Raw genomic sequence first — 105,991 nt, forward strand, 5'->3', positions numbered from 1 at the left:
ATTAATGGTCCACATAAGGAATGCACGCAATAGGAACATCTCCTTCTTATGGGCATCAAAAATGGAAACTCCTTCGTCCCACATCTTTCTCAAATCATCAACAAGGGGCTCACGGTAAACATCTATGTCGTTTTCAGGTTTCCTTGGCCCCGTTATCAAAAGTGAAAGCATTATGTATTTCCGTTTCATGCACAACCACAGAGGCAAGTTGTAATCACTAAAAGTACCGGCCATGTGCTATGTTTGGTACTAAGAGTGCCAAATGGATTCATACCGTCCGTGCACAACCCAAGTCTTAAATTTATGACTTCATCACCAAATGCCCTAAACTTCATATCGATGTTCTTCCATTGTGGAGAGTCAGCCGGATGCTTCAACAAACCGTTTTTCTTTCTTCCCTCTGCATGCCATCTCAAGTTTTTAGCATCTTTTGGTATTGAAAATAGACGCTTTAACCCTGGAATAATGGGAAGATACCACAACACCTTGGCAGGAGGTCCCTTCATACTAGCATTGCAGCTTGTTTGCTTGTAACGCGACTTACCGCAACATGGACACTCCTCCAACTCTTCATATTCATTTCGATACAGAACACAATCATTAGGACATGCATGTATCTTCTTATACTCCAAACCAAATGGACACATGATTTTCTTTACATAATAGTAGGAATTAGGAAGTTCATTCCCATCTGGCAACATGTCACATAACGCAGTCAACAAAGAAGTAAAACTAGTGTCACTCCAGTTATGCTTTGACTTAATGTTAAAAAGTGTTAGCACGGCTGAGAGTTTTGTGTATTTTTTGGACCCAACATGTCAATCAAAGTACATAGCATATATATCATTCATATCGCGTAAAAATGAATGCTCTCAAAAGGTCCTTATCACTCCAACCTAACCTATCCTTGAACTTCTAATCTCACTAGTGAATGTATGTCAAATTTTCAATTTTAAGGAAAATCCGGCAGCATTTCCCCCCAGTTCTCCAAGTACACAATGTAGGTAATTACTTACCTACATATGCACCCAGAGAACATGGTGAGAAAATGATAAGCCGAGATATTCCTTAAAATCGAAAAAGAGACATACATTCACTACCTAAGTGAGATTAAACGTCCAAGAACAGTCCCAACCGGGGACTATTCAAGACTTTCTCCTATTGAGAAAGACTCGAACGGGTATCTAGGCAAATGATGATGCAAGCATTCAATACATAACATTTATTTGACATTCAACAATACACAAGTTCATTCATTCATATAGTGCTAATTAAACTACCTACAATCAAACTAAGGTTACTTAACAATTCATTCATTCATAACAATCCATTCATACATTATATTTTACTAACCAATTTTAACAAACTACCTAGTTAACTAATAACTATTCTATTCAAAAAAATCACTTTAGAGCTACTCAAATTCAAACAACATATATATATATATATATATATATATATATATATATATATATATATATATATATATATATATATATATATATATATATATATATATATATATATATATATATATATATATATATATATATATATATATATATATATATATATATATATATATATAACATTTAAACAATTAAAGTAACAATTAACATTATGGAATAAACAAACAATTAATAAAACAATTAAGATGAAATTGTGTTAACTAAATTTGAAACCCTAACTTTAAAGCTTGGGAAATTGTTGAAAACATATAGATATGGAAGTAAAATTTAGCATGAACTCACCCTAATTTGAGAGTGAGAAAGAGAAGGAATGCAGGGTGAGAGGGAGAGGTGTGGTGGTGGTGCCTTTGAAGTAATTATGGCAGGGAGAATGCTAGGTGAGAGGTGTAGCAGGGACTACCATACATAGCAGCTTCAACACGGCCCTGTGGTGTGTCCAGCTGTGGTGGAGGCGGCGGTGGTCGCACAATAGGAGCAGCAACAAAGCAGCTTCGGTACAATGGTGACGGAGCAGTAGCAACAATGAAGCAGTCGCAGCAACCCAAACAACAACACAGCGAAATTGAGAGTGAAAAGGAAGTGAAGGAGTGGTGGTGGTGGTCACTACTAAAATTCGGTCAAATTGCGACCGTTTTTTTACGACCGTCATTAAAACGGTCGCAAAATATAATATTTGCGACCGTTTTTAAGGCGGTCGCAGATTTGCGACCGTTTTTAAGGCGGTCGCAAATTTGCGACCGTTTTTAGGCTATTTAGCAGTCGCAAAGGTATTTAAAATTTTTTTTAAAAATAATATACATGCTAAAAATAATTCTAAATAAAAACAATTCTATTGCGACCGCCAAAAACGGTCGCAAATTGCGACCATTGCGACTGTCATAACGGTCGCAATTTGCGAACATTTGCGACCGTTTTTGAGGCGGTCGTAATTAGTTTTTTGTTTTTTTTTTTAAAAAGTGGTATAAAAAAGGATCTCACTCACCCCTAACCCTAATAATATTTCACTTAGCCGTTTTCTTACCTTCTCATTTCTCTCTCTTCTCTTTCTTTCTCCTTTCTCTCTCCTCTCTACGCATCCCTCCATCATCTTCCTCTTCTCCATTTTTTCTTTTATCTCCTCCATTTTTCCTTCTCTCCTTCATTTATTCTCTGACTTTACTTAACGCAAATGAGAATGCTTTGCGAATTCTGTCACCGACACCAACCTTCAACCGTCACCTCCATTACCACCACCACCACCATCACAAGCACGAGCCCACTGCACCGCCACGATCTCCACCGTCACAAGCTCATGCTTAAACAAGTTAATGGTTTTTAGGGTCAAATTCGACCATGAAAGGCTAGATCTAGACTTTTCATGGTCGAATTTGGCCTTATAAACCAAATTCGAGGTGAAATTCAAAGTCCATTCGGGGTTTGTGGTATGTTTTCGTTTTTATATATTTTTTTCTTGTTTGATTTTTTCGAATTTGGTTTGATTTTTTTTTTCGAATTTTCATGTTCGAATGTTTGATAATTATGGTCGAATGTTTGATAATTTTTTTTAATTTATGTTCGTTTTGATTTTTTGTTAATTTTTGGGTTTTATTTTTGTTAAATTTTAGTTTTATTTTCGTTTTGATTTTGGGTTTGAGGTATGTTTTGCTAATTTTGATTTTGTGGTTTGATTTTGTGGTTTATTTTTGGTGGGTAATTTTGTGTGGTTTTTATTGTTAATTTTAATTTAAATTTTGTATTTTGGTTTAGTTTTAGGTTGTTTGGGTTAAGATTGGCGGTGGTGGTGCGTGGGTAAAGGTGGTTTTGGGAGGTTGACAGTGGTGGTGCGTGGGTACGGTGTGAATGCAGGCTGGGTTGCATTTGTTTCTGTTCTTTTTTTTTATTATTATTAATTAGCGACCGCCTTTAGCCGTCGCAAATATCGATTTTTGCGACCGCTGCTCTACCGGTCGCAATTTTTCATATTTGCGACCGTCTTAGTACTTGTCGTTGAAAATAGAATAAACGGTCGCAATATTTTTGCGACCGTCAATCGGTCGCAATTTTGTTTTTTGCGACCATCGAAATTGCAACCACCGCTTTGCGACTGTTGACGGTCGCAATAGTTTTTTGCGACCGTTTGTTGCGGTCGCAAAAACCTTAATTTTTAGTAGTGGGTGGTGGGGGGGGGGGTTAAGTGAAGCAACAACAACAGTAGCGCGGAGGTGGTGGCGTTTAAGAGTGTGAATTAAGAGAAGAGTGTGAACAAGATGATGAAGCGGGAGCTTGAAATTTGGCCAAAAAAAATCGTCTAAGGGTTTTATTCAAGATCGCGCTTTTTTTTTTAAATGGCAAGCGGTTTGAACCGCTTCCCATTACATTTTTGGAAGCGGTTCAACCCAAACCGCTTGCCATTACATATCTGATGTTTTTTTTTTGTGGGTGGGTTTTTCAAAGCGAATTTTAATAACCGCTTGGAAATTGGGGCTTCTCATTTACTTTTTTCTACTAGTGAATCCAACAAATAGTAGCATCAGCATGCCAAAATTGAGAAGTGTATGAACAAGATAGAAAAAGATGATCTTGAGTTTCATCATGACAATTACAAAGGGGGCACACAGAAGGAATATCCAACTGACGATGAGCAAGATTAGCCCTAGTAGGTAGAGCATTATGAAGAAGTTGCCAAACAAAAATTTTCAGTTTTGGAGATATATCAAGTTTCCAAATCCAAGAAAATTCCCATTTAGTAGAAGAAAAGGTTTCTTAAACTTTGAAAGTGTAAGTATTACAAGAGTTAAACTAATTACTCGTGCACAACTAAGTCTAGGGTCAGTATTTTAAGTACTTGTGATATGGGTTGAAGAGTTTTTGATTAGTACCTTGTGTTTATTGTAGTAGGGATTTCAAGTTCGTAATTAAGATTATCGTGCTTGTTTGCAAGGATCGAGGTACGTACACGTGGCTAGATCTTTTATAAAGTGATTTTATGCGAATTGATTTATACGTTGAATGTTTACGAACATGTTTGAACGATTACGAAAGGTATGTTGGTGAAGCATGTTTTAATTGTTTGAAATATTCAAAATGTTTTATAATGTTGTTTATAAACTTACATTGATTTTCAAGTGGTTCGAAAAGGAGATTTTATTATTTAAATCATCCCGTGTATGGTATATTGGGAAATTTATTTGTTGGATTTTAAATCTTCCCGTGCATGGGATATTGGGAAATGTATTTACCGGATTTTAAATCTTCCCGTATATGGGATATTGGAAAGTTTATTTATCAGGATTTGTTCCTTGGATCTTTGGATTTTTAACTCCCACTATGCGGAGTAAGTTGAAGACTATGGATTTTGTATGACCTAGTCTTTCCCCTTGATAGCACTATGTAAAGGAGTTACTAGTTTGGGGGTGTGCACACTTAGGTGGGAAAATGATTTATGAAAATGTGGATTGATCCATCCTATTCGGAATTATCTTTGGAAAGTTGGTTATTTCAAAAATTGGTTCTTTTGACAAGTTTTAATACATGAATTTCTATTCACGAGTGGTTTGGATAAATTATGATTATTGAAGTCAAATCTTTTCAAAAGCATGTTTACTTAACTAAACTGATTTACATGTCTAGCATTTGTATGTACTTAACATTTTGGCTAATACATATTTTTTTGTTTTGGCTTTGCCCTACTTATCATTAATGATGAGTAGTAGGTGATGATGACCGGACGACGTGGAGTAAATGCTGCATTGAGATGATGGGCGGTGATCACCTAGTTTAATTTAATGTTGAAGCTTAGTCTAAGTATTTAGTTATTCCGAAAATGTTTTGAACTATTATTATTATTATTATTATTATTAATTAATTAATGATAAGTACTTTTCTTCCGCTGCAAATCTCTGTTAAGCCTTACGTAATCACGTGCCGGTAATACTACCAAGTTACTCCCTAAAGTTGGATTATTATTGTTAATATTAGAGAGTAATTTGGGGGTGTTACAATCAGAACCGGGAGCATTATAAGGGCACATGTCAAAAAATTCCTCTCTTATCTCCTCATCCGAAAAAGGGCTAATTAATATATTATTATCCAAAGTAGAGATAACTGGGCTAATCCATGGGATAGAAATATTTCTAGAACAGTTATAATCTGATTTAAAAAGTTTGGAGAATTCATCAAAAAAGAGCTGAGTAATGTCTTTTGGGGAATTTACCCAATTATCTGTATCATCTTGTAACTTGAAAATTTGTGAACGTCGCTTTCGGTACTTCATAATTTCATGAAAATATCAGGAGTTCATGTCCCCTTGTGTTAGCCATTTATTCCTGGCTAATTAACTTTCCCCAAAACTTTTTACCAAATAACAATAATTTTTCTCGTTGCTTTAATAGACGTAGCAAATGTTGTTTGATATGTCTATTAGTTGGAAATCCTTGTAACTGTTCTTCAACATCTTTTAGTTTGTCTTGATTAGTTGTCAATTTTGATTGAATATCACCATATTTTTTGAAATTCCAATGTTTGAGGTCTGTATTTATACGAGTAAGCTTCTGAGATATGCAAAAAAATCTAGAGCCTGAGAATTTATGTGCCAAATTCTTAGCAATTATAGCATGAGCTTCACTATCTAAAGTCCAAGCGTTTTGAAATCGAAATTTAGAAATTTGCTTAGGACCCGAATTGTCTAAATATAAACAAATAGGACTATGGTCCGAGCATGAGAAATATTCATATGAAAGGGCTGCATTGGGATATTGGACTAGCCAATTAGGGCTTGATAGACACCTATCTAATCGTTCATACACTAGATGAGTATGAATTTGTTTTTTCCAAGAGAAAGCCATTCCAATAAGAGGTATATCGATAGCCTGAGTAATTTGAACGAAGCGTTGGAGTTTTAGGCAACGTTGAGGCAAAGGAATAGGGCCCCCTTTTTTATCGGCGAAACACAATAATTCATTATAATCACCTATAATACACCAGGGAAGTTGACAAGAAGATTGAATAAGTTAATAGAATGGATTCCAAAAATTCAATTTCTAATGGTCTTGGGCCGGAGCATACATTCCAAAAATATTAAAAACAAAATTAGATATAATTTGAACTTCAATATTAAGAGTATTCCAACAAATCCACATTCCACCACAATGACCATTCGAATTAATAACACGAACTTCATCAAAACCCAAAGTTCTAGATAAACGTTAACTTGTATTCATCGACACCATAGTTTCATTAACAAATAAAATGTCCAGATTAAACTTTTTTCGAATGAAAAGAAGTTCACTAATTGCTTGGTATTTCTTTGCCCCACAAATATTCCAACTCATAAATTTTGGACTAATCATAAAAAAACTTTCTGTAAAATAATGAACCTGGAAATGATCTGAAAAAATGTCAATAATGTATCTACGATACAGGTCAGGGGCCTAAGAAGGCTGATCAAGAGAAGAAAAGCAAACATCCATAGTAGAATGTATGATATTACAAAATAAAAGGATCCACTATAAACAAAAGTGCAAGTTTCTTATTGATGTTTAATAGGCAAGTTAAACAAAAGAATGTCACATCTAGCTTTATTCTACCTCTTGCCTTGTTTATTTCTTTCATAACAAAAAAGAAAAATATTCTCATTAATTAGGAACCTTCCAAAAACACAAAAGAAAAATTTACTTATTGAAAATATTTTTCTTACAACCAAATACAAAGTACTCGTACATTTTGTCAAGCAATCTTGGTGAAGTTGATGGGGAACGAACTCACTTTTAAGTTTAACCCCTGCTAACTATATTGCTTGGGCGTAGGGATATTTCTTACCTTCTCCTTTACTTTCAAGTTAATTGTGTGGTTGGACTTGCTTAATCTGTAAGAGGTGTTGTTTTAGGGCCTGTTCTCTTCAGCTTAATTTCAGTTCAGTTCATTTCAGCTCATTTTAATGCAGTTCCTAATTTCCTTCTCTCATAAACAGTTCAGTTCAGTTCAGTTCAGCCCAATTCAGTAAATGAGAACAGGCCCTTAGTAGGGTCCTTCATTTTACAAGCCTAAATTAAAATATAAAAAGTACATTTTTACATTCAACTTAGGTTCTGTTCACATTTACTGAACTAGGTTGAACTGAACTGAATATTTTATGAGAGAAGGAAATTAGGAACTGAACTGATTGGAGCTAAACTGAACTGAACTGAAATTAAGCTGAAGTGAACATACCCTTGTTAAAGAAAAATGATGTATACATCTTTTAGAACTGTAAGCGTATATACAGAACTAAAAGTCCATACATAAGTTAATTACTCCGTAACCAAGCTAAGCTTGGTTTAGTGGTAAAGATTGTACCTTCCAATCTTGTGGTTGACAGTTCAATCCCCACTAGAGGCACTTTGAGGGTGGGGATCCCTTCCCTTTCTCTCCTCCATTTCAAAGTGTTTGATCCGCAAATACCGGACTAAAAAAAACTAAATTATGCGATGCAAGCATTTTAACCTTTAGAAAAATAATGACAATGATTCCCTAAATTAGATGTGTTAATATTAAGGGAGCAAATATCAATTAGTGTTTGAGGTATAGTATAATTGAATTGACTTGTATTATACGAACTTGTTGACAAAAAGTCAACAAACGCGCAAATATAATTTTTTTCCCCCTGTTTTTTTATTTTTTGCAAATTATGCCATGGAAGAGAGCCAATAGAAAACCAGCACGCTGTATAACAAGTGGTTCAGGGTTAGTACTCCATATTAGGGCATGTTCCGATTTACTGAACTGAACTGAATATTTTATGAGAGTAGGAAATTAGGAGCTGAACTGAACTAAACTGAACTTAAGCTGAAGAGAACAGGCCCTTAGTTTTCTATATCATGCGTGTTATTAAACTGAAATTCCACTCTGATACAGTTTTATTATCTTGAGAAAATAGGATTTACTCCAAAGTCCAAATATTAGCTGTGTAACATAGACCTTTGATATATGTGTTACATATGCACTCTGTATTGAATGATGTAATTGATATTTGATATTGTCTATCTGTTTTGGATAAAAATACCCTAGACACGTGGACCAATCCGAGAGGCCCACGTGTCAAGTCTGGAAAGGTCCCCATAGACCACTCACCAGCTAACACGTGGCAACCTCAGATGTCAGCAGCATTGCGGCCCTCAAGGCCCAATTCCCGAGAACGCCGTAAAACGACGTAGCCCACCAAATCTAGGTCAGAGTGACCTAAGAGATGACACATTTCCCAACGACCCTATAAATAGGGAGATATTCCCCCATTTTGGGGACACATTCAATCATTTATTACAACTCACTTTCTCTCTCATCAGAGAACACCAGATCTCGGAATCCGAGAAGATCTCACCTCAATTTTTGCACCTCTTTCCATTCTCTTTCAAGTACTAACTTGATCGTCGGAGGTGGAGCTCCAACCACCCGGAGTCTCCGTTGTTTTGCAGGTTCAGGCCGCGTTCAACCAGTCTTCGAGCCGTAACTCTCCCGAGGGACAAAAACACCCAAAACACTATCTATCCTACCTTCACCAATGCAACCTATATTCCAACCACAACCACTACTTCTCGATTGATCGCCTGAAATTTACCTCATATAAGGCTACAACCATCGTAAATTATACTTGGTGCAATGTTACATATGCTCAACTAATAAAAAATAAAACATCTTATTCTTCGTCGATTGTTAGAGGGTTGAATAACATCAATATTTGATTCAAGAAAGGAGACACAAGACTTATTCAATCACACGTTACTTATAACAAAGATGTAAGCATAAGTTAATTAGAATAATTACATTTTTTTTCCTTCTATTTTGACAAGAAATAGTACAAAATGATAATCAAGTAATAAGAGATTTAGGGCATGTTCACATTTACTAAACTGATTGGAGTTGAATTGAACTGAACTGATTGGTGCTTAACTGAACTAAACTGAACTGAATAGAGCTGAAATGAATATTTTATGAGAGAAGGAAATTAGGAGCTGAACTGAAGTGAAATGATTGGAGCTGAACTGAACTGATTGGAGTTGAGCTGAAATTAAGCTGAAGTGAACATGCCCTTAGAAGGTGGCCTCTTATGGGTGGTGTCTTCTGAGTAATAATTTTGGCAATTCGAATCGTTAATGTCTAATGTATCTAAAACTAGATGATCAGATCAAAATAGAAATTGACCTAACCCAAAATCTAATGAAATTGAAATTAGACTATTTTCATTATAAACTACCAATGGATCGGATTAGGAATCTACCAAACTTAAATCGACACAACATAAAGACTCCTCACTCAAATCTAATACACTTTCTCTGTTACCTCAATGGTCATCTTTTTCGTCAATTATTATAGGACGGAGTGAATATGAAACAAAGGAAGTATAATACCGCTCGAACGATATCAAAATCTAATCTCGTACTGTGGATGCTACACATTTGGACCACAACATCAAAACTCCACCAATGTATCACACTTTGAACCAATTTTCACAATGGGCATAAACAACCCAAAAGCAAATCATAAGGCCCATCTTCTTGACGTAAACAACCCGTTCTTAATTTTCATCAATGTCATATTGTCATGCTTTTGCTCATCAATTCTTCATTAACACCGGGAGGTGATACAAATAGACTTAGTCTATGTGTCTCTCCACATAGACAACCACTAAAATGGTGACAACACATCATTAATGAAAAAGATGAGCGGGAGTTTATGGCGGTATAACTTGCTTGTAAAATCTGCTTTTATAGAGGAAAGAGAGGGAAATTTGGCGCTCTATTGCAACGGAAAATTTTGGCGCTGAAAATTCATGAAAATAATATTCCTTAGCAATTTACTTGTAGTATGTTAATCTTTTGAGCAGCCATTAATGACAATTGAAAGTGAGTGAAGATATTCCCAAAGTAGTAAGAATCGGAGGTAGGCAACAATCATCTTCTTGTTCAGTCATAATTTAAGTAAAATTTGAATAATATAAAATTAAAATAGCAACGATTAGTTTGAATTTCTTACTTTAATTTACATGGTTGTTATGAGGACTTTTTTTTTTTGATGAGATAATGAGGAATTAATTGTCATTCACTTCTGGAATTTGACATTGTTGCTGACTAGGGCTTTGCAATGAATGGCGACTAATTATAGTTACAGGTGCACCATAGTTGAAGATAAAGATTTACAGAGTGTTCATTGATGATGGTGGGTTAAATTAGGATTAATATAATGTAGTCAAATTATATATTTTTTAAAACATGTTGAAGTTATTTTAGTTTCACATGAATATTTTTAGTATCAATCTGATTAACTTTGGTATGTAATTTGGTATCAATGAGGCTTTTATATAAAAGCCCATGGAGGCTTTCTTAATGATGACCATAAAATATGAAGTATTTTTTATAATTGCAGAGGATCGCAGATCTTAATCTAATGAAAAAAACCTAGAAGGCAATTTAGAAAGGATCAAGATCTTAAGAGATTATTGGTATATGAAGAGAAGATCCCCACATAGAAAACTCCCCAGTCCCTTAATGGAAATATGAATTTTTTCGTATGTTAGTGTCATGAATTTTTTTAGTATCAATTTTGATTAATGTGGATATAATTGTAAGAAATTTGGTATCATTAAGAGTTATATTTATATGAGCGGCATATGCTTTCAAGTGTTTTGTAATAATTGCAGATAAAGCATTTTTACCTTAATGGAAAACTTGTTTAAAGCTAATTTGTATTGAAAAGGGCCGTGCATTATTATTATATTGATCTAATTAAATGAAGTTTTAATGGACAGTTAGGAGGGAAAGGAAGAGGAAGATCTTCAAATAGCATATGCCCTATAAGTTGTAATGGAGTGTGAGGAGGAGAGGGAGAGGGGTCGGTTGTTGATGGAGATGGGTCACTAGAGGTGGGGGGTATTAAGCAGTGGCTCGGGTAGGGGTAAAGGGATGTCACACAAAGGAGATGTTTGAATTGGCTGGTATAGGTGGTGGTGGTTTAAAATTATAATTTTTTTTATTTATAAATAAATTTAATTGTTAAATACTTAATTGAGTTAGAGGGTAATTAGAAGAAATGGAGGAAATTAGATGGTAATTAAGTGCATTAATAAAGGTTCTTGGTTTGGACAAAAAAAAAATTTACAATCAAGTTTTAACGTGCCAAAAAAAATTATAAGGTTTATTTGACAAAAAAGCTGCTATAAAAGGTTTTTTTTTTTTTTTTTTTTTTTTTTACAAACTTTCCTAATAAAAAACAATAATGTAATTAGAAAATAAACTAATGATATCAATATCATATTAGACTTGAGTGGAACTTTTTAGACATGACTAAAACTGTAATGAAACTTTACGACGCACTATTTGATTGGACTAAAATTTATTAGAAGTTATTAAACTCAATAAATTTGATAAAATCCTATCTGAATATATTAGATCTAAAACTTATTTAATAAAGGTGAACAAAACACAACGTAAATTGAAAAATTACTTTAATAAATCATAGTTGTCCAATAATTAATTCTACTTTACATTGTAATTATTGCCTCGATTTTCGTGCTCAAAATCTTCTCAATTTGTGTGCCAAAAAAATTCCTCAGATTTTTGGGGTCATTTTAGGTCTCAAGATTCAAAATTAGACAAATAACTAACTAAATTCCGTGCAATGCATAGTTTTACCAAAGTTTATACTCCTTCCATTTTTAAACGCTATCCTTATATAATTTATCTTTCATTTGCTAATCTAATTTGATAAGAACTAAAGAACGTAATTTTTCAGATGTAATCAGACTAAATTAATGATCTGGTTTGACCGAACATTGACCTTATATGTACACTAATCTAGGTAATTTCATTATCTTTAATATAGTGAGATTTAAGTGGGGGTATAAATTCTTCATTTTTTAAAGTATTACACTTTGATCGGCACATACATTTAGGCAAATTAATTGAATTGAATTTATATAAAAATATGTAATAAGTAGGATAAGGAGTATTAAATAATTATAAGATAGGTATCATAGGATAAAATTTATATGATAGGTATCATAGGATGAATTTTATAAAGTATAGTTAGTGGAGATATATTTAATTGTTATGAGTAAATAGAAAAATAATAATGAAAATAAAAAAGAAGTATAAGTAAGAAAAAACTTGTGTGGACCTAGTTCACACTAATATTATTATGGACCAAAGTCCATACATGCACAACTGACGTATTGTTGAACATAGTGATTCTAATTTTAAGATGGTAACCTTTATTAAAACTTATGTGATTTTATATTATTGTGAATCTAAAATATGCACGTGTAAGCCAATGTTATGTTGGACATATTTTTCCTATTTTAACATGGTGACCTTTATTATTCATAATGCCTAATATATATATATTAAAACTCTCATTAAAAGACATTAACCTCTTATGACCTTTGTAATAGCACTATGAATTTATTCTAATAGAATAACTTTTATTATAACATAGTATCCTTTCTTTCTATTTATAAAATGGTTATAGTGTTTTTAATATATATTAGTGGTCCATAATAAACTAATGCAAATCAGATGCTTTTAACAATTTGTAGTATAAGTGAAGATAGTAAGCTAAGGGACAAAAATTATAAAATATTTATTTAAGTGGGGATAGTGATGAGAGAGTAAAACAATAAAATAATAATGATCCGAGTCTTCATTTTACTAAAATATGAAGTGTTGCGATTATTATGTAAAAAGAAAGTGTTGCGATCATTACTACGAAATGGAGGTAATATTTCATAGTAAGGACATGCTTAGTTCATTTTATTTTTACTTATTTCAAATAAGATTAGAAAAATTAAGGCCAAATCAGATTAGATACAGAAAAATAATTAAGGCCATATTTAGTTAAATTTGAGGTCACAAATAAATTGGGAAAAAATTATTTCAAAAACACATCGATTTGCTAGATACTCCCTCTGTCCCTTAATTATATTCCTACTTTTCTCTATTATGTGAGTAATAAATGCTAGAAATAGAAATCTAATAAAGGGATAGAGGGAGTAGTAAACAAACATGCTTGTACCTAGGGATGTCAGTGGGGCGGGTCAAGTAGGAGACTCGCCCCAGTGGGGCGGGGGTGGGTCCCGGTTTGGCGGGTGGTGGGGCGGGGATGGGGATAAAAACCATACCGCCATGGGTGATGGGGCGGGGGTGGATTTTAGGTTGTACCCGCCCCGCCTTACCCGCCCTACTTCGTACCCACCCCATCCCCACTTCATACCCACCCTCCCAACTTCGTATCCGCCCTATACCCATATCCATATATATATATATATTACTATTTTAAATATAAATTAAGTAAAATAATATAGTAAAAGTGTAATACTTTGTAATAGACTTACATTATAAACAAAAAATAAAATGTGTAACTTAACAATGTTTTTATTTTTTATTTTTTTTTTCATTATGATGTAATATAGTGGTGTTTGGAAGGTGGGGATAAGGCAGGTTTTAGGTGGGGATTAGGTGGAGGTAGATATCCAAGTGGGGGGTGGGGCGGGGATGGTTTTGGGATTGTACCCATCAAGGCGGGGATAGGGATGTATTTTGGACCCGTCGCGATGATGGGGGTGGAGATGGGGATGGGGATGGGAAAGCCAACATCCGCGCCGACCTGCCCCATTGACATCCCTACTTGTACCAAAGACATATTTTGTCACACAGAATAAGGTGTTTAAGATATAACTTTACAAAATTCACCTCAAATTGGATTATTAAGGGCCAAAATATTCACCAACATCTTAATCGAGTAATATTATTATTGACACGCAAATTCAGACATTAATTATGGTTTTTTTGAATTTTTGGAAAGAATGTTTAACTTATATTTTTCCATTAAAGTTTAAGACAACACCTAAAAAACTTAACTAATTAGTTTTCCTGCTAGATAATAGAGTCACGCAAAATTGATACTTTTCATAATAATGTGCAACCGCATTCTTCTTTAATTTTGGAAATATTTTAGCAATAAGCTACATTTTGGAAATACTTTTATTTAAATAAATCAGATGACTTAAAAGTTACAACACACTTAATTGTACTTATTATCAATTAATTGTATTTAAATATTGTTATAAACTTAAAATAACCACCCACCCCCGCTACATGGAAGGCCTCACCCTCATCCATCGCCAACCACCAAACAAACCACCTCCCTCACCCTTCACCCTTTTATATTCCTCCTTGCCAGTGGTCGACCACCTTTTTTCCCACAGCCCCTTTATCAACCCCTCCATAAACGCCATCCGAGACCCACCCAAACCGACCTCAACAACCCATTTGCAAATTCTTATTTACCTTATAATACTCATATTTTCATGCTAATTTTGCTATCCAACGTCAATAATACAAGTTTTGAAACTATCATAACGGTAACACTTCCTCCATTTATATGTTCTACCATCAACTCACTTCACCAATTCACCATTAATCACATACCCATTATTTCTTCTCAAATGTTTTCAATTACTATAGTTATAGAGAATTCATCATCTTCTAAAAGATCTACAACAACTAACTTATCTAAATTCACAAACTCTTTTCAAGTTGAAAAATCACATATTATGCAACCATGACTAAGAATTTCAGGGAAAATATTCACCAACAAACGTCTTTTTCATATTTATAACATTTTGTGATATTTATGTCCATATTATACCACAACTAAGAATTTGATATGAATTTTGGTAATTAAGCATTCATTTTCAATACAAATATAATACAAATAATACTAAAACAATCATTTTTGATACTAAAATAATACGGATGATGAATTACAAAATATTTTCATAACAATTTCAGTACTACAACAATACATCTGGTCTCCGTCGTCTCTTTCGCTCGCTCTCCTGCCCACATGCCGTAGTTTGCCTTTGATTTCAGCCTCCATTGTTTTCAACCATCGTATGGACCACATCACTTTTTGATTTCGCCAACCATTATTTCATACTCTAAACCACATCAATCTTTGAATACGCTGACCCTTCCTTTCCTCTCAACCACCTTACTCACTTTAAAGCCACCGTCGTCAGCCCTCACTTTAAAGCCACCGTCGTCAGCCCTCACTTTAAAGCCACCGTCGTGGCCTTCACCTTAAAGCCACTGACGTCGGCCCTCCCCTTAAAGCCACCGTCCTCAGCCCTCACATTAAAGTCATCGTCGTCGGCCCTCCATGGTGTCTTCTCGCAAATCCTCCAACATCATTCACCGCCAAAAGTACAATTAAATGCAAATTTACAATTCAAAATTCAAATTTTTTCATTCGCAAAATTTTCAAAGAAAAATTTCAAAACTATTCACGTGCACCGAGTGTGCCAACTTCTTCAACCAATAAAAATCTTTGTTTATGCGGGGTACACATAGACTCCTTTCGATTAACACCCCCTTTTCTTGGAACTCCCAAAAAAACCCATCTTTCATCATTTTATCAAACAAATCCAAAAAATCTCAATCTTCAAATCAATCTACCCAAAATAAGTTGAATCGAAGATCAAAATTAACGGGGTTGAGAAAATGGGGAGTGGGAATTGTTGCAGTAGTAGCAATAGTAACAGGAAGAGAATTAAACAAGCAATATGGGTGGGATAAAGATGGATTAATGGAGGTTTTTAAGAAATTATCAGATCAATTAGGAATTTGGGCAATTCCAGCTTATGTGGGTGTTCATACTCTTACATTGTCTCTTTGTTTGCCTTCTGCTGTGTTTTTTGAAGCTGGGGCTTCTCTTCTTTTTGGGTTTCTTCCTGCTGTTATTTGTGTTTTTTCTGCTAAGATTCTTGCTGCTTCTCTCTCCTTCTGGATTGGCAGGTACCCTTTTCTTAATTCTCTCTAAATTGTTTTATTTAATTTATATTGTATAATTATGAATTTAGTTTTCTGCCATTTTTGGATTTTGTTTATATGTGAAGATTGAATTTTGAGATATTGTTGTTTAATGTGATAGTGACTATGGTGGATTGGTGGAGAATGATAATTATTGGCATTGATTATGCAGCATTGGTGTAAAATGTGCAAGTATTGTTGGAAATGTTTTTGTTGGTTGATGAGATGTCTTATTATAGTGTGTTATATTGTTTGTGATTTCTACCATTGGGTTTTGTGTGGATGTAGACTAGCTCAGTTGTTAAAATTTTAAGTCTTGAGGGTAATTTCCGACTTGAGATTGTTTCTCGTCTACATTACTAACCTTAGTGGTTCCCCTTTTCCGTTTTTGGGTTTTGTGTGCAAATTGAGGCTTTTTAGTGGTTGAGTTTGGTGTATCACAAAAAATTTAAATTTACAAGTAGTAGCTGTTAGAAAGTGTTAAAACTGTTGGATTAAATTGCAGGAAGGATTGTTCCACATTTTTTTTTTTTTTTTTTTTGGGGGTGGGGGGGGGGGGGGGGGGGGGGGTGGGGTTGGGGATGAGCTACTAAAGCTTTCAGATTCCTACTCCAGTTCAGAGATTAACAAATAATAGTCATTTATACTAGTTTGTGATGCTCTGGATACAATATTTCCAAAAGTATTAATGGTTACATTTGAACCATATCCTCATTTAAATAGAGTAATGGAGTGGGGGTGGGAAGGACAACTTAGTGTTCACTTTTTTTCCCCTAATGTGCTGTTGGTGTGTCAACATCAAATAATATCGTACTTTGAACTCCACACGTCGATCTTCACAATGTCACAACAGGGCGATATGATGCAAACTGTAGACTTAAATCTCAAGAACCCTTTCATGATAGTGAGCTGAGGGCAGAGGATTATTACTCTTTTATTTACTGTTTTGTGTATATGATTATGGGTTTGCTTGATTAAATCTTGCTGCTTTAGCAGTATATCCACTTTAGTTTGCAGCTGGAATGGAACCTTTTTTTTTTTGTTGGGTGTGCATCATCTTCTTCTCAGCTGCAATGAATGGAAGCCTTTAGTTGAAAATAGTTGAAGTCATAACATATGTAGCTACGGTTGTTGAGCCACTGAAGAAATGCGTTTGTTGTGTCATTGAGTGTATATAGGAGATTGTGCTCAGTTCTAGAGAACCATCTTTTGTTACTGTCTTTATGGCCATGGAAGAAGTCGTGACTAATGATTTGATGGGACTCTCTCTCTTTCTCTTCTTCTTTTGTCATCATCTTATTTAATACAAGTATTTGTTAGTGTATCTTATAGATGTCAATGTTTTTGCTTCTTGATGCTAATAAGTGTTGACATTATCTACTATTATCAATACTAAATTACTAATAGATTTGTAATATTATTTTATTTGTTAATTATTGTAGGCTTATCTTCAAGAGTTCCAGTTCTGCGATGCATTGGGTGCAAAGTAACAAGCACTTTCATGTACTCTCTAAAGGCGTAGAACAAGATGGTTGGAAATTTGTTCTTCTTGCCAGGTTTTCTCCTGTCCCCTCTTATGTCATCAATTATGCTCTGGCTGCTACTAAGGTCAGATTTTTTGTGGATTTTCTGCTTCCTACTATTATTGGCTGCATGCCGATGATTATACAAAATACTTCTATTGGAAGTCTTGCTGGTGCTGCTGTTGCTTCAGCGTCTGGTTCTCAGAAATATCAGATTTGGTCATACGTTTTCCCACTTATTGGGATAATGTCCAGCATTCTTATCTCTTTCAGGATCAGAACATATAGTAAAAATATTTCTGCTGAATCTTCTGTAATTGAAAATAGCAATTCTGAAAATAGTGCTGACTCACCTGAGTCACCTCAACTACTAACCAGTCACAAGGCAGGCGAGAATGTGAAGAAAAGGCGATGATGCCTTTCTTCTCTTATTTCCCTTTTACTACATTAGACAGGTTACAGATTTGTAGTATTACAGATTTTCTGTTTGATTAAATATTCTCTTTTAATGGAAAAATCCAATTTTAAGAGAGATGAATGTTCTCTTTTTGTTATATTTATTTTTTTTTATTTTAATTACATTACATATTAAAGCCATAAATTTACTGCTCATAAATTTACTTGGAACTCAGACATTCTAACAGACACCCTTAGTCTTCCTTCCCGACACTTTTACGTCCTTATGAACCACTTTATGCTCGTCTGTCTTCCAATGGACTGAGGTTTCTGGTATGTGTAAAGAGCCCTCTTCAGCATCGTGACCACCTTCACTTGGTTTGACTTTCAGTGTGAAAGTTATCTTTGGAACAGTATCTGTGAGCTCTGGTAGTACCTGCTTTATGTGTGAGAGTAGCTTATCCACCGTTTGCCTCCCAAAATCCTCCCTGACCACAACTCGGAGGATTGTTATATGCTCAATGTCAGCAGGCATTGTGTATGCTGGTACAATCCATCCATGGTGCCTTAGGGCTTTTGACGATTCAAATGCAAGGCTTTTGCTCTCATCTTTAAAGGCAAAGGCCACTAGTGGTATTCCTTGTTCTTTTGAGACAATGTCAAACCCACCCATTTTTTCCAATCCTTTTCCGAGTGTTTTTGCATTTTCTATGCAATTTTCAATGACATGCTTGTACCCCTATATAAGAGAAGAATCAGGTTGTTATGAGGAAAATATATCTTAATATTTGTGCAGTAACTATGGTCAGACACTATGTAGTTATGCAGATTAAAATATAAAACTATCAAACAAACATCTCTCATGTAAAAAAGGAGTATCAAATTAGTTAATACTTATATGTTTTTGGACCTGGCATTACACTGCACTAAAAAAGCTGGCCTGTTTGGGTTATTTTATTCTCAGGTGTACTTTTTTCTCACTTTTAGCAGGTTGTGGATTTCCTTGATTTATTTTTGATTTCATGTGTTCAAAACGTGTTACTTTGATCATAGGAATTGAGATTTCATGTTAGTCCATTTATGCAATCTGTGTAAGTTCCTGCTGCTGATTGTGGTTAATTTATACTTCGTAGTTCTTTCCTGTAGATCTTGTTCAGATTTACTACTGTCAGGCTAGAAGGTAAGAAGAAACATACCTCAAATCCCAGCCTTAGGAACTGATAATATTGTGCCACTATTTGACTTGCCCCTGCATGTCAGCGATTCAGATTAGTGAAGAATTCTACCTCTCTTCCACCCCCTCTCCCTCGAAAGCAATAGGAGTTGCATAAGTTTTGTGCATTACCTTTGAAGAAGTTGAGGGTGAATGTAGGCTGATCAGTGCCAAGGTAGTTAATGTGGAAGACAAGCTCTTCCGGGAGGTCTGCTTTGCTCCTCCAAATAACCCACCCAACTCCGGCATAAACCAGGCCATACTTATGGCCACTCACATTTATACTCTTCACCAATGGCAGCCTAAAGTGTTTCAACTATACTTTACGGTTATGAGGTTCTTGATTTCGGATTAGCAAGTACTGAGCTCAGTAATAATAATGATGATTTAAATTAGCAGAAGAACGACACTGGTGAAGTATGATGGTTGAGGCCGGGGAGAGATTTGCAAAGCTTACACTCTTTAGAATGCTAATTGAATAGTTTCCATGCAACCCAACCAGCCATCCAAAAAAAAGATGAAATCCCGTTGCAGATTCTGTGCATCGGTTGATCATGAAATGCTTCCCTTGAGTGAATTTACACTCTTTAGAATGCTGAATTGTTAGATATGTTTTATGGGGTAGATTGAATGCTTCCCTACTGCTGCTTCATTAGCATATGGGATATGGGTTTGAGAAGAAGAATAACGAGACGATTTTGGTTTTCGATCTTGGAGGTGGTACTTTTGATGTTTCGGGTGAGTCCTTCAAAAAGAAAAACTCCAATTGTGAGAAATTCTATGTATTCATCAGCCTTCTGCATTAGTTTACTTTTTGTAGCAGTACATCAGATTATCTTACATTGCAAATTTGCAACTCTTTCTGCCTTTTGCAGTTCTTAAGGTTGGAGACGGAGTTTTCGAGCTGTTATTTACATTAGGTGACACTCACTTGGGTGGTGATGACTTCAATAAGGTAGGAAACAATGGCGCGCCTAATGATGTGTTAGCTTGAATCGGTTCTTTACTCTTGTGCAGTGAAACGATACAATTGTTTGTAATTGCTACTGCAGAGAATGGTAGATTGGCTAGCAAAAACTTTCAAGAAGAATGAGGGTATTGTTCTTCGGAATGACAGAAGCTCTTCATCGTCTAACTAAAGCTGTTGATTATTGTTTCAATGTTTTTTTTTTTTGAAAAACATCAACCATTCTCCTGATTATTGTTTCAATGTTGTTTAAGGAATTAGGTCTAACAATTTCTTTGTAATCAAGGCTTGGTTCTTTGAAGCGTCTAACAAAAGTAGTGTATCACGTACATATTTTGCAAATACAAATTAGCCCTTGAACTTATCTAACTATAATCAAAATACTTGAATTAAATCAATTTTGTCGTTAATTGCCACAACAAGTATATGAAAAAGGAGGAACTTATTACCAATAGCTTGAAAAAAAAAAAAACTCGTTCCTTGACTGTATCTTTGTTTTTTTGAAGAAAATCCATTACGGAAATTATATTACTAAATCATAAGAAGCAACATCAACAATACGAGTAGGGATTATATTATTCCACACTCTCCGATCCATATCCCAAGTTTGGAAATGAGCCAAATCACTCTATTACCACTACGCTTAACAAAAGACCACTTAACACTACTAAAACTAGAACACAAATCTATAATATCATCCAACACCAAATGAAAAGAACTTGAGCCCTTCTGTTGTCTTCGCAGCTCCTCAATAACCCCCAAACAGTGACTCTCTACTTCAATTCTCTCATAACCTTCCTCCTTGGCTAACATCATACCCCACCAAATAGCTTTAGCCTCAGCCAATTTTGTCTCCCATGGTTCAGCACCTTGAATCACCCCACAGCATCTTTGATTCCTCGACTGTATCTGCTGGTCCTAACGGCTTTCACGAAGTTTTCAGAGTCTCTCGGAATCCCCAACCTTTCATCAACAAAAATTACAGCATTCTTGAAAGACTCAACATCCTCAAAACACATCGATCCATCTAGGTCTATCCATTTCCGGATGAAACTAACCGGAATCCCATAATCTCGCAACAGATTAACATTGGGCACAAAAACTTTGCAAACCAGTCCAAGATCATGATCGCGAAGGAGCAAACTATTTGTACAAGTTCAATCACAACAGCGGTATCACCCATAATCTCCTTCAAAAACTGGAGTGAGGGAACGATAATGGAATTCAGCCCGTGATCAAATATGGTCGGGGTGTTGCCACACACAAGATCACAGATATCATTTAGTGTGAAACCATAATTCAGGAATACCTGGACCTTTGGTTTAAGAGTGTTAACTTTGAGCAATAAGATTTTAGGCGAATTGGATACCAATATTCGAATATGAGACTCCCTGAATCCAACGTCGTGTTGAAGGTAGGAGACAACAGAATTGGCATTTGCGAGGAAAGTGAAGTCAGCAACTGTTTTCGCACCTCGATTTCTCCAGACTTGGGGGGGTTCAGCAGCAATGGGTTTGTTACTCCTCCTTTTGTTACTCCAACAGTCAGCAAGATTCTTCGTGGAAACTAGATTATTAGCTTCTTCCCTGGAAAGCCCGAGACTAATTAAATAATTAACCAAGAACGGCCTCGTGATCGTGATCGTGCTCGTGATCAAGGTTGAAGTCGAATAGGGTGGAAGATGGCGGTTTTGGAGGAGACTTTTGATGCAATTGCTTGTGTGGTTGCCTATTTTCAGCATCTTCTCGTTTGTTTTAATTTGGTTCCAAACTTCCAATTGATGGTTAGGAGGCGGCTAATGTATTATTCATGATTAGAATATATATAGGATTAGGGTTACATGATAATTCTAGAAGATTTCACTTTTATTTTAAAAAATAATCTCTACCCTTTCAAAAACCAAAAGTCAGTAATATTTCGAATGATTATAGAGTTATTGTTAATATGTAATGATTTGGGAAGTTCATATAGTATGAAAGATGAAGGATAAGAGTATAGATATTGGTTTAATGTTTAATAATTGGTGATATGCATCTTAATGTGGTACAAAATTAATGAGGTAATTAAAATTATGAAGTATGATTGTATGAACAAGGTTAGAAACTCACCTTTTATAATTAAACATTGGAAATTCTGATTTGATATTGTGCTTTCTAGGTTTGTATTAGTTTTTAATCTTTCTCTGCACTTACAGTATTATGCACTGAAATCTAGAGTTGACAGTTTAGGTGATTTTTAAACCATGTGAGAATGAAGAAACCAACATCAACATATTTATGCTTCTATTGTGGCTCCCTGCATGGCATGTTAAGAGGTAGAGGGGTAGACAATCTTTGATCTATATGATGCCAGTTGACCCTTGATTCTAAAACACCAAGATTGTCTGATACTTTGCATTAAGAAATACATGTAAACAATTCAACGAGCCAGTTTGAGCGTAGTCTAATTAAAAGCCAAAGTAATGAACATGTAAACTAAGACCTTTCCAGCTTCCATAACTGACAAGATCCGACTGCTTACACGCAACATTGGACTTAAAGTTGTTGACTTATTGATGTAGCTGCAAGGTATGAGGGCCTATGCTCATCCAAAGATTTTGACCCTATGAGCAGCTTATAACCTAAAGAATTGAAAACTACACCTCAATCTCTACTGTAATAGGAGCTGGTCCTTAATTAAACAAAAAATCCTTTTTTCAAGTAAACCCTTAACTGGTTAAAACTCTTAAAAGCTATTCCAACCACGTCCTGCTTATTGTTAACAGCAATTATAAGAAGTGAAAGTGTTGATAAGCTTTCACTATTGATTTTCCAATCAAGCTACTTTATATCCTACTTCATTCACGATCACGACTGATCTCATGACCACCATTAAGTCTCTTTGTTTGCAGTATCAATCTAACTTGAGTTTATCTGTTTGTGATATGACCTTAGCCTCTTAATAGGGATCATGGTTACCCATTACGTGTAATTGTCCACGGTGTTATCGGTGCTCGTTCAGTTAAATGGCGGCTGGATTCTGTCAATGTGATTGCTGCAGAATCACAGGTTGGCTAATATAGAGTACTTGGTTTTTATAAGTTGTTACATATTTTCTCTTTAGGGGACTTAGTGGCCTATTTCATGCTGCTATCAACAGGGTTTCTTCACGCAAAAGGATTATAAAATGTTCCCTCCTACAGTTGATTGGGATAATATAAATTGGTCAACAAGGAGACCTCAAATGGACTTTCCAGTTCAGGTTTATATATCTGCTCCTTAGAAGACTCTAATGTTCTGAAGGATGGCAAGGTAATTTTGCTACCTTTGTTCCTTCTCATTCAATAATACTTCGTACTCCCTCCGTGTTTATTAAAGTGTTACAGTTTGACCGGCACATAATTTTAGGTAATTTAATTGACTTAAATAAAATAAGAGGTAAGTGGGGTAGTTGAAGTATTAAAAAATTGTAAAAGAAATATAGTGGGTTAATAGTTTATTGAAAAGTAATGAATGTGAGAGAAAAGATATAATAAAAAAAAGTAGAGTGGGTTTGGATGGAGACCATGAGAGAAGAGAGATATAATATTTTAATGTAATTTTTTGCCAAAAAAGAAAGTGTAACACTTATTAAAATACGGAGGGAGTATTTGAAGAATGGGCAAAATATAATTAGATATGCGCTTTGTTCAAATTACAGTATCAACAATTAAGCACTTAATATCTTGGAGAGTGGAGACCCCATCCAATGGCAAAAATTCTCGGAATGATTGCACTCAAAGATATAATTATAAATCAAATACACAAATATAGAAAGGATTTTATGTTCTTAAAAAATGGATGTTTCTACTGTGGTCCACTTTATTAGGACCATCACTGTACTGAATTATCATTGGCCGATTATTTATTTATTTTTTTACCTTGGTCAAACCTTATTTTTAGTTATTTCCATTTTTTAATTTTTTTTTTATTTTCCAAAATTTAATTACTGTACTTCCAAAAAAAAAATTATAATTTTCGAAATTTATTTATTAAATTCAGTTTTTAATTAAATCAAAAAATAAGATTAAATTAAAAAAACAAAATCAAAAAAAATTTCATCAATGTTCTTCATAGTTCATCATTGTTCATCGACATTCTTCAACATCCTTCAAATTTGTTCAACAATCGATGAATTTCTCTATAAAGTAAAATCTACAGTCGTGCGTCGATGGAGAAAACGAAATAAGATCTACAGTCGTGCGTCGATGGAGCGAACGAAATAAGATCTACAGTCGTGCGTCGATGGAGCGAACGAAATAAGATCTACAGTCCTGAATATCAAATTTGCAAAATCAGGGGTTGTAACGCATATTGGCAGAGGTTTTTAATTATAGAAAAATAGATTTCACTTGTATGATATCAATCAACGGATGCAAAAACATCGAATTTATGTATTCGATCAAAAAAATTTGAATTATTCGGTAATCTAGGTTCTTCAAGAAAACCTGATAAGAAACCATAAAATTTTCTTCGATACGTTGTTTGATCCAAAAAAAACTGAGACCGAATTACAAATCGTGTTTGTGTTTAAGGAATTTACCTACATGCGGATAAGACATTACCTATTATTTACATTTTAAATATTAAACAATTATGACCATACGTTATGTTGGACATTACCCATTAAAAGGGAAGATGATAACCACTAATGAACAAAGTGCTAGTGGTGGATACAACTATGCCATAATTCTAGGCACTTTTGTGGATTATTTAGGATATGGTGCTATCATGAAGCGAAATTTATGAATACACGTAACAATTATAGTTATTTAAATTTTATCATTGATTAAAATTTTAAAAACGATATGGTAATATATGTTAGGTTTTCAATATGGAAAATGTAATCTTATAATGATAAATTATGTAGTTACAATAGATAGCAATAGAAATTCAAATAATCATATTATTTGATTGCATAAGATAACAATAACAATTCAAATAATCAAATCTTCTCCCATGTATGTGATATTATTGAATAATTTTTTACCATAATTATAGCTCATTATTAAGAAATTGTAAAATCACGGTATCTCATTTTTTTTCCTATTTTTTTTTATGAAACATGTTGACATTATTTTGTTAACAATTTTTTAATGTCGTACCATGATATCAAAGGATATATTTTTTATGAAAACTATATAATCTGACAAAAGCATATATTTTTTGTCTTTTATTTGTGTCAGTAACAAAAAAATAAAAACAGTTTGAATCTTAGAAGGAACACCACATTCACATTTTATCATGAATCCGCCAAAACTTGAAGATGAACCTCCAGAATATAGTGAATCCCCCCCCCCCCTTTTTTTTTTTTGATTTTTTTTGGTGGTTATGTTTATAGAATTAGGTCAAGGATATAAATTGAAGTTTTGTAACTGACAACCGAAAAACATGGGCGGTCATTTCAAAAATTTGAATTCAATTTAATTTGAAAATTTCAATTCATGATTTAATTGAAAAAGATACCGCGTAGCTCTTTACATGTAATAAAATTATGATTTAGCATATTTATTTGAATGTCATTACCCATTTGTATTTAAACTTTTTTTACAAGTAAAAGCCAATTTGAGCCTAACCATTTATGTATAAATAAAAACTACAGTTCATTTCAATAACAATCAAGTAACTAACCATTTGGGCAAACAAATTATCATTATGTAAAAATCATGTGTGGCAAACATGGCAAACAAATTATATATACATGTTTAACCCTTTTAATTAAAAATAAGACTTCCCTTTTATGAATATTGTTAAGACCATTATTTCACTAAAAATATTTTTTTACAAATTTACAGATTTTAAAAGTGTGACTAATAACAGTGTTGAGACTATATAAACTACTATACAACCATTGGGTCACAAGATAGATACAAACATATTCTCATATATATGTGTCATTCAAAACTATTTAGACAACAAAGATAACAAGATATTAACAAATTATAATTTAAAAATTGGTAGCGTCCACAACATTTTATGACTATACCCAATAATTAATTAATTTTTTTTCTCAGGTAAATCCCTATTGAACAGTTTGGTAAATTCCTTGTTCATAAAAAAGGTTTAAATTTCAATCTAAGTTTTTTATGATCAAACAAGGGAAGACAAAAAAAAAAAAAAAAAAAAAAAAAAAAAAAAAAAAAAGGTTATTTTCTCTAAAAGTATTTAATCTAATATTGAAGTATATGCATACATAAAGCAAACCACAATAGTAAATATATATTAGTTAGCATTTATACCAAACCTGGTTAACATGAACTATGGTTGTCCAGTGAAGACCACGTTCATATTTACTACTAATTAAGAAGATAACAAGATATTAATGAATTATAAATCAGTAATTGGTAATGTCCAAAAGAACTTAATGTCATATATTTTTAATAATTACAATTTTCATAACAGATAATGTCCTATCCTTTATTTGGGTAAAACATTTTACACAAACAAGATTTCAATTTCGATTTTTGTTTTTTTGGATCAAACAAGGTTTCGAAAAAATAAGGATGCGGTTTCTTTTTCAGATGTTTATGACAAACCCCGATTATCGTAAAACTTAAAAATTGTTATTTCGATTACATAAAGTCACCGTTTTTGCAAACGTTGACTGATTTAGTACAATCCAAACCTATTATTTAGGGATTTAAATCACTGCCCAAATTCGCAACGACTCCAACTTTTTGATATCTTAAAATCTCGCATTTGATTTTTAAATCGTTCCATATTGTTAATCGCTTTCGATGCGCGAGTGAATTTATTGAACACAGATCATGTGTTCGTGTTTAATCTCATCCATGAATGAAAAAACTTGAAGAACATTGAAGAACTATGAAGAACATTGATGAACAATTTTTTTATTTTGATTTTTTTAACTTAATCGTTTTTTTTTATTTTATTAAAATCTGATTTTAATAAATAAATTTCGAAAATGTAATTAAAATGATTTTCGTAAATTCAGTAATTAAATTTTGGAAAATAAAAAAAGGATTAAAAAAGGAAAGAACTAAAAATAAGGTTTGACCAAGGTAAAAAAAATAAAAAAAATCGGCCAATGATAATTCAGTATAGTGATGGTTCTAATAAAGTGGACCATAGTAGAATTTTCGTAAAAAAATATCTCTCGAAATCCTCTTTGCTTAATTCTGGCACTCGACGAATATCTCAACATTAGCATTATCTGGTAATGGTATCTAAACTTTTTTTTTTTTTTTATCTGGGTTTAGGTAACAGTCAAAGGATATGCACTATCTGGTGGAGGTCGGGGGATTGAAAGAGTAGATATATCCATAGATGGAGGTAAAACATGGGTGGAAGCCTCCAGATACCAGAAAGCATGCGTGCCGTATGTTGCAGATAGTTTCTCTTGTGACAAGTGGGCGTGGGTATTCTTTGAGGCCGAAGTTGAGGTGTAGCATAGAGCTGAGATTGTTGCAAAAGCGGTAAGGATGTGTTATACTGTACTACGTAATAAAATTCTTTGGTCTCTTCTCTTGCAGATACCTTGGTGTTCTTTTTTTAAAAAAATTTATACAAACTGCCCATGTATTATGCTCACTCAAAAATTTAATGAAAAAACTTTACATGGCTGTCTGTGTAACTTTAATCCGTTTTCTATCTATGTAGAACACTAAAATTGCAGCTCAATTGCTGTTACTTTTGTAATATAAAATCTTTTGATTCAACTCATTTCATGTTCAATTATTGATGTGAGTTTTCTAATGGCACTGTTTGTGCTTGATGTTTTCTTTGATTTGTGGCAGGTTGATATCGCTGCAAACGTGCCGAAAGTGTAGAAAGTATATGGAATCTCAGAAGAATTTTGAACACATCATGGCATAGGGTTGATGTTAAAATTGGTCACTCAAGTATGTGATATCTCAAAGTCTACCTTATTGTATTTGGGTTGACAAAATTTTAAATATATGTGGCAAAACTCGCAATTCTATATCGTGATTTGGTGAATAACCTATAAGCTACTATGTATGGTTATTGTATGTACTGTATTAGTGATTCTAGATTTTATGTTTTATGTGTGTAATGTTACTCATTACCTGCATAAGGCTAGTCTCTGATGAGGCTCTTTTTTCATGGTTTGAAGCTTTTCGAATCAATCGTTTATGTTCCTTGTTTCGAACCTGTCACATACGGAGTAACATACTCCCTCCATTTCAGAATGATGTTCTTGTTTACATAAATTGATGTAAGTTTTTATCCATCTTTGACCGCAAATATCTTTAATCTCAGACTAACAAAAATTATAAAAGTTAGATATTAATAATGTACTCACCAAGACGAGTCAAATTAGATCACGTGACTATATTAGTTCTTATAGATTGAGAGAAATTTAGAGGATTTTCTTTTATTTTTTAAAAGTCAAAATTTCAAACAGAAACATCGTTGTGGAACGGGGGAGCTAGTCACTACAACAAATCATCACTTGTGCCACGAATTATGCCACGGGAATTCAAAATTCATGGCATAATTTCATCTAGCCACGGGTAAAATGAACTATCATATAGAACATAAATAAGAAGAATAATTTATGCCACGGGTATTTATTTCCCGTGGCAAATACATCACTTGTGTCACGAGTAATGCTTTTCATGTGGAAAAGTTAAGAATTGTGCCACGAGTAGTTTTTTCCCGTGGCAAATTTTTCACTAGTGCCACAGGTAATAATTTATCATAACAAGCATACACTTATTCCTCGGTTTATACTACAATATAACTATTTTTTAGCTAGACCTTATTCATGCCATGGAAAAGGAGGATATCATAACATATAATAACTTACCTAAGAATATATATTTACACATGAATTAGCCATGTTACTTTGTTTTTTTTCTTTACTCATAAACTTGAAGATATTTGAAATATCATAAGTACTAATTGATAATTTCAGAATATTAAACATAATACAAATTAGTGGTCGAATATATTTTTATATGATCTATAGTTAATGCACATAAAACTAGTGCATTTATTATATACAAATTAGCCATGTTACAAACACCAAGCTTCCTCTTGTGCAAAAGTGTCCAGTCATGGATTTGGTGATGTTTTCATATCTTATTCTATTTAATCATCGTTTTTATGTGAATAATTGTAGCATGTATTGATTGCTTTGTAAGCCAATTATATCATTTCATTAGTATTGGTTTTTTGATGATCATGGTATATTTTGATCAATGTTAAGCTAGAATTTTCACTTTTTGAATCAAGATTAATCTATACCCAACAAAAAGGAACAGTAGTAAGGAATTTATTCTCTGATGATTTATTTTGTACTTCAAATTTTGGCAGGTAGATGAAGTAATTTAGATAGTGATTATTTATGGGTTAAATCTATGATGGGTCATGATTGGTATGAGGAGATTTGGCAAACCTTGGTTGTTAGTACATAGTTATACTTGGCTTCTACAATTGAAAGCTTGGTGGAATATGGATGGTTGAGTGATTTTTAAGAGGTTTTGTTCCCCTTTAGTCAGTGGGAATACTTTGGTATTTAGTGTTTACGCTAAATTTCGATCGTGAAATAGTGAGTCTAGACTGTTATATGCTAATTATATATTGTCTTATTGTAGAGTAGAACTGGTAAGACTTTTGATTAATAAGGATGAATTATGATATAGTTATTTTTAAATATAGTTCTATTCATTTCGTTCTTCGTATATGTTTGGTGCTTGATGAATATAGGATTGTGGTCTTTGTGGATCTTTACAGTCGAAGTATCGATTTGGTTAGAGTCTGATGAGTTTTAAATTAATTAAGGATGAATAATGGGTATATGCTTGTAATTCAATTGTTTATTGATGTAAATAAATTTAATCTTCTCTTGTGGTTTGTGTATCAGTGAATGGGGATGCATACCTAGTGATCGTTGCATCAGTGAGTTAACAGGTAACTCCATCATTAACATTAACCTAATATATTGAAATCTTCTTGCTGCACCCTTTTCCCTCTTGTGTGCATTCCGATGACCTCCAAGAGCCTGGGATCTTCCTCATATTGATGTTTCTTTGGACAATTAATTAGCAAATGAAAAGCATTATTAATATATTTTAGCTTATGAAAATATATATTGGATTCATGCTTGCTGCATGGTTCATCATTTTATGAATTGATTACTGCTCTTTCAAATTCATTTTTATTTTCATTTGAGTATAGTACCCCAGTATCTTGCTGTCTCTCTAATGTGAAGTCAAATTTAGGTTGTGAAAATTCAAAATTCATTTTTATTTTCATTTGAGTATAGTACGCCAGTATACTAGTATTTGTGGCAAACGTTTTGATTTGCCACGGTAAAATTTGGGGCAAAGAAGCTCATTAGCGACAACATTGTTTGAGGCAATAAATTTATTAGCCACGGTAAAATTTGTGGCAAATAAGTTGTTAGCCACGTGAGTATTTGTGGCAAGAGAATTTGTTTGCCACGAGAATACTCGTGGCATAAAGTTCAAAAATTGCCACAACATCCATTTTTCCGTGGCAAATTTCTAGCCACAGCCTTTTGTGCCACGGGAGTAAATTTCAAATTCCCATGGCTAAATTGCATAGCCATGGTAATTTTAAACTTGAGCCACGATTTTACACGTGGCATGAAGGTAAATTTGATGTAGTCAGTATAAGTATAAATGTTTTGTACTTGACCATTTCATAGTGAAGTAAGAGCTAGACTTGAGTGTGGTTGTAAGTTCGTAACTAAAATGCGGATCTAAAATTATTAAATTAAATTAGTTAAGCACCAACTAATAAAATAACCAGCGTGTGACCTGAGTTAGTGGCAACAAGCAACTGCTACCTTTGAATAATTTTCAATTTTTATATTAATGTTTAGAAGTCTTGTTTATTTTTTTTTTTATTGTTAGTAATTACAAAATAATGACAACAATAAAAAAAAAAATTTAGATATTTTTTGCTTTTATTCTACAATAAAACATGATTTTCTTCTAGCTTAGATGGTGTTCAAACCTCTATGAATGCATTTTTAGTTAATGATGACATGGAATAAAAAGTGTTGAATGGTGATGTAGAGCGATGCTATTGTAAAAAGGGGCACACTTGACATAAAAACATTTTTAAAAACGTCTTTTAATAGATAGAATAGATTAAATGAAACAGAAGTTGAATTTTACTTGTATAAACATCACCAAAAAAATGGTCTTTGATTTTAGTTGATACTCTTATATGGAGTAGTTGCTAAAACATTCAAATATTCAATTGATAACTTATTTTAGCTTTTTTTTAAAATAATTTACTTTTGATAAATTTTTTTTTCTTTTAAAATGACAAGGCACTTGTTAGGCACCTTAGAAGATTCTGCTATGCAATTATTAGAGTGAACTAGTGATGTATACAATGGTTATTCAAGCTGTTTAGCTTTTCATTAGCGCATTAAAATTATCCCTTGTGAAGAAAAACTCCTATTTCCTCTCTTCTTATTTATGTTCATTAAAACAAATTTTTTAAAAATAAAAAAAAATACGGGAACAAAATGGCTTCGACCAGGTTCGACCTCGGGACCTTCAGTGTGTTAGACTGAAGTGATAACCAACTACACCAAGAAACGTCTTCTATTCAAATGGCTCAACCTATTATACTTAACTTAAAATCTACAATAACACCTAAAATAGAAAACAAGCGGGAAATGTGAAAATAAATAATACTTATTCAGTTGTTCTACGTACAAGTAATAAAAATTAAAAACCCTCCAAAATCAGAAAAACCTTGAAAGTTACAGTAAGAAAGAAAGTTGAAAGAGATGCAACAATGGCGAAGCAAGAGGAGAGAGAAGAAAACCAGCAAAATTGGAGGAAAGAAGTCGATAACAACATCAACCCTCTTCAATCTCTACTCTTCGGCGCTGATTTCGCTTTAGAGAATCGCGATCATTCTTCCGCACAACTTCTCAGTCTTCGTCTCCTCGGTTTTCTCGATTCTCGCTCTCAAAACAACGTCGATTCCTCATTTATTCATCCTATTCGTCTGATGCTTTGTCTAAGCTCGACGCTTCTTGCCGTGAACTTACTCCCGTTTACGACCGGTAACTCTCTCTCTATTATGTTCCTTTTTGAGGTATTTGTAAATTTTAGTATTTCAGTTTTTTTTTGTTGATTTTGGTGAATTATTTGTTTGATGATGGAATTTATATTGCTTATTGAAGCTGAAGAAAGAGAAGAAATTTTGTTATTATAATTGTTAAAATTATTTCAATAATTTCAACAAAAACTTATGGTTGAAATTATTATTAATTGTTGAAATTATTTCTACAATATTAAGCTGAAATTTAATTGTTATAACTTTTGAAATTATAACAATTAATTTCAACAATTGTTATAACTTTTGAAATTAATTGTTATAACTTTTGAAATTAATTTATAACGTTATATTGTTATAACTTTTGAAATTAATTTATAACGTTATAATAATTTTAAAAGTTATAACAATTAATTTATAACAATTAATTTCAAAAGTTATAATGTTATAACTTAATTTATAACAATTAATTTCAAAAGTTATAACAATTAATTTTCAACAATAATTTCAAGAGTTATAACGTTTTTGTTGAAATTTTCAACAATATTAAGCAGAAGAAAGAGAAGAAATTATAATTGTTGAAATTATTATAACTCTTTCTCTCTATTTTTAATATTACTTATAGAGTTAAGCTAATAAAAAGGACCTAAACTTTTGTATTTTTCACCTTTAAGGACCTTATGTTTTTTTTTTCACCTTTAAGGACCCGAGTTAAGATTTTTGGTCACTTAACTCACCTTTAACCATGGGTTGAATTTTCAAATGTTAATGTATAGTAATATTTGTAATTTTTTTTTATTAAGAAAAGGAAAAAAAAAACACATTAAATTCAAAAGTAAATATTGCATCGAAGTATAATTTTAAGCTATTATAATATTAATAATTTAGCTATTTTACTTAAAAGAAAAAAAATATAAATTACCTACAAATGTACTCTATCTCTTGCATTTAATTTTTTTTTTGACAAACTATTATGTTATTCTAATAAGGAGCCCCTCTTGATTTATTGGTAATTAAATATATTTCTAGTTAAATAATTTGACTTATTTATTGAAGTATATATAATAAAATTTTAAAACTTCTTTAATTATATAATTACATCGATTAATAATTAATTTAAACTCACTATTTCAATAAAGGAAGTTAGAGAAAGGGGGGCTTTTTGAGATTGATAAAAATATATTTTAGCATAGAATTTTAAAACCAACCTAACACTTGTATCAATGTTAAAATGGACTCTTATAAATTTAAAATCAACATTTGTACGAATACTCAACACTTAATAGCAAGTTATATATCTCCATGAAATTTTTTTGCTTTTATCCAAAGTGTATGAAGTAATAACAAAAGAACTCTTGACCATTACTCCGTATCTTTTAATTCAAAAAATACCGACCCCTTTAGTTTATTTATCCAAGAAATCGATATACTATGAAACTTAAATGGTTTAAGTCCTTATAACTAAAAATTATAGAAGTTTACCTTTTGTTCTTTCTTATAATTATTTTTTAAACTAAAGAATTCACTAATCTAACTAGTGTAGTTAACTTTTGACCAATGAGATCCTTAAAGGTGAAAAAAAAAATTATGAGGTCCTTAACGGTGAAAAACCAAAAACTTTAGGTCTTTCATGTATGCTTAACTCTTATAGATAACTTATGGTTCTCACAAAACCCCTTTCATTCTTCTCTTTTTGTTTAAACTTATACCCCAGTATCTATTACTAGTAATATACTCAACTAACCTTCCTAAAACTCCGTGAAAGTCAACACGTTTGTTTTATTTATTAAAATACAGAGGGAGTATATTGGAAGCTTTTAATTAATTTTCAGACAACTTTTAATCTTTTAAGACAGTTTCATAACGGATATACAATATTCATTATACACCTAATTTTGTAAAAAAAAAAAAAATAGTATTCAAAGTTAATACTTCGTACTCTATATTATTGTTTATGTATATTACAAAAATCAAAGTGTAGTGTTTATTATGATTAAATTTTTGGTAGATTGGTACTAATACATCATGATTATTTATGATAATTGAAGGAGTTAAATTGAATAAATTAATGGAGCAGATGATTGAACAAATTAAATTCAACTCAATCATCATGAATAGCATAATAGATGATGATGGTGACTTGATGAATGAGGCGGAACCATACATTGGGCTCTTGAAGCGCGCGAATCCAAGTGGAATGGGCTGTGAGCCTCTGAGAAGCACGGCGAAATGGCCCACTTGACAGTTGACAGCTTGACACTACACTAGTACACTACTACACCCCAAATTATCCCTTGTCTTTTATCTTAAATATTCTCATGCATCTGATTAATAGCACTAAACTTGTACAGTAATCTTTAAGAATCTAAGATACCATTTTCTCTCTTTTTTTTTTTTTTTAATAGTGGAATGGCCGGTGGAAATGTTACACAATACGTCAAAGTTATACAATGATGCTCTCTCTAATCTTTTCGTCTTTTCATTTGAAATTTTTTTGTGAGATAAATCAAAGAGAGATGAAACAATAGATTAGAAGTTAGAACTTTTAAAGCAGCAATATTTTGAAGGAATAGATTTATGCAAACATATCCAAAGTTAATATTCTATTCCATTTAGCCAGTAACTTATAAAGAGTTACAACTTACAAATTTACAATACAATAATATAATCCACCCCTTAATCACACTATACAAATAACGACATATCTCCACTCAAATTTCCAAAAACAAGATATATACTGTACTAATAATTCAAATTAAAACCTTTGATTTTATTTCGTTGTAATCAAATTACAACCTTTGATGTTATTTCGTTGTAAAGATTTGTTTTACACTGCTCACATACTCAAAGGTCTACTAAATGTAAGTACTCAAGTGATACTTATAAAGTTATGAGTTTAGATTCTGTTCTCTTCAGAGTATTTTCAGTTCAGCTCTAATAAGTTCAGTTCAGTTCACTTCAGTTTATATCTAATGATATTGCTAATGATTTAAAGCCAAATTTCATACTTTTAAACTTATATAACAACAATGACAATAATAATAATAATAATAATATGTATTTTTGTATATACACATATATATAATAATAAATAATTAAAGATCATTAATCCGTAGTTAAAAATCATTAATTAATAATTTAGTTCAGTTCAGCTCTAATAAGTTCAGTTTAATTCAGTTTAGCTCAGTTCAATCAATCAGAACAGGCCCTTAATCTTACAATTGAGTTGGTTACTTAGACATGAAATTAAGAGCCAGTGTCTTTCAAAAAAAAAAAAAAAAAAAAAAATTAAGAGCCAGTGTAATAACAAGAAGGTCATTCACTTATTTTTAATCTCTTGCGTTAATTATCACAATTTTCATTATAATTCAAGATAATGCCAATATTATAGTATTTCCTTTATTTGTAAACTCGTGATAATGCCAATATTATAATTTTTCCTTTATTTGTAAACTCGTGATATGTCGGCAATAGCTTTAGCAGTGTAAAGATATAACTCTCCATGACGATGGGCCCAAAATTCAACGCCACCACAAAACTTTATACTACCTTCGTTACAGGGTTATGTGTAACGATTAGACATTTTCCTTCTCTGCTTTATGTCAAATCGTTGCACATAATCTGTAATAGAGGTAGTATCTTTTATAAATAAATATGAACTTTGTTGAAAAACATCTCAATCATACATCCATTATATTCGTTACACAACCCCTATAAAAACCCCAACCATTTCCAACGTCTAACATACTACAAAACAACCAAAACTTTCTACTACAAAAAAAAAAAAAAAAAAACACCCGTAAACCTTAGCCAATTTATTCTCATACTAAGCAATGGCTGAAAAAACAACCATGACTAACATAGTAGATGGTGCCAAGAATGCCGGGGAGACAGTGAAAACAACCGTCACCCAACAGACTGACAAGATTGACACGGCTCAAATTTCCAAATCTGCCTCGGAAATGGCTGAAAACATCAAGAACACCGTTGGAGATGCTCTTAACAAGGCCGGGGACTTTGTTAAACCCGCTCCTCCACCACCAGAGGAGAGTTTGATGGATAAGGCTAAAGGTCTCTTCAAGTGATTGATCATTTTTTAAATTTATCCCATTTCACGAAAAATTGTTAAGATCTCATCTTAATACATGTTGTTAGTTGTACGTTCTTGTTATTGCAAAATGTGGTTATGTGGTACTTTAAAAAAAGACTCGTGCATTTGTAGTCGTGTGCATTTGTGGCTGTGTGGTTATTGCTAGCTAGGCCTGTACAAAACAATATGAGAATTTGAAAATCCGATCCGCAATCGATTCGAATTTTAGGATATCCAATCCGAAAAATTGGATATTGGATACAATTTTGGATATTGGTTTTAAAATTTTCGGATTGAATACAAATAATACCCCAAAATTGCACATAACATTTAACGGAGGTAGTATATAAGGTTGTTGTATTGACTAATTTCATGAACTATATGGCACATGAACATAGCTAGTATGCCGTAAACTCAAACGAAATTTATCAAAAGATTTTGTAACGATGGGTAAGTGCCCACGAAAACGATTTTTTTTTTTTTTTTTTTTTTTTCAATTGTAACAATCATCTTGCATAAAAAATAGGGAGTTTATCTTTCAGCAAAATGACATTTTTTTCTGGCAAATCTCTAACAAATCAATCAATCATAGAAACCATAGAAATTAATATTCCACATCAAAAAATAGAGCAACAAATATCAATTAAAAATTTGCAAAATTCAACAGCAATTAAAGTAGCCCGCGTAGAATTTCAACCTTAATATTCATAAACAGATCAAGTTTAAACCTAGGTAGGCAAGGAAAGGAATACAATTAAGCACACATAATTGAAGATTATGAATATCAATATTCAATTAGGTCAAACACCACAATTTCACAAGTAAAAAGCAAGATTAAAAAACCTAAAATTCATCTTATGAATGAGAAACAAACCTGAAATTGAAGATCAATGTGCAATTAATTGAAGGCCGTAAATTTTGAAACCTCCACTGAATTGCAGTGAAATCGGGAAATCGAGTATGGGAAATCTCACTCGAATTGCATGCGAGGGTTTATGACTTTATGAGAAGATGAGAGCAGAGTTTTTTACAAGTCGACGAACTAAATAATGATCAGGGTGTAAATGAATCAAGACGATCAATAAACTACTCGGGTTCGAGATCGGTTGAAACTCGTTCATATTCGTTTATTTATGTTTGCGTAATAATCGTATATTTATATTCATGAATCATTGATTTATTCACAATTGTTAATTTGATTCTTATGTTTTTAATAATTAAGATTTAATTCTTAGGTTTATGATTAGCATTTAATTATTATGCTAACGTTGAGATTTTCAAATGACAAAAGTACAAAGCTCGTTCATTACTAAGTTCGTTCATGAAACGCTCGTTTAATAAACGAGCCATTCATGAATCGTTCACGAACATAAATTGTACTAAATGAGCCGAGTTTGAATAGATTTTTGAGCTCATTTGAAAGTTCGGGATCGTGCTTGGACTTGCCTAAGTTAAATGAACTTGAACGTGAACAAGGTATTACTCGACTCGGCTCATTTACACCCCTAATAATGATACAACCAATTGGGGCCTGTTCTCTGAACTTATTTGAACAGCACTGATTGAAGCTGAACTAAATTGAACTGAAATTAAGCTGAAGAGAACATGCCCTTGGTGGTTTAATTTTTTTTTTTTTTTAAAAGTCATGTTTTAACAGCAGTTAATATGAAAACGCTATAAATCTATAATAACAATCACATAATACGGAGTAGCGTTTATTTAAAAAATTTCACAGTCTTATTCATATAATCACATATAAGACATTAATAAGGGTCATGTTTATTTTTTTAAAAAGTCATGTTTTAACAGCAGGTTAATATGAAAACGCTACAAATTTATAATAACAATCCCATTATACGGAGTAGCGTTTATTTAAAAAGTTTCACAAAGTCTTATTCACTTAATCACATATAAATAGGGGTCATGGTGATGAGAAAATGTGGTTACATTAATGTCTGTAGATAGGGGTGAACATCGGTCCAGATCCAGATCGGATCGGACCTTAATCGGGTTGGATCGGACCCGAATTGGACCGATTTCACAAACCAGCAATGGACCTGAATCTTTCGATTTCCAATCCAGGTATTTAAGTACACCCCTAACTAGGGGAAGGAGTGGACACCGGACCGGGACCGGATTGGACCGATTTGTGCGGATCGGTAATGGACCTGAATCGTTCGGTCTGGTTCATGTCTGGTTTCCGGTTTAGGTCTTTTATGTACACCCCTACATGTAGGTTACTCAAATGAGAAAAAGGGGTCACTCTATAAGTAAGTGGAATTATTCTTTCATTTTTTAAAACAAAATAATATGGGTTACTCGAATGGACACATGGGGTTGCTTATTTTTAAATAACTTAATTTTACTCGTATAATAAATTTGGGTTACTTTTATGGACAACATGGGTTACTCTTATGAAAAAATTTGGTTACTCATACATATAAATGAAGATTATTCTTATAAACAAATATGGTCACACCGAGTGGCTAGCCACATATACAAGACTTACCCAAAAAAAATTTGCATTTTATAATCTAAACAGTTGATAAAAAAAAACGGATATTTCACCAAATGCCTCTGAGTAATTTTTTTTATTCACCATATACCCATGAAAATTTTCAAATTCACCATATACCCTTAAATTTAACAAAAATGTCACAATATGTCAAAATGATTAACGAACATCAGCTCCGTTAGTCATTAGGGTTAAGTACGCCACGTGGGAGTATCTTATTGGTTGTCTTTTCAATTAATTAAATTTTAAAATAATTATTTCTTTTTATTTTTTAAAAAAACCAACCCCAACCTAACCCAAACCACCAGCCTATCACCGCCACCACTAGCTAGTCCTTGCTTTTGCCTTGAACCACCGTGCCTGCAAACTCAGCCAGCCCAGCCCTAGGCCACCGTCGGCGTCCGAATCCCCTCTCCGCGTCGGCGATATCGGCCCTCCCCGTGCCGACAAACCCAAATCCCCCTGCCATCTCTAACCCCATGAACCACCACGTCAAATACCAAAATCAAAAACCCCAAAAACTGAAACCAGTGTCGGGGCTACAATGGCGCAATGCGTTAGAGGCCCTGTGCAACTTCTCAAAAATGAGGTCCTCGTAATACTCGTAAAACAAATTGAATATTTTTCTATTAAATAAAAAGTAAAAAGAGTGAAATGAATTTGGAAGATAAAGGATTTTTGTAGATTAATTGATAAAAATTGAAAAATTAAAGATAAAAACTGTTAGTACTACGTATTAATCTTGGTAATTGAAAGATATTGTAGAAATTAGAAAAGGAAAATTGAATAATTGAAGGAGGGAAATTAAATTGAAATTGAATATGAAAGGTTTAAGAATGGAAAAGGTAATTATGATGTAGCTGATTACCGAAATTGTGGGCAAAGAGTTTGAGGTGAATGAATTTATAAAGGTTTTTTTTTTTAATAAAAAAAAAGTGTTGAGGAAGAGACTCGAACTTGTGATGTCAAGAAAACTATAACTTACACTCACCACTACTCCAACCATTCATATACATAACTTTAAAGAAAAAAAAATGTATATATCCAGATTTTGGGGCCCCTTAAATTTGGGGGCCCTGTTCTGTCGACCACCTCGCACCGGGCCAAAACCGCCCCTGACTGAAACCTAGGGTTTTGATTTTGGGGGTTTAATGTTTTGAGGTGGTGGTTTTCGACTTAGATGGACATCAACGGTGTAGGGGAGGGGATTGGGTTGCCGGCGAAAGGGTTTCGTGGGTAGTTGCCGGATTTTCGGCTCAGGTTGTTAGGTGGAGAGGGGTTTTGCGATTCAAAGCAAGGAGGGAAAACGGTGCGGTGGTTCAAGGAAGGAGCGAGCACCATAGCGGGGTTGGTGGAAGGGGCGGTGCAGGTGTAGTGGGGAGGCTGGCGGGTGGCGATTGTGGGGAGGTGGCTGGGCTTGGGGTTCGCCGGTAGAAGGTGGCAGGTTAGGGTTAAAGGTGATTTTTTTTTTTTTTTTTTTGAAATTTTAATTTAGTTTTTAAAAAAAAAAAATTAAAATATAATATTTAGTTATATAATTTTTAAAAATAACCAATTAGATCCAGCCACGTGGTATACTTAACCCTACCAAATGACTAACGGAGTTAGTCATTTGGACAATTGGTGACATTTTTTTTAAACTCGGGGACATATGGTGAATTTGAAAATTTTTATGGATATATGGTGAATATAAAAATTATTCAGGGGAATTTAGTGATATATCCGAAGAAAACCCCCCTAAAATTCTCTATGTTCTCTCTCTTCAAACCTACCCACCATAGTATTACTTAGGGGCTACCATCGATAAAAATTTTATGCTTTTTAACCAATAAAGATCACCAACAGTATGGTGATTATAGTCAGTTCTTCCATGTAGGTTTAGTTAGTTTTCTAATGGTGGGATGTTTAGTATTGTTTGTTTGTTTGTTTGTTTTTCGTATGTGTAGGGATACAAATTTGGAAGATTTGTTTTGAAAAATTGTGGAATTGCAGGTATGTTGGCAGTGGCGAACCCAGCCTTGGTCCTACTGGGTCACGCGACCTAAAAAAAAAAAACTTTTTAATTTTTTTTTTTATTTATTAAGGCACCGATAAACAAATGAGATAACATTATTTCTGGTCACATGCAAACTAATAGCAAAGTGGTTGGAGTGATTGAGACTAAGCTCAATAAGCAAGTGGTGAAGGTCAGAGGTTTGAGGATTGTTGTTTGCATTTTTGTGAATTCCTTCAATCTGTTTTTTTTTCATGTAATTAATTTGATTATCCTTCAATATTGTTATGTTTTGTGTTGTTAAGACATTACATTAAGTGGGTTTCTTTTAATTTCTATAATAATTAAATTGGGTATTTTTATTTTTGTAAAAATAATCTTAACTTGGGTGTTGCAAAAACACTGAATTAATCTATTTTTGACAATATTGGATAGTTTAATAAAACTGAAATTGTGACTTAATTTTCATTAAAAAAAATGTGTGATATAACAAGTTTCTTTAGTTTTAAAATGCATCCTCCTCCTCCACAAAATCATCCTCTATTGTAAAATCCACCTTCTGGATCGATAGATATGCTGTTGATGGGTGATGATCGATAGGTAACGGTGACCCAACACCCTAAAAATCCTGGATCCGTCATTGTATGATGGTATAGGGGTGCAGATTTAGAAGATTCGTCTTGCAAATTTGCAAATCTTGTTGATCAATCAAGTTTTATCCCTTTTGCGACTATACATCAATGGAGCTCCGTAAAAAACGATGCAAAGGCATCTAAAACTATTATGGAGCAGTTCAGAAGCGATGCCAATAGTTTAGGGTGTTTAATTCTTGTATTGAGAATTTAGATACTTTAAAGAATGATTGTAAGTGCCGAATTATTATTATTTAATGAAATCATCCCTCCCTATTCCATTCAAAAAAATAAAAAATAAAAAATAATAGAGTGTATTTATTAACCGCTATAAGGTGATTATGATATTTTTTTATAGCATAACTAACAAAACCGCTATAAAAAAAAGTGCTATAAAAAGCTAATTTTGTACAAGTGGGGGCCTCTATCTCTTTGGAGAAAATTTATTTTCTTTCTTTGTTGACAGAATATTCCTTAGCTTTTATTACGGTTTTGACTGTTGAGACTTTCTGAGTGTTGGGGATTTATTCAACCTCTAATTCCTTGATTATATATATAGTTGATTGTTAAACTCCCTTGATCATTTCTCTTGATTGACTGAGTTAAACTTCTGGACGGTTTTTTTTGCCTAAGTACTTTCCTTTTTTTCTGTTAGCCGTTTCCCCTTCTTCCTATAAATACTCGGTTCTTCTTTAGCCAAAAACACACAACAACAATCGGTTTCTCTCTTCTCTAAAATTGCTAAACACGGGTTTTAATCTTTTCTGTTTTCTGGGCAAATATTATGAGTTCCAGTCGGGTTTGTGAGTGCACATAAAATCCGGCGTCATGCTTATCCTGGAGGGCAACCACATCACGTCTATTGCACCGTGAGGTAGCACGAAATCGTCTTTTAGGTCAGTGGTTTGCTACGATACGACTATTGTTAGTTTCATTCACGCAACAAGATATAAGTAATTACTTCCTCCGTTTTTAAATACTTGCTCCACTTTCCTTTTCCGACCGTTTTTAAATACTTGTTTCATTTTCTTATTTGGAAAGGTTTTATAATATTTAATTCATTTCTCTCACCTAGTGGACCCAACATAAATTATATTTTATTAATTTCGTATTGTCTCTCCTCTAATTTTCTTAACTACTTTTGCTTGTTACAATTTTTTATTCTTCCTTCTACCTCATTACTTCTATATTTTATTAATTTCTCCATTTTTTCCTAAAACTTCGCGCATAGAGAAATAAAGCAAGTATTTTTAAAAACGGAGGGTGTACTGTTTTATTGCTTATAGTATAACAAGTACTTCGTGCTCTCTACTTTTGTTCATGGATATTACAAAAATCGAAGTGTAGTATTTATCATGATTAATTTTGTTGGTAGATTGGTACTCATATATCATGATAATTTATGATAATTGAAGAAGTTGAATTGAAGAAATTAATGGAGTAGATGATTGGACAAATTAAATTCAACTCAATTATCATGAGTAGCATACTTGTAATAGATGATGGTGATGGTGATGGTGACTTGATGAATGAGGCGAACCATACATTGGGCTCTTGAAGCGCGTGAACCCAAGTGGAATGGGCTGTGAGCCTCTGAGCAGCACGGCCCAATGGCCCACTTGTTAAGATATACGAAGCAAAATCTTATTCGTATAACTACCACACTTGAGAGTTGAGAGTTGACATTTGACACTACGCTACTACACTCCAAATTATCCCTTACGTAAGGATTATATCTTTTAACCTTGTACTTGGGGGTTCAATCTCCATTAGAGATATTTTAAGGATAGAGATTCCTTGTCCTTTTCCCCTCATTTTTAAAGTGTCTGACCTGTAAATACCGAGCCAAAACACCGTGAGGATTGAGGTGTGATTAGGGTCAATTCTTCTTCCCGTTAAAAAATATATATATGTCCCTTATCTTTTATCTTAAATATTCTCATGCGTCTGATTAATAGCTCTAAACTTGTACAGTAATCCCTAAGAATCTAAGATATAAATTTCTTTCTCCCTTTTTTTTTAATAGTGGAATGGCCGGTGGAAATGTTACACAATACGTCAAAGTGATACAATGATGCTCTCTCTAATCTTTTCGTCCTTCCTTTTTTTTTTTTTTTTTTTTTTTTGAGGTACATCAAAGAGAGATGAAAAAGTAGATTAGAACTCTAAAAGAGTAAAAGGAGCAATATTTCAAAAGAATTTATGCAAACATATCCAAAGTTATTAGTCTATTCCATCTAGCTAGTGACGAACTAAAAAAGTAAAAAGTTAATACAATATAATTCACCCCTTTTACATGAGATTAATCACGCTACTCAAATAACAACATATCTCCACTCAAATTTCCAAATACAAGATATATACTCATAATTCAAATAACAACCTTTGCTAGTGACGGAGTCGGTTCGACCGACTCTTGTGTCTTCTTTACTTGATCCGCGTTCTTGCGCGTGGGATGCTTCTAGTGTTCATGGCCTCTTTGAATCTAGCTCTGATGCTAGAATTCTTTCGTTGGATCAGCCAGTGCGGTTGATGGATGATTTTGTTCACTGGAAGTTCACTAGGGATGGTGTTTTTTCAACAAAATCTGCTTATGCACTTCTTTGTGAGCTTAGGGTCTTGGCTATTAGTCAATCTCAAATGTCTCCAGCATGGTGGAGGAAGTTTTGGGCTTTACCAATTCTTCCTAGGTGGAAAATCTTTGGTTGGAAATTACTGCATGATGCTCTTCCTTTAGCGACTATTCTCCATGGTCGAGGTCTCTTGATTGATCCAGTTTGTGATTTTTGTCATGTGGATGTGGAGCTTTGTCTCATACATTCAGAGGATTGTCCTGTTATATGCAGTCTTTGGCTTTTTGGAGCATTGGGCATTCAATGGGATCTTATGCAGTTTCCTTCGTTTGGTGTTTGGTTCTCGGGTACAATTTCTCATTTTTCGTCATTGAGGGACTGGAAGGGTATTGCTTCGTTATTTGCTCTTCTCTTGGCGATTTGGATTTCTCGTAATCATTTGAGTTTTAGGAAAGCTGTTTGGTCGCCTGGGACTATTGTTGGTTTTGCATCAGAGTGGTTTCTTCGTGCTATGCAGGCTCAAAATTGGAAGAGGCCTTCGAAATCTCCTTGTTTGGTTCGTTTGGAGGATAACCAGGACGTCCGGTGGCATTGTCTGCGAGGGTTACCTAATATCTCTCCAACGGTTTGTTTGATCATAGATGGGGCCTGGGATTGTTCTACTTATAGGGCTGGAGCAGGCTGGATAGTCCGTGAGCTTCATTCTTCTGAGGTACTAGGAGGTGGATGTCGGGCTTTTATGGCAAGTTCAGCGTTGTAGTCTGAGCTTCAAGCTTGTGTTTGGGGTTTGGAGTTTGCTATCCGTAGAGGCTTCTTGAAGATCCGGGTTTACACAGATTGTGCTGCCCTCCTTGCTCTTTTACCTCCTTTTGGGTCAATAGAAATTTCGGCTTTGTGGCTCATTCAGGAGTTGAGGGCTTTAGTTCATTCCCTTTTTGGTTTGCCAAGTTCAAAAGGTTCTTCGTTTATGGGTTACTCCGGCTCACTGGTTAGCTGGTTGTGCTCGGTGTCGTCAGTTGTTGTACTTTTTGTTTTAGCTTTCGTTGACAGATATTGTATTTGTTTGTTTTCCATTTATTTCATAGCTCTTTGTCAAAAAAAAAAACAAAAACAAAAACCTTCGATTTTATTTCATTGTAAAGTTTTTGTTTCACACTACTCACATACTTAAAGGTCTAAAACTCTAAGTGTAAGTAATCAAGTGATATTTATCGGTTTAATCTTTCAATTGAACTAGATTAACTCCCGTGCGATGCATGGATATAACAAAAGTTTTTATAATTGTGTAAACTACTTCAAAGACATATCAATCAAAATATGTAAAATCTTTGTATTACAGACGATATTATTAACATAAACCAAACTACGAAAATTAAAATAATACATAAATCTATCACTAATACTAAAGTAGCAAGCGCTGATATCATCTTTTCCAAAAGTTGTTCACGTGGCGCTACCTTATGAAAAATTTTCCCGCTCAAATGTTAAGCTCATCTATCTAATATCTATATACCTAAACTACATAAAAGTTTCTTTTGGAGGGAATTTTTGAAGGAGTTGTGTCTTCGATAAGTGCAATTACTAGGTATATCAAGGATCACTATTATGGAGATAATAAGTTCATTCTCTTGGGGCATCATCATCTGTTGCTAGACTATGAGAGATGATCTTTGGGCTAGTAAAATAGTCCAAAGCCCGCTAGAATGGATCCTATGAGGTCACACACAAAGGTATTGGGTTAAGCAAGTAAGAAGCCCATTAATGGGCCTTGTGAGCATTTAACTAATCATGAATAGGATTGGGCTAATGTAGTTTGATTGGGATTAAGAATTGGGCTTTGTTATGGACTCTTATTTAGAGATGTGATCTATAAATAAGATCCATGCCTAGGGTTGAAAAGTTAAGTCACAATTAACTTACAGTGAATTGTGAATCAAGGCAACCAAAATCCCAAAAACCCTAACCTCCCTCTCTCTCTCTCTCACGGCACCCTCTCTCTCCCCCTTGGACTTGCGGCCGGCCACCCCTAGTGGCGTTCGTGGTGGTTCGTGACTAGTTCGTTTTTCATACTTCTCCGTAGAAAGTCGATTGAAGAGTTCGATCACGACTAACTAGCATTAGTGGAGGTCTTAATCCGTGCCTGTGGACCAAGTAGAGGAATCACGCTTGGGGTTCTTTATCTCCCTTTGTTCTTGCTCGATCACTTGTGGAATCACGCTTCAAAGGTATTAATTCTAATTCTTTATGTGTTATGCATGATCTTGGGATTAGGTGCTATATGAATATGATTCATGTTTTCCGCATTCGTACCTATAAACTCCTACAGTAGCATCAGTTAGCCTATGCATGTACATATATTGAATATTAATTCTTTGATAATCCACAATTTTAATTCAATTAGGAGGGAGAATAATTTAATTATGGGTCAATTATTATATTAAATGTGATTTAACAATATAGAATCATTAAAAGTTGTTTAATTTGCTCCAATATTGATCCGAAAATTGCCCTATATTATTCGGAAAAAAAAAAAATTCGAACCCCCCACCCTAACATTTCGAAAATTTCGAAATCATAAACCCTAATTTGTGAAATTTGTGTTTTTGGTTTTGATTTAATTCAAAATTTTTATGTTTAGAGAATTTAATCTATTTGATTTCATGTTAAATTATGAATTTTTCATGATCAAATTATTTAATTTAAAAGTTAAATTTAATTGGGATTAAATTCATGAAGAACTCTAATTTTGAAATTAAATATGATTTGATTTAAAATTAGAAGGACCACACTAATTTAATTTTAATAAAATTGTTTTTGTTTAAATTAAAATCAAACAAAAAAAACAAAAACAAAAGGGGTTTTGGGTACGGCAGCCGCGGCTGGGTGGCGCCGCCACGGAAATTGCCGCACGGTGGTGGTCCAAGAGGGTGGGGGGCTGGGCAGAAGCCGAACAGGAGCAGCACAGCAATGCACCACCAGCTGCGTGTGCTGTTGCTGTTCCTGCGCTGCTGTGCTTCGGCTGGCCACACCACGATGGGTGGCGCAACAATTTTTAAAAAAAAAAATTTAAATAAAAATCAGATTTCAAAAAAAAATAATTAAAAGATAAGTTTTGATTTTGAAAAGATAATTAACATAATTAAAGTTGTTATTTTTGTTAAGTTTGGATAATTATGGAGCAAAAGATTCTATTTGGATAATGATTGATTTAATGAGAGTATCCCATAATTAATTTTGGATAATAATTGATTTAAAATATGTGATTGGATAGCAATTAGGATCTCCTAAATTAGTTAGGATAATCATGGAAAATAAATATGATTTATCTTCCATAATTAAAATATGATTTGATTCTATCTCTTACCTAAAACAAAATATATGATATTTTATGATTGGTTAGAAATAATATATGATATTATCTAATTGCAGTAATTAATTAATTAAAAATATGAGATATTTTGTGCCATGTTTCCTTAATTATGATCATTCGATGTTGTAGTTTAGGAAAGCATGATGAGTGATTTATTATGTGGCACTTTATAATATATGATATTACTTATTGCTATATATAGACTAGTATGGCCTATAGATTCTAAATACGATCTGTGCATCGTTTCGTATTTTTGTAATCTAAATACGGTCTGCGTACCGTTAAGTATTTTTGTAATTTTATTTTATTTTATTCAAGTAGTAGTTAGAATAGAGTAATATTACAGGTTGCAGTTGATCCAAGAAGCCAATGGAGTGGAGGCCCAAAGGAATAAGGTGGATGAGATCCATGAAGATTCAAGTGGGAGCATCTTTCTGCTTTATTAGTTTTCTTAGGATTAAGGGGCCATATTATGTCATGTTTTATTTATGCATTAGTAGATTATGCATGTTAGATTTATTTTATGTTGATTGATGATGCGTTAGAGTTCACTAAATAATCACAACATAAATGAATTTAGGTCCCAGTAATATTGAGGTTGCTTTTCCAATTGAATACCCAACAATCCTTAGATCATGAGTGATGGGTTGGCCTCAGCAGAGTGTCACTTATTATCGTAGGTAATTTGGGGTAGATCACGTTCTACACATTTAATTGGTTATACTCAACAAGGTTACCTAAAGCATTTAGAACCTTGAAGCTAAGTGTAATAATTAAACATGTGATGGTTAATTATTCAACCAAGAGTTACAAAGAGTTGTAATCAGTAAAGAGTTTACTCACCTTGAAAATGTAATGCTTGATGGTAGGGCCTCAATCCGGTCAACTATTACACAAAAAAGGGTCTTGGAATCATTTAATTCAATAGGGATCATTTTAATATTGAATAAATGCTTTAAAGTTACCAATTTAAATAGTTTATGGTACTTTAAAATTATTAAACATAATTAATGAACTTTGCCTCGTTTTGTTTTTGTTTGTAGATGAATAACTATAATGACAACACTATTTTGCTAACGAAACTTTAAGGCTGAATCTCAGAAACTTCAGGGAATGGGAGAACGAGTTGAGAAATGTTCTCATAAGCCATAAGCTTGAATCTCGTTTATACATACCTGTTGAGGGCAAGTATACTAAAGGTTATGATCCTGAAAGGCATGCGAAAATTGTTTCGGATGCAGAGAAAATCAGGAATCTCATTTTGGAATCTATTCCAAATTGTTAGAAAAGAAGGTTCAGGAAATATAAGTTAACCAACTTGTGTGAATGTCTTCGTGCCATCTGTCGAGGTGGCATTGGGGAATTAGGAAGTGGAGGAGGAAACTTCAACGACTACAATGTAAGAGAGGTCGTTAATTCGATCCCTCAGATTTACTATTCCTGGACTGACAGCATAAGGTATGAGGCTTACAATGTTCATTGTAAGATAATGGCTAAGAAACTCATGCCTGGTCAGTCAGTAAGGACCCATGTCAATGAACTGATTGATTTATTCAATCAGATGGACGTCCTTGGGAAACCGTTTGATGATGACTCCGCACATGATATAATCTTGTTCTCACTCCACGATGGTTTTGATATAGCCAGGCTTACTCATAATGATGAGGGCTCGACAGTGACATTAGTCAACCTTTTATTCAACCATGCTGAGGAGTACCTGAAAATGAGACAAAGAGAATGCTTCTATTGCGGTGATTGGCTTCGCCATACACCAGGGTGTCCCCATTATACACCAGTGAAAACAGAAGGTAAGGAGTTACTTGATGTTTTTGTTGTAGAAATTATAATCTTACCTCTTCTTCAACTTGGGTATTCGATACCGGTTGTGGTGCTCACATTGTTAATAACATGCAGGGCCTAGAAGGGAGTAGGGCATTAGCAAAAGGGGAAGTCACACTCCGAGTAGGAAATGGAGCAACAGTTGCTGCACTTGCTATTGGAGATTATCATTTGAGACTTCCGTCGGGTTTAATTTTGGCTCTTAATAAATGTTATTATGTTCCAACTATTACCAAAAACATTATTTCAGTTCCTGTTTTAGATACTGAAGGTTTTTCTTTTAAAATAAGAGACAAATGTTGTTTTATTTCCAAAGAAAATATGTTATATGCTAAAGCGAAATTATTTAATGGCTTGTATGTCTTAGATTATACAACTCATATCTACAACATAGATCATAAAAAGCAAAGAACAGATAGATTAAACCCGACTTACCTATGGCATTGTAGGCTTGGACATATTAACCAAAAGCGCATCTAGAAATTACATAAGGATGGACTCCTTTCAACATTTGATTATGAATCATTTGAAAATTGTGAGTCATGCTTGCTTGGTAAAATGACTAAGTCACCCTTTACGGGTGTAGGTGAAAGAGCTAGTGACCTTTTGGGACTCATACATACGGATGTGTGTGGACCAATGAGTTCAAAAGCTAGGGGTCAATATAGATACTTCATTACTTTTACTGATGATTTAAGTAGATTTGGTTGTGTTTACTTAATGAAGCAGAAGTTGGAAGCCTTTGAAAAGTTTAAAGAATTCTAAAATGAGGTACAAAAACAACTTGGGAAAACAATTAAAGCATTATGATCCGATCGTGATGGTGAATATTTAACCCAAGAATTTGATGAACATCTGATTAACTGTGGAATACTTTCACAGTTAACCCCTCAGGGACGCCACAGTTAAATGGGGTGTCAGAAAGGAGAAATAGGACCTTACTGGACATGGTTCGGTCTATGATGAGCTTTACTGATCTTTACATATCATTGTGGGGATATGCACTTGGAGCAGCTGCCAGAGTACTGAACAGAAGCCCGTCCAAAGCAGTTGAAAAGACACCATATGAGATACGGAATGGAAGAGTTCCAAATTTGTCTTTTCTCAAGATTTGGGGATGTGAAGCCTATGTAAAACGTTTACAAGGCGAAAAACTACACCCTAAATCAGACAAGTGTTTCTTTGTGGGTTACCCCAAAGAGACAAGAGGGTATTACTTCTATAATCGCGAAGATGACAAAGTGTTTGTTGCTCGCGATGGTGTCTTTCTAGAAAAGGAATTCCTCTCTAGAAAGCCAAGTGGGAATAAAGTAGTTCTCAAAGAAATTCGAGACGAGCAACAAATGGATGTGGATAACTCCACATCAGAGGCGAGGGAGCATAACCATGCGTCGGAGCAAGCTAATTCAACTAGCAAGACTCCTATTGTCCCACTTGAATCTAATTCCTGCGAAAATCTTCAAAGAGTTGAAGAGAACATTTCTATTGTTGCTCCTACCCCACGTAGGTCTACCAAAATCAAAAACAAACAGTTTATTGAAGTTCTGTTAACTGAGGATTCTGAAATCTTCTTATTGGAGAATGAGGAACCTGCAACCTACAAGCAAGCTTTGGCGAGCCCCAACTCAAATGAATGGCTTGAGGCCATGAAATTCGAAATGGAATCGATGTCTGAAAATGTTGTGTGGACCCTGGTGGACTTGTCTAATGGGGTAGAGCCTATTGGATGCAAGTGGGTTTACAAAATTAAAACAGACAAGGATGGAAATGCCTACATCTATAAAGCAAGACTGGTTGCGAAAGGGTACAGACAAATTCATGGTATTGACTATGATGAAACCTTTTCTCCAGTAGCAATGCTTAAGTCCATTCGGATTCTTCTAGCGATTGCTGCATTTTTCGATTACGAAATTTGGCAGATGGATGTCAAAACCGCCTTCTTGAATAGGTTCTTGATGGAGGAAGTGTATATGACACAACCTGAGGGTTTTGAAGATCCAGAAAATCCTGGAAAGGTATGCAAGCTTTAAAAATCCATTTATGGATTGAAGCAAGCATCAAGGAGTTGGAACCTTCGTTTTGATGAAGCAATTAAACAGTTTGGTTTTGTCAAAAGCGAAGAGGAACTTTGTGTATACAAGAAGTCTACTGGGAGCAGCATAGTTTTCCTAGTCCTGTATGTGGATGACATACTACTCATGGGAAATGACATACCAATGCTTGAGTCAGTCAAGGAATGGTTGAAGAGTTGTTTTTCCATGAAGGACTCGGGTAACACCAAGTACATTTTGGGAATCAAGATCCATCGAGATAGGTCTCGAAGGATGATTGGACTAAGTCAAGAGACTTATATTGATAAGGTTCTTGACAGGTTTGAGGTGACAAACTCCAAGAGAGGATTTCTCCCCATGTCCCATGGCATTACGCTCAGTAAATCTCAATGTCCGGTTATGCCAGATGAGATGAGACGTATGGCTATCACTCCTTATGCTTCTGCAATAGGATCGATAATGTATGTCATGATTTGTACAAGGCCGGATGTTGCATTTGCTCTAAGAATGTGTAGCAGGTTTCAGGCAGATCCAGGTGATGCACACTGGATAGCTGCCAAGAACATCCTTAAGTACTTGAGAAGAATGAAAGGAATGTTTCTAGTTTATGGTGGCGAAGACGAGTTGGTTGTCAAAGGTTATACGGATGCGAGTTTCCAAACAGACAGAGATGATTTTAAATCCCAGTCTGGATACATCTTCTGTTTGAATGGGGGAGCAGTGAGCTGGAAGAGTTCGAAGCAAAACACTGTCGCAGACTCTACTACAGAATCAGAATATTTAGCTGTTGTTGAAGCAGCTAAGGAAGCAGTTTGGATTAAGAAATTCCTTATTGAGATGGACATTGTACCAAGTGATCAAAAAGGGATTGAGTTGTATTGTGACAACAATGGCACCATTGCTCAATCAAAGGAGCCTAGGTCACACTTCAAATCCAAACATGTTGAGAGGAAGTATCATCTCATTCGAGAAATCGTTGGCAGAGGAGATGTCAAGATGTGCAGAGTTCATACGGATGAGAATATCGCTGATCCCCTTACTAAACCCCTTCCATTTCCTAAGCATGAGAAACATGTTGATGCAACTGGATTGAGGCTAATGATGTAATTTAAGTTGTATTTGTTTTTGAGAAAAACCTATTACATATGTAATACATTCATTGGCAGAATTATGTTTAATCAGAAGTTTTTCATTTCTCTTATTTAATTGTGGTTTCAATATTAAATAAAATGTCCAAAATAATTATGGATTGATGGGCTCATCAGGTTAATTATTTAATGACTTGGTGAATGAAACCCCACAGGTGAACAAAATCCATATATTATTCCAGTTCCTAGTTCGGAATCATTAAACTGGACATAAATGATTTCAATTAATGGACTAGCATGTAAGATTGATTGGATAGCTCTGTTTCATGGGCTATAGGAGCGTAGTGAAGCTCGGTCAATCACACGGATATGCATGAATGATGCATGATCGAACTATAGACCTACTTTGAAGTTCAAGTATAGAGCTTCCGGATATATTAGTGGATTCCTTTGACATGAGTGGAACATTGATTTCATTCAATGGATGTTATGGCTGTGGTACACTCAAACGTCTGCCCGTAACTGGAGATTATAAAGGGTGTTTCCCGGTTATTTCAAAAGTTGAGTGGGAGCTTTGGTTGCCACAAGATGGGATTGAGTCTGCCTATTAAATAGGAATGTGTCTTGGCCCCTTGAAGAGGGAGAATTCAGAAAAATGCATGGTCGTGCTCAAATGCATTACATAGTAATCATTTGTTCTGTGAATCTCACTCAGTTTTTTCAAGAAAAGATTTGTAGACTAATATGATCACGACATGAGATGCAATCATATTATCAAATCGACATACATTGACTTAAGGAATTTGAATGTTGCGCACTTGTCTCAGACAAGTGGGAGATTGAAGGAGTTGTGTCTTCGATAAGTGCAATTACTAGATATATCAAGGATCACTATTATGGAGATAATAAGTTCATTCTCTTGGGGCGTCATCATCTGTTGCTAGACTATGAGAGATGATCTTTGGGCTAGTAAAATAGTCCAAAGCCCGCTAGAATGGATCCTATGAGGTCACACACAAAGGTATTGGGTTAAGCAAGTAAGAAGCCCATTAATGGGCCTTGTGAGCATTTAACTAATCATGAATAGGATTTGGCTAGTGTAGTTTGATTGGGATTAAGAATTGGGCTTTGTCATGGACTCTTATTTAGAGTGTGATCTATAAATAAGATCCATGCCTAGGGTTGAAAAGTTAAGTCACAATTAACTTACAGTGAATTGTGAATCAAGGCAACCAAAATCCCAAAAACCCTAACCTCCCCCTCTCTCTCTCACGGCACCCTCTCTCTCCCCCTTGGACTTGCGGCCGGCCACCCCTAGTGGCGTTCGTGGTGGTTCGTGACTAGTTCGTTGTTCATACTTCTCCGTAGAAAGTCGATTGAAGAGTTCGATCGCGACTAACTAGCATTAGTGGAGGTCTTAATCCGTGCATGTGGACCAAGTAGAGGAATCATGCTTGGGGTTCTTTATCTCCCTTTGTTCTTACTCGATCACTTGTGGAATCACGCTTCAAAGGTATTAATTCTAATTCTTTATGTGTTATGCATAATCTTGGGATTAGGTGCTATATAAATATGATTCATGTTTTCCGCATTCGTACCTATAAACTCCTACAATTTTCCCTCCTAAACTCTATTTTGTTCGTTTAGATTTTTAGAATTATTAATGTGTCTAAAAACTTTACCATACAATTATCTATTATGAAAGTCTTTTAGACCACATTTTTCATGAGACCTCTATATTTAATTTCAATTACCATTATTAAAAACCGAGCATAGCTCGGGTATTATCTAGTAATATAAACAAAAGAAACTCACGTCTATAATAAAATTTAGCGAACTTTGTAAATAGATGGAATAATCACATACGTAAATTGTAAAAGGTTGATATTTGTTTTCCTTAAGGTTTTTATTTAAGATTTTTTTTTTTTAAAAAAAAAAAAAACAATGAAAACTAAAAAGTTTAATATACTGTATTAAACTATTTTGGAATTAGTATTTAGATTTTTTTTTTAAAAACAAAATATGAAAGGGAAAAAAGTTTGGGCGGGAGAAAATGAAGGAGAAGCTAGCACGTGTACAATTTGAAAAAAGTGATGATGTCAGCGGTTATTCCTTTAGTAATATTTATAGATTGGTTCTCAAAAAATTATTTATAGATTGGTCATTAGACTGAAATTAAAAACCAACGTAATAACAAAAGGGTTACAAGTTTAAATCTCAATCTCACACTTACTTTTAATCTTTTACATTAATAATTAAATAAAAAAATAAAATAAAAACTCTTTTTTTTTCTTTTTTTTGAAACCATAAAAAAAAAGTCTCTTACTATACGTTAATCATCATATTTGTCATTTAAATTCAAGATAATGCCAAAATTATAATTTTCCCTTTATTTGTAAACTCTTGATATTCATCGTGTATGTCGGCAATAGCTTTAGCAGTGTAAAGATATAACTCTCCATGACGATGGGCCCAAAATTCAACGCCACCACAAAACTTTAATGAATATTGCCAACAAAAAATGAACTTTGTTAAAAAAAATATCTCAATTATACATCCACTATACTCGTTACACAACCCCTATAAAACCCCAACCATTTCCACGTTTGACATATTACAAAACAACCAAAACTTTCTACTACAAAAAATCACTCGTAAATCCTTAGCCAAACATTCTCATACATTTAGCAATGGCTGAAAAAACCACCATGACTAACATAGTAGATGGCGCCAAGGATGCCGGGGAGACGGTGAAAACAACAGTCACCACACAGACCGACAAGATTGACACGGCTAAGATTTCCAAATCTGCCGGAGAAATGGCTGAAAACACCAAGAATACCGTTGGAGATGCCCTTAACAAGGCCGGGGACTTTGTTAAACCCACTCCTCCACCACCAGAGGAGAGTTTGATGGACAAGGCTAAAGGCCTCTTCAAGTGATCGATCATTTTTTAAATTTATCTCATTTTACGGGGAATTGTTAAAATCTCGTCTTAATATGATAATATCTGTTGTTAGTTGTACGTTCTTGTTATTGCAAACTGTGTTGTGTGGTACGTTTAAAAAACTCGTGCATTTGTGGCCGTGTGGGTAGGACTCCACGACTCCTTGTAACTTTGCTAGCAAAATTGCAATGTATGCACATGTAATTTCGTGTTTTTAATGAGATGATTCCTCCATTCTTACAATCATACAATACTATTTTTGAAGCTTTATTACTTGGATAGCTTTATTCTTTTTTTAGTTCTAATCGGGTACAATTATCCTTGCATGCAAATATTAATGTCGTACAAAAAGTACGATGATCCTCCCTCCGTGCCCATAACAAGCTAACAACCATATGATGTACAAGTATGTGTTGATTAATACACCAATACTCTATAGATCGGTAGATGACTAATACAGTCATATAATAGAGTGTATTTTAAAATAAAAAGTAACTAACTTAAATTCAAGAATAGCTACTCAAATATATTTAGGCTTGGTTTAATTTCATTTTATTTCATAACCTTGTTGCTTATTTCAAATTAGATTTTTTTTTTTTAAAAAAAAAAAGCTTAATGACACGTATCAAGATTTAATCTTAATGACTAACGGAGTTAATGACCGTTAGTCATTAATGACATTTGGTGAATTTTGAAAACCTTGATGGCATTTGGTGAATTTTTTAAGTACTCAGTGACATATGGTGAAATAGCCGTAAATAATAAGTTTCAAATCAACATATAAGCTCTACTGAGTTCAAAGATCTATGGAATCAATCATATTATGACACGTATCAAGATTTAATCTTAATGACTAACGGCCGTCCGTTAGTCATTAATGGCATTTGGTGAATTTTGAAAACCTTGATAGCATTTAGTGAATTTTTTAAGTACTCAGTGACATATGATGAAATAGCCGTAAATAATAAGTTTCAAATCAACATATAGGCTCTACTGAGTTCAAAGATCTATGGAATCAATCATATTATGACACGTATCAAGATTTAATTTTAATGACTAACGGAGTTAACGACCGTTAGTCATTAATGACATTTGGTGAATTTTGAAAACCTTGATGGCATTTGGTGAATTTTTTAAGTATTCAGTGACATCTGGTGAAATAGCCGTAAATAATAAGTTTCAAATCAACATATAGGTTCTACTGAGTTCAAAGATCTATGGAATTATTAATTACATATATTATTATTCAAAATTTTGCCGTTAAAATGCAAAATACTCCCATAATTTAAAGATATTAATATATTATCATTTATCAACTTCTCACGTAGTCCCGTGCTGGATAAAAAAGTTTGTAACAGCGACGTGTGCGATCAATTGCTACAGAATCAAGGATATAAAAATATGCCATGTGGCTCATGCTCAATGGACTACTATTCCACCAAAAAAAAAAAAAAAAAAAAAAAAAAAAGGCCGAAAGAGGTAGTAATGTAGACATGTAGTAAAGCTTTTCAAAGGATAATAAACGGTTATATCATTATATGCGACGTCTGTATTTCTATTTATAAAATGGATCTTTCTTGAAGTAAAATGAGATCTTTCTTTTTCTTACTAAAGTATAAAATTAATTAAATAAACAATATGAGCAATTGAGCATACAGCTCTAGTAAAAAAAAAAATCTTTCAATCAAAGATGAGAACTAACGTTGATATTACAAAATGTGTAACAAAAGGAGAAAAAGACAGGACAAAAAAAAAAAAAAAAAAAAAAAAAAAAAAAAAGTAGTGGTAAATAGTAATGATATAATCTGCATCCCCGTTCCAAAGGAAGTATCATTTTCTCTTTATTTATTAGGGTAGAAAAATCAAGTGAATTTCTAACAAAGGGCCAATTTAAATCATCCACGCAGATGATAAGAGAAATTACATCATCGGCGGGAGGCCTTCCAAATGGAGGTTTGATAGGTATTTGTATATACATATCAAGGGGCATTTGAGACATTTTGCATGAAATTTACCCATCTCTCTCCTCCTTTCTCTCACCCCCACGTGCTGAATTTAAGTATACTATTGGGTGATTAATAGTATTACTAGATGATCAAATAGTATCATCGAACATTCAGTGGTACTATATATTCATTCAATGGTACTGTATATTCATTTAGTGGTACTAACTACGTATAGAAATAATATCACTACATAGTTAATGATATTATATAAGCTTTTAGTGGTACACTTAAAAACTGGTCCCACTTGTCAATCTCTCTCCTCCTTTATTTCTCTCACCTTCGTGTGCTTACAATAGTTTTTAATATTTTAAGGTTTGATATGTATTTGCAAATACATATCAAACCTGTATCAAACCTGTATTAGTACTTCCTCTCGGCCCATAAAGGAGAAAGACATATTAAATCCTCTTCAATGGAGAGAGTTAAGTGAGTATTTTTAGGACAGAGTATTTTTTTTGCAATGTATACCAATAAGTTGGTATCTAAAATTAGCAACTCCAAAAGAAAGTTGCTAAGTTTAGATACTCAACTTTAAGTCTCATTTGACAAAAAGTGTGGGCTTCTTGAATATTCTAATATATTTTGTAATTTATTTAAGTTTTACCTTTTTTTTTTAATCTTACAATATTTGATATTAAAAAAGAAATGAATTTGGTGCGCCATAAATTGAAAGTGACATGTGTATACTTTAGAGAGTCTCACCATTGGGAAATTAGGCTTCACATGAGTTGCTAAATTGAGAATGAGTATGGTATCATCAATGAAGGTTAAAAACAACTAATTTTGTATTTCAATTATCAAATTTGAGTCTTATCATTAGAGATGATCTAAGAAAGAATTGACAGTGTGGCCTTTATTGGCCAACAAAAACCATTGCATGGTTTTTTTTTGTGTTTTTTTTTTTTTGACAAAAGCAAATTATATTAATAAATCAGAGTTTACAACATACAAAATAAAAACTTACCACTACATGGCTTTTAACATTTAAACCTTTACAACTTTCGACACTAAAAACCATAAAACATAACTGGGGTTGGCCGGACATGTTGCGAAGTAGGACCTCTTTATAGTCCCAAGAGCGGATACCTACTTCAATACACAAAGAGAGCAAAGAGTACCAAAACTGTTCAATCATGGCTAGTTCAATTTATTTGGTGGGATCAACTTATCACCAAATAAGGCCATCAAACCGATCACTTGGACATGTGAACTTTCATTCATAAGCTGTTCTTGTTGGCAAGAAAGCTTTGACAATGTCGAGGCTCAAGAAACCCCCAAAACAAAGTTTGGACGTCTGTTTCAGATAGAAATTTTCAAGAGTAATGATCACAATGATCACTACAAAGAAGGGAGTAGAATGAAAACCATAATCATTCCACCATAAAACACACTTCACCCTAGCCATGGTCATCTTCTTGTTCGTTTCCCAAACAACGATAACCCATGTTAACTCTCTAAACACTACAACAAAACCAAATCCCTTAACAAGGGATCAAAACTCCCTCCGCACACAACCATCCAATAAACTATAGCCAAAACAACCAGAAATACAAGACAACAACCAAGAAAGGCTAAAATAAACCATACATGACTTTAAAAAATAAAGCAAAGTCTAAATAACAAGAAGAAAATACATACTTAGATAAGAAGACCAAATCAGAGAGCAGCTTTCGGACACAAATTCCGAAACCATAACAACAAAGAACCTCAAAACTCTAACGCTAACTTCACCGTTTCCGTCACGAACAACTCCTGACGGCGGCGTTAGCCTAGCCCTCCAGCGCAAGGACCCATGAAACCCTAACCTTAACTTTACCGTTTCCGTCACAGTCAAAATTACCAATGACATATGACGGCGACGTTAGGCTTAGTCCTTAGACCACTTGTTTCGCCGGCGAAATCTTTTGAACATGAACCTTCCTCTCTAAGGTGGGTAAAACATGGGCTACTCTAAGTCTTCTTAGCCGGGATAAGAGTCACAAAAACACCTTATAAACTGAGATTAAAGGGTTTTTAAGAAAAGCGATGAGGGCATCGGCTCGGAGTTGTAGACACCAAATGGCAGATTGTGAAGGGGAAAGAAGACCGAAGAAGAGAAGTAAAAGCGGAAGAGGGGCGACTCGTCGATCCTCACAGATTAAAGGAGGAGAAACAGGGGAGAAAAGAGGAGGAAAAGGAGGAAACTCGTCGAAGAAACGGCTGCGCGCTAATAAACACTTGGAAATCTAAGAAGCAGTCTACTACCTCTATGCGAGTATTTAGAGCACTCGCAACAATGTTTATTTAGAGCACTCACAACAATGATAAACCAAAATGGCCCCTAAAACCTTAACCGAAGATTTTTTGACATATAAACCGATGAATAAGTTGAATCGGGCTGCAATTTACAATTTATACGAACTTTTGGGCTACAATTTGCAATTTTTTTTTAAATGACTGCAATTTGCAAAATATGAATTTTAAATGGTTGCAATTTGCAAATTTTCCAAAAAAATAAACATTTTATACTACCTCTGTTTTTTATTAGTTGACACGTTTTGACTTTAGCACTATTCACACACCTCCCTTTGACCATGTTTTGTGATTTATATGTAAGGAAAAATATAGTCAAGTGGGATTTTATTAGATTCGTCACAATGTATATTTTCATATATAATATCAACTTTTTATAATTTTTTTTATCCGTAATTAAAGATATTAATGACTTAATTTGTGCATTGGCAAACGTGACTAAACAAACGTGTCAACTAAAAAGAAACGGAGGAAGTAGATCATTAAAGATGGATTTATTGTCTATTGAATGCTCATATAGTCTAATAGCCATATGGGTGTTCCGTTATGCCTTTATTAAAATGGTCTTTAAAAGCCCAAATAAGCAGCTAGCTAGCCCATATCCCAATCTCAACGACTATTTCCTAAAATTAGAATAATTGCAAACCTTAATAATTCTTCGATCTCGGTTAGATATCAATTGTAAAGAGTTGGAACATGTTTTCTTTTATATTTACTCCCTAAACTATGTCTTTTATTTTTATTTTTATTTTTAATTGACATTATTCAACTCAAGTTTGTACACGCAAATCGATGTATTTTTTTTATAAGCAAAACGAGACATTTACATTAATTTTTTGACAATTTTGAGCTTAATTTTTTTGGGTGTGTAAAGAGAGCCACAATGGCTGGTGATGAAAATCGATCTCAAGTTTTTTTGGAATCATGAAGGGAGCTCTAATCACTTGAGTTATCCTTCACTATCTTAGTAGTAATATAGTCAAATTAACCTAAGTAAAAATCAAATGAATATAACCCATCCTAAATAAAGGAACATAAACAAGTGTTAAGTGGACTCAAGCGGTTTATTGTGAGTCTTAGCTCGAGCAGTTTATTGAGTGTTGCACAAATTGACAGTTACCAGTTATCACAGAATATTTTCCAAACATTTTACATCAGACTAAACAGGCTTTAATGTATTTCGAGTTCTCGACAACGGGTGTAGGATAAAAATTTCATAATTCAAAGACTTACCTTTTCCTCTTTTTCTAGCTACTTCCATGGTAAAAACGGTGACGTATGACCCTGGTTATATCACGATCTAATTTTGCTGGTTTTAATTATGGTTAACCAAACAAATCGACATCGATGGAGAAATTTAAAATTCCAAGTATTAGTTGATCTTCTCCGGGAAGTAGGGAAGAGGCAGCCTCATTTTCAAGATTAAGATTTCACATTCCCCATTAAAATACTGCGGAATTGCTGGGTAAGATCACGTCTTTCTTCTCTAATCTTTCACTAATCGAAATATTTATATAGATTTGACCCTTTTGATTTAATTATTTCTATGTAATTAACATTTAGCTTAATGGGTTTAATTAGTTCTTTCGAAATCGAATTTTGTTTTCTATTTATTTTGGAAATTATCATTGGTACATTTTTATATAGCAGTGAATTCAATAGACTTGAATTCCAATTTTCCCCTGTTCATAATTGATGGTATATCTAGTTTAGAGAAAACAAAGAGATGTTGTAAGTTGTCAAATGGTATCTTAAATAAAAAAATAGTCACCCCGATCTCACAATAAGTTATTGTAAATTCGTCTCAAACAAGATTTATCGATATGGAAGTTACATGAATGTTCAAATTCTATGTTATATTACAAGGGTAAGTGAAGGTTTTACTAGTTGGTTTCATTGGTCTAATTCTAGAAGACAGGTCATTCAGTAAATTTACAACTTTTCTTAATCAATCAAGCTGATTGTATTAGTGGGTTATGTAGAATGAAAGTATCAGATTATTTTATGGTGCAGTTGTTTGTGCTGATTTGTCAAACTCTATTATTTAGTAGTGCTTTCTATTAATTTGTCTGTACAAGATATGTATGGTCTTACATATTTTCTGTTTCATGCTCTTTCATCTCTCAGATAAATTTACTGGAAAAAGGTGTAAAGCATTCAAACAAAGAGACTGAATATTGATACATTTCAGAGGTCAGTAAATTGGAACTTTACACTTGTTCATTGGTATTTTCGGTGTTTAATCAGAAGTTCATAGATTTTTATCATGGAGTGATAGCTCAACTGACTATGTGAAGTTTAAAAACGAATGCAAGCTGCTCTCTGGTTGAAGTAGAGTCTAGTACTCTAGTACCAATTCCTCATAATATGTGCATCATCCACTAATTTATACGTAGTATATGCAGTAGGCTACCATTGTATATGTGACAAGAGTCTGTGAAATTTATGAGACATGTAGGTTCAATGTTGTGTCTTTAGTGTTAAATGAGTAGCTCCAACTGTACTATACTAAATCACTAACTAGCAAACTTTCATTGGTTAGAATGTGGAGTTTTCCAAATACAATCCCAAATCTTCGTCTTCGGAAGGTTTCTACCGAGCCAAAACTGTGTTGTGCTGACTCGTCAGATGATGACACTGGGTCAAGTTCTAGCAGAGAGGAAGGTCTAGAGTGCCCAATTTGCTTTGAATCCTTCAATATCGTTGAGAATGTGCCTTATGTTTTATGGTGTGGTCACACTCTCTGCCAGAATTGTGTTCTTGGACTTCAATGGGCTGTTCTGAAATTGCCTGCCCAGAAGATTAAGCTTCCGTTTTTTGTTTCCTGTCCGTGGTGCAGCTTGTTATCGTTTAGATGGGTCTATAGAGGAAATCTCAAGTTTCCTCGAAAAAACTACTTTATCCTTTGGATGATAGAGAGCTTGAATGGAGAACGGGCAGAGTCCTCTTGTTCGGTAAGAGATGATTGCTGGCCAGCATTTTCTCCAAGAATAAGCTCACTTATTGGTTCTCCCAACAATGAAAGCCCTAGGAGGCTTCAATATGCTCAAACTCGAGGATGGTTGGGGAGCAACCTTAATAATAATCATGTTGCTGGTAATATTAATGTGGAAAGGCCTCAATTCTCACTTCATAAGTCTCTTGATTACTTCATTCACGTTGCTTCTAAGTTCCCGCTGGTTATTCTTTTCTTGGTGATTATATTCTGCGTAATACCAGGAAGTGTGGCTATATTGGTCCTGTACTTGCTAGTCAGTGTTCTATTAGCTCTGCCATCTCTTTTGGTTCTTTACTTTGCGTACCCTACTTTGGATTGGTTATTGAGAGAAATTGCCAGCTAAGGTTTGTTTGATTCTGCAGTTTGTGTTCTTGTTGAGTTTGTTGGCTTGCAAGATAGTTTCTTCTTTACTTCCAGTTTCTCCATTTTCCATGTATATTGGTTGGTCATTGCTTGATTGATTAGGGAAGTGTGATGGAATGGGAGACCTCTGAAGTTGCATACTTTCTCGCAGTTGCCATCACAATTGTAATGCTTTGTTGTGATTATTTGGAGTCCTAGAGGCTCATAATGAAATGGGCTGCCCGTATGAGGGACTATTATGATCAATTGTGTTGTGATAAATACTAAATATGCCTCTGCTAGATTTTTGTTTGTTTAAATTCATCTTATGGACTTTATCCATTGTGATACTGTTTAAAGTGAATGCTAAATCATTCACTGTGCATGCAGTTGGGCTACTGATATGCATAGTCCTCAATTTCAAAAATTATTCTGGGTGTATATGGGAGTGTCCAATAAAGTGAATCAGAAGATATATGCCACAAACACAAAAGACATTTTTTGTATCAAAATTCTCAGGTGTGCATCACTCTAGAATATCAAGTTGTCAATATTTTGGCGGCAACTTAAGGCTTTTGGATGTATACCTGAACAAATAACAAATACATGATCTCCTTTATTTTAGATTATGTTGCTATTGATATATACCTGAGCATAGAATGCAATTTAGGGCTTGTTGTTTTTTGATGCTATACTATGCATTAGAGTTATTTTCCTTTTCCCTATTTTTTTTTTTCTTTTTCTTGAATAAATAAACTATTGAGTTGATGTGATTAATGCCTCATAATATCTTGTTGAATTGTTCATGGATCATTTCTTTTCATACCCCTCATTTTCCTTGTAAAACAAGATTTCATATTTTTAGATTCTTGGTTTATTTACTGAGTATTTTCTTCTGGTACAAAGATTAAGTATTAAATTAATTAATTAAATTAGTTGTAGCATAAGTAAGCTGTAGTTTTGCACCCCCCAAAAAAATAAATAATAAAAGGCTGCATTGGCTTCATTAGCTTGGAGGTCCTATCAATTGTGTTTTCATGGCTTTATTGTGTTTTGCTTAAACGAAAGGAATTGTGGTCTTTTGCATTTGATAGGGAAATAATTTGCTTGGGCCTCTTGTCCGCAAGCAAATTTACTCAATCTCACCCCTAATAGGTATGAAATGGTAGACTGTTACAAAAACACCCTTGCACAAACATTTTGCTTGTAACAAAAACACAGGGTTCCATCTGTTTAAGTTGCTGATTTGTTATATCAATATATTTCCACACCTCACGCTTTGTTCAAATTGTATTATACATATGACTTGTTTGAAATGTATGTTTGTAATCTATTTACACCTAAATATGATAAATACTGATTGTCCTTTTACAAACACCTTTGATGAAAAGGTAACAAGAATTAACTGCTCTATTTTTTTTCCAAAGGCTTTATGTGTTCCTCTGTGTACTGTCGTAACTTGATGACAGATGCCATATTGCTCTGTTGCCTTCACAAACAAAGGCACATTGGAGGCAGAGGAGGTTCTCCTGTTGCTCGGTATTTGTTAGCCTTCTCCTTCACCTTGAGCTCTTCTTTCCTCCGTTTTTCCTTTGCCTGTGCTCTTGCTCCATCAGCTATCTGTCTTATGCGTTCCATCTCAATTTGATAATTTTGCAATGCTTTAGCCCTCCTTTTTTCCTTATTGCTCTGCGATTCTTGCAAGCAGACCTTCGTTAGAAAAGCTTTCCTATATTTATAGCAACTGGAGTCTTGCTTAGATTTAAAGCGAACCTCTGTTGATTCCAATTTGCTTCTGGCTTTCTTCTTCTTCTTATCTTCCCATTCCAGAATTGTTGCATTCAGTTTCTCATATCTGTGTATATGAATACATGCCAATTTTTAAAATTTAAAAATTCTACACTATTGCATTTAGAAAGTTAGGTATCAAACTTCCCATCTACCTTTCTTTAATTTTAGCCATTTCTTCTGTCTCCCAAGCGTCTGCATCTGTGTCAAAGCTCCCACGCCTGGCTCTGTGTGCCCGTTTTGGTGGATCTATAGGCTCTATGTAAAGTGGTGGAACTGCGGGTGGAGGGGGAATATTGGATGGTGGATAGAGTCTTGGTGCTGAACTTTCTTGTTTAGTGGGTTTAGCATTCTGCGTCTGTTCTTCGCCAAAAGTTGGAGTCCTTTTCACAGATGGACTCCTTCTGGTGAAGGGAATGGTTGGTTTCAATTTTTTGGCATCTTCTGACTCTTCATCAAAAGTTGGAGACTTTTCGATGTAATTGTAGGGCATCCCGCTATCTTCTTGCAGCTCATCAGCAAAGGTTAGTCTTTTCTTTGGCATAGTTGGAATCCTTTTTATTGATGGTACTGGATGGATAGTTTTCTCTGGTATTCTGGCTTGATGATCATCTGACACAGTCATAAAAATGCTTCAACTTGTTGTAAATAAAAACCATGCAAATCAGCTATATATTAAATTTGCGCCTTGTGCTTTTACCATTGTTTCTGTTTAATGCTTCATCAGGCTGTGCTGCTGCCGAAATTCTGTCCACAATCCCGCTTATGATTCTTGGAAGAGAGAATTGTGGTCCTGCTTCTGGTGCTCTTTGATCCGGGCTGTCTGGATCAAGCGAAGTAATGGCAAATGCAGCTGCTGCAACTGCTGCAGCATACTCTGCATCCTCAGCTGGCTCTTTGTTACTCATTTGGCGTGAGAACTGTCTCCTGAGCCACTTTTGAGGTTTACTCTCTGCATTTGTTAATAGAATTCATTTTTTTTAAAAGCTGCTGATTCCTTTCTTATACCTTAACTGTTCTGCAATTTGCTAAAGCATCAAACCTTACCTCTAAACGATGATGTTCTTTGGTACCTGGCGTTGCCAAGTTCTTCTCTCCCTCTGAATTTCGACCTAACAAAACAGAGATTTTTTTAGTCAAAATGCATTTAGATAACATTAGTCATAAAAACTCGAAAATGTAAGCATTTACCCCTGAGGAATACGAATACTGTATTATTGGGAGTGATTGTAGAGGTACCTCACTTGACTGAGCAGATCTTCCATTAATGGATCGATATCATTCAGATACGTGATTTCGAGGAGATTATTTGTAGGAGCATTATGTGTTGTGAAATGCAGGGGACGTCAGGGAACTTTATAATCAAAGGTGGGTTACTTGGGAAAACTTGGAAGATGTTCTTAGGTAATAAGACTCTATAAGGTGAATGGTGTTGGGCAAGTAAAGATAGAATATTCTTTGCTGCAGGAAGAAAACCTTTATTCTTTGTTAGAATCATCTTCTTACAAGAAAGTACGTTTCCTTTTATCTTTATGCCTGCTCTTCTTCTGTTTTTAAAAAATACGAAGTATAAAAAAGGACGGATTTAATTATTTCTTTTACCCTGTTTTTGTTCTGGGGATTATGATTTCAAAAGTAGAAAAAAAGAAGAAATATTCCGTGAGTAATTAAGGGATCTAATAAGTTCATTAAAAGGCAAACACTATCATTTTATAAGCTTTTTTAGCAGGTTATCTTGTCTTTCAAACATTTATTTGCTAATTTTCTTCTGTGTTTTGTTAATCTTGTACTGTGTGTGTATACCAAAATTGAATTATTAACATGTAGGAATGAGAAAAATTAGTTAAATGGTCAATCTATATTATAAGTTAACAGAATCATTATTATGAATATTTGTAATCTTTTTCAACAATCATACCATGACAAACCAAATAAATAGTACTAATATCTTTTAATTAATTAATAAATGATTCTATCTAGCAGTTTCGCAATTGGTCTGTTCCATGTACATGAGGTTATTATTAGGATCATGCCCAATATTATAATTTACGAGCTGCTCAAATCCAACGACAGATAGAGTTGACATTGTTCTAATCATTTGCAAGCACTCTATGTCAGCTTTTGGGATTTTCTGCCATACTCTAAATTCCTCGAATTCTAAGGTAAAATCAGTGACCTCTAGCGCTATAATCGGTCTTTTATCCTCCCGCCCCTTTCCAAGCTTTGAGGAAGTATAACAAATCTCGAAAATGGCGTACTGTGTTGCAGGACCAAGGAATTGCTCTATCTTCTTCTTCAATGCATCAAAAGCTTTTGTTGTTAGGATTGTTAGGGCGGTAGTAGAGTCTGCAATAAAACCTCTTGTCCCGTTGTTGTTCATCTCAAACACTACTGGTCTTACGTCGATGTCTTCTCTGTTCACTTGGACAGAGACCACGTCGAGGTAGTAGAAACTGGTGTGAAGGTTCTTTACCATGTCAAGGGTATCACCCCTGAGTTCTGCTGCTGGTCCAAACTTGATTAGGCTTGTTTTGGACAGGTCATCGGAGATACAATATGAGAACTTGGGATCGTCTGGATATAGTTGCCTTGGGAGAGATAAGCCACAATTAGATGCACCTGTTAATGAAAAAAAAAAAAGAAATTTGTTTGCTTAATGTTGGAGAAATGAATCACTTTTTTCCTTTGTTGTATGGATCTAGACTATAGCATTGTCAAATCAGTGATGTGGGAGAGACATAATCAATTACGGATGTAGGATTTTATGGATGGTGGCTCATCACCACTCTGTAATTAACAATGCATTGTTGAGAAAATATCAATCTTGAGAGTCATTTCAGGTAGAGTCGTCTATTTGATGATCAAATCCGTTTGGAATTGGAACTCAATTTATTTTTTAAAAGCTAAGTCCAATTTGATTCAAATTTTACTTAAATCTAATCCGATCCAATTTAAATTAAAATTTTGGTAATATCATTTCTTCCTACCCAAATTTTTTGTTTTAAAACATGATTAAGAAAAATACAAAATGTTAAAAAATTGGTCAAATTGGTTCACAATATTGAAATATGTCTTAGAAAGGATAAAATAGCTTAGTTGTGTTGGCCTATTGAGTATTCTATGTTATTAAAATTTAAGTAGTTCAAAAATAAATATTATACTTACTATTTGGATCCATACCTCTTCAATGTGATCCGAATTGACAATTTAATTCCTTAAAAAACTGCAATTTGATCCGATCCAATATAAAAAACAATTTTTGTTTTTTTTATTAATGGTGGGTCCTATGATCCATCACAATTCCACCAAATGGACACAATCCCAATTCTTGATTATGTATGCTCTGTATTATCTTCGATTTTATACCTTAGCTTAGTAATTAAATACAAATGGTGTGTCCTACACCATGACTAAGAACACTTCCGTCAAATGGACACAATACCAATCCAAAATTATTTATATTCCTACGAAATAAAACTATTCTACCTAAGATAAATATAGGAAATTGACTTAGGCACACAAAAATTGTTTTTGACACATTAATTTGAGTAGAGCGTTTTGAAAATTGTGTGTGCCAAAATCAATTTTTAGTAAACATTTGTCGATATATATTGGGAATAGTTTAAAACTCACCTATGGCCCCCATCATTCTGGGGCTATTCTTAACGCTGCATCCAAAGATGAAATCTTGGACAATCTCCGACTCGGGTTTGAATGTGATAGCATCAGTAGCCAAGGGACCATAAGCAACAGTCGCATTCTCATAAGTGGCCATGAACGCGCAAGGAGGTCGTTTCCCTTTGCATCCTATAATGTTAACATAACTAGTGTTGCATTTCACATCATCACACGGTACATGTTTTTAAGTAGAGGACTCACTATAGTTATAGTACACAAATTCATTCTGTTTTGCTTGCTTGGCGCATTGGATCCATACAATATCACTCGATGTGTCGAAGATACCATACACTCGTTGCTCTGGACTACCCAAGTACATGTCTACTACGTGATGACCCGCATCCCTTTGAAATGAAACCTCTCCTTGCTTGTTTTGTGTATATTTTGTTATGAGCCACTCCATGTATTGGCTTCGGTTTAGAGTGACATTTTTCGTTGTTGATATGTTGTTTGCTTTGAGTATTTCGGTATAAAATGGAGAACGAGTAGAGGTTGGTGGGATTAGAGGTGCAGTTAAGCCTTTGCTAGGAGAAGAGGCCGAAGCCAAAGAGACAACCAAAAAGATGGTGCTAAGGAAAATTTTGGTGAACATGTTGAGGAAAACAAATATCATATGTGATACTTGAATGAATTATGATTTATGAATGTAATTACATTTATAAGGACTTCGTTACTAATTTTCCACATGTGTGTTTTTACATGTTATGAACATTTACATATTTAATGCATGATTGTTATGATATTGTTTTTATAGTCTTATTCCATGTTTGATATGGTAATAAATGGAAATGTGATCAATATTAATTTTAGGCCTAGTGAATCTGTGAATGTAATTACATTACATTGTTTGACTTAAGTTAAATGTAACGCGTGCTTGACTATATGTTATGACATTATTGGTGTAATTAATCTGAATTCATATTTAATTTAATATGGTAATCCATCCATTCCTAAAGATTGTTACGTAGTGGGAGGCAATGGATTGGAGGTGGGTTGGGTGATGATTCATCTGACTCCATCCACCAATGTTTCATCCGTCACCCAATCCATTCATTACCTAATTTACCTTCATCCACATTTGATCCATCCATCATCCATGGAAATCGGGTGATAATTTAGGTGAAATAAAATATATAAACGCAATTTTGCACTTTCATAATTAAATTCAAGATTTGAAAAAAAAAAGTGAACTAATTAAACTTTGATATATCCTTCTAATACTTGCTCCTTTTTACTAAGGTTAAAACTTAAAATACATGTCAATTCCTAACATTTCAAATAGACATTAAATTATTATACAATGATGTTTATTTAAAATATATATATTTAATGGTTAGATGGATGGGTCGGGTGATGAATTAGATGTATCATCACCCGAATCCGTCAACCTACCCATCCATCATCCATCCGTCATCCGGTTAAACTCAGGGTTGGATGATATTGCCACCCCGATAACATTTGGTGATTTTATGTGGTTATTCATGAAAATAAGATATATAGTGGAAAACAATGATTTGGTCTCATATATCAAGTAATCCATGTTAAGGTAGTTAGTCAATGTTGGAAATAATAGGAACATTTACATTTTTTTTTTTGAGGAAAAACGTTAGGATGAAATATATTAATGTAAATCGGCTTCTGCCAAAGCAATAAGGTTTTGCAGAAAAAAGTCCATACAAACACGTTCTAAATTACCCTGAGTATCCCACCTTTTTTTTTTTTTGACGGGAAAGTATCCCACCTTGCTACAAGGTGAGCTACGGAATTTCCCACCCTTTTTACATGAGATATGCTAAAGTTGTCAAAACTTGTAGCAAGCTTGAAAATATCATCATACACAAGACACAAAGGAGCAAAACCTGACATTTGGTTTCTCACTCTATTACAAGCATTCCAAGAATCTGATTCCACCCAAATGCTACGATAGCCAAGGCGTAAAGCCACTTGAAGAACGTACCTGATAGCAGCAGCTTCAGCTTGTTCAACACCCCAAACACCATTAATTCTTCGAGCAGCAGCAAACACCAATCCCCCATTGCAATCCCTCGCTACAGCTCCTAGCCCAACATAAGATGTTGAAGCTAAATGGGCATCAACGTTAATTTTCAGCACACCTTCGGGCCGGGGGGTCGAAACCAGCTAGATGTCATTGGCTTGTTACATAGCTGAGCCTTGGGAAACACTTTCCCCGCATAGTTCTTGTAATCCTTAGCCTTCCTTGACAAAGCTCCGGGCCATTATAATCCCATCTAATGATATTTGCTCAAAAACCCACTTGTTCCTGCATAACCAGATCGACAACATTATAGCCAACAAATTGCCCATCTGAACTTTATCAATCTTGCTCGCCAACCACAGCAGAGTAGCCTTGAAAGACGATTTCGGGGCACCATCAATCAAGCTCTCAAAATCACTAGCAGCCAATACAACCCTTGCTGACTGACGTTCAAATAATACATGGTGAATTGATTCAACCTTATTGAAATAGGAACATATGTTGTGATATGATATTATGAAAATAATATCATATGAGATATTACTATATTATTGTGAAAAGATATATGTCATATATTATGATAGATTTAAAAAGTTAAGATAATTAGAAATATTAGGGTTAGATATTCATATTGTCTATATATATTGTAATGTGGTCAAATTGTTTTTTTTTTTATATTATGATAGATTTAGAAAGTTAGGATAATTAGGAATATTAGGGTTAGATATTCATATTGTCTATATATTCATATTCCTATCTCAATAAACCTCCACTCCACAACAATTGCAGAGCTCGTCACCTGTAATGTGACGTTTGAACAGAACCTCCGTTACTGCCATACTCCCCCTACAAGCCTTGCAAAGAAAATGGTTTAGCTTTGGTTGGCGGTCAGGGCACCAAACCAGCTTCCACACCTTCTCATCCTCTTCCGCATTCCCATTCTCACCCTCAGGTAGATGCCCCAAACGACCCCACCAATAGCCAGATTTAACGCTGTATTCCCCATTTTTTGCAGGCCACTAGAAAATTGAATCATCTTGCATTGTCACCGATGTAGGGAGCTGTAAAATTTTCTCACAGTCAGAAAGTGAGAAGGTTTCTCTAAGAGTGTCAAGATTCCACTCTCCACTGCCCTGGTGCAACAAGTCTGCCACGATCAGATCAAGGTCATAATGAATTCCATGAGAAGGAACAGCAGAACTCGGCTTTCCAGGTAACCAAGCATCCAGCCAAACTCGAACATTCCGACCATTTCACACTCTCAAAGATTTGGACCCCCAAAGGCTTCTCCAAGAGTAGCTCGGATCAAAGCCCCTAAGAGCATCAAGGAAAGTCCCATTTTTAAAATATCGAGCTTTTAACAGAGAGTGAAGAAGAGAGTTCGGATTAGTATGCAGCCGCCATACTTGCTTTGCAAGGAGTGCTTGGTTGAAAATTTTCAAATTACGAAAACCCATGCTTTGCAAGGAACATTTACATTGGGATTTGGGATTAAGTAATTTTTTTTTTTTGAACAGAATTAATTTGCTTTCGGCATAGGTAAATTATTTTAGTAGGTAGAATTAATTGCATAGAAAGTCGTATGTATGAGGGAAAATATCTTAAAAAATTGTTTTAATCTAGGATATAATTAAAACATAACCACCAAAAGAGAACACCCAATATAACTAACGTAATTATCTTTTTAGGAACGGATGGAGTAATAAAAATGTTTAAGCAAAAACAAATTATGGGTCTGTTCACTTCAACTTAATTTCAGTTCAGTTTAATTTAGTTCAACTCCTAATCTCCTCCTCTCATAAAATATTCATTTTAATTCATTTCAGTTCAACTCAATTCAGTAAATGTGAATAAGCCATATGTTTTGATTGACACACAAAAGTAAATATAAGGAAGTGAGGATTCAATAGATCGAGTTATAACTTCCCACAAAACATGAGAGTACTCACACATTACGATAATATATTATTAATATTATATTAAGTATTAATTCATATAAAAACGAAAGTTAAAAAGGAGTAGGGCACTTGATCTTATCAAAATACAAGAGTCCCTTATTAGGATCATACCCAACGTTAAAATCAAGAAGTGGCTGACTTCCAAGGATGGATATGGTGTTGTTCTGTCTAGGGGTGCTTATGATGCGAGTCGAGCTCGAGTATCACTAAGCTCGACTCGAACTCGATAGCCAAAATCTAAGCTCGACTCGAGCTCGAAAACTCGCGAGCTTCAAAACTGAAGCTCGAACTCGACTCGATTGGCAATTAGTCGAGCTCGAACTCGGCTCGATTGAAGCTCGAACTCGGCTCGAATGAAACTCGAACTCGGCTCGAATGAAAATCGAGCCACTTAATTTATATATAAGTAATTAATATAGCACCTGAAAAAATATCTAAATATCTAATAGCATATAACATTACATAATTGTCTTAAAATCTCCCAAATTCCACAAAATTCATACATAAACATAGAATTATTATACAGTTGCTCGTTGAAAACTTGACATCCCCATGATCTATGAAATTTTCATGTTGTCAATTCCACTTGTAGGTACTGAAATGATGATTTCCTTTGGTTGACCATCATCTTTATTCTGCAATAACAAGGTTTAAGTGGTTACTTTTTTTTAATAAAAATAAACTTATATAAAAATATTAAAAATAACATACAAGTAAATAATAGGCAACATACCTTGTTTTTTCTTTTCACTCCATGGAGGGATCTACACCAATCACCTGTGCATATTAACATTTGCACTGTTTCAGGGGCAAGTGAAGCTCTATAGGGATCTATCACACGACCCCCGGCACTAAATGTAGCCTCCGAAGCAACGGTGGTTATAGGAACGGCTAATATAGTTGCTGCCACCTTAGATAAAGTAGGAAATCTCATGTATTTTTCTTTCCACCAATTCAAAGCATCAAACTTGGAATCTTGAGTGATATAAAGCCCCTCGTCAAGATATATATCAAGTTCTGATTTATGAGGCTCCTCTCTTTGACCACTCCGAACTACTTGCAAAAGCTCAAACAACCCACTTGATGATGATGAACCATCCCCTCCAACATTTGAAGCTAAATCACATTCTGCACTTTCTTCACCAGTAAGACCACCAGAATTGATCGTCACAAATTCATCATAAAGTAGATACAAAGTACTCTTTACCTTATTAATGTTCTCTCGAGCTACTTCTACGGGAAACAATTGGGGGAATGTAACCTCTATCACCTTCATTTTCAATCTAGGGTCTAACACAGCTCCTAGTGACATTAACAAATTGCATTCGCCCCAATATTTGTCAAATCTTTGTTTCATGTTTTCAACCATATTTTTCACAAAAACATCATGGGACATAATTTTTCTGTCCAACAACACTTTTATTCTATGAACCTCACTAAGAAATAAGTTACAAGTTGGATATTCAGAACCAGATATAATATTGGTTGTATCTTTAAACACTTTTAAAACCTCAAGTAATTTTTCAATTTTTTCCCACTCGTCATCATCAGGACAACAATCATAATTATGTTCATGTAAAGCATATCTAGGAAATACCTTTTTGAACTTGATAGCACAATCAAGCATGTCATACGTTGAGTTCCATCTAGTCTTGCATTCAAGAACTAATTTTCGCTCTTTCACGTTGTATTGGCTAACAAGCTCACCAAAACGTTTCAATCGTGCTTCACTTGAATTCAAGAAATCAATTGTTGAGTGGACTTTTTCAATGATGTCTTGCACTTGTTCAAGACCGTGTTGAACCATGATGTTAAGGATGTGGGCACAACAACGCATATGAAATAACTTCCCATTGCATAAGAGCCTCCCATTTGATGCAAAATTGTCCTTCAAAATACGAATGCAAGAATCATTTGCACTTGCATTGTCCACCGAGATTGAAAAAACCTATCATGATACAAAAGTAAAAAAGTTTCCACAATTAGATAATATAAAAAAAAAGCCCAAAATTAAAATAAATAGAAAACTAAGTACAAAAGCAACTTACTTTGTCTTCAATTTCACACTCTTGTAAACATGTTAAAATGCAATCTGCTATGTTGGCACCTTTGCGTGGTGGAGGTAAGTGAACAAAGTTGAGCACTCTCTTTTGAAGTTTCCAATCCATATCCACAAAATGACCCGTTAGAACCATGTATTCAATTTTTTGTGGCTTTGATTTCCACAAAGTAGTTAAAGAGATTCTATCCACCTTTTTCAACAATGCTTTCAGCTTTTTTTTTTCAAATTCATAAACTTTAAAAGAGTCTAATCTTATAGTGTGACGAGACACACTAGTGTATTGCGGTATCCCAATTTTCATCATCAAGTTAAACCCTTCTTCTTCCACCGTTGTGAAAGGATGCTCATGCATTGTGATCCAATGAGCCATTCCTTCCCGCATTCTCATCATGTCAAATTTACCGTTATGCAAAGCAGGAATTAATCCAGATTCGTTTTCCCCAGTACTTTTATCAGAAGGTAAAAAATTGATTAGTTTTTGTTGTTTCAAGTGTTCTGCTTTTTTTAAACATGTTTCTAAATGGCGGTTCAAATGAGTAGTGCTTTTGGATTTAAGCAAAGAAAGAGGTGAGTTACAATACTTACACCTTACTTTCCATTTACCTTTAATAAGCTCTTCGTCATGAAAATCATCCCAAACTTTTGATCTTTTAGGTCTCTTATGAGATTGAAAAGGATTTTCAACCTCATCATCCTTTGATTTCTCCATTGGGGATGGTTCATCGGCCTCTTCATCATAACCAAATCCATCAACTTCGACTGATGGCCTAACCACATTCCCTGAAGGTACAGTAGTTTGCTCTACTCTGGAAACACCAATGGGGGTGGATGACGCTTGTGGTCCACTAGAGGACTTTGACATGTCCTTCAAACAAAAAAGGGTGCGATTTTAATCAAATTAGAAGATCAATAAGTAGATCCAAACTCCAAAGGCACATGTATGTTGATGCAACAACTTTTAGCAAGCTATTCAATCATTTGAAACTAGAAATACAACAAAGTAGATAGTATCTCAAATCTCACAAAATCCCAAAATAACGTAAATCTGTACTTAAGAACACAATACAATGTAGAAAATATACAAACATAATCTAATCAAACTATATAATTCGTCAATTACCACAAAAAAAAAAAGAAGAAAAAAATCCAGAAATAATTTCCAATTACAAAGTAATTAAGCTAAAAACAGAGAAATAGATGAATTATACTGAATTACTGATGCATACCATGGTTATGTCGTCTCTTTTTTCTCGCCGGAGATTTTTGCTCGCCAGAGAATTCGCTTGAGTGCTTGACTGCCTGAGCTTGGAGGAGAGAGAGAGAAAGAGATAGTGATAGTCTGATAGAAGATTGTAGGTTGTAGCGGCTAATAATAGAGGAATGTGGAAATGTGGAATGAGGGTTTTGTGTTTAGGGTTAATTTTTTATTATTTAGTTTTTACTACTTTAAATCTTGACCGTTGAAGTGCTGGGATGAAAAAAAATCAACGGTTAATATTCTTTAAATTAAAGCTAAGACTTAATAAATTAAGAGAATAATTTTAAATTTTTTTTTAAAGTATATAAATATTTTTCAGAAATAAATGTAAGTTATATCGAGCTTCTCACGAGCTTTTCGAGTCGAGTAGTGGCTTGCTCGACTCGACTCGTTAGAGTCTCGAGTCGAGCTCGAGCTCGAGTCGAGCTTATTCGAGTCGAGTGTTGACCGAGTTTTGACCGAGTAGCTCACGAGTTGTCTCGTCTCATAAGCAGCCCTAGTTCTGTCTGTTAAGTATTATTAAACATTGCAAGGTGGAACTGGGTATCTTATACCACATATTACTCTCCTCAATCTCTAACAAATAATTCTCGAACTCAAATCGTATAACAGGCGGCCTCCCATCTACAAACTTTCCACTTTCATAACATATCTCAAAATATTTGTACTGGACCGGAGGACCAAACAATTGCACCATCTTCTTCTTCGTGGCCTCGAAAGCCACCGAGGTTAACCAAGTTGAGGTGGTGCCTGAGTCTATGATGAAGCCTCTTGTCCCGGAATCAGACATCTGGAATACTGATGGTGGCACATCTAACCTCTCATTATTCACTGTGATGGCAAGGAGTTCAATGAAATAATTATCATTGTTGAAGTTTCTAAACATTTTTACGGGTTGGCCTTGGATCCTTGCTTCAGGACCAAATAAGAGGACATTGATTTGACTTAGGTCACTTGATATGCAGTATGAAAACTTGGGGTCATCTGCGTTAAGTTGTCTTGGGAGAGAGTCTTCATTGTTGTTTGCAGCTGAATTTAATTAACACATTACGACGATTAAGAAAAATTAGTTGAATTTTTTTTAACAAAATTAAATTTTGTTTTTCAATGTATAAATTCAAATGTAAAGTTTGTATATAGAAAGACTATTCAATGGCTACAATAAAATTGTAGCTATTGTAATTAGTTTTAATCTTGACCCTTTATTTTTAATGATCAATCTTGTCCATCCATCCATTTAACTTAATAAAAAATTAAATTTTTAAAAAATAATAATAAAATAAAAAAAGCTAGATTGATTAAAATAATAATTTAAAAAAAAAAACAGTTTTTTGATCGGTTTCTGAAACTAAACTTTGCCATTAACGTCTATACCATCCATTTCTAAGTTCAAAGGATTCTCCAATCCATTAAAAACCAATATTTAATTTTAGTTTATCAACAATAACTATACTCGGTATGTAGTACTCTAGTCTCTACATTATTACAAAATCCTTACAAAAATCAATCATCCTCCATGATGCATAAAAAAAAAAAAAACAAAGGCGAAGAAGATGAAGATAATCAATGTAAGATATGTCAATCTCTAATTTATAGAAACCAATTATTTGAAGAAAAAAAAGAAAAATTAAAAATCATCCAATAAGATAAATACCATAGCCCATAGGTTTTATCATGTGATCAGATTTTACAGTATTAATAGAAGTTGAAATCTTTTTCGTATCAGTTTTTTAATTCGAAATCTTATAACTAATTGTAATTTTTTTTGGATACGGATGTTCTTATATTTTGATTAAATGTTCTACATAGATTTTTTTATATAGAAATTGACTTTTTATTATATTTTAAGTCAACTAGATGGGTAGGATGAATTTTATAAATTGGAGGGCTAAGATTCACTTAGTTACAATGGCCACAATTTTATTGTAGCCATTTGAAAATTGTCCTTGTATATAGTGTTCAAAGTCAAAATATATATGTTAACTAATATGAAATGGAAAAATAAAAATAAATTCACACGTGTTATTCGTTCAAAATAAACACAATACACAATATTAATAGTACTCAAATAAAATAAGGCCATGCTTGGTTCACCTTAATTAAGAACCATTTTTTTTATTTTTTTATTTTTTATGTCAAAGAGAGCATCTTTACTTACTTCAAATCATATTTGAAAAAATACGTTCAAATTAGATAAGACCTAAAAAATTAAGTTAAGATCATATGTTATTTTTGTATGTGCGATATTGATTTTAGTCGCTACATATTTTTAAATTTTGTAATGAAAAAATATTATGATAATTACATATTAATTTTATTTTGACAGAGATAATAACATATTAATAATAAATATACTTTGTACATACTATTTCGAATTTAACTAGACCTTTTTTTTAAAAAAATAGATAAGCATAAATATAAGGTTAAAGTTTGGGAGAGTCTACAGTACATGACGTGTAATGTTATGTACTGTAAATGCTGTGTATCGTTATGTATTAGTAAAAAAAAAAATTATCCCTTTTAGATTCTTGTAGATATATATTCCTTGTTTTTAGGCTTTTAGCTGGATGTTTCTTTTTATTAGGATCATGAAAAATATTAAAATAATATTAAAAGTTGATACAGAATTACTAATATGTAAAAGAAAATTTACTTTATTTTCTTTTTTCCCCTCCTTAGCGTGAGCATCTATTTTTATTTTATTTTTATTTTTTCTCTTTTTTATATCATTATGTTTACTTTGGGGGGATATCTTGACAGTTTACATTATTCATGGAGTTTTCAACAAATTTCTAGGTATAAGTCGTTTTTGTAGTAGTATGTAAGATATGATATGATAATTTCTTTTTCTTCCAAAACAAAAATATGTTGTAGAAAAGATATTGGATGGAAAAGATTTTATTGATCTCTAATTATTGACAAGTTGAGAATAATACAATTACAATGTATATATATATACGAGTAAATTTGACTGAATTGGTATATTAATATATAGAGCCGTAAAGTTTAAACCACACAAGATGATTCGAATTACATTAAGAAAAAACATACAAATATTAGATTTTAAAAAAGTTAAATAAATTTAGAAAATTTTTATTTGAAAAACTTTAATTAGTTGTACAGTGTAAAAAATATCTTGTTTTATTTAAATTAATATTGATGATATGAAACAAATATTAGCTTTTAAAATATATATATATAAAATAATTTTCAAAAGTTTTGATTAGTTGTACGATGTAAATAAATTGATGATATGAAAATATTTTTAATAAATTTAATTAAAAAAAATGGATGTAAAATATTTCAATTAAAAATATAAGAAAGAAAATATAAAAATATTAGTGGTACATAGCAGTACGCTGCTTTAGTAGTACATAGTAGTACATGACGTTTATTGTAGAATTTTCGTTAAAGTTTGGTCATATAAGATAATAAAATTAGATTTGATATGACAAAAAAATTTAAATCATATCAGAAAAAATAAGTTCAGATTTATTCTGATCGAAAAAAACCAGATCAGATGAGCAAAAATAGGACTTAATAATTGGTTTAAGGCTCAAAACCAGACACACCTAGGAAAAATCTGATATTTTTAATGCCTTTATGGTTCATTATTTACAATTTACATAAATAAGAATTAGAGAGCACGTACCTATAATCCCGGGGAATTTGTTGGAGTCAGTATAACTGCATCCAAAACTGAATTGTACCAATGTCTGAACATAACCGATTCTAAATGTGGTGTCATCCATAGAAAGATATCCGGTAGCCCAATCTCCACCTGTATACGTAATATCAAATATACACCCTTCTGTTTTATCGCAACCTTTGATATACCGTTTGTTAGTGTTACACTTTTGCTGGTCACTACATCTTACAATACGATAGCTAGCTGATTGTGTTTGGTTAAAGTAATAGAATCCTGCTTTTTCTATAGGTTGATTGCATTTGAACCATGACAAACTACTTCCTGTGTCGAAGAAGCCATACACAATTTGCAGTGGATTACCCATAAAAATTTGTACCACATGTACACGTAATTCTTGTATATAATCTACCTCACTCACTTCGTTTGGGGAAGATGATGATAGTTTCGAAAGATACCATGTCATGTAATGGTTTCGATCTAAGGTTATGTTCGTTTTAGTTGATGGGATGGTGATGTTGTTGGCTTCAAGTACTTGAGTGTAGAGTGGTGATTCGGGAGATAAGGGTGGGATTAATGGTGCAATTAAGCCTTTAGTAAAAGGGGGAAAGGAAGCTAAATAGATGATTGATAATATGGTGAAAGACAGAATGTTGGAAAGCATTTTGATGTTAAGAAAAATTGCTAAAATTATTGCTGGTTGAATATGAAAATCAAATGAATAAAAAAAAACTTTAAGAGCATATTGTGAAAACTTGGCTTTTATTATACATATATACACTAGTTAATGATCACTTATAGTAATAATTAAAATGGATAGATTCAATTCATTTAATAATTATTTTTTTCTCAAAAGAATATATGAAACTATGGGAATCGATAAAAGAGGAAAGAAATCAAGAATATTTATTTCAAAAGATCATCAAGCCATTTATGTGGAGATAAGTAAGATCATCACAACTATTAAGAATCGTTGGATTGTCTCTCCTACCAACAATAAGGATGCATTGTGCTACAATAAAGTCATTGATAGTTAGATGTTTATTTTGTAGTGATAATGCAAGATCAATTTTTTTTTTTTTTTTAGAATTTTTTTTTATTCGATATGTCATGTATCTATAATTTTATTCAAATTTCTTTCGTATATGTCGTATAACTTTTCACTAATGACTTAATTTTATCGTATTGATAAACATTAATTAAATTAAGTTTGTTTAGAATTGAACCGAAAATCTCCCATTCCAAATGTAAAGAATTGAAATTTAAAATCAAAATATTGTTCTTCATTATTCTTTAATGATTTAAAACCATCTGCAATCCACCCACCATCACCATCACCTACACCCCTAAACCCATCTCCTACACCCACTATCACCACCGCCATACTCACCTCCAACACCCATCCCACCACCACAAACCCATATTCCACGAAAATAATTCACTCTTAGAAACCCACAAAATTAAAACCATCGCCATAAACCTAGAAACCCACAAAAACTACCCGAGCAATTAAACCCATGAAACCACCTCAACGCTCTTCGAAAATTGTTTTGACGCACCGACACCCACCCTATAAACCCAAAAAGTCAGATCCGGCCATGAACAATACCCTACAAACCCACATAACCCAAGAAATCCCCCACAAAGTCACATTTTAATAAGGTATAAAAATAATAAATCAAAAAAATTAAAATTAAAATATTGTTCTACATTATTCTTCAATGATTTACAAACCATTTGCGACCCACCCACCATCACCACCGCCTTACTCGCCTCCAACACCGACCTATCCCACCACCACGAACCCATATTCCACGACGAAATTCACACTCAAAAACCCACAAAATTAAAACCATCGCCATAAACCCAGAAGCCCACAAAAACTACCCCCGCAAAACCCATACAACCACCCCTAAAGCTATGTTTCGGTCAAAGGATAACACTTAAAGATACGAAGGGAGTACTTTTAATAATTTTTGAAATTCATCAAGTTTAATCGTAATTTTGAATGTGTACACCTAAATTATTAGTTGTAATAATGTTTCAAAGTATATTATTCGGTTTCATTATATGTGCTTAGTGTCTTCAAACCCATCAGAAAAATTTAGGCAGCACCGTACCATAACTTACTTAACCTCGGAAGCTTACGTTGCCATGAAGAATAAGATGGTGCAGTTACATGGTCTTCCAACCAAGTTCAAGCTAAGCAATTCGAAATTTGTTACGACATTAGTACGTAGGTTTGTATTTTTTGAAAGGAAGCCTATAATTGGACTTGAATTTCTGAATGGTTTAGTTTATGAGATCGAGGAGGGTAAATTATGGAGAACAATGGGCAACAACAATATATACTTTGGTTTGTTAATAGTACTCGAGGACGTTGAGGTTTCGGTTCAATTCTGAACAAACTTAATTTTTATAATGTTTTAATTATCATTGTGGTAAAATTAAGTCATTAGTAAAAAGATATATCACATACATAAAAGAAATTTGAAAAAAAAAACGTATGAGTAGATACATAACATATTGAATAAAATAAAAAATTTCTTCGTTAAAAAAATACTATTGTTGGGTGGATGTTGCACAATCACTGCAAAAATAAACATCTGATTATATTATCAATAACTTTATCGTAATATAATGCATCCTTGTTGGTTGGAGAGACAATCCAACGATTGTTTGTAGTCGGGATGATTTTTATCTGATCTAATCATTCATCTTAATTATTGTATTTATAAAATTGATAACATTTTTAACGCCGCATAATTTTTCACCAACGCATTAATTTCATAGCAATCCATTACAATTATTATCTCGGATTTCAAAGTAAGAAAAGTTTCCCTCGAAAATAGGAGGAGACAAATTGTTTTCATAAATAGATTGAAAACCCTTTCTTTGAGGTAGAAAATTTTCTTTAAAAGAAGTATTATTATTCACCTAGAAAAGCAAAAGAAATCCCCAAAAAACTCTTGAGAAACAAATATTAGAGCTTTTCACCGGTAAAAATCGATAAAAAAAACCCTTCTAAACTCAATAATGGGAGTGGGTTTAAGAGAGAGGAAAGAGAAGAGAGTTTGTGTAATATTTTTTTATGGTGACCTGTAATATATCAACCTAGCTAAACATAACTTAATTTAAATGTGACGTTAATTTTATTTTATTTTATTTATTTATTTAATTTTTTTTTTTTGGTGTTTAGAGAGCCACAAAGAGCGGGGTGAAAGTTGATCCCAATATCTCCCGGAATCGGAAAGAAAACTCTAACCACTTGAGCAATCTCTCACTCTCAACGTGACATCATGTTTGATTGCCTTGTTTAGTATGAATTAGTCTTATACATATGCAATGATTTCAATTATTAATTACTTCATTATTTTTTTTCAATATTGTTACATAGAGGCATTTTTGACAGAAAAATAAACATATTTCTCCCGTTCATTTTTACTTGACCCGCTTTGACTTTTACACTATTCACTACCCCTCCTTTGACCGTCTTTTGTGAATAATATATGTAAGGAATAACATATTCATATTAGATCTTTTTGTATTCGTCTCTTTAAGTACTATTATAATACTCCGTTACACATTAGTTGCAATTTTTCCAAAACGGGGTGCTACACATTAGTTACAATTTTTTTTTTCTTTCTATTTTAGTAAGTTTTTTAAAATGAACAAAAATACCCTTACTAAAATCTCATAAACACAAATAACTACCTAAATCAGATAGATTTCATCAAAGTCCTAATCTAACTCATTATTTCACCTAATTTAACTCATCTAGTTAAAACAATTCAATTCAAAGATTCATTCAATCCCACGAAATTGTAAGAACACCCAACACCCCTTTCTCAACGTTGTCGTCGCCTCTGCATCTAACCGCCACCGTCAACATCGTCACTGCATTTACCACCACCATCAATGTCTTTGCTGCTCATCACCATATTCAAAGTCGTTTCCTCAGTGTTCCTTTCTCTCCCTCTTCTCGTTTTTTATTTTTTTTTTATTTTAGTTGTTCAGATTTGATAGTTTGAGGGGTGAATGGGCTAGTTTGGGGTGGTTTTGGTGTGGTTCAAGGTGAGAAAGGATAGTTTTGGGTTGGTTTAGGGTGAGTGTGGGTTGTTTTGGGGCTGAGTGAGGGTGGTTGTTTTGGGGTGGTCTATGGGGTGTGTTGTTTTGGGGTGGTTCGGCTGAGAGGGGCTTGGTTTCGGTGTGGTTCGAGTTGAGAGGAGGTGGTTTCGGTGTGGTTTGGGATTTCGAGGTTGTTCGGGCTAAGAGGGTTGGTTTTGGGGTTGTTCGAGGTGCGTGTGGGTGATTTTTGGGTGGTTCAGACTGAGAATGGGTGGTTTGGGCTGAGAGAGAGGGTGGTTTAAGGCTGCTGTTGGGCGGTTGGGCGACGGTTGTGGGGTGGCTACTGTTGGTGGTGCCGGCGTGGTGGTATTCAATTTACTACCACTAGTGGAAAAAGGCTATCCGTAACGGGCAAAAAGAGTCTATCCGTAACGGGCAGTGGGCGTTACGTATACTGCCGTTACGGATAGACAATGTTATTCGTAACGGGCAGTGTCCGTTACGAATAACCCACTATTCGTAACGGGCAAAACAAATGCCCGTTACGAATAACGGGTTATTCGTAACGGGCGAAAAATCCGCCTGCTACGAATAACCCGTTATTCGTAACGGGCATTTGTTTTGCCCGTTACGAATAGTGTTTGATGCAATTAAAAAAAAAATCCAGCACGTGCTAGCACATGCTGGATCATTTTATCAAATAATGAGATACATTTTTTTTTACAAAGTATAATACACATTAAATACGAAGTATACAATAAGCAATAATTTGTTCATTATCACTTCAAAATATATCAAATTGCTCATATAATGTCGCAAGTTTACATCTTTAGATTAAGACAAATATAAGATTTAAATCATGATAAAATAGCAAAAACAAAGCATAATTGTAATAATAATAAAACAAGTTTTGTCTATATTAGTATTGAATAATTTAGATCTTCAACAAATTTTCAAAGTTGCTGGAAATTGTCCCGTTGAAACTCGTCAATGTCTGAAAATCTTAACATTTTGTGGTCTGATATGTTGATTCTTAAGCTCCCTTTTGTAGATATTATATGCTCCACCTTCAATAATTTCAACAAACCAAAAGTTAACATAATTGAAAAAAAAAATATCAACAAACCAAAATTAACATAATTGAAAAAAATAATAATAATAATATCAACAAACCAAAATTAACATAATTGAAAAAAAAAAATCAACAAACCAAAATAAACATAATTGAAAAAAAAAATAATAATATCAAAATTACCATCACCACCGCCGTACTCATGATTTCATCCATCCGACCACCACCGCCGTACACTTACCATCACCACCGCCGTACACTTCCAACAGCCATCCGACCACCACGAACCCAAATTTACACCCACGAAGCCAGAAACTGTTCGAAAACTGTTCTTCAAAAACAAACCCACAAAGCTCAGATTTACACCCACAAAAACAAACCCGCAAAACCCAGATCTACACCCACAAAAACAAACCCGCAAAACCCAGATCTACACCCACAAAAACAAACCCGCAAAACCCAGATTTACACCCACAAAAACTAACCTGCAAAACCCATGAAACCACCCCGACGCTCTTCAAAAACTGTTCTGACCCGTCAACACCCACCCTAAAAATTCAAAAAGTCGACATCCGGCCATGAACACCACCCTCACAAACCCACAAAACTCATGAAATCCCCCACAAAAAACTAATTTGAGAGTAAAGCAACGAATATTGAGGAATTTAAAAAGAAAAATGAGAAAGATTACCGTCGAAATAATGGTCGAGATGAGAGATGTATATGGAAGGAGAAATATTGGTCATGGCGCCGGTTTATTACCGTAAAAATGAGAGAAGTAGAGAGATAGAGTGAGCAAGAGAGAGAAAAGAGAGACAGAGAGTAGAGAGAGAAATAGAGAGTGGAAATGATAAGAGGAGAGAGGATAAAGAGGGGTGACGGCTGGAGAGCGAAAACCCTACTATCAATAACTAATGGGCTATGGGCTATTGGGCTCCTTTCCCAACAATTGGACTAAAGTATTCGTAACGGGCACAATATGCCTGTTACGAATAATATAGTATTCGTAACGGGCACAATATGCCTGTTACGAATAATATAGTATTCGTAACGGGCAATATTTTGCCCGTTACGAATGTTATATATTTGTAACGGGCAGTATCTTGCCCGTTACGAATATTATATATTTGTAACGGACTCTTATTTTGACCGTTACGGATGTATTTTATGTAACGGGCATACCTTTGCCCGTTACAAATAGCCTGTTACGAATGACAATTTTTCCACTAGTGTACCTCCGTTAAATGTTACTTCGTATGTGCAACTTTGGGGTATTATTTATGAGATATAAAATATTCCAAAGTTGCACATAACATTTAACGGAGGTAGTTTGACCGTCTATATATTTTTATTATATATTTATATAAGCTATAAAAAGTTTATATTAAGAAACTATACATTAAAATAGACCCAACAACATTTTACATGATTACATTGACTTTCATATAATAGCTAAAAAAGATGGTCAAAGTGAGATGTGTGAATAATGTAAAAAGTCAAGACGTTACGAGTAATTTGGGACGGAGGGAGTGCCTACACTTTCTCTCTCCTACCCTTAATTATCTATCCTTTAATTCATTAATCACCTATTATGAAATTTTGTCTTAAAATCTGTGTTATTGTGTCAAGGTGAAAATTGCAACTAACTTAAAACGGAGGTAGTATATAACTTTTATAATTTTTACCTATAAAGAATTGAAGTTATTAATTGTTAAAGTTTTGTATTGATAAGCGTAGTAAAAGAACCATATCAAGTAAAAAAAAAAAAAGAATTATTGTTTGGGGTCCAAATAACCTTATTTGGGCTGGTAAATTTTTGGCCCAAAAGTCCACAAAAGGATCTTTCCTTGCCTAAAGTCAAATTCCGTGCCTAAGTTCAAAGGGCAGTCCACTGCCACTTGGTCCAAATCAGCCCATGGCCAGAGCCTACGCATCTATAAGGTATAGTTACCCCAATCTAATATATATATATAAAGGGGAGTTTTTTCCCGAGTTTTTAGAAAGCCACGTAGGATCTAATTTTCTTAGCGTGCCATGTAGGATTATAAATCTTAGTAGTAGCCAATTAAATAAGAGATTATTAATTTGATTTAAATTAAATAATTCAAACGCCACGTAAGCAAAATTGGCAAATGAGATTTTTAAGTTTTAATTAATAAAATATTATCTTTTAATATTAGGAATTTTATCTAAATATATAACAAATTTTAACTCATAAATACAAAAAAAAAAAAAAAAAAAAAAATCAAACAAACCGTACATCGCACATGGGAGTTTTTTCCCGAGATTTTAGAGAGCCACGTAGGATCTAATTTTCTCAGCGCGCCACGTAGGATTATAAATCTTAGTAGTAGCCAATTAAATAAGAGATTATTAATTTAGAATTAAATAATTCAAATGCCACGTAAGCAAAATTGGCGAATGAGATTTTTAAGTTTAAATTAATTAAATATTAAACATTATCTTTTATTATTAGGAATTTTATCTAAATATATAACAAATTTTAGCTCATAAATAAAAAAAAATAAAAAAAAAATAAAAAAATCAAACAAACCGTGCATCGCACGGGCTTCATCTAGTTTATACCAAATAAGCTATTTACTCCCTTAGTTTTAATAAGTGTTATACTAATACGGTCGTATTTTAATAAGCGTTACATTTCCCTTTTTTTTTTTTTTTGGCAAAACCCTACGTTTTAACATTACAACATCTGTTTCATATTTTTGGCAACTTTGGATTATTTTATCTCACAAATAATACCTCAAACATGCAAAAAATATGTAACAGAGGTAGTTTATCTATCTCCTTCCATGGTCCCAGCCAAGCCCATTACTATTTTTATAATTTATTTCCTCTCACATTCATTACTTTTTAATAAACTATTAATCCCACTATCTTTGTTTTACAATTTTTTAATTCTCCAATTACCCCACTAACCTCTTATATTATTTAAATCAATTAAATTGCCTAAAACTATGTGCAGGTCAGATCAGAGTGTAACACTTATTAAAACATAAAGGGATTACAAAACAATCTCATATTTGTTACACTTGCATGCATTGAATTCTCTCCTTGAACTTCAATCACATGTACTGACTTAGGCATCGGATGGGTTTCCTCGAACACACCCCTGAAGTCAGTTAACGTGGTCTCTTGTGTAGGTGATCTTCGGCCTACTCTCATACAGACAGAACCCAGCCTTCCATTTACAAATAAAGGTCAAAATCTTAACCACATTGTTTCACTCCAAACATTTACAATTCAACAAAAATAAGTTAAGCTATACAATCATACCCACCATTATTTTCTTTGCTTTAATTAGCTTTTTTACTTGTATCCACATAATTGGCTGAGGATCTTTTGGGATAAATATTCTTGATTTTTCCCTCTTTTTTCGATTCCCATAATCTTATATTTCCTTGTGATAAAAACATAATTATTAAATGAATTGAATCTATCCATTTTAATTATTATAAGTGATCACTAACTAGTGTATATTTGTATCAATTAAATCCAAGTTTTCACAATATGCGCTTAAAGTTATTTTAAAAGAAAAACATTCATTTGATTTTCATATACAACCATCAATAATTGTAGCAATTTTTCTTAACATCAAAATGCTTTCCAACATTCTTTCATTCACCATATTATCAATCATCTATTTAGCCTCCTTTCCCCCTTTTACTAAAGGCTTAATTGCACCATTAATCCCACCCTTATCTCCCGAATCACCACTCTGCACTCAAATACTCGAAGCCAACAATATCATCCCATCAACTACAACAAACATAACCTTAGATCGAAACCATTACATGACATGGTATCTTTTGAATCTATCATCAACTTCCCCAAATGAAGTGAGTGAGGTAGATTATAAACAAGAATTACGTGCACATGTAGTAAAAATGCATATAGGTAATCCACGACAAATTGTGTATGGCTCCTTCGACACTGGAAGTAGTTTGTCATGGTTCAAATGCAATCAACCTATAGAAAAATCGGGATACTGGTGCTTTAACCAAACACAATCAGCTAGCTATCGTATTATAAGTTGTACTGACCAGCAAAAGTGTAACACTTGTAACAAACGATATATCAAAGGTTGCGACAAAACAGAAGAGTGTAGATTTGATATTACATATGCAGGTAGAGATTGGGCTAGCGGATATCTTTCTATGGATCAAAACACATTTAAAATCAAATATGTTAATACATTGATACATTTCAGGTTTGGATGCAGTTATGCTGACACCACCAAATTACCGGGGATTATAGGTACGTGTTCTCCAATTCTTATTTATATAAATTTAATTGTAAATAATGAACCAAAAAGGCATTACAAATATCAGATTTGTTGTAGGACCCAGGTTTTGAACCCCGGGGAAATGATTAAGCCCTATAATTGCTCATATGATCTGAATTTTCAAAACATATTTTTTCTGATCTGATCTAATTTTTTTCTGATAATATTAAATCTAATTTTATTATATTATATGGAAGACTATTCAATGGCTACAATAAAATTGTAGCTATTGTAATTAGTTCTATTCTTGGCCCTTTATTTTAAATGTTCAATCTTGTCCATTCATCAATTGACTTTAATTTTTAATAAGAAATGGAAAAAAAAAAACAGTTATACAGTTTCTAAAGCAAAAAACTGAACTTTGTCGCCATTAATGCATATACTTGCAATTTCTAAGTTTAAAGAAATCTCCCATCTCCATTAAAAATCAACATTTGATTATAGTTTATTAACAATACACCCAATCTACGGCATTATATATATTACAAGGTCCATAGATTTTGCATCAAATTTATCAAATAATGAATCATCCTCCATAAAAGAAAACCAGAAAAATCGAGGAATAAAGAAGATGATGAAAAATTGTGAGATTTGTCTCTAATTTTCAAGAAAACAATCCATTTCCATTAAAGATTAAAAAAATATTAATCATCAATAAGATAAATTAGAAATTTCATCCTTAGATCAAATTTTCTAGTATTAAAAAAGCTAAATTATTTTTATCTCTTTTTTTTTTTTTTTTTTTTTTTTAAGAGAGAAAAGAAATTTTTTTTTATCTCATTTTTTTTATAAGATGTATTTTAACGTCAACTAAACGGATGGATATGATGAATTTTATTAGTTGGAGGGTTGTGATTCACTCAGTTACAATGGCCACAATTTTATTGAAGTCATTTGAAAACTGTCCATAATTATCTTATTTCACTAAAATTTAACTTTATATTTACGCTTATCTACAAAGAAAAAGTATCAAATAGGTCTTGTTAAATTCACAATAATATGTACAAAGTATATTTATTAATATGTAATTAGCATACGTTTTCCATTATAAATTTAAAGATATGTAGCGATTAAAAATCACTAACATAAAAATTATAACATATGATCTGAACTTAATTTTTCGGATCTTATTTGATTTGAAAGGTTCTATATTAAGGTGAACCAAATATTGCCTTATTTCAATACTATTAATATTTATTTTGTATTGCGTTATGAACAAATAACATGCACAATTTTTTTTTCTTTCGTTTCATATTAGGTGACATATTTTGACTTTCTAACACTATACACAAACTTTATGTTTAGAATTTATACGTTGACAAACATAATTTAAGTTTACAAATATATGTTTCAACTAATTTTTCTTAATCGTCGTAATGTGCTATTTTCAGGTGCAAACAACAATGAGGACTCTCTCCCAAAACAACTATACGCAGATGACCCCAAGTTTTCATACTGCATATCAAGTGACCTAAGTCAAATCAATGTCATCTTATTTGGTCCTGAAGCAAAGATCCAAGGCCAACCCGTAAAAATGTTTAGAAACATGTTCAATGATAATTATTTCATTGACCTCCTTGCAATCACAGTGAATAATGAGAGGTTAGATGTGTTACCATCAGTATTCCAAATGTCGGATTCCGGGACAAGAGGCTTCATCGTAGACTCAGGCTCCACCTCCACTTGGTTAACCTCGGTGGCTTTCGAGGCTATGAAAAAGAAGATGGTGCAAATGTTTGGTCCTCCTATCCAGTACACGGTCCAAGGTAGCATACATTTTGAGATATGTTATGAAAGTAGAAAGTTTGTAGATAGGAGGCCGCCTGTAATAGGATTTCAGTTCGTGAATTATTTGTTAGAGATTGAGGAGAGTAATATGTGGTATAAGATACCCGATTCCACTTTGCAATGTTTAATAATACTTGATGGAAAGAACGACACCATATCCATCCTTGGAAGTTACCAACTTCTTGATGTTAATGTTGGGTATGATCCTAATAAGGGAGCCCTGTATTTTGATAAGATTAAGTGCCCTAATCCTTGATAACTTTCGATTTTATTTCGATTAATGTACTTCATATATATTAATAATATGTTAGTTGATTTTCCTTCAAAAAAAAATAAAAATAAATAAATAATATGTTAGTTGATTATCATCGTATTGTGTGAGTATTCTTTTAATTTGTCTTTTCCATGTTTTGTGGAAAGTTAAAATTCATGTGAAATCTCACTTCCTCCATATTTACTTTTGTGCATCAATCATCTATAATTTTGACTTTTACCACAAAAAATCATAAAATCTTTTTAATTTTACCACCAAAACTTCTCAAACTTTTATTTTACCACAAAAAAACAAAAATTCTAAAAATTAATTTTTACCACCTGTAAAAAAAACCATTAAATCTAACGGAATTTTAAATATTCTTCGTTTTTCGTTCCAAAAACAATGTTCTTTTAAGAGTTTTGGGGTCATTTTGGTCCTTTGAGACCGATTTGATGTCTGAATTGACAAGAAATATCGTAAATGTCTCATTTTGCATACTAAAAAAAGACCTCGAATTGCGTGAAACATGCAAATTAAGGCATTTACGATTTTTTTTTTGTCAATTCAATCTGACCTCAAATCGAGCAAGGCCAAAACAACCCCCAGCACCTCTAGTGAACATGTTTTTGCACTAAAATCGAAGATTTTTCTTTGTGAAGCATTAGATTTAATTGGTTTCTTGACGTCTGATTGTGAAAAACAATTTTTAGAATTTTTTGTGGTAAAATAAAACTTTTAGAAGTTTTAGTAGCTAAAAACAATTTCTTGATTTTTTTTTTGGTGATAAAAGTGTTGTATAGTTTCTTATAACATTTTAACTTTTATTAAGTAATTTATTACAATTTTTAATTAGGTAATTTTCACAAATTATGGGCTTTATATATATATATATATATATATATATATATATATATATATATATATATATATATATATATATATATATATATATATATATATATATATATATATTAGATTGTTGATTACTTATTTTTAGGAAATCAATACTTTTGTTACTAAATGATACATCAGGTATCCCATAATAATTTGGTTTGTCTTTTCAATCAAATCTTTTTAAATATCTATTAAAATATCTAACGTTAGTTTAGGAAATAAAAATAAAAAAAATCTTTTATTTTTTTTATTTTTGGCGACCATATAATGTCTTGAAGACCAAGTATTACACATCCTTGCTTGGGAATCAAGGTTCTTTAAACCTTGGAGACCAAGGGTCTTGTAACTAGTAAATATCTCTAATACAACCACAATAACAATCCTAATCCTAATTGGAATTGTAAAAGGTATGATCGATCTTTGTTTAATTATCTCCCTATATAAGCACCAACAATTCGTACCGTGCTTGTTAAATTAATGCATATTGAGGATGAAGAAGAAAGCGAAGACCGATTGTTGTTACCGTCCCTTTGAACTAATCACTGAGATACTCTCATGGCTACCTGCAAAGTCTCTGCTGCGATCTGCATGTGTCTCTTCACCGTGGTTTATGCTTACCAAAGATCCAAAGTTCATGAAGTTGCATCGCAGTCGATCCCTCGAAGCAAACCTGGAAACGTATTACGGCCTCTTCGAGTGCTCGAAATCCAAAGTCTACTCTTTTAGAGCTACATCCCAGCATCCCTATTACCATGCTTCGGAACTTTTTTATCCGAAAGACATCATCAAGCCTCGCACCATGGGAAGTGTTTTAGGCTCCTGCAATGGCCTAGTTTGTTTTCATTCATCAGCATTATCCTGTTACAAATCTTACAATAATAATCTAGGCCTGTTTCTCTACAATCCTGCCACTCGAGCCACTAGATTGATACCACCACTCGATTCCCCAATGAATTTATTGAAACGTGAAGTTGCATTCGGTTATGACAGTGTATCCGATGATTATAAGGTTTCAGCCATTTGTATAGAGAGGAATGATCCAAATGTCGAAAAAGCTCTACTATACAATTTGAAAACGGATGCCTGGGTAGGGGTGAAAGTTCGGTTTTCGATTTGGTTTTTTGCCCAAACCGAAACCGAACCACTTTAATTCGGTTTTTGTATTTTTGAAACCACACCTAACCACTTTACTTTAGAAACCGAACCAAACCAAACCATATTTATTTCGGTTTCATGACAAAAAACCGAACCAAACCATATTTTTTGGGCCTCATTTATTTGGGCAATAATCTGCAATTTTAGGCCTTTTGGACCTCATTCATCAACATAGCAGTACTGCAGTGCATAATAGAATTAACTTCTAATTCAACAAGTTTCAACAAGTTCTAAAACTTCTAATTCAACAAGTTTCAACTTAACAAAACCAAAAGTCCAAAACAAACAAACCAATCCAATCCATAACAATTTTTAACAACAAAGTAACAAAATCAAATCAACCAATCCATACAAACAAGTTTTAACAATAGAATTGAACAAGTTTTTAACATAATAGGATTAAGAGCAGCAATGCAGTCTGCAGCAAATGGCAGAACAGCATCACATCAATCTGCAGCACAGCAGCAGAACAACAACTCAGTCAGCAACACAGCAACTAGGCAAAATAGCAACTCAGTCAGCAACACGACAACACAGCAACTCAGCAAGTCAGCAACTCAGCAACACAGCAAAATAGAGGAACAACAGTCAGCAGTCAGTAGAAGCAGCAGAATAGCAATCAACAACCAGCAGTCAGCAGAAGAAGCACTCAGCAGTTTGCAAGTGAGCTTAATCATTCTACTATTTTGACCACTTCATCAATATTAGCATCACCAATTGCCATATTCTTCAAGTCTATCATAAATTCATAATTCAATAAATTCATAACATAATGGTGAAGCATAATTCAATATATATACATAATGAAAAATAATTAACTTTTATTTAGATGTTCTTATATATTACCTTCTTCAAGATGCTCAATTTCCTCTAAACATTCTTCAATACTTGGAAATGGTGAAGCATGTAACCAATTTTGAGCACAAACAAGACCTTCCACAACTCGAGGAGTTAAAGAGCTCCTAAACTGATCTAGAACCCTGCCACCAGTGCTGAATGCACTCTCAGAAGCTACTGTCGACACAGGGACAGCAAGAACATCACGAGCAATTCTGCCCACGGTAGGAAACCTTGAACAATTGAACTTCCACCAGCTCAATATGTCAAAATCATCGTTATCTTCCGCCGTATCCTCCTCCAAATATTTGTCTAACTCTATTTTTGCATCTCCATCTCTCTCACACTTGTGTTTCTTATACTTATTCTTCAAGACCTCAATCTTCTTATGTTTGGGAGACAATGGAATGTTATCGTCCTTACATGAAGACACTTCCTCCCTATTCCCATCACCAAATGAAGAAACACGATACTCCTCATACAAAGCATTCAAAGCTTCCTTCACATTCTTAATCAACTTTGATGCAACAATAGAATCATAAATTTCAGTTATCATCCACTCAACATAATCAAGCTTATAACGAGGATCAAGGACAACGGCAATAAAAATCAAGAGGTTTATTTTTTCTGGATCACCCCAATACTTTTCATATTTATCTTTCATTCTACAAGCCATAAGACACATATCCGGATCATCACTTGACACCAAATCATTCAAAAGTACAGCCACACTCACCAATTCATGACAAAACAGATTTGAAGTGACATATAAAGAGCCAGAGACATGCATGGTCAAATCATAAAAGGCTTGTAGAAATTCAGAAAATCTTCTCACATTGTTCCAATCATCAGCATCAGGGCTACCCTTACCTTCCCTCTCATTCAAATCAATTACATAGTGAGGGTCTTCCTCAGAATACCTCTCAAAAGCATCCTCAAGTTCAATAGCAGCATTCAACATCAAATAGGTGGAGTTCCACCTAGTGGGCACATCAAGACACAATCCCGTTTTTGTGTTGATTTTTTCATCAACGACACATTTTTTAAACCTTTGCAACCTAGCAGGAGATTGTTTGATAAACCTAACAGCATGCCTAACACATTGAACCGACTCATTAACAGTTTTCAACCCATCAGAAACAACCAAATTGACAATGTGTGCAACACAACGCATGTGAATGAAACGACCCTTAAGAACCCCAATTTTCCATCCATTCATTTTTCTTCTCATATACCCAATTGCAGTATCATTTGAGCAAACATTGTCAACAGTTATGCACATGACTTTTTCAAGCCCCCAATCAAGCAAACATTTTTCAATTTCTTTGCCAATATCATCACCCTTATGACTAGAAATAGGACAAAAATTCAGAATTCTTTTGTGTAATTTCCAGTCATTATCAATAAAGTGGACAGTCAAGCACATGTAATTGATTTGTTGTATAGAAGTCCATGTATCAGTGGTTAAAGAAACTCTTGAATTACACCTCTTTAACACATTTTTCAACTTTCGTTTTTCAGTCAAATAAGTTTCAAAACAGTCTTTGGCTATTGTAATTCGAGAAGGGACATTAAATCTAGGTTCCATTACATCACAAAAGTGTCTAAAACCTACACCTTCAACAAACTTAAATGGAAGTTCATCAATAATTACCATATACGACAAAGCTTTTCTAATACTACCAGCATCAAATTTGTGGTATGTCAACCCACTAGTACCACCGGCAGCACTTGGTACTTTAGCACTTTTGAATGAAAGCAGACTTTGTTTTGAATCTTTAGGGGTGTTAAAGGGTTACTTACGACATTGGTTAATATGAGCCCATAACACACTAGTGTCGTTTTTCTTTGCCCCGCACGTGTAGCTCATCCCACAATACTTGCAAGTTGCCTGCCTTCCAGAAGGTGAATCTTCTTTAATAAAATGCTCCCAGACTTTAGAGCGCTCTTTCATCCTCTTCCTTTTTGCATTGTCTTGTTTTTTCTTACTTGAGACTTGGTCAGTCTCATGTTCAAGTTCAGGCTCGTCAGGAATAGCACCCACATTGCTTGCCATTGGCCTAGGACATAAAAAACAGTAGCATAAAAAGACTAGCAGCAAAGCAGACTAGCACAGCAAGTCAACAAGTAGCACATCAATAGCAAAGCAGTAGCACAGCAATTAGGCAGTAACAAAGCAATAAAGCATTTAAGTAGTAGCAATTAGGCAGTAACAAACCAATTAAGCATTTAAGCAGTAACAATTAGCCAATTAAGCATTTAAGCAGTAGCAATCAAGCATTAGCAGAGCAGTTAAGTAGTAGCTGAGCAATTAAGCAGTGGCAGAAAAATTAAGCAGTAGCAGAGCAATTAAAAGCTATAAATTATACATGCAAGTATAGTCTAATTCCAACTTTCCAAGTATAAATTATACATGCAAGTATAAATTACAAATAGTCTCAATTATGTTGGGTATTCTTCAGCAAATAGTCTCAACTCTCAATTACTTAGGTTGGGTATAATGACTTGTTTATCAGAATAATTGCTCGAAAATAATTACTCGAAAATAATTGCTCGAAATTAATCGCATTCATGGTCTCATGGAGTCATGGATAATCGCAATTCAGTAATTCACAAGTAAAAACATACCTTAACAAGAGTCGAAGGAGAAAGAGAAAGTCGTCGGTGGAATGGACGGTGGTCGGAGCTTAGAGGAGACTCGGGAGAGGAGGTGAGCAGGTGACTGTGAGAGAGAGGAGAGAGAGAAAGGCTGAGATTAGGGTTTTTTTTTTTGCTTTATATACCTAGGGTTGGGCTGGGCCTATAGTTCGGTTTGGTTCGGTTTTGTTCGGTTTTTCATTTTGGAAAACCGAAACCGAAACCGAACCGAAAATCGAAAATTTTAATTTCAAGAAACCGAAACCGAACCATCCTTTAAAAAACCCGAACCAAATAGCTTATTCGGATTTCGTTTCGGTTCGGTTCGGTTTTAAACCGAACTTGTTTCACCCCTATGCCTGGGTGAACATACCGAGCCCGCCATGGGAGTTGAATCAATTTGTTCTGAGACCCCGACCTATTATCTTGGCTGACAACTCCTTCCATTGGATGAATCCTTGGTTGTTTACAGGAATAAGGTGTTTTGATCTTTTCACTCAAAGGTATTACAAGATACCCCATCCGGTAAAGAGAGAGCTACCCTATACTAACCATGAAAATGACCAGAATTGACTATTTTAGGAGGACAGTTGTGTATTGTAACATATACTTTGGAAATATGGGTATTAAACAAGGACAAGAAATCTTGGACTCGAATATTTCATCACCTCTCGGGGGCAAGTGAAACATGTTGATTTTGAGGATGCTATACTATATAATTTGGGTTTCCGCGATGGACGACGCAGTATCATATTAGCAATAGCTGACCGTACAGGAGGTCTACAAAAGGTTTTCATTTGCTGTGATCTAGAATCCAAAGAAGCTAGGGAGATCGAAGCCACAAATTTACCGGATGGTACGAAAAAGATCAAATCCTTTCATCCTTGGGTCGATTCGCTTGTCCCGTTGTATTAGTACATAACATTAACAATTAAGGAAATACACAACTTACTGCCCTATCAATCTAGCTGCATAAGGTGTTAGAATCCAAAGGAAATATATATAACATACGAACTAGTATAATTAATGTAATTTTGAGTTTTTTTTTTTTTTTTTTTTTTTTTTTTTTTAACATGTACTAGTATATTGTTTGATATGATATTTAGCAATTAATTCTATTTTGAATTTTAGATATTAACACTATTATATCGTCGTTCCATGCATGTCTGGGCAAGACACTTAATCATTAATGTCCTATGAGTGTTTTGGGCTCTAATGTCATCTGATTGGCTTCGTTTCTCATGCAATACATGGGGATTTCGTTAGCGTGACACCATAATATCTTACTACGAGTATTAGTTGGAAACAAAGCGAATCCACTGATAATAAATGGTGAGATGATCGAAGCTTCTAGCGTAGTCGTTGACTGCGGACAACTACGAACGAATATAATAAGAGATTAAATCTGAACCGTTCATATTCTTTGTTCCTTAATCTTAACCTTTAAATATTATGTTTTTAAAAAATTAAAAACTCTAATTTACACATCATTAAAATGCTGACAAGTCATCGACCATTTAACGACTAGTCAGCAAAGCGTTGTTTATTTTCTTACTTTTAGAGGGTTAATTTTTTTTAAGTGTAATTTTTTTATATATATACTTATATTCAATATTTATCTTAATTTTAACTGAATAATTCTTGTATGATTTCTTTCAAAATTATTTTGATAGCTTCATACTCATAATGATAGTTTCAACCTTCTTTAATGGCCAACTCCACCTTCAACCTTTAGCTTTTGTTCAAATCTCATCCTTTATCTAAAGTATATAACAATATTATTAATGTATAATCATTATATTTAAGCGTCAACTTAAATTAATTAATGAGATTGAAATCATTTTTTTTTTTTTGATAGAATGAAATGGAAATCAATTTAATCATATGTATACATAACTTGGTTAAAAAACCACGTATTATCTTACGATTTCTTGTTTAATTTTTATTAGTCATATGATTTCGTGTTTAACTGTTATTAGTCATATGATTTCGTGTTTAATATTTATTAGCCATATGATTTTTGAGTGATACACCATTGTTGAATGTTGAAGCTACAATACCATTGATGAACTTGGGAGTTAGTTTATGTTGAAAAAAAAAAAAAAAAAAACTTAAAGACTTACGTGATAAATATTTTGTGTATAGATTCTATTGTATGGTTGCTAAACGTAACCCTTACTTACTTAACACACCCCCCTGGAATACCCAAATTACCCCTTCCTATTTCATTTCCCATTCATGCTTATTTTCTGTTCTCCCCTTTGCATCTATTCCCTATTCAGTTGTTGCGAAATTTGAATCTGTAAATGGAGCAAAATTTGGATATTCGAAGAATTAGAGCAATATTTATAATTTTATATACACAATCAAAACATATAGATTATAAGAATTACTAATTTCTTAAAAGTGGGGTATATAGTGCGTGTTTGCTATGGTGACATGGTGTATATAACGAGTGCCGAGGTGAACGAATTGCTATTTTATTTTAGAACTTGAGATTTCTTCAACAATTAAATACATGTTGAATTATTAATTGAGATCTCTCAAGTTCTAAAATAATGAAAAAAAAACATGTAGCTTTGCCATTGAAATTAAACACTCGTTCGTCTATCATTCTAGCTTTCAATGACCAACAACTATATCCAGTATTTCTAATTGTTACTCCGTATTTGATAGCTTTTGGTTGGGCCTCTTATTTAGGAGCATTTCACAAATAATGGTTCTTCCTTTCATTTCTTGTCGCTGGTTCGAAATAGTTTGAAGTTTGAATTACTTTGTTCAATTTTTGTGAAGTAATTTAAAGTATTTTGTTCAATATGTATGAAATAGTTTTACATATTTTGTTCAATTTGCGTGAAATGGTTTATACTATTGTATTTGATTTGTGGGAAATAAAGTTATATATGTTTACATGGGATAAATCCGGGGAAAAAAATGACAAACTTACATAGTGTTCGAAGTCGAAATCATCATATACTGGAAGCCCTTAGTTTTATTATAATACACTTATTAGAAGAAAAATACTTTTCTCTAAATTTGTGACTTTTATATAAGGTAAGGAAAAGAGAAACAAGTACAGTGCATATTATTATGATTTTTTTTATAAGAAAATGAAGGAAAAAAAGGTTGCGCTAAGTAAAGTGGGGTTGCGTTTAGCACTCCCCTTTTTTTTTTATAAGTTTTTTGAAGATAAAACCAACCGAAAATATGCTATGAAACGTTTCTTTTTAAAAAAAAAGCTTAGTGTGAGCAGTTATTTTTTTTTTTTCAAATATGTTAGTTTCTTAGAAAAAAACGTATATTAGTAAATTGAAAAGGGCATTTTGAGAAAACACAAATTTATCACCCAAGATGCTCTTTCTCTTTATATATTACAATAGATATATCAACATTGATCTTCAAACTTAATTTTTTTTATCAACTTTACTTGAAATCAACATGAACTTACATCGATCCCTCAATTTTTACAAACATATAAAAGTAATAAGTAATGATTTTATAATTAATTTGGAATTCTATATACGTTTTGATATTATTTTTTCTAGCTACATTTAAAATTTTAAGAGATTATTTAACAATTACACATGCATGCATTTAAAGTCATTACAATTAAATTAGTTGTTAATTGACGAGCTCTAAATATCTCAAGTAAAAAAAAATAAAAAAAAAAATTTGATTTGCTTAAAAATACAGAATTATAAGTGTTAAAAAATATCTAAATTGCATTAAAACATATGATTTTTTTTTATGTTTATTCTAGCAATTTCCTTTAATCATGGTGATATTTTAAACAATATCTATCCTTAATTATCTTTTGTTTTGTTTGAAATATATCCTTAATTATCTCAAATAGTACGAGTTGTCAAAAAAAATTTATCTCAAGTAAGAAAAAAATCAATTGGCCAAAAAAAAAAAAAAAAATCAAAATACTGTTATTTCCCCCCCCCCCCAAAAAAAAAAAAAAACTAAAAACAAAAGCAAAAAAAATAATAATTGAAAGATTTGAAACGTGCCCAAAAAAAAAAAAAGTCAAAACAGTTATTTCCTTAAATCATGATTTTTTTTACTAATTATATCCTTAATTATCTTTGCAAAAATAATTTGTTAAAATATTACAATGTACTCGTAACATTTAAATTGTTAGAATATATTCTATAATGTTGTTTTTTTTTTTTTTTTTTTTTTGGACAAGTATAATTTTTTTTTTTGACAAGTATAATTATTTGTTCATATCTTTTACTTTCTATAATTATTTGTTGATGTCATTTTAGTTAGTCAACTCTAACGTTTAGCAAATAAGTTAGTTTGTATTTTTTTTTTTTTATTATTATGAAATCGGTTAGTTTATTTGTAACCTAATTTTATGCTTGTAACTTTGTATATACTAGAGTGTACCCGTGCAAAATGCACGGGATATATATCACATAGTATGATATTAAAATAAATACAATATAGAAAGTTTTTTTTAAAGGAAAATTATGGATCTTATGCTAGCGTGTTAGTTTTCTGTGCGCAGCAACAGCGTAGGGTTACTGGTAGAAAAATGAAGTGACCTGTATTATATTGAAATGGTAAACCCTTATTATACTTTTTGCGTAATCCTGAAAACAGCATAACCCCTATATTATTAACTAAGTAATTTCTATATCCGTAACGGAGTAACCATTATAACAGTAACCGAGTAATTTCATAAAGTGGCCAGTTAAAAGTTAGTGAACTTATTGGGGGCTATATTATTTTCAAAAATAAATAGAATGCCTATAATTTTAAGATTGAAGTTTTCAAAAGTTGGGATAATACAAAATAAAAAAATGAAACGTGCAATTATAATATATATTCCTTCCAATATTGTGTTATAAAAAATTATTGTGTATATTTGTAATATTAAGTAAAGTGGGTAGTTCCCTCAAAAATTAAAAAGTAAAGTGGGTAGTTTATATATTAACTTTTTTATAAGATGAAAAAACATAAGAAATATGCTTGTAGTTGAATGTTGTTAAAAAATGTGCAATTATATATGGAGATATATATTGTATTGTAAAATAGTAATAGTAATAGTGAAAGTGATTTATTTATTTATTTATTTAATCTTAAATTTAGAGAAGTAGAAGTTATTGACAACCAAAAAAAAAAAAAAAAAGATTGCACCAAATTGTAGGATTGAGGTTTTGGAGTGATGTGGTTAAGTGTTGCAAAAATGACTCTACAATTATATATTAGATTCCCCTGACTTGGAACGAAATACTCACGGAATTAATAAAAATAGTATAAATAATTTCATGTTATCAATAAAATATGGTGAAGAGAATAGGACATAGCAAACCTAAACTTTATTTGAGCATGTTAAATAATAATTTTATAAAAATTAATAAAAGTGAAACATCAAGTACTGATGTACATATTTGTTCGTCTAAAAATGTGAAATAATTTGTTAGGATGATATATATATATATATATATATATATTTTTTTTTTTTTTTTTTTTGTGTGTTCCACTCGATTCACATACACTTTGGGCTAATCCGGATTTGGGGATTATTTCTAGGTGGTTAGGTTCCAATCCCCTCCCAATTGTTATTGCGGAGGATCGAATGTGCGATCTTTCCAACCAAGTGTAGTCTCAATCACCAATACATCAACAAATTGGTTGATTAATCCATTTATGTGCATGTATATATTTTCGAATTCATTAATTGTTCACCTACTTCTTTTTAAATCATTAAAAATATTTTTTTTAAATTTTTATAATTGGGCAGTCCCAGCTCTTAGGTGGGTATCCCTACCTTGTTAGGGTATGATGAAAGCGATGGTTGATCTTAATAAATTGCATTTTTATCATTTTACCAACAATGATACCCTTATTGATTAAATTCATTGCAAAGTATAATGGTGGATTTAATATTTAAATGTTCTTATCAATTTATTACCAACAATGACACACTTGGTCTACTTAAACTATATAATAATACCAAATAAGTTATACTAAAACTTTTCACAACATGAGTAAAAAAAAAAAAAAAGGTAAGAATAATATGCCAACATCAACACAAATCGGAGAATAAAACTCATTCGATCAAAATGATGATCGTCAGTCTGTTTGTCAAAAATATCTCTTATTTAATACACCACTCATACGGTATAAATCAGATACTTTTTTAGACATTCATAAATTAAATTATGAATACACAATGAACATATCTTTTTTCATTTTAACTAAGGTTATACAGTTAGACATCATTACTGGTTGTTGCAGGCTTGTTGCTTACCAAGGACTTATTAGTTAATTTAATCAAGTTCGTTTTTAATGTGTATATATATTATAAAACAAATATTAGACTGTCCCAAACAATTATAGATAGTCCCAAAAAAAAAAAAAAAACTAAGATTAAATTGCCTTTAATCAACACAATTTGAAGATTGCCTTTGAAGAACAAACATTGAAATTAAATGTATTCATGAAGCCAAATACTTTTTGTCACTTAAATTTTTGACAAGAATATCCCTGCTTAAATAACAGCTCTCATAGTATAATTTTTTTTTTTTAATCCTTTTTTAGATACCTCAAATTTTTATTTAGAAGTACCCAGAACAAACATTTCTAATTTTTACGACTTACATGGATATATATTGCTAAGTCAATTTAGTACACTTGACTAGATTTATTGTCACTCTATCTAACCAATGCCTCATTAGCTTAATCATAGGTAATAGATGTTTTGCCAAAACGTTATTATCTATCTATTACATAACGATTCTTGTTGAGAAATCCCTTGTCTTAATTTAGGGATACGCAAAAAACAAACATATAGTTGAATGTACGTAGTATGTAACAAATAACACAACTAGGCGGTCCCAAACGACTACAAGTTAGTCCTAAAATAAAACGCTGAAAAAGATCAGTTTGCCTTTAATCAAAAGATAATTATCAAAATTCATACACGAGAATCCTAGCAATTTCGATAATTCTATTGTTTGCAACGGATTAATCTTGTGTAGAACAAAAATCACAACTCACAGAGCTTACATAAATTTCGCTTTTAGGTATGTCTTATTTAGTTTTGGGCATACTTAAAATTTGAATTTTTTAGTCAATCAGAAAGATTGATAAAGATAAGACTTGATTTAAACGTAGAACTCGGTGGATAAATTATTTCCCATTTTGGATATACCTAAGTTATATTTGGGCATGCCTAAAACAAAGTAGTTCAGTTCTTTTTTAATAAAATACAAAAGTATCAGGTTATTTCAGATAATTACATCCATTTTTAATACTATTGACTAAATTTATTGTCATTCTATCTAACCAAGGTTTCATTATCTTAATCACATTACTTATTAAAGTAGAAACACCGTATTTATATGCTCAAAAGAGTTGATTAGCTTGGCCAATACATTACCTATCACATAACGATCCTTGTTTATTAGCAACCCCCTTATCTTAATTTAGGGATATGTAAAAACATATACTCGAACATAAGTACTATGTAACAAAGAACACAACTAGGCGTCCCAAACGACTACTAGTTAGTCCCAATATAAAAGACTATAGATTAGTTGCCTTTAATCGAAGAATAAATATCGAAATTTATACACACGAGAATCCTAACAATTTCTATTAGTCCTATTGTTTGCAACTGATTAATCTTGCTTAGAACAAAACTCACAACCCATTAAGCATACATAAACTTTGATTTAAGATATTCCTTATTTAACTTTGGGCGTACCCAAAATTTAAATTAACATTAAAGACATTATACAGTTATCATGCATAAACCTAATTGTTTGGTTTGGAGTGCCAAATAATTAATGATTGGACATTCTCATTGTGTTACGGTATGATGAATTATATAAATTTTAAACACAAATGTTATATAAAAAACCGAGTAGGTCTAGTACCATATTGTGTGGTAGAAAGAAATAGGAAAGAATAATGGACAACTTTTATGAGTAACTTTTGATAGCGTATGTGTAACTTTTGATATTTTTCATATGTTATTATTTTAACTTACCAATATTGCTTATGAGTAACTTTTCATTTTCATATGTTCATTTTTATATCTTACCAATTTTGCTTAATTCTTTTTGTGCTGAAGAAAACATCCACTTTTTTAATCCAATTTTGCTTAATTCCTTAATTGAAACGGTCCTCAAAAATTTGATTGTAATAAATCTCATCAAATATGGATTCTATAATACTTAATTGAGACTACATAATGTGATTGTAATAATTTTCAAATATTCTTTATTGGGCCTCTATAATAGTTAACTAGGACTGCCTAATTTGATTGTAACAACATTTAAATTAAGACAATATAATACTGCCTATTTTGATTGTAATAACTTTCAAATATTGGGACTACATAACACTTATTGGGACTGCCTATTTTGATTGTAATAACCATCAAATATATACTATATTAGGACTCTATAATACTTAATTGAGACTGCATAATTTGATAACCTCTAAATATCTTAATGGAGACTACATAATGCTTATTGGAACAACCCAATTTAATTATTGCATTGAAAGCTTACCGTTTTATTTAGTTCAGTTTAGCCTCAATCACTTCAGTTCAGTTCAGTTCACTTGTTTTCAGTAAATCGGAACAAGCCCTTAGACTAAATCAATACTAAATCCTTAGATGGCACAAATAGTTATTAAATACTACTTTCATTAATTATTATGTGTAATTTTGAAATTTTTTAAATCTCATAAATAATACCCTAAACTTGCATATACTCCATAATAATTAACGGATGTAGTAGTTAAAGACTTAAAGTTTTACAACAAAAAATATTCAAATTATTAGTAAAAAAACAAACATCGATCATATACATACCAATCTTCCTCCGAAAATATTTGCATATGGGTTCAAAACTTTTGAAGTTTTCGAATATAAGATAATATAGCTAATCAGATACACTTGTCATAATTCCCCATCAGAGCCGTGATTCGGGATTCTATTCAGTCAAAATTATAATTGCAATTATCTAGATATAATTGTTAAAAAAATATGGAAGGATATTATCTTGCTTATAAAATAATTATTTTTTTTTTTAAAAAATGTGAAATATTGTACAAAGATTCAAAATTAGTTCCTCTAAACACAAGCCTAATTCACTCAACTACGAGTAAACGACGAGTATTAAAGTAGTTGCAACTTGCAAGTTTAGCTACAGGTATACATTCTAAATTAAATGGAGGCTAAAAAAAGCTCATTATCACTTTCCTCCACATTTAAGATAAGGATTAGCTATTTCAAAAAAGAAAGAAAGATAAAGATAAGCTATTTCAAGGTTATTTCAGATAATCACATCCGTGTTTTCAAAAAAAAAAAAAAAAAATAATCACATCCGTTTTTAGTACTCTTGACTAGATTTTTTTTCCACTCTATCAAAACATTACCTAATACATAATAATCCTTG

The 105,991-nt window shown here is 33.2% G+C and overlaps 8 protein-coding genes, 1 long non-coding RNA gene and 1 pseudogene across 13 annotated transcripts; 6 read left to right on the forward strand and 4 right to left on the reverse strand.

Moving 5' to 3' along the window:
- Window positions 1-15,941: 15,941 nt before the first annotated feature.
- On the forward strand, window positions 15,942-18,238 carry LOC145563517 (uncharacterized). The gene is made up of 2 exons (XM_081623963.1): window positions 15,942-16,270; window positions 17,728-18,238. The coding sequence occupies exons 1-2, from the start codon at window positions 16,062-16,064 to the stop codon at window positions 18,221-18,223; spliced, it is 705 nt and encodes a 234-aa protein (XP_081480089.1). The 5' UTR covers window positions 15,942-16,061; the 3' UTR covers window positions 18,224-18,238.
- A 107-nt stretch (window positions 18,239-18,345) lies between these two features.
- Window positions 18,346-20,070, reverse strand: LOC145564790 (glutamate decarboxylase-like). The gene is made up of 4 exons (XM_081624990.1): window positions 20,060-20,070; window positions 19,550-19,719; window positions 19,401-19,453; window positions 18,346-18,943 (listed from the first exon to the last, which is right to left on the reverse strand). Exons 1-4 carry the CDS (start codon window positions 20,068-20,070, stop codon window positions 18,446-18,448), a joined length of 732 nt encoding a protein of 243 aa, XP_081481116.1. The 3' UTR covers window positions 18,346-18,445.
- A 2,368-nt stretch (window positions 20,071-22,438) lies between these two features.
- On the forward strand, window positions 22,439-28,299 carry LOC145564791 (sulfite oxidase-like; annotated as a pseudogene). The gene is made up of 7 exons (XR_014094904.1): window positions 22,439-22,443; window positions 22,542-22,577; window positions 22,945-22,951; window positions 23,318-23,431; window positions 23,523-23,674; window positions 27,622-27,837; window positions 28,159-28,299. The product of XR_014094904.1 is annotated as a sulfite oxidase-like (transcript).
- A 3,851-nt stretch (window positions 28,300-32,150) lies between these two features.
- On the forward strand, window positions 32,151-34,848 carry LOC145563518 (uncharacterized). The gene is made up of 2 exons (XM_081623964.1): window positions 32,151-32,441; window positions 34,483-34,848. The coding sequence occupies exons 1-2, from the start codon at window positions 32,168-32,170 to the stop codon at window positions 34,674-34,676; spliced, it is 468 nt and encodes a 155-aa protein (XP_081480090.1). The 5' UTR covers window positions 32,151-32,167; the 3' UTR covers window positions 34,677-34,848.
- Window positions 34,849-61,047: 26,199 nt separating this feature from the next.
- On the forward strand, window positions 61,048-63,189 carry LOC145562229 (uncharacterized). Its single transcript, XM_081622437.1, has 3 exons — window positions 61,048-61,295; window positions 61,958-62,023; window positions 62,373-63,189. Exon 3 carries the CDS (start codon window positions 62,374-62,376, stop codon window positions 63,169-63,171), a length of 798 nt encoding a protein of 265 aa, XP_081478563.1. The 5' UTR covers window positions 61,048-61,295; window positions 61,958-62,023; window position 62,373; the 3' UTR covers window positions 63,172-63,189.
- Window positions 63,190-63,968: 779 nt separating this feature from the next.
- On the reverse strand, window positions 63,969-66,688 carry LOC145562227 (uncharacterized). Of its 4 annotated transcripts, none has more exons than XM_081622436.1 (6): window positions 66,198-66,688; window positions 66,006-66,070; window positions 65,659-65,910; window positions 65,114-65,570; window positions 64,944-65,025; window positions 63,969-64,867 (listed from the first exon to the last, which is right to left on the reverse strand). In XM_081622436.1, exons 1-6 carry the CDS (start codon window positions 66,221-66,223, stop codon window positions 64,796-64,798), a joined length of 954 nt encoding a protein of 317 aa, XP_081478562.1. In that variant the 5' UTR covers window positions 66,224-66,688; the 3' UTR covers window positions 63,969-64,795. The 4 variants fall into 4 exon arrangements, with proteins under 4 accessions (XP_081478562.1, XP_081478560.1, XP_081478559.1 ...); XM_081622434.1 differs by having other exon boundaries at window positions 63,971-64,859; window positions 66,198-66,680; XM_081622433.1 differs by having other exon boundaries at window positions 63,971-65,025; window positions 66,198-66,682.
- On the forward strand, window positions 65,259-67,718 carry LOC145562230 (uncharacterized). Its single transcript, XR_014094299.1, has 4 exons — window positions 65,259-65,482; window positions 65,686-65,901; window positions 66,942-67,120; window positions 67,227-67,718. It is a non-coding gene; the product is annotated as an uncharacterized LOC145562230 (long non-coding RNA).
- Window positions 67,719-76,225: 8,507 nt separating this feature from the next.
- Window positions 76,226-80,022, reverse strand: LOC145564792 (protein ASPARTIC PROTEASE IN GUARD CELL 1-like). Its single transcript, XM_081624991.1, has 3 exons — window positions 79,563-80,022; window positions 76,475-76,939; window positions 76,226-76,416 (listed from the first exon to the last, which is right to left on the reverse strand). The coding sequence occupies exons 1-3, from the start codon at window positions 80,020-80,022 to the stop codon at window positions 76,226-76,228; spliced, it is 1,116 nt and encodes a 371-aa protein (XP_081481117.1).
- An 8,579-nt stretch (window positions 80,023-88,601) lies between these two features.
- On the forward strand, window positions 88,602-91,043 carry LOC145564793 (aspartic proteinase nepenthesin-2-like). The gene is made up of 2 exons (XM_081624992.1): window positions 88,602-88,971; window positions 90,391-91,043. Exons 1-2 carry the CDS (start codon window positions 88,602-88,604, stop codon window positions 91,041-91,043), a joined length of 1,023 nt encoding a protein of 340 aa, XP_081481118.1.
- Window positions 91,044-93,927: 2,884 nt separating this feature from the next.
- On the reverse strand, window positions 93,928-95,586 carry LOC145564794 (zinc finger BED domain-containing protein RICESLEEPER 2-like). Its single transcript, XM_081624993.1, has one exon. It carries the CDS (start codon window positions 95,584-95,586, stop codon window positions 93,928-93,930), a length of 1,659 nt encoding a protein of 552 aa, XP_081481119.1.
- Between the last annotated feature and the right edge of the window lie 10,405 nt (window positions 95,587-105,991).

This window comes from Chenopodium album, chromosome 10 (assembly GCF_948465745.1).
Source record: "Chenopodium album chromosome 10, dcCheAlbu1.1, whole genome shotgun sequence".
NCBI classification, from domain to species: domain Eukaryota; kingdom Viridiplantae; phylum Streptophyta; class Magnoliopsida; order Caryophyllales; family Amaranthaceae; genus Chenopodium; species Chenopodium album.

Coding starts and splice junctions, on each gene's coding strand:
- LOC145562227 (XM_081622433.1), bottom strand. CDS start 66,223: ATGGAAGATCTGCTCAGTCAAGTGAG. Junction 66,071..66,197: donor GATCTGCTCAGTCAAGTGAG/GTACCTCTACAA, acceptor CTGTTTTGTTAG/GTCGAAATTCAGAGGGAGAG. Junction 65,571..65,658: donor AGCATTAAACAGAAACAATG/GTAAAAGCACAA, acceptor TGACTGTGTCAG/ATGATCATCAAGCCAGAATA.
- LOC145563517 (XM_081623963.1), top strand. CDS start 16,062: ATGGAGGTTTTTAAGAAATTATCAGATCAATTAGGAATTTGGGCAATT. Junction 16,271..17,727: donor CTCTCCTTCTGGATTGGCAG/GTACCCTTTTCT, acceptor TAATTATTGTAG/GCTTATCTTCAAGAGTTCCA.
- LOC145563518 (XM_081623964.1), top strand. CDS start 32,168: ATGGCGAAGCAAGAGGAGAGAGAAGAAAACCAGCAAAATTGGAGGAAA. Junction 32,442..34,482: donor CTTACTCCCGTTTACGACCG/GTAACTCTCTCT, acceptor TGATAATTGAAG/GAGTTAAATTGAATAAATTA.
- LOC145562229 (XM_081622437.1), top strand. CDS start 62,374: ATGTGGAGTTTTCCAAATACAATCCCAAATCTTCGTCTTCGGAAGGTT.
- LOC145564790 (XM_081624990.1), bottom strand. Junction 19,454..19,549: donor CACCCTCAACTTCTTCAAAG/GTAATGCACAAA, acceptor GCTGACATGCAG/GGGCAAGTCAAATAGTGGCA. Junction 18,944..19,400: donor TCCTAAGGCTGGGATTTGAG/GTATGTTTCTTC, acceptor TCTCTTATATAG/GGGTACAAGCATGTCATTGA.
- LOC145564792 (XM_081624991.1), bottom strand. CDS start 80,022: ATGACATGGTATCTTTCGAAACTATCATCATCTTCCCCAAACGAAGTG. Junction 76,940..79,562: donor CAAATTCCCCGGGATTATAG/GTACGTGCTCTC, acceptor AATTAAATTCAG/CTGCAAACAACAATGAAGAC. Junction 76,417..76,474: donor TTTGTTAGAGATTGAGGAGA/GTAATATGTGGT, acceptor AATACTTAACAG/ACAGAACTAGGGCTGCTTAT.
- LOC145564793 (XM_081624992.1), top strand. CDS start 88,602: ATGCATATAGGTAATCCACGACAAATTGTGTATGGCTCCTTCGACACT. Junction 88,972..90,390: donor CAAATTACCGGGGATTATAG/GTACGTGTTCTC, acceptor TGCTATTTTCAG/GTGCAAACAACAATGAGGAC.
- LOC145564794 (XM_081624993.1), bottom strand. CDS start 95,586: ATGGTAATTATTGATGAACTTCCATTTAAGTTTGTTGAAGGTGTAGGT.